Source organism: Ammospiza caudacuta, chromosome Z (assembly GCF_027887145.1).
Source record: "Ammospiza caudacuta isolate bAmmCau1 chromosome Z, bAmmCau1.pri, whole genome shotgun sequence".
Lineage (NCBI taxonomy): Eukaryota > Metazoa > Chordata > Aves > Passeriformes > Passerellidae > Ammospiza > Ammospiza caudacuta.
The window spans coordinates 16,920,438-17,025,466 of NC_080632.1; the positions used below are offsets into that span (position 1 = coordinate 16,920,438).

Here is a 105,029-nt window from a genome sequence, read left to right on the forward strand (position 1 = left end):
TCTACTTGCTGCATCAATGTTTCTTTTTACCTCTCAGGTGCCTCAGGACAGATGCCTGCCTGCCTTTTCCCCTCTCAGGTCTGCTGGTAGCTCAGATTTCAGTTGGGTTCACAAGCATTTCCTGGTGTTGGGGTTGTGTCAGCATATGAGTTAAAAGCTATTTCCATCTCATAGTAGTTGATGAATGATACTCTAAACAAACAAATAAATTCTTTGTACTGGTTTTTGCTGTTTTCCTCACCTGTAGTGGCATTGTAGCACCAATTTCAGAAACAGAGTAGTGTTAAATCTTATGGAAAAAGACACCTCTGAAATAATGAGGAAGTTGTTTTAAACAACTACATGAAAGAGACATTTTCCTGGGTGAAAACTGTGTGCACTGGATTGGAATATCCAAAGCAGTAGTTCTCAAACTACTTTGTAGTGACACCACTGCCTGGGTTAGAGAGAAAATCCTCCATTTATGAAGGCTGTGCTTTCAGTTTCCATTTCCTCTTTGTGGGTCCCACACTTCCTTTTTCCAAAAATTTCTCCCTTCCTGCTGTTAACACCTCTCCATACTGTGAACGTTGTCGTGACATCCCTTTCCTAGAGTCATCATTCAGCTAAGTTCTCTCCTTACCACAACAACTACAAGTGCTCATTCACAAAATAATAGGAAATGAAGTCAGCAATCCTGACATGTCTGTGCTAATGTATGATGGATCATTTCTGGAAAGACCTCCAGCAGCCTGTCCTCATTCAACTGCATTATTTCTGTTTACTCTGTCAGAGTTTGCTGTCTTGTGCTTCAGAGTTTGCTGAAGGCAAGTCATTACAGAGTAGCTCTGGCCCCTCAGCCCTTCTGCTGCAGCTGGAGATGGGAGAGGCACATTCTGGCATTTGCTAGTGCTGGTGAGGTACTGGAACCAGCCTTCTAACTCCCAAAAATAATTCTTGGAGGCCAGATATTCTAGGTATTTTCTAAAGACGGCCCATCTTTGTGCCTTAAACTGTGAGCATTCTTCAGCTGATTAAGATCATCCCTTTGGCCAATAAAGCATACACCAAAAGTATCCTTCAGCCAGTCTCCTGTACATTCCCTAAGCTTTCCTCTCTCCACACCACCCAATGACCTCTGTTTATAATAAACATCACAACACCATGAGGATTTTCGCACGAGGGAGTGAGTTGCCCCTCAGCAGATGAACAAACTTAGGAAATGCCTTCTGGGAACAGCTCACCACAGGGTCAAACTGAGGTGAAGAAGGAACTTACATGCCAAATACTGCACCTGTATTTCTGGTCATCCTTCTTTTCAGTTTACTTTTGGATGCCAACTTATTTGCTGAAAAATAAGTACCTTACAGAAAATCACTGTATACCAGTGAAAAATTTAGTGTAGGTAGCTATCTAACTATGTAGCAGATAAAAACAGTGAATATCAAACTAAATGGGAAATAGTGTTATTCTCAGCTATTCTTTAGATTTCTAGAAGAACAGTGGGTAGACAAACACTTTTGAAAAATTGAAAAGTAAATACATTTCTGTGGTCAGGTTCTATGAACACAAGGTTTTAAATGCCTACAATATATAAAAACAACTACAGGAAAAGCAGGTTGTTCCACTTACTCTAAAATCTACCTTTGATAATATTGGCAGTGCCTCTGTCTCTTGCCAAGGGTGCTACCGTGTCACTGGGTCTCCAAACACATGCTTGTCTCCCCAAAGAGGATAATATACCAGGGAACAGGCATTATCCCCACTGGATGTTGATCACTACCTGATTTCAGAGCTCCAGTGTTTTGACAACCACTCCTGACTGAAAATTCTCCAAAATACGTCTGCTATGAATGGTCCACAATTGTAGTGGCAGTTTTGTAGGAGATTGTGAGGTAGGGTGGAAATGTTTCTCTGAAACTCATTTGCACTGTTGGTTTAAGATTCTCACTGGTTGGGACAAAGTTAGCACTAATTCCATCTAAAATAATGTGGAAAGGTTTTCTTTGGAAATCTCAGCCATTGCATTGGTATAATTTCAAATTACAAATTTCATATTCACTTTAAAAAAACCCCAAAATATTATGAGGATAATGATTAGGACAGTAAGAAATCCAGGATCCAGGTCAGTACTCACCCAGCTACTACGAGTGACCCACAGCCGTGCTTGTGCCATCCACAGCCTGATCACTTGCTGTCACAGACACACCTCAGAGTCCTAATACCAGTCCTTGGTACAGGGAGACTTTGCTTTTGTCCTGAATATTGTTATGGACTTTGGCCTTTGTTTTTATTTTCATGAGTTTTCAGAGATTATGTCAAAGACAGGTATAACTCCTACTTAAAAAAGTGTAGAACGCAGTGCCCAGGTTTTGATCTTGGTCTTAGGAACACACCTGGATTTGATCTTCTGATTGCAATAGGATCATCTGGCATTTCCAGAGAAATGAGATAAGACCATGATTGTTTGAGAGATAGTAACACCACTTCCTGTATTTCATCCTATGATGTTCTGTAAACAGTTTAAAAGGTCTATTTTGGTAGGAATTTAAACCTGTGACAATTGATTTTTCCAGGGTATGCTATCTGCAAAACTGTGCAAACAAGTTAATGATCTTATTGCAGAAGTAGTTCCCACCTGTGCACTGAACATTGCAGCAAATTTGATGGAGAATTGATAAAAAATGTGATGCTATTTTTCTTCCCAAAAAGGGCCACTGGCTTGCCTGAAGGGCACTTGTTTTACCTAACAGACAAATGTGCTTATAAAGTAGACATGAATGGCTGGTGTTGTGCATTCCAGTTAAATCCTGGTGTGCTACCTTCTTTTCTGCTTCCAGGAGATGTCCAAGGGCTGAGTGGGTACTGACATCCTGAGCGTCCTGAACATCCCATACAGATGCTAGATGCTGGGCAATATGGGAAGCTCTGTGCTAGCTTCAGCCGCTGGAGCCATTGGTGAAACTCCTGCTTCCTTCCATGGTAGGGATATTCCCACCCAAAAGTCCCTGAAATCAGCAAGACTTTCGTTGCATCACCTTTAGTGTCCTGGGAGAAGATAACAGACCTCCGAACTCAGTGATCTTGCAAAACAACTTAAATGAGAAGGCTTTCAAGTGGCATGACACCACTAGAATTTCATACTTTCAGTTATGCTAGAAGGACTCCCTTCCAATAGGACCAACCTTGTCTGTCTTGGATGCCTCATTCACATTCAGTTATGTTTGCACTTGTAGGGGAAAATCCTTTCTGCCTTTTGGTCTGTCTCTACAGAGAGACATAAACACTCTGTCCTAAGGCTTATTTTGAGCAAATGTACTACCTTCCTTCTGAACTTAATTGTTACAACAAAATTCAGCAAGAAACTGTCAGGTTTCAGCAAAACATAGCTTTGGCCATGGCCTTGGCTCTGGTGTGGGAAGCAAGGAATATGTTTCCAGCCATCACAAAGGGGAGGAAAGAAATAAGTCCAACTGAACTAAACACAACAGGAAACTGGGGCTGGCAGCTGGATGGCTTGGCCTCCATCCCGCAAAGAGTGTGTTGGAAATCAGTCCCAGTGAGCTTGCAGCTGGCACACAGAGGGTCAGTTTGACGTCGTCACCAGAGCCCTTTTTACCCCATTTCATCTTAGGATTTGTGAATGAAAATTCTTGGTTGCCCCTGAGGAATCACCAAGCCTGGAAGGACCATAACCCGAGGGGAGAAAACCAGGGAAAATTCAGGTCATGTTTTTTCATAGAGTGTTGTGGATTCATGCTCCCATCCAGCAGCCATCTCAGCTGCTGGTGAGTTTGATGCTGTAGGCTCCAGCCAAGATCCTCCATAATGGATCTCTTGTTAACTACGTCTGCTCTAACAGATGCTGCTCTGTGCTTTAGTCATATTTTGGAGCTGAACGTCTCTGCTCCCTGTTTTTCAGGCAAAGCCCGTTCCTTTATTTCTCTCCTACCAAGCACCACAGGTTCCTCTTCAACACCACTCCACAGGCCTACATGGTCCCATTGATTTTCCATAACCTTCCTCAGCAGCTGTAAGGGGTTTGTTTAAATGATAAACCTGCTGACTAACTCAACCCTTCCAGGTTTTCAGGAAACAGCCATTTCCTGATGGACTCTACTTCAGCATCCTACTTTTCAGCAAGTCCTTTGATGGCTTCCTCATTTCCATGCCTGCAGAAAATCAAGCTTAGCAGCCCATTAGTTTCCGACTGTGGTTCAGCAAAGCTTAATTGCAAGGACTTTTTCACCTTTACATTTAATCCATTAATTTTATTTTTTTTCTACAATTTTTCTTTTAGTTTATAATCCCTGAACATTTATTTTGCTTTCTTCCTTCGTTACTACTTCTTGGTGTCCAACTGCATTCTTATGTAATTCTCTCTCTCTTGTCCAAGCTCTCCTCCAAGAATGAGGTAAAAAGATTACCAACCAGCTCACGCCCGAGTTGACAGTGAGTCAGCGGGGTGACAGAGCTGTTTAACAGAGTGACTCGAGTCCTGATGTAGAAATGGCCTCATCTGCTGTTGGAAATGTTTTCCCATGAACACATTCATTTACTGCTCTGGGTTCTGCAAAAACACATTACAAAGAGGTATTTCCCATACTGTAGAACTCATGGTGGAAAGGGAGCAGAGGGCATAAACCTAATACCCCTTGCTGAAATGGAAAACTTAAATACTGAGGGCTAATTGCCTAGTTGTATATAACATGTGGCAGAGCCAGGCGTAATTTCTGCGTTCGGATTCTTGGCACAATATTTTATTCATCTGGCTGTATTTCCTCTTTCTTTTGATTATTCCTTGCATTTGTTGACTTTGTCCTGGGTCTCTGGACGAGAGGCAGACCAGAAGGGAAGGCACAGGGTGGCACAGTGTCTGGACTGCTAGATCATGTGGCAGCCTTGTGCTTTGGCAATGAGCTCCAGGATAGGGGCAAGCACTGGGACTGGAACCACAGCCCTCCTCAGTGTGGTGCTCCACCACTGGCTGTGGGGGCAAATCCAGCCAGGAATGGGCTGGGCATGATTAGGGAAGAAGGAGGAGGGGGAGGAGGCAGAAGCCCACCCAGACCGGTGGTGGGATTGCAAAGGCTCAGGAGCTTATTGATGGACAATTCTTTGATGAATGACTGGATCTGCTTTGTTTTTCACTGTATGCTTGACTTGCAGACAGTGTTAAATAATGAAATTATGGGGTTTCTTACTAAAATCACATGTATGTCACTGCTAGTTCATAGCAAACAACATGGCTTCATTGTAAATTTATATGCTGTGTAATTTTTTTTTTTCACTCTTAATGGAAAACACACTGTTTTGTTTGGACCATCTCCAGGCGTTTCAGTTATGGAGTTACTCACTGAAGGTGAAGCATGTGGGAGGTTGCTTTAAGCAACATTACTAGTAAAGCCACTTTGAATATTGGCTGCTCTTTTACTTTATTTGGATGAAGAGCAATATTTTCAAAAGTGTCTGAGCTACTTAGGAGTCCATGGCTTACATGAGAAAAATTTCACTGGCACATGTTGGACTGGATGTGATGTTTTTCCTTCAATGCTTATACCTCCAGATAGAAATACAAGACACTGGAACAAAAGTGCCTTTTACTAGTGCAGTTTCTTTTAATTCCTGAACCAGATTAACCTGGACTGGCACAAGCAATAGGAGACTAACACGGATACCTTGACACAAACTGAGTTGTGTCTCTTCTATCAAACTCAGTAAAATGAATGCAGCCACCTTTGCGCACATTTAAGGCAGTTGTGAAGAAAACAGTTTTTGAATTTTTTAAGAGCCAAATTACTCTAATAAAACTTGATGCTTCTTCAGCTATGCAAATGCTTTTTGAAAATGCTAGCCTTGCAAGTAAAAGAACAGAACACAGACATTAAGGGAAAAACAATGCTATAAAGACTTTTATACCACTGTTCATTAGGACATGAGTAGAAAAAGCAAGAACTTGATTTTTGCAGAGATGACTTAGATGTTTTTTCTTTCACCACTGTCTGGTGCTCACTAATTATTAAACAATAATAATTAAATAATAATTAATTAATAAAATGTCTACCTTGGCTGTTACTGGGCTGCAAGAAATTTTAAAATGTTACTCAAATGCTAGACAGAAAAAAACCTCCCACACTGTGCTTCTATGTGCAGGATACATTCATCCTTCTGGCAGTACCTGGGAAGGATTCTGCTGCTGCAGCGCAGCCTTTGGGCCAGGCAGTGCAAGCCAGAACTGTTCCTCTGTGCAGTACACACTGCAGAGGCAGAGGGGCCAGCAGGCTGTCATTTTTAACACACTCCTGGAAGAAGCCTCTTAAAGCCTTATTTTAAAAGCCATATATGTTATTTTCTTGGAGCTTGCGCAGGAGGGGACAGGCCAGATATTGGCCACACAGCCACATCACAGACAAGCAACAGTGAGCCTCAAGAAATTAGAAGCCACAACTGATGACATCCAGACGGCTCATGATGAGGAGCAAAGTACTCAGCAAGGACTCTGGGACCAGTTGGGGGTGGCCATGCAAATCAACAGCCCATGACTGTTGGCCAGAAGGCTCCTAGAAGATTCTATGAGAGACTATATATATATATATATATATATATATATATATATGTGTATGTGTGTGTGTGTGTTTGTGTATGTATGTGTCAACCTCACATTGGGATCTTCTGAAGCAGCCTTTTTATGCCCTTTTTATGTTTTGTTTTTCACCCTCATTTGTCTCCTTTTATTTCTTTAATAAATATCTTCAGTTTTGGCACTTCAGTTGTCCCTTTCTCGTTGCTTGCCACCACACCACTGTCGAGCTCCCAGAACCAGCGAGTTTTCCTGTACACTCTGAAGATCCCTCAGGGTGTTGGTGCCAGCCCATCTCCAGCTGGGTCAGAGATCACTGGTGGTTGGATGCGTGCTGCAACATGACCTGTCCTTTTTGGCTTTTAAAGCAAATTTAGGGACAGTGCAGAGGATCCCATCCTGAGTTCATTGTGGAGCACTCTGATACCTCCTCCTTCCCAAGCCTCATCCCAGACAAAATTTATATCCTTGCTCTCTGGGCCAGGTCTTGAATCCTTACAATCCATTTTATGGGTTCATTATAACCATATAGTCCTTCAGTCCCAATTTAGTGGTGTTCTGCTGTATCTCCACAAAGATGCCACCTCTTTTTAAAGCGCTAGAGGCAGACAAGAGGGTAGTCCAGCTTGTCTCCATTTCACATAACTCCTTCCAAACATTTTTTGCTGTGTTCCTCTTGCAACATGGCCCTGTGGCTCGTTTGTGGCTGCCTCACCTGGCTGGGCTGCTCTGGCACAGCTGCCCACCTGGGCTGATTTCACACCTCAAAGGAACAAGTGACTCCCACCTCCACAGCCCTGCTGCCCTCTACACCATGCAGCCATGGCAGGGGGATGAGCAAAACCTCCCTGACTGCTTCCCTTTCCCTGAGCTCACAGCGGGCAGGTCAGGTTCAGAAGCTGGCAGCAGTTTTCAAGCACAGTAATCTTCCTACAGGAGCTAGGTTGGACATGGTTTGTTTGAAAAAGAAAATTGTCATCCATGGATTGCAATTAAAAAAAAAAAAAGTAGTTTCTCCCTTCAGTCTTGTTGTTTGTGCTTTCCCAGGATTTTGCAACTCTTACTTAGATTCGGGGTATGTTCTTGACTACAAAAAAAAAACCAAAAAAAAAATGTAATGCTGCCCACTGTTATCCAGTTTTCTGAACAGAAGTAAAAAACAGAAATGAAAACATATACCTTTCAAGTTTTTCCTGAAAGTTTTCCAGTCCTGCAAGTTTTCATGGAGTTTGGCTAAACAAAATAATTGCCTGTGTCATGACTGTGTTTTATGTGTGCCCTTAGAATAAGTCATTAAACATGTCTGGTGTTCTCAGACCAAAGGAGACCTCAAAACACAGACTGTGCATGTGACCAGCTGTCAAGTAAAGAGATCTGACAGTCTCACAGTTCCCACTCTCCTGTGCACTCTCTCTCTGGTAGATCAGGTGTGAATGCCTCGTGCTTTTAAGCATGTGGACTGAAAATCAGGTTTTCCACTTCATAGAAAATATGCAGGCTTTTTCAGGAGCACAAATAGGAGTGTGCATATGTCTGAACAGCAGGAAAAAGGACAGATGATCTGGAGACTGAACAACAGCTTACCTCTAAGCATGTTCATGCAAAGATGTAGGAATGATGTTTCAAAAATGAAAGAAAGGTTGGTCACCTTTACCAAATCCTTAACCCCGTCCAGCTCTGGAAAGTCTGTTTTCCTGATGAGTCTCTTTCAGAAACACCACATGGGCAGCCAGCCTGCCCAAAGAACATTGCATTAGCTGTAGAGACATATATATGATACTGACATTTCCCCTGACACAAGAATTTCTAAACAAAATAATTGTCACTTGTTAGCATATATTTGTGGCTCAAAATCAGACCTCACTGTGATCAGACAGGAGAGGGGTCTGGAAGGCAGTAGCAGCTGTACTAGCTCAAATCAGGCACATTTTTGAGTAACTCCCTTGAACTAGGGAGTGTTTACATATTTTGAAAAGCGGGATAGCAAAGAGACACTTGAGGACAAGAAGAATGTACAAACTTAAAAATCTGTGGCAGAATAAGCAACAAAATATCCAGATATCATGAACTCTGGAAAGACAGAGAAATAGAGAAACCCCAACCTATATCAGTGATCCCTGAAGCATCCTTCAATCTTTTGAGTGGTAAACACCCTTTATATAAAACCAGTTTAATTTTGTACTCAGGGTGGGTGGTAAATGGGAAGGCTTCTACTTGTTTCAGTTGGCCTTTTGATCTCTTAATAAATTAGATACACCTAAACCAACAAAGTTTTTCATCAGGAACAAAAAAAGTAATGCTATGGAAGGGGCAATATTCTTTCCTTTTGAACAAAAGCAACATCCAAGAATTCTTTCCTGAACTTGCCAGAAAGCTTTTGAAAGGCTTCTGCACAGAAAGTAGGGAGTATCTTCTGCATTGTCTCTTCCTTCTCACAACTCTTCCCTTCCTTTTTCTCTATATATTGTATTTATTTATTTCCCATTAAACATAGAATGGTTTTGGTTATAAAAGATCTTTAAGACCATTGACTATCACTGTCTGGCCCAGGAGCAATCCATGCTCCTAAGTGTCACATCAACACATCTTTTAAATATCTCCAGGGATAGTGACACCCTTCAGGCATCATAGACAAAGATATTAAACCAAACTGGCTCCGAAACTGGGCCCTGGGGAACACCACTTGTGACAGGCTGCCTACTGACTTTAACTCCATTTCTACCTCGTCCTCCAGGGAATTACAAAGGAACTGCATCTGTGGTGTAAAACACCTGGCTGTCACCTTGAATCTTGCCACAAAGATGGTTTAGGCTTTCTAGAGGAGGCACAGAGAAAGGCAACACAAATGAGGAACTGGTAAGTCTCTGAGGGGTGGACAAAAATGTTCAGCAAGATGTTGGGCATGCAGGGACTGGAGGAGCGAGTAGGAGATCTGTAAACATGTGAAGTCTAAGCAGCTAAGGAGAGAAAGGCTTTGGTTGACATGAGAGACTTTGCATTTGAGAGACATGAGAGACTTGCATTTGCTCCTGCTGGGTCCAGCTGGTGAGAGGCAGGGCTGCCAACCCAGACACACCTATTCTGAGGGGGCACAAAAAGGCACCAAGCAGGAAGGGAGTGCTGGCCCAGGCGATGCAGGGAAGTGCACTGCGGGCTCTGGGCACGGTGATCTCAAATGTGCTGGCTCTCTGCTCTCAGAGCTCCAGCTCTGCGCGTCTCCTACTGTGCGCTGAGGCTGAGAGCTGCAACACTGCGTGTGTTGTGTATTTATTGTTAACAGATAGCCATATAAACAGTCTGGCTTTCCCAGCAAATGGTGATCCAGGGCTCAAGCAGAAAATCTCGGAGGTATTGTAGTGCATTTTCATGAGACATGATTTATTTTGGAATTGTATGTTTTGGCTTTCTGATCATTATGTCCAGTAATCAAGCTCTATGGACTGCTTTACATTACACATGCCATGCCATGGAAAGCCCAGCACCAAGGCATTAGTCATGAATCACCAGGATCTGGGGAGATGAAAAAACCTGAACTCTTCTCATTTTTTATTTTTGTACTTAATAATGCTTAGAGTGATTAGGAACACCAACTTCTTTTTCCGTCATTTTGCTGAAGCAGACACTTGGCTCCCATCAGTGTGTAAGTGATTGGCTTCCTAACAAAAGGCAGGGGGCTAATGAACCCTTTACATAAGTCCTCTTTTCTTCAAAATGTGAAATAGGATTTAGCAGAAAAATAGAGTCATAAAGACCTATACTCAAACAGCCCTGAAAGAACAATTTTATTTCACTTCTGCCCTCTTCCTATTGCTACGCAGATCTATGTGTGCACACATCCATTTCTATACATAAGCCAATCAGATTTGGTTTAGTTAACCTTCTATGGTTAAATGCAAACTGGGGACACATTGTAGGAGAAAAATGTCCATGCACATAAAAAAAAAGGAAAGGAAGGTGAAGAGCAAAAGGAAAAGGAAGAAAGCAGAGGGAGGAAGGAAGGAATAGGAAGAAGGAAAAGAAGCAGTAAGTTTGTTTTCTCTGTGCAGGAAATGTTTTCTCTATAGCAACAAGATGAGATCTGAGGTTAAATGGTGCAAATGTGGACTTCAAAGAAAGGAAGGTGGGCATATAAGAATCACAGAGTGGATTAAGTGATTTACTGGAAATAACCTATCTCTTTGCTGCCCCTGTGTTTTAGCCCTATGCTATCTCCTGGAAGAGACAAGCCTGTGTCTTGATACAGCTTTTGATTAATTCCCATCCATATTCAAAAATACCAGCTGTCCTGAAAAAGGGTATTTCTTTCACGCTCCATATTACACATGCCAAATACTTTATTGTACTAGATACAACCTCTAAACATTTACAGTAAGTGCACTTAGTAACAAAATTGTTTGCCAAAGCTCGTTGGCTCTCTCAATACTTTTGAATTACAAACACGGCTTTATTTAAACAGGAAAAATTAACAAATTCCTGAGTCTCCCACATACACTTCTGGTTATCAGAATTTTATCACCGGCAAAAGGGAACATTTCACGGAGGCTCTTGTTAAAATGCTGGCAGCTATCAGTGTGTTGGATTTCCATGTACCGCAGAAGACAGCAGCATAGTTTAATATCCATGTGCTCTGTGTTTTTCTTGTGGCTTTTTTAGTTTGTTTTGTGAGGTTTTTGTTGTAATTGCTTTGTTTTGGTTTGGCTGTTTTGTTTGTTTTCTTTAAACATAAACCTCTTTTTTGTCTTCTTGATAGATTTAGAAAAGAGAAGCTGGGTCAATAGCTTCTTAGAAAATCCTCTAAGAGAGGAAAATGGAAGGAAAGATAAGGGCACATTTTCTTAAGGAGCTGTGGCTGGACAGGTGTGGATGCCAGTAAAGCTAACTCTCTATTGGAAGTGGCCTTTCCATTAAAATGGAAAAGCCAAGCAATTTGTCTGAACAAATGAGATTGCAGTTGCAAATTCCCTCTTTACAGACATCAGAGTACAGCACAGACTGATGCCTCACAGCAAGAACTGGTTTGAAAGGACATGACAGGTACACTTGCAATAACAGGAAAGCCCTTAACAGGACCAGAAAAAGGAAAAGCCTGTATTTACCTCTGCAGTGAGTGGAACAAATTTGCCAGTTTGCTAAGACTGACCTCTGCCAGCTACATCCAGTCTTGAAGTCAGAAGAAACAATGACAGGGACAGCAGGGACAGGGTCATGCCTCCTGCACAGGGTGGGGACAATGCCCTAGAGAAATGCCTTTGCCCACTCTGCTTTGCATCACCTCCATTCACACAGACTGAAAGACAGACCAGAGGAGTTTGCATCAAAGCCTCTCCATTGGTGGTGTTCTTTCTAATTCCACCTGGTAAGACCAATCTGCATGGTGGACTTTTATTTCTTTCACAGCAAAATCTGCATGTTTTTTGTCCGAGGATACCCACTGCAGAGAGATCTGGCTGCAGGAGTGTCACAGACAGAAACCCTAAATGGCTTTACAGTAAAGTATGGTATCTGGTAGTATGCTACTGGAGCAACACAAAGGTCAGAAAAAGCTACAAAACCTGCTTCAGAAGCACAGCCCACTTCAGTTTCCCCTGACACACTGCTCCTGGGACCCAGGCTGGCCATGGTTAAACCCCTGCCCACCACACCAGTACAGATCAAAAGATGGCCCATGCAGTGACCTGAAAAGTTTAATTTCAGTGCAATCCTATACTGGGACAAATTTATGTTGATATTCAGAAGTTACATAGCAGAGGAAGGAGATATAAAACACTGGACATAAGACATGTCCTTTAGTTTTTGACATCCAAGTTACCCAGGCTTAGTTTGCCCCATGAAGAGAGCAGGCCTGCCCTTTCCTTTTCACCAAGTGGCTTACTCCAAGCCTTTGCGGCCTGATTGTTAAAGTGCTGCTACAGCTGTGACTATTGGCAAAGGCAGAGTTAAAAAAAACAATGTGGCAAGTATTTAAAAAAAACTCTATTACTAGCGCACTATGGACAGATTCCAATTTTAGGAATCAGTGCAAAAGCCCTTTTTCGCTCTGCCCTCTCTTCTATCTGCCCAGCTTTTAGTATCTCAGTCAGAAGCCAGCCTGAAGCTGCCAAGGGATCCCAGAAAACTCAGAACAAAAAAAAAAGGTGCTGACAAGAAAATCAATGTGTCAAACATACACAGAATATATTTTCAATCTTTTATAAAAAAAGTTGTGCTTTTTCTGACCGATGGGTTACCTAGCTTCTGTATATATCACAGCAACAGGGAATTAAAATTCAAAGGCCATCTTTTTAATTAGTTTTCATATTTATTCTGCCACTGAAAATACATGAAGTAGAAAAACACATTTTCCTTGATCTGCATATTCCTTTTAATACACAACTTCCCACACTACAATTGCTGACATGAACACCATTACATTTGAACTTCAAGAGGATTTACTTGGACCAGAAGCAATCAGCAACAAAAGAATTTTAATGACTGTGGGAGGATCGTTGGTATTTTAAGAAGTCTTCTAAAACCTTTTGAAGAATTTGAGATAAGTAAAAATAAGTGGGGCAATCTTTTTCCCTAAGTACTTTGTACCATGTTTTCACATAGCAGAAGTGAGCTCTACAACTGCACAATGTGGCTGGAAAATCTGAATAGAAGACTAAAACTTAAAAAAATTCTGAGATGACAACAAATGGCTGGGAACCATTCTAAGGAACACAGCAAATGGGTCCTTCTATTCCAGGCTCTGGTTTTTATTCTCTTTGCTCACTGGAGCTTTAATTTCATTAGCTTGCAAAGAACTACTCAATTCACAGATCAGATTTCTTAAGGATATAGGAACAACATGTCAACAACACAAAGCACTAATCAAATTGTTATACAGCAGCCGTATGCTCGGTGAGCTCCTCTAGCAGAATGGTACAAGCAATATTCCTCCTGCTGCATTTGATCTGAAATATTGCACTTCACCTTGCAGAAGAAAAGACACCTGCTGTCAGACATGCTCCTGGATTAATATACCTGACAATGGAATTTACCTACTGCTAAGAGTTCAAAAGGTTCACCTTCTGGAATTGTTGAGTGACTCCTTGGGTTGAACTATGTACCTGGACAGCAACTGCCCTCTGTCACAATCACAGCGACGACAGAAATCCTCCCTGGACATCTGTCTTCACAAGAGGCCTTTGGACCCACCCATGTTCAAACAACCACACCACTCCTGTTTTCAAGTTATTCACCCATGGCTTCTCAAAACCACCAGACTTCCAGCAGGTTAAACTAGGGTGAATGATTTGCTGCTATTTTGTAACATCATCCTCCCACCCTATCCAGATGAGATTCAATAAAAGCATGCAAATAGCAGTGAAAAGAACATGGAAAGGACAACTCCCAGCTCAAAAACCCCCAAACCTTAGCCAAGCCAAAAGTGTCTACAATCTTCTGCTTTCGTGGGGATGTTAGGGGCAGGAAAAAGTGCTCTTGCTGAATTCAAGGAAGAAAGGAACTCCAAGCATTCTTGAGAAAAAGAAATTTTTGTTTTACTCAGATATCTGTCTTTGGAGGCAGTCTTACCCTCTCCTTTCTTCTGCTTACCTGCACTAGTTCAAGTATCAAGCAGGCACTAAGGAAAATATATGAGTGGATAAGCAAGCAGATGCTTTTAAATGAAAAAGTTCATGCAGCCTGCTTTTCTGTTTCTCACTACAGTTCTGCAAATAAAAACAAATCCATCTGTACATTCACTTGCTCTCAAATACAGTCAGAAAAAAGACTGGGTTTGTTCAAAGCCAGTGGATATATTCAAAACCTTGGTCAACTGGCAGACAATGTAATGTTTATTCGTTCTGCCTACTCCACTTTCCACAGTGTCCACACAAAACTAGCTTGACTGTTCAGGTGGATTTCAGTTTTACTGAAAGCAGTGTCATAACTCTCACTTCATTCTGTGGAGGCAGGATTTGTTCACTTGTTTCTCTTCCCTCTCTAAGCAAGGAACTGCCTATTCCAAGCAATTTTTTGCTTGGAAGCATAAAATCCAAGCATCTCCTCAAAGCCAGAGATGTTGAAAGTACTGGATTTTGCTGAGCTGACCCTCCACTCTCCATTTTTTCCCTGCCCAAATGGGAGAATAGCATCCCTTAAGTTACATTCCAGTATGGTAAAATGAAGGATATGTATGTCTGGGTTGTTTTGTTTTGCGAGGTTATTTTTTTGTGAGTGAGTCTTTTTTTGTGAGTGAGTCTTTTTCCCTTGTTTTTTTCTTTTGCCTTTTTTTTGTTTTGTTTTGTTTTGTTCCCCCCCCCCCCCCCCCCCTTTTTGTTTTTCCTTTTCGTTGTAGAGGCAATTACAATGACGAAAACAGCGCCAGGAATTTGCTGTTGATATATTTTACATTGTTAGGATAACACAGAGTTTCCTGGAAGGAGGTCCCAAGTTTTTTATCAGCAAGATCCCACCTTTGCTGACATGTACCCTTCTTGATGAGTTTTGTTTACTATCAGTGATTCTTGGTAACTGATATTCACATGAGTGACATTTCTCTTCAAAACAGTCTCATATTGAAAAAACCCACCTGTTAGCTTAGGTACTTATAACAGTGTACATGTGTGGCTATTATCTGTAATATGGTCCAGTCATTTGGATTGGATGACTAGCCTATAAAGTGTTGACTTCACAACACAAAATTGTGCCTTGGTTCTTAGTAGCCCACTGCTTTTGAAATGAAGGAGGCATCATTTGAATGGTACCCTACAAATACTTCTCAGTGCAAAAATGCCGAAGGTGTTTTGTTTTCAGTTATAGGAAAGGTTCCATAAATACATACCTTTTCTTTTTTGCCATTAAAAATTTATATGCTTTTTGCCATGAACAAGAAAAGCATTCCAAGAATATGCCACAAATACAACTTTTGTAATCTACCAACCTGACTGTAGCCCTTTAAGAGCCTTAGGGATGTATCCTACTTTAAGAACTTATCCATAAAAAACTTGGTACCCCTTACATATTACAAATTTCATACTGTACTTCAAAGAAGAACCTTATATACATTGTGACTAAAGTACTGTTTATTTCATAATCTAAACAAACACTGGAATACAGTCTATGTTTTTCTACTTTCCGGCAGACTTTACAAAGAGATTTTTTTTTCATAATTGAAACAATCTGCATACACACAGAACATGCATTCTCTAACACCAATAATGAAGGTAAGAAGAGTCAGTTTCCCTCATCTTCCTGTTGCCTGTGTTAGAAAAAAATACTTTTCTTTTTACTGTAGTTATGACAGTGTGGCTAAGGATACAAAGACAAGAGCATAGTTTTACTCCCTGCACAGAAAATGTTCATCACAAGCATGCTGATGGTGATACATATTACATGTCTATTAAATGATAGGCATATTTTTATCCCCTTTACTCCCTTTTTAAAAATACTAAGTGGCTACATGTAAATGCAGTGAAGCAGGTATAAGCTTAATTAATCAGAGTTGATTCAGACTGGCACCAAGATGCAGCAAAGTCCGACAAAGTCTCAGCAAGGCTTTCTGTGGATCACTGATGGCCTCTTCTGCAAAGCAACCACGTTCTACTTTTTCAAAGCAGAAATCAAAGGCTTTGCAGCACGGCCAATCCTGTGGGCAGGGCAGTCTGCGCCGGTACGCCAGGCACCCTGGAAAAGATGCACTTGTAGTCCATTAGTGTTTGAGAAAACGTGAGTGGGTTACCTTCCCCGGGGCCACGCCTGCTGCTCTGTGTGGGCCAGGGGCTGGCCGTGGTGTCACACCACGGAGTGGTCGTTGCTGTGCACGCCAGCCAGGATGGTGTGGTTCAGGGACGAGGCCGAGCGGTCCGAGCCCTCGGTGGGGCCGTTGGCGCTCTCGCTGCGCTGGCAGCACAGGATCTGCTTGAACGTCGCGCTCATCTCCTTGTCCCGGTAGGAGTAGATGATGGGGTTCATGGCAGAGTTGAACTCTGCCAGGAGCAGGAAGAATTTTTCATAGGCCAGGACATTGCACTGGGGACAGCAAACGTCGAGGAGCAGCAAGACTAATCCTGGGGTCCAGCAGATTATGAAAGCACCTAGAAAGAGAAAGAATGGACAAAACACAAAGTCTACAAATATACTAATATACCATTACTTGTCAAAATTCCACAAGAACCATCCAGACAGAAGCAGCAATGGTTAATTTTCTCTTTCAGGATCACTGTTCCCACACTCTCTTTTCACTGACCCAATGAGAGGGATGCCTTTCAAAGATCTGTAAATGGTTACGGGCAGCACATCAAAAGAGCAAGACACACCCCTAAGCCCCAGTCCCAGACCCCCACCATCTGAAACTCTGCTTGGCAAATACATTTACATTTAAAGTTGATAATGAGGAACATTTTTTCCCTTCAGCTAGAGACCTCTGACTAATCAATCTCTTGATCAGAAGAAACAATACTGCAATTTACTTCTCAAACTAATAACAACAAAGAAAACCTTTCTGTGAGTGCTGAAAAAGAAAAAGAGAAAGAAAAGGAGTGGTGCAGGCAGCAATTCTCAAGAAAAAGAAAGCCTGGTTCTTGTTAACCCATTTCAGCCCCCTTATGTAATGGAAAGTCCTAAACACACATCCTTCTTGCACTGAAATGCCGTCCTTCAACGGATCTACTTCTTTTCTTAGGGGTCTATTCAATCAAAATTCAGAGGCTCATCAGGCTTCAATAGTGTCAAAGCCACAGAGTCTTATACAGATTAAAATGCTTCCCCCCTCCTTTCTCTGTTTTCCAAAGAAAGAACAAAGCCCAGAACAAAATTCAGAGCTCAATGCAGAAATTAAGTCAAATGCTTTGTACTTTATTGGGAGTACTGAATTAAAGGAAGATTGTAACTCCTTGCAGGAGTTACAGGAGGTTAGAGAGGCTTTAAATATAAGCTCTGCTGGGGAAGCCCTTACACACCAGTCATGTCAGAACAAAGACAGGGTTCCTGAGATTTTCCAGGCTGCTTTACTGAGGTGGAAACCAAAATCTTATCAACACTGAGCAGGATTAGCACAGGCAGCAGCAATAAGGACTTCCCAGCACTACGCTGAGAGCGCTGTCTTCAAACTGGTTCTCCCATCACTGTGGTATTTATTTGTTTATATACTGCTCCTGTTTTTATTACAGTGATGGCCTCTTGCAGTACTAGCACCTAAGTCAATTCCCACACCAGGCAGACTTTGCCATGCCTGCCAAGAAGGTGCCAGCCATTTCCAGCTTGGGCAGTGACAACTGTAAATTGTGCAGTTTGGACAGCAAACCCAGGTAGATCAAATAGAAGATTTTCCAAAGGGTCTGCAAGCCTGCAATACACACCAGGGGACAGACACAGGAAATCACACACACAGGCTTTTTACATACCAAAAAGCATCCCTAAACTGAGTTTGCTTGCAACTAATGGTGCCACTCAATGCCTATTGCTTTGCTGACCAACAATGCTCGTCAATGGAAAGAAGCTGGGGGATGAATTGCCAGCTGCCAGGTAAAAGCATTGAGCTCTCTCACCAAATGACTTTGTTAGGGTCCCTGGCAGCAATTTGACAGCATGGGGATGAAACTCTCCCAAGCTGAGGTGGCATCAAACACATGAACCCGCTTCGTAGCTTTTGTCTTTTTGCAGCTCTTTTGGATTCCAGCAGTCCTATAAAAGAGTACTTGAAACCCATGCAAAGGACTAGAGGCTTTTGTCCCTTCCTTTTACCTGTTGCCACAAGAGTAGAAAACTGCATTTCTCTATTTGCAGCATTGTCCATGCTGATAGAATCTGCCCCCTGCACAGAAAAGCTCTGCTGAGCTGCTTTTTGCAGAAACAAAGTCATTAATTCAAATTCAACAACTCACTGTTGAAATTGTGCATGTTGTGTTCAGCCTCCTAGCTAGTAAGGCAGCAGTGCACTTTGTTTTAGCTTAAGCATGTATTTTCTTCTCTATAGGCTGCCTTGGGAGAACAACATCAGAGATGGGAACACTGCGAGTCATGGGATCTACAGTGAAGGACAAAAGACAATGACAGCATCCTCACTAGGCCTGTAGCAGAAAAGTCCAATGTGGAAACAATGGAGCTAGCAGGAAAGCTCTCATAGCATTGTTCAAAGTTGCAATTGAGGGCTTCCAATTTTCCATTTTTTTTTAAATCTGTTGCTAAGGAATAACAGAATGTTCTGTTGGCATAATTTTTGATATGTTAGAAACAGTCGCAAAAAGCTCTACGGGGAGGCAGATAGGAATTTTCTCCTGAGAAAGTCCCAAAGTCATCCAGAAAAATCCACATGCACTGCACTGCACTGAACACTTGTCTCAGATGGAGTTCCTGAGCCTCTCTGGGCTCCTCAGTATCTTAGACAGGTCTGATAACCTATGTGCTGAGGCTTGATTGGCTGCAATCAAGAAAAAGTGGACTGTGGTTGAGCAACCAACTAACTGCTCTGTGCAGCTCAGGCTACACTGAAAAATGATAAAAACAAAAGTTGCCTTCCCATCCAGCTCTGGAAGGAAGTCACCATTGTGCAAGTTGTCACCCTTCTGCTCCTAGCAAAACATCCCCCCCATGCTAATGGCTCTGGCAGCTTATGAAGTGCTTGTAAATGGCTGCACAAAAATGCCTCAGCTTTGCTCATTTTATTTAACTGTTGGTACACTGGAAAATACTGAGAAGCATCACTCAGGTAAGGATATTTTTGAATTAGATACAGAGGAAAACATAAATCTCAGACTCTTAATACTTCAGATTTAGGAAACTTCATCTGGTTAAACATGGGATTCTTTTTCTGCAAGGAAAACAAGGATAGATTTTTTTTCCCCCTCTTAGAATATTTGTTGAAGTAAACTGGAAGTGAAATTAAATTCTTCACCTCCCAGAAATCTGTTGTGAATTGACTTCACCAAGAATGAGGATCTAAAAATACCACATTTAATAAAACAGAGACATCCAAAAGCTTCCTGCTGCCATATACTGGAAAGCCTTAAGCATACACCAAAATACTGATGTTTTTCTGCTCAGAATCAGAACTGAGAGCAGTCTGAAGTACAGTATTAGTAATTTCCAGGAGCATCTTTACATTTTACAAACTTGGTCAAACCTAAATTACAATAACATACAAAGCAGATCTGTTGCATTCAGTTACTTGAACTTTTGTGGATATGCCAGAGTCGTACCAAATTTATGTCTTTGGCACTAGGAGAGCCCAACATACTTGAAAAAAACTGCAGACTTTATGTCTTTGGGTGGCTGAAGAGCACTGTTCCCTGGACAGAGAGCACCTTGCGATATTACCTCCAGCCCTGGCAGTCCTTCAAAGGTGATGGCACTGCAAGAAGCTAAATGAGCTCTTCAGTTGCAGCAGAAGGAACATTCCCATGGAGCACGGCCAAGGTCTGTCCTGTGGGTCAGGCCACTGAGGGCTGGGTGAAGAAGGAATGCCAATCAGGCTGAATGCCCATCAGGGGTCAATGGCTAGCCATTAGACAGGAAAGCTTGAGGAAACCAGAAAAATAGCACATTTTAAAAGATTGAAGGGTCCCTATGGACTGAGAACCATGTTTTACAGCAGGAATGAGTTACAAAAAAGCACTTATCTAATTTTCTGCTGAGGTGTGATACCTCTTGTCACAATAAGAAATGAAAGTCTGACTCTTTGTGCATTGTCTGTCTTGCAGAGCTGTGGTAGAAGTCCACTGGAGGCTTTCCAGTGTCCGTGATATGACTACATCTCATCTGTCTTGAGCCCTTGTCTGGTGCATCAGCACAGATTATGTTTCCATGGTAGCTGGATGTTGGAAACTCTTGGGTAAATGAGACAAGGCCTCACAGCAAGGTTTGATTGCAAGACACTAAAAACTATTGTAGGCATAGGCATATGAAGCCAGCCATGATAAATCACACAAAAATCAGTGAGAGCAAGAACAAAAGAGAAAACAACTCCAAAAACCAGCAGCAGAAAAGAAATAAACTACACAAGAATAAACACTGATGAGCTAGTCACTCATTACTAGGATACCAGACTGGATGGCTACTCATGAAGCTTCTTGTGTTAGCAGGCAAAGTGTTTCCTAAGCAGCACTCTTTTTTCTTTTTTTTTTTTTTTTTTTTTTCTTGTCTTTTGCCTTGGAGAGCCTATGTCTGTGTTTATTCTGTGAACATTTGTTTTCCTCTAACTCAAAAAAGCAAAATAAAAGAAGCACTTCTGCTTCTGCCAAGTCATACACTGCTGTCCTTCAGAGGCTCCAGAGGGATGTAGCTCTTGTCAATGCACACCTATTCTGAAACACCCTTCTTCTCTGCCTTAACCACACTGTGTCCCTTTCATGTGCTCTCTTCCATTCATCTTGTGTGTTAACCCTGATATCTGGCATGGGCTCACACTCACCCTGCAAATTCCTCAGTCTGTGTGGAGAGGAAAAATGTGGAAAGGGCCTCTTTTACGGAGTGAGAGAAGAAAAAAAAAAAATCTCTCCTGTATTTGCAGTTTTTTAAGGATTACAGGAATAGGATACGGAACTAGCATATCAAAGACAGAAAAGCAGAAAAGATGCATTCCATCTGAACTGCAGGAATGTTTATAATCTGCTGCTGTTGCCCGTCTACTCTTGTCCATCTGCTGTCTGTCCTCTCCAAATCCCCTCCTGCCCTCAGAGTGGTACTGGTGGCAGGCAGCTGCACCCCCTCTTCCTCTGGGACTACAGTGACTGAGAGAGGAAAGGGCATTGAACGTCACTGTTATCACTGTTACCACAGCTACCAGCAGGGAGAAGAGTCCTTCTGCACTTGGTGCAGGCTAAATGCAATGCTCTCAGAAAATGATTTGTTTTAATTAACAAAACCATAGCCAAAAAGGGCTGCAGAAGTGCCTGGCATTTTCGACATTCTGATTTAATCCCACCCTCATCAGGGAAAGCCACTTGCCATGCTAGCTGAGGTGAAAGCTCATCAGCTGCAACACAACTGCACTTCTTCATGTCCTAGCCATCTGTAAACTGTATTAATAGTCCTTCTTATCACACTGAGCATTGTTTTGTGCATGGCTTGAACAGAGATGAGTACTGCAAGTATGCAATAGTGCCTATTTACAGCTGTGTACTGTTTTCCCCTGACACAAACATGACAGCATAAAATCTAAAATGAATGAATGACCATAGATGCCAAAGATCACAAAGAGCATTTATCATGCTCTAAACATACAGAGTGTAGATGCGATTCTTCTAATTCTAGTCTGACTTAATTTTTCCCACTTTTGACACAACACTATTACAATATATGCTAATAGTTCTTGGTAGATGAAAACACTGTTGTTGATTTTTGTATTTTTTGCTGGAAATATTAACATAGAGGTAATGTTTGCTTTGACCCTGGAATTTTCATGTGAAGAGATAAAATGTGACTACCACATTTTGATCAGATTACTAGATTTAATTGTTTGCTAAACTTGAAAAATTCTGAAGAACTTGATATATGAAAGGCTTGCCTCTCGATCCACAGACTCCAAAAGACTTGAGAAGGATGACAGTGAAGGAAAGTCCTTGAAAAATACCCCTGGTGGGGGAGAGCTGCCTACCGGGTAGAGGTAAGGATGGCCATGCTCAAAAAGGTGCTATCAGAACAGCTTCATTTATTGAAGGTGTCTTTATTTAAGAAAGCTGTATGAATTATGAAAGAGTGAGAGATTCATAGCACACTCCTGCAGTTTTTGACTGATTGTAAAATGCTGCCTTCTCTGACGTGCCTCTGGGAGACTTTAACACTATGGGTGCCTTTGCGTTTCAAGCCAAACCTTCATCTTGTGAGGCTGTGTGTGAAAGAAAGAGGAAATATCTCCAGAAAGAAAGATGTAAAACAGTGTAAAACAGGAAATGAGAAACAATGCAAACTTTAAAAAAATCTACATTAATATTCATGCAACGCTATCTTTATCATATACTTTCCTAAGATGATTTGAAGCAAAAGGATGTGAGCACATAAGAGAAAATACACAACTAGAGACCATATGAAAGAGGCTGTGTGATACAAGTTACTATCTTGTCTTTCATGACAGTATATATGCCCCATCCCTAGGGATCTGTGTTCTAGTCTCCTGGGAGCTGAGCTGCTCTAAATGTGCAAGTTATAGATAAAACCCTATCCTCAGCCATATCAAATATCTTAACTTTGCATGAATTCTGTAACTGTCAGGTTTGGGAGATTTTTCCGTCTACTGTACCCATGCTTTGTAAAGAGATTTTAGAATAAACTGGTTAAGCTAGTATTGCATCAGATCCCTGATTCCCTACTTTTCCACAGCTACATGTACATGCACAGTCCAACCCCTTACTGAATCTTGTTTTGGGAATTTCAGCTAGCAAGTTTGGCCAGACTTTGTACAAAATAATGGCAGGATTGTGTAGGAATAGAGAAATCATGTCTTGCTCAAAAATGTGTTTCCTCTTCTCAGCAGGAATTCAGAATGTGTCTGCTTCAAACATTTGTTCTCACCTTTGAAGGTGAACAGAATTTTTGGTGTTTAAGGCATGGCTATCTTTGTCAACAAACCATCCCTTCTCTGAAGAACCCATCTGCTTCCACCTTCACACATTTGTCTGGTTTAAAACATGTTAATGACTTAACATGAAAGCAGCCTTGGGGCTCTGCCTGTGCTCTGGCTGAGCTGGGAGGACCAGCAAGCCTCGAACCCAAGGAGTTAAATCCTGTGTATATTACCATAACCTCTTTCTGGGCCTCAATATGTAGTATTTCACGTGTGTCTTTTCATCTATCCAGTCCTCATCACCTTATTTCATTTCAGAAAAAATAAAGTAAAAAACTCTTTCTAGGGGGACACACCATCTTGACTACCAATGATATTTCTGCTGGCACCTAGACTCCTTTGCTACAGGCTGGCCTCTGCTCTACCTGCTCTCTTCCAGCACTCACATCATCACATTGCCCCTGTTGAAAAACACATAAATACCTTGGTGAAATCTTTACGTCAAAGTCTTTCTTTTAAACCAGACACACTTTGGCACTTATACCTGCTACACAAAGGGTTAACTGAAGAAACATCTGACCTAATATGGTGCTACAGCATTAGCCAATAATCCCTCTGGCATCACTGGCTGCATGGCCACCATCTCTGAGCAGCATGGAGATACACAGACACAAAATGCCTGTGGTCAGTAGGGCTGTATCTACAGTGATCATACCTTCCCTTACTCAGAGTGAGCCAACATCTTTCATCTTCTCTCCCTGCTTCACTTTGCAAATCCAGACCAGAGGTGATGAAGAGCAGCTTTCCCCTCAGCCAGACTCCCAAGTGGCAGCTGTGGGGATGTTTGTGACCTTGCTCTCTGCAGCACCTTGTGCTTACTGCCCCGAGTGCTCACTGGCACGTGCTGGAGGCAGGGTATGCTGACATTCAGAGTCCTGGCTTTCCTTCTGGAGATCCTATCTGCTGCATGGCTTCCCACCTGGACACCACCTGGTGGTCCTTCCACAGAGCCTGGCCCCAGATGTGGATGTTTCCCATCCCGCACGGTCCCCAAGCACTGTGGTATCCCTGTAGCATCTGCAGGTTTGACAGAGTCAAACAGCAAAAAGACAGAAAAGACTGGGGAGGACCAATAACTAAAATAAAACTAACTGAAGAGAAAATGAAACTTAGCAGTAGCAACCCACCAGAAGTGATCTGCTTATTTCATGGGTACTTGCCAAGCTCTAGCCCAGGTTAACACCTGATGTAATTCGCCACCAGATGCTTGCAGTCTTACAAGTGGGTGTACTGGTTTGTGGCCAGCTGATCCAGCTGCCCTCAAGTATTCCACAGCTGACATCTCTGAAGGAGAACTCCAGTGCTAAAGCAAATGGAGGAGACCAGGAGGGTTTCTCAATTGACATCTGCAAACCAAAGGTGTTTGAATAGCCCTCTTTTAGAACGCACTTGTAATGGTTTTAAAGAACAAATTGCACAGAGGAATGTGCAAAACGTATTCTAAAAATAAAAGCTTAATCCTGCTGTGATTTATCTGTAACCATTTGAATCCCTCAACACAAGAAAAATGGAATTTGCTCCTGACCTAGTAACTGCAGGAGAGAGATGGTGCACTGCCCCTCTTAAAAGGGAGAAACTAAGGCTTTTATCTATAGAAAGCATTTTAGACAAAAACAGGAAGTCATTAAATGCCAGTGGTCAGCATTTCAACTGATTTCTAAATCCATAAAGATATGTGAAGCTCATGTCTGAATAAAAGCTTGGCTGTTGCCAAAGCAATCTGATTATTTATCTTTGTGTAAAGAGAAACAGTAGTCCTCATGGAGTTTCTCTGTTGCCAAAAAACCTGACACACAGAGGAAATTTTGGTGTCTCTTTCAGTTTTCTGGTGTTCTAGACAAGTCTTTACGCTCTAACTTGAAAACAAATACTCCTACAGTCCCAAATCAATGCTGGTAGCTTGGCTGGAAAATGAACACGTAAGCGCAGCTGATAACAGGCTCCTGGTACTGGTCTCCCTAGATTGCAGGAAAAAGAAAAGCAGGCAAGAGATATCTGGGGAAAACTAGAAGCAAGAACCATAGAAAACCAGAAAGACCTGGGTTGGAAAGGCCCTTGAACATCCAATTCTAACCTCCCACCATGAGAAGGGATGCCACACATTTCATCAAGTTGCTCAGAGCCCTGTCCACAAACCCTTCCAGTGATGGGACAGTCACAATTTCTCTGGGCAAACTTTCCAGTGCCTCATCACCCTTATAGTAAAGAATTTAGTCCTAATTTCTAATCTTAATCTACTTTTCCATTTAAAGCCATTTCCGCTTGTTCTATCACTCCATGCTCTTGTAAAAAGTCCCTTTTCAGTGTTCTTGAAGGCCCCTTTCTGGTACTGAGAGCTGCTATAGGCTCTTCCCAGAGTCTTTTCTTCTTCAGGCTGAACAAACCCAATGCTCTCAGCCTGCTCCAGCCCTCTGATCACCTTGGCTCTTCTCTGAATTTGCTCTAATGGGTCCAATAAACAACCTTTAGCTCATACCTGGCGACCTGTTTCCACCCCCTAGTCCAAACTCGGTTAGGATTCTGTTTAGGGGCCCTGATTGCTCATAGGAATGACTTGGGACTTCAGGTGGGGGTCACCAGGTCTCCTGAAAGATGAAGATGCTTCTGCAGAAGTGAAGGCTCACTGCAAGAGGTGGTGCGAGGCCAGGGCAGGACAGTTGGCACATGCAAGCAGGGCTCGCAGACTGGACTCTCCTCTGCCTGCTTCTGCAGGGTACATTTAGTATGCTTGGGACTTACTTGGGTGTTTCACTGCTGTTTTAGCAGCTGCAGTTTCCAATCACAGAAAAATAATTCACAGCCATGTTGAAAAAGCCCTGTTCTGCCCACTTTTCCTACAGAAATCCATATAACTTCTGTGGTACTCTGCTACATAGTCAGAATGCTATGCTCAAACAATACAGCATATTTAGCAGATACCAAACAACTTTGCTATGTGAGATTGTTTAATTGTATTTTCCTTTGTTGTTAAGGACATTAAGTGTTACTGGTATTATGTTTGGATAAGCTCCAGTTGCAACACAAGATTCCAAATGAAGCCTGGGTGGATGCAATTTAATATGTAAAGGACTGCCTTGATTCTTACATAAGATTAAACTAATAATATTAGAAAAAAAATATTAGCCTCTGTTGGTTCCCTTAATAGGAATAAAACTATTTTATTTAACATGCTAATACTGGACTCTGAGTAGGAGAAAGTGTTACCAAGTGTTACCAGCTCTACCTCAACTGCAAGAAAACTGTGTGTGCTTTAATTTATATAGCCATACTAACACTTATCTGATTATAGCTATCTGGTTAAGCTGTGGTAGACATCCTTTGAGGGAACTGCATTAAGATCAGTCACAGAAAGTGATTTTAAGAAGCAGAATCCATGCTGACAGCTGTGCTTTTCAGAAAACGAAGAGCACAAGCTCCAAATTGAAATGGGCAACAGGGTAAGCCCCTAAGGATAAGGGAATGCCACTCTCGGATAAACCTGCTTGGGAAAATCTGCCTGCCTTTGGACAAGTTAGAAAAGCCTTTCTAGTCCTCACCTGAATATAACAAATCAAGCTACTGCCTTAAAGCAAAAGCAGCCTTGGACAGACTGCACATGAATGGCACTATCACCTGAGTTGTCTGCACACCTCACCATCCAAGCTGTGTTAAGGTAATGCAGACATTAGTCAGGCTATCAGGCCATCAAGGAGGCACCTACAAATGGCACTGCTAAAACAGAGGGGAGCAGACAGATGTGGCATTGCATATCACAGGAGAAGCACTGAGTAGAGAACAACCTGTGTTTTGATTGTGGGAAGTATATACTTACAGATTGTCAAAAGGGCAAATTCTAGGTTTTGGCACTTAATTCTACATGTACCTGTTAAAAATTATGTAGATGAGGCTGGTATCTAGGGCAGAAAATATAGGTTTTGTTCTGCATTTCCACACTGTGAAGATGAGACATTGTTTAAAGGGATGCAGCTACCTTTTGGCTCTCACAGATTTCTCTGGATTCCTCATTAGGATGCTTGCTGTCTTGCTGCATAATTTCAGTGTGGTAACAACAGTATTTTCCATACTTCAAATGAGAAATTCAGTGAATAGGACTGGAAATGTTTAATTGCTGCTGATGGATTCCAGGGGCAGCTTCTCTGATGCTTCTCTAATAATTTACCATATCAGAATCTAGATTGATTTAAGATTTTCAGACAAATATAGAAGAGAGCTCTAATAAAACCTAGTCTCTCTTTCATGTCATATCATCAAGAATCACACACCCATGCATTATCTGGGGGGAAAAAGGTTTATCTTCAGCTAGCTCCTTCTCTCAGCAGTACACACTGGTGTAAAACCCTGAGTATGTGGCTACACCCTCATGACTACAAATGAGGGCATCCCAGTCTCATCCACTTAGAGGATTAGTCACTAAAACTGCTCCTGGGTTAGACAAGGGATGTGTCTTCTCCCTACTCCTTCTCCCTTCCCCCTACAACTAAGCTTCCCCAAAATCACTGCATTTGTTGGAGACGTGAGCTTGATTTGGCTTACAGAACAGATCCTTTTGTTTCCATTGGATTATAGGAACAGTCTTCTACCTTTGGCAGTCTGCTCTCCTGTACTAAATTTAATCTCTGCTAAGAAAAGTATGGCACCTAAAAGTACCCAAGAGTAGTGCTTGGACTGTGCTAGCACCACATCCTTGGTTGCTTGGCTTAAAGATTGCCATATAAATAGCCTCTGAAACCACAAAAAAGCACACTATCATGCTTTTTTGAAGGTTACTCAGTCTGCGTATTTCTGAGGATGTGACTCCTTTGACCTCTGGCAGACAGTTTGCTCCAGTGTCCCTATAAAAGACTGTAGGTTTTGGCTATATATAACAGGGGACAACAATGATGAAGTTTAAAAAAAAAGGTGCTAAGTCTCTTAACTTTCAGTTCCCTTACTCCCACCCTCTTATGAAAGAGCAATTGAATAGCAACAGAAAAGTGAAATAACTGTCTGTGCCAAAAGTGGGCTGACTCCCAGCCACCTTCATCTCTTTCAGGGGTGTTCATGAGAAGTGCCAGACAAAGGTCATTCAGATCCAGCCCCTCTCCACCATGCAAGGAAAGCAGAGGTGTTAACACTGGTGCTTCCTCTGCATGCCTTCCTTGCTGCTTGGCTTTGTCCTGGGTTTTCTGCTGCTGGGCACGAGCAGGAGCTCCCACTGAACTCTTGGCCTCTCTAATGAGGCTGTCAAAGACAACAGTAATCATTCTCTTCTGTCACCTGCCTTCAGCCCAAGGGCAATGCAAACTTGTTTCTCACAGTGACACAGAGAAGAGATGCTGCTGCCAGGGCAGAGCTCATGGCTGTGGTCACACAGGGGCTGCTCCCCATGGATCTGCCAGTGAATGGGCTGCTTCTGCAGGGCAAGAACTTGAAGTCTCTTCCCTTTTAGCACTCTGTTTGCCATGGACTTCAGTCCTCAAGCGATGAGGGATTTATACGCCATCCAAAGTAAAATCTTTGCCAGCTGAAAATTAAACAATCCAGAATTTTTCAAAACAGAAAAGACAGTTTAAACAACTCTTTAAGATGCAGACCAAGCTGATCTGGTAAAAAAGCAGATCACCGTTATGTACAGCAGGGGTAGAACTCTACTTTTAAAAATAACCGCTAATAACAGTTCCATCAGATGTGGCAGATAATGACATACAATGCAGATCACACCATGGCTGCTAGAGACAGAAAATACTTGTGAAAGCATTTGCTTCACACTTGGAATGCCTGAGACTTCGTGCAGACAGTGATGAAGCATCCAGAAAGCAAGCCTAATGTGTTCTATCTCATCTGATGGCCCTTATAGCTGTCTAATCCCCTCCGGTTGATCCTGTGCCATCCCCAGGCACGTCTGTGGAGCATTCTGCCCTGACCCTCCGTGTGAACAGGCTCTAGGTGCAGGGCTGGGATGTTGGCTCCCAGGGAGGGGACAGCATACAAGCAGGGAGTCAGCCATCAAAGATACTGCAACCCCACTAACTCCCACAAGCAATTGTAAAAACAAACAATTGCAATCACCACAGCTGCACTGAAAGCTAGCCTCTGAAAGGAAAACAAAAGGCTCCTCCACACTCTGTGGAAACCCACAAGAAGTTTTGGCATAGTTATCAGTCTTCAAAAGAAGGTCTTAGTATGCAAAGGCTATCTACTGTATTGTGACCTGCTTTAAACAACACAGTGGATGCAGGATTGTGAAATAGAAAACTGAACTAGCACACGTCAGTTGTTGTTGCCTGATGGAAGAAGTAGTAAAGGACCAAGACTGCTACCAAACCACAAAGACCATTTCCACTTGCATTACATTCAGCAGCTGCACATTCAGCTGCAGCCCACCTAAGGGGCTGAGGAGGCAGTAAACTGACAGAGCAGCAGAAGGGGTGAAACAGGATCTAAAAGCATTTTGAGAGGATCAAAAAAAAGACACCTCCTCAAATCCCTGCTCCCAGCTTTTGTATTGCTCCATGTTAAAAAAAAGCACCACACCAAGCAGAAAGGCTGTGCCCACCAGCACTGCTCAATATTACCAGCACATGTCAGATTATTTTGGGACAGACATGCTGATATATGAATCTGAAAGACTTCTCCAGGAGTGTGGTTTTTTATTTTGTTTCAGCAGATACTTGTAGGCTTGTGCCTAAAGTAAACAGGAAACTGCATGAGATAAAATGAGACCTTACAGGCAAAAAGGCCCTCCACTGAGGAATTTTTGGGTTTAAAATAAAAAAGATAAACAAGCAATTAGTACATTGAAAGAAAATCGCTTGCAAAATCCTTTTATTCAGCAAATTAATTGCTTCTAAGAAGTACCTCTGCTGTTCTAAATGAAATACAAAGCTTTTTTCCTTTTTCAGAAAAGATTAAAACTCTCCTTACTACTCAGCAATGCACTGAAGGGCACCACTCAGGGATGACTTTATTTTCTTTTAAAATGTTTTAACAATGGAATATTCAAGCAACACTGAGGTAAACTCCCACAAAGCAGCAGTGTGTATGGAAGATGCATAAAGAAAAAGCCCTGAGGCAAACTCAGATCAGCTTTTGCTGGACTTCATTTGTAGTTCCTGGTGATACTTGCTGGCTTCTCCTCATTTTTCTACAGAGTTCAGAGCAGCGGCCACACCAAAGTCAGGCTAGCTAAATGAGAGACAAATGCAAGGCAGAGGGGCCATTTCAGTGCTGTAGGAAAAGCCCATGCTTCCAGCTCCTTCTTATAAACTTTATAGCCTGGAGATTGATCACAGCTGTGCCTTAAATAATGAGCTAAACCAAACACCACTGCAAGCTTTTAATCTGCTGGGCTCTAACTGTTCTGCAAGCTACAAGGGGAGAAAAGGAGCAGGGATTTCTTTGTCCCTGGTGTTTTCTAGGAGAGAAAAGCAACAAGGAATGAGCCCACTTATTTGCCCTTCAAAAGAATAAGCACTCAGTTTCCTTAGGCATCCTGTGACATCACAAGCATTTTACTGTCATTGGTGTTCTTGCTGTTATATGCTATCCAAACCCTGATATTGTAATCCTGCTCATTAATTATCTACGAGCATGAGAATACATAGCCATGAACAGTCTGACCTACTGCAAATTTGTTGATTTCACAGTACTTCCGGTACATATTTTTCTGAAAACAAGCACTCACTAATTATATTTTTCTTTGTGTGTTCTCTTGTCTTTAATTGCATTTATTAGAGAAAGCTCATTCAAGTTTCACCACCTTGAAGTCCCTTAAGAATGCAGCATCAGTGGCTAAGTTACAGGTACGGGGCAAGTAACATGGTCTGTGCAGGACAGTTTTCACTCCCTGACACTTTAATCCACTTTTTGTGGGGCTCATGTGCGAAGCTGGCTGAGCACTCTGCAAAGCCTGCAGTGTTGGGATGCCACAGGAGTCTCTTGGGTTGGTGAGTTCCATGCCCCATTGCCCAAGAAATCATCCTGGTTACAGTCCAGCCACCCTTCCTCCTTACTGACATGGCTTTTAGGTGAACTTTCCTCTCGTCCCACCTGACCCATGGCTGGAGAAGCTTGCATCAGTCCCTGAACTATGGGGTTTTGTAAAACCCGAGGCGTGTGTGCTTGGGGAAGGGAATGAATGAGAATGGAGAGAAGCAGTACCCAGAAGAGAGACCCCTCTTACCCTCCCCAAACACGAGAGTTTTGTTCCAGTAAGTTATAAACACTGTTACTGTCTCAAATGGTACTGGATCTCATCTTTTCTCCGTGGGCCAGGGTAGGTCCCTACAGATTAAAACCGCAACTGTTGAAATCCACCTTTTGGATGTTCACTGGCTGTGATGTGTTCCATATTTATGCAATTATGGCAGCATGTTTCTGCAGATATGGCTGTATGTTTCATTCATAAAAGAAACAAACAAAAAACCAACAAAAAAGGCACCTGTAACTGACCCACAGCCTCCATCTCTTCCTTATTCTGCATGACAGACTAATTCCCATATCCATAAGGGTTACTTTGTGCAGGAGTTCAGGGCTGATGGGAAACGGCTGAACGCAGAGATCTCGCAAGGCTCAGTTGTGGCTGTAAAACACTGCTGCTAGCTGTGAAGTCTGAGCTTGAATGTTGCTGCAATGCAAGCTTTTTTCAGTAGAAAATTCACATGTTCAGAGTAGACGCAGTGCACAGGCAAGAGCAAAATCATCAATAAGTAAAGAAATGAGTTGGTTAGCTGATTGCATTGTCAGGAGGCTTTGAGATAAGCAGTGAGATGATCATATCACAGGGGTCACCATCTGAGCACTGTCCATGAGCACAGAGAAAGGGAGAGGCAGAGGTAGCAATGCCAGCAAGAACAATGCATATCACTGCAACAGACACATGTAAAAGTTTATGGACACAACAAAAACTCAGTCTTTTCCAGAGAAATGTTGTGTTGAGATGTGTCAGCCAGATGGAAAGAGACACACCCAAGAGTTATTTTATGGCAGAAGAGAGCCACCTCTCCATCTTTATTTCTAGCCGTCCTTTCTCATTGTATCCAGGCATGGTCAATGGGCTGTACACATCTCCTCACCCACAGAAGCACCTATTGGGTCAGACTCAGCTGTACTAAGTGTTATACTAAGGGGAATTTCAGAAATCTAGCTTACGTTGTCATCACATTTCTAGCACACGTACTCATCTCACAACTAAATGCATTTTTTGTCACCTGCATTATTTGTATGATAAGTATTCAAGCATGCTTTCACAGAGAGTGTATTGATTATGAGCAATCCAAGAAGAACTCGCATCTCTGTTGCTCATGAAATGACACTGTTTTGTACCTGGTGGTGAGTGCTATTGAATGCCACCAGACCTTTTTGTTCTGGCTGTGAGGGCTCACTGGGCATGACTAGGCTTACAGTGTATTGCATGGTATTGTTCTACCTGTGAGTCTGTAATAGGAGTAGTGCTTATAGGACATTGCTGGATTTAGAGTGCTGCGTTGCCTCTGCATTTCTGTTACTTAGTATGGACTTGTCTATGACCCAGAATCCAGGCCCAGCCACCACCAGCCCCTTTGACATCTGAGGACCAGCTGGAACACAAGGGCATTTATTTCCCTGTTAAATTTCTTTACTCTTCATGTGTCAGAAAGGTTTGCCTTACTCATAATGTGACAGCACCATAGAGGTGTCTCTATCAGCTCTTGAGTGCTTTGAACTCCAAGCAAGTCCTGGAGCCAGAAGACACTGCCATGAAGAGGGCAGCTGTGGTCACAGCAATAAGGGGTCTCCTGGAAAACCCTCGTACCAAGGGCACAAACTGCAATGTGCCTACACACCCTTTAATCAAAAAGGGTGAAAATATTCTAACACAAGTCCTCTATCTAAATTAAAGAACAGTTCATACATGAACTGAGCTACTGAATCATTGAATATTTCCAGATATTTCTCTTACTGATACCTCTCATGTTGGTTCATCAAATTTCCAAACAGTTATTACTGCTAGCCTAATAACTGTTTTCACAGGTCTTAAAAAAGCTGGTAACGTGCCTGGTGTTTCCAATAACTCTGTGTTTCATTTTTCTGAGGCGTGAGAAATAGAGGTGTTTAAACAACAACAAAAAATACACTACTCATCTTCTAAGTATGTGGACTTCTCTCGTTTTTTTGAAAGCGGTCAGTCTGTGTCACAGAAGTGGAGGATATTGTTTCAAGATGTGGCAACAAACATCTCTTACTATCACAGATGTCAGCACACACAGAAGCCCTACCATAACACGCTGCTGCAAAATGCTGCCTTCAAAATTGCCTACATGCAGATATTTAGTCAATTCTATCAGGGTACTAGAGGCTGTACACTGTACTAACAGTACTTCCTGTTAAAAAAAATCCAACTTAACTCTTTACAACAGAAGCCTTCTGCTTGGGCTGGCATTTTTACTTGTTGTGCTTTCTGCTTTCTTACACACATCTGAGGAAACGCTCAGTGAAACTGCTGCATCTGTTAGACATTTATCTCTTCTGTTTGAAAGCAACTGCAGCAAAAAAGAGGCAGTGAACTTAAATTTCAAATGTAAAGCATGTCAAGCTTCTCTAATAAGGGCAAATATAACATTTTCTTTGTTATTTTGGGGAAAATCTGCACTCAACAGTGCAATATGCAATGATGACATCCCGTAAGAGACACGGGGCAAGATTCCCTCTACTGTAGGAGTCAAGGGTAATTCTTGGTAGTCTCTGGATGCAGGAGACACTCTGCAAACTTTGGGGAGAAAGGTGAATTGCTTTAAAGTGAAGTGCATAAAGTACAAAGCTTATGAACACTTTGTGGTCAAGGTTTTAATGTGTTTCATCACTGGTTTCAAGGTAAGGTTTGAAATCTGGTTCGTGTCCCTGCTAAGATTTCAACAGTACACGTGGAGAAATCCATGTGTTTATACAGACAAATGCAGAACTTGCGCTTCAGCCATCTCTCTCAGCTCATTTTAAATGCAGGAGATTTTGGAATTTGAGGCACTGTTGTAGGCACTGCATGCTAGAAAATTGCTGCGTCTCTGGGTGTACGTGCCTCCCAGGTGCAATTTCCTTATGAATCAAACCTTAACTGGCCATTATTTCTGGGCAATCTACTTTTTGAATTACTGATGATCAGTGAAGCCCTGGACTTAGGAACTGAAAGTACAAGGCAACTACAAAAATGAAATGAAATGAAATAAACTGAAAAAATAAAACAAAAATAAATAATAAAGAATAATAATAAAGAATAATAAAACAAAACAAAACAAAACAAAACAAAACAAAATAAAATAAAATAAAATAAAATAAAATAAAATAAAATAAAATAAAATAAAATAAAATAAAATAAAATAAAATAAAATAAAATAAAATAGTATCTTTTTGATGTTGAGTTTCCCAGGGCACTGAGGAGAAGTTATAGCCCTGGAATGTCATGTGTCCTCTACACCTTTAACCAGAGGAGGTGTCTCAGCCCCAGCTGGTTTCTCCAAACTCCTGTGGGATGCAGAGGGAGCTAACTAAGGAAAAAACCCAACCCTTATACCCCCAAAATCTCAGCAGCAGTAGTAAATTGACTTGTGCCTGGCCAGTGGCCAAAGACAGCAGGCTCTTTTGCATCCTGGTGCCCCCCTTTCTTGGATCAGCACAGTCAGGGAAGCTGGGAAGCAAATGGCGGCCTACCCAGCAGACAAAGCGCTCAGGACTCCTCCCACTGAGGCACTTCTCTCCTACAGTCAGAGACATAAATCAGTCAGAGGCCTAAATGGTGAACTGCCCGGGTAAAAATGGAACAGATGGGCCTGCCGTTTCACAACCTGGTTCCAATAATTCAGGAAAGAAACACATTTGTTCTTTCTTCTAAGGGTAAATCTCTATATATGGGATATTTATGCCTATGATAGTGGTTTGCAGGAAGGTGGCTATAATTTGTTTTCTGGAAATAGGTCTGGAATTGCTTTTCTATGCCATGCCACAAGCCAGGACAGTCTGGCAGCCCAGTCCAGCTCAGAGGCATGAGATATGGGGCACCAGTGCTCCAGGACAGGGTGGTCTCTACTGTGAAGGCCCCAGAACATCCTTTGACAGCTCCGGCTCCCACAAACTACCCTGGCAGTTATGCTGGCTGTCAGAGGTGCTGCTCCTGCCTGCCAGCCAAACAGGGGCAAGGTCACTCTGAGAAATAAAGAGAGCAGAAGAGATGGGATCAGAGGGAAAGGTGAGGCAGGAGGGTGAAGAATAATAAAAAAATAAATAAAAGGAAAATCTCTTGGGAAACCACATCAATCAGTACTGTGTTCACTGGAATGTGCTTAAAAGCTAGTATTTCTGGAGTGCATATGGCTTTATGCACACCTCTCACTTTCCTTGCTGGGGCCAGGCCAGCGTAGCTGAACACTTTCTGCTTTATCACAGGACTACACATGGTGAGTGCAGCACTCAGGTATTTGATGGCTGAATTGGCTGAAAGTTCTTCTAAAGAATGCTACATTACTTATTTCAAGCTAAGTACTTTGCTTACTTAAATTGATCCCTCCTCCCCATAGAGTGAACCAAGCCAAGCTTTTCTGCTGGAAAGACAGAAACCCACACAACTCATCTTGTGCAGAACTCTGGCTAAATAGGCAAGGATCAGATGCAGATCACGCTCAGTGAAGGACCATTTTCAGCCCCCATGGTTTACAGGGGCATTACAGTCTATTAACCAATATGCATTCACTTCACCTTTTCTTTCTGTGTGTGTGGGTAACAATAATAGGAAAGAAGTTAAGCTACAACATACTCAGATATAACACTCCTTGCTGAAGGAGGGTAAATACAAAATGCAACTGGAAGGCCAGATGTGTTCACAAGGCTGAGTATCAGACAGCAAGCAGGCTGCTAGCTCCCTGGGCACCCTGCACCTTTAGAGCTATGTCCCCCAACATGGTATCTCTCCATTTTCAATTTTAGTCTACAGAAAAAGTAGCAATCATTTTACAAAACCACAACAGATTTACACAGTATTTTTTTACTCTCTATATACTGAACTTTTGCTTAGAAAATTCATCTATAAATTACTCCTTGTACTTTTCCAGAAAACTAAAAAATGAGCACCTTAAAGCAACATAAAACAAGGGAAGATGAGAATTATCAATGCCATATGTTAGAGCAAGTTCTTTCTAAGGTTATATCAATACCAGAAGATGTGAAACAGTTCCCTTAAAACTGCTTTTAGAAGAACAAGAAAGGTACTGAATCCAGGAGAGCTTGGCAGCTTTTCCTCCTTTTAACAGCTAAATCCCCTCCCTTTTCTTCAAGAGATGACTTCTTTAATGAAGGAAGGTATTTCAAAAATCTTAACTGTTCTCGCATATTTATGGTTATATTAACAAACTTGTAATCAGATACCAAGGACTTTATTAAAACAGAAAGACCCAGGCAGATAGCTCTTACTCAAACACAAAAAAATGCAACAGAATTACTCTCTCACTTCTTCACTTCTCTCAAACTTGTCTCAACCTTTTTTCTTTATAGTAACCTCACAGTCTTTTAATGCCAACATCAAGGAATTAATTACTTCAACCTCTGCAGCACACAAGAGGCTACTCTCCCACCAGCAGCAGATGGCCACCCCCATGGCAGATAAGTCTGGGGCAGTTTTACAGACCAAGTTCTCACTTTCCCAGTGGCAAAACTCTACATCACCCTATCCACAAACTTCAAAGCACTCATCCCTGTTCAAATTCCTCCTGTTTGCTAGTGGGTTTGCTAGTGCAGACTGATGGACAACACCAGAGCATGCAAATTAAATACCTCAGATTTACAAATGATGTCATAGCTTCCACAGTCTCATCACCTTCCATACAAACTCTGAGCCCTTGCTGTCCTCTAGGCATTGATGGGAGAGGATATGTGTCCAGCAGTGGACTTGTCACGCTACACAAGCAGCACACTTGGACATAATATCAGCATTTGTCCACATGGATAGAGGAAAATGAACTTCAGAGACATTATCTTATGCTGAGGAAAGTAGAAGTGTGACACAAAGTTTTCCCAAACAAGAACTACAGAAAGGATGGGGATCTTCTGCTGTGATTGTTGCTTCCAGCTTTAAAGAAGGGTACCAAATGTGTAAGTGTTTGAGAGAAACTTATGGTGGACCAGCTGGGGAAAAAAAAAAGGAAAAAACCCTAAAAATATCTTTGAAAGAAAAAAAAGAAAGTAAAAGTAGTCCATCAATGAGCTCAGTGACAGCATCCCCATGAGTAAGAAACTTGCAAAGAGGAAGATGTTCTGCTGCCACCAGAAGAACTCAGAATCATATCTTCCTTCCATATTCAGATTCTAAATATCTTTATTTAAAAAAATGCAGAAACTGAGCCTTTTTGATAAACATTTTTTTATGCTGAGGCTAGAAGGATAGAACCATGGCTGCTGTCTGAAAGCTATCAATCACTGCAGACCATTTCCCACTGCACTGACTGGCTGCTGTACCTCAAATGTCTCAGCAAGTTTTGTCAGCAGCAGTAACTCTGTGATTTGATGTTAAGAGCCATAGTTTCACTGAAACTATAAAAGAAAAAGTAATATTGAAAATTGAAATTGAAATTTGATATTGAAAATTGTTTTTCTTCTGTTTTCACAGATAATCCCAGAAAAAAACAAGCCTAGAATACTTAATCATACTGTGAAGCAATGCAGAAGGAGGACCACTGCTTCTCTTGCACAAAACAGTCTGTTGTTGTCAGTGCTTTCTTTCCACTGGTGGAAACAAACAAGAGTTCAGTGCCTCATTGAATCCAGTTTTACAATGAGACTAGTTAACGGCTGGCATTTTTGTTCACAACATTTCTGAGCCTGAGGTCTAGCTGTAAATTTGACTTAGCACTTGGGTGGTGTGCTGAAACACGGGAAAGACAAATGGTATCACAAAGGTGAAAACAGAAGCCAGTGGGTGGACAAGGACCTTACCCCATACCTTCAGACTGCAAATGCTTTCCTTTAGGAGCTGCAAAAGATGTACCAGTTTTAGCTGAGGGGGCAAAAGGTCCATGAACAAAATAAGCAAAACATTTAGAAGCAATTTTTCCACGTAACCATGTGCTTTCTAGAGGACAAAAATGTTACTTTGTGAGCAGCCATTTTTTAAAAGCACTATTGTTGCCTCTTCTAAAGAAAGGACGGGTTGCCATCTTCTCTTCCAAAAAATTAAAAATTCTCAAATTTTGAGAGATCAGCAGGACTTGGCCATGTGCTGGCATTTCACTGTAAGCCTTCTTGTACATGCTGATTTTCAAAATTTCTTCTTGGTAACAATTTCTGACCTGGGCATTCAGCGAAGTTTACCAAGGCCTCTGTTTTAGGGCAAATGTCCCACAAAACATGCCCATCTGCATTGTTTTGCAGAAGCTCTGGTTGATGATTGCTTACTCATGGATGGAGCACTGCTAAGTGGAGTCTGATATCAGAGCAAGATAAGTTACCAATTAATTTTTGATTTTGGTGTGGATTTTCAGTAAGTGAATATCACTCCTTAGTCAGCATTTTGTTATTTTACCTGGATCCAAGTGAAAATCTTGGATTCTACTTTTCAAGGTCAAGGTGTGATTTCCAAATCCTATTATCAAATTAAAGGAAAATACAAATAAATTCTCAGGGCCTGTTGAGAAATATACCTACTTTTGCCATTGCAATTAATTTTTAGAAGCTTCTTACAAAAGGTCAAAACCTATGCAAGCAAGAAGAATCAGTTTCTCATTTATAATTGTTTTAAAATCAAAATGTGAAGTGTAAGAACTACTTAAGGCTTACTCCTTTCTTCTGGCGATCCCTGGAAAAATGAAGAGATCTTTCATCTGCCCTTTAAATTTATTTTTCATCTGAAAAAGTAATAAATTATATTGAAGTCAGGGGAAGGAGTTTTGTTAAACAAGGCCTCATTTTCATCATACTTAAAGGAATGTATTTACTAGAGACATTTTTCCCTCTGAAGAATAAAATAAAATAAAATAAAACCACATTCCTGTCTTGGGAAATGATGGAAGGTCCTCAAAGTGCATTTTCAAAGGGTTTTGAATGAAAATAAATAATTCGGATTCTTAGCTGAAGGGGGAAAAAAGGAGAAAACTTCTAAATGGATTCTCCAGGGTGAAACATTGAATGCTGTAGGGATACCTGGAATACTTTAGAGAAAAGACATTTTCCAGGGATGTATCAGTTTTAACTGTGAGAGGCAGTGAAGAAATTGAACAAAACATTTACAGTGAGACTTCCTACACATCCAGCCATACTCTGGGTCCAGTGAAAGTTGCCTGGATAGAAGGCATCAGTAACTTCTGCTTCATCAAATGGAGCTTGCATGGGCTTATTTTGGAAAAGAAAGCTACTTATGAAGTTTATCACACAAACAAACTGACCTCACTCTAATTTCCAGATCCTGTGCTTCCTTATTACTTTTGCTTTCAGCATTCTCACCAGCCAACCAGTAACTGGTGAAGGAAGAGTTTGGATTGGGACTACTAGAAAAAATTCAAGAAGATCCACCAGAATTCATTTGCTGGACTATAAAAGACAATAAAAATGATTAGTGACTGAGATTTTGAGACAGAGCACACATAGTACTGCTTCTACCAGCAGCATGAAATATATCAAACAATCAAGAAAAATCCTACAAAGGGTGTTAAATTTAAAACACACTACAATCACTGTGTAATCACATCCATATTGTACATAGATCCTTGGCAAGTTTTCATGCCTTCACTATTTTAACTGGAAAAAGAAAACCTAACGGATTTTTAACAATTCTTTGTGAAAATTTGTCTTCCTGTTAGAAAAGAGTGCTACACCTGTCTAATATAGTGATCAAGATGTATTTATCAAGAAAATAGAAAACAGATATTTACATTTACAAACATAAAAATATTAGTACACTTGTTATGAATCACCGACTAGAAGTTAAAGTTCTTATCAAATCACAATGATTTCACAATTAAACCTTCTAACAAATATGAACGAATACATTTTATTCCCCTTCATCTACTGGCAAATTGTAAGTACACTGTTACTTAAGTCAATACCAAAATGTCATTAAGATGCACGGGGAAATAAAAAAAATACAACAACAAAACCAAAAAGATTCACAGTAAGTGGAAATGGCAAGGCCTGGAAACCACAGATTCTCTAAACTGCATGTTTTTTCCCTCAAGGAGGTTTTGAGCAACAATCAGAACTACTCCTAAGGCCAGAGGGAGAAGAGGGAGAAGACAGAGAGGAGGGAAAAATCCAAGTAATCCAAAATCCAGTAGTATAGGTAAGGTGTGCTAAAATAATAATTTTAATAAAGATTTCACTTTTTCATGCAAATATTTGATGATACAGCTTGAAAGTACTGCTGTCACACTGCATCTCTGAAAGCATGTTACAAACCTTTGCTCTCCATACTATGAAACAAGATTTTATCCTGTAAACTTATGAGCTCTCCATTTAGGCTACAGTCATCGGCAACAATTTCCCAGATTACTTGACTGTAGCGTTAAATTCACAGTATATGCACATTTAAAATATACTGATCTAAAAACACTGGGAATGCACATAACTGCAACCTCTATGCTAGAACAGAAAGTCATTGATGGTCAGACTTGTACTGCCTGCACCAACTACAGAGTTTATTGCCCTGTTTTTCTGTCAGGATTAAATCAATACACAAGTGACATTTCTGTGGCGCGGGGGTCAGGGAGGGTTGGTGACTCTGAACTGGCCCCCTGTGCAGACCACAGGGTAACACAGTATTTATGGCTTCACATTGCACCACTTCCACACAAGAAGCTGTGAAAAATGCTGCTCTCATCTGAACTTCAGCATGATGTTACGGCCCAGCCCAACTCTCTATAAAAAATGTACTAATTACAAGGAAAAACATTTGACTGGATGCTGCTCTTCTCCCCACGAGGCCACTGCTACCTTGTGGAAGGACATCTCCCAGCTGAGACAGCATCCTCAGTTTCAGTCATCTCAGGAAAAATGCTGCTGCAAAGCTCATCTCTCCCAACAGCAGCAGGACTCCTCAAGGAGGAGGTAAATAGGTGAAGTTGTCTTCTTACAGTCTCTGGGCTCAGAGTTAAACCCTGGCTTCTCCAAAAGATCATCTTATAAGCTGCACTGTGTAAGAGGGGTGATGCTTCCTGCGGCGCACAGGAATAGTGTTCCACAGGCAGGAAGGTCTGTCAAAGCTTGAGAGATGCCATAGCCAAGCTCTGCCTAGACATGATCATCTTCATCTCAGTCCAGGACCACAGCCTTGGTAACTGATGAAATGTATTTCATATTGTTCAAGCCTTAAGGCCAACAAAGATAAACCATTCCAGTTAATTACTTGACTGAGGCTGCATGAGGGGTATGGAAATAAAGACATGCCTCTGTCAAGACACCATGTGCTGTCAGTCAGGTTGTAGCATTATTTAATAGTCTTTTTATATTTTACTGATAATCAAGTGCTTTTAGTGCATGAGAAGGAAAAGGAAGTGAAGATGCAGACTGAATGTCAAAACAACCATTCAGAAAAGTTAAAGTTATCAATAATGTACTTTATTTTCTTCAATGGTGTAGCTACAGCATATGTGAACGCTCATGTGCATTATCAGTTTTTTTTTTTTTTGCTGTTTTCCACTCCCATTTGGCACCTAGATGTGAAAAAAAAGCTAGAAAAGTTAAAAAATAAGTCTCATGCAATTCATAACTGCTGTAGAGAGGGCAGGAAAAAAGCTGTTGCTGAGCAGTTCTACCCTTCCAGATGTTTATACTGAACTTCTAGATGTTTTTCTTACATTTAGTTCTTCATTATAGTAAGTAAAAGACTGTCTTCAAACACTGCGAGACTCCTTTAAATCAAAATTTATACAAACTCAGAGTTTATACAAAAAAAAAACTTCAGCTTTTTTATCTGTGCCCACATTAATGTCCCAATTACAGAGTAAACCACATTTCTGCAAACAAAGGAGATGATTCTACAGACAGGAAAGTCTTAAGTGTCTTTTACTTCCCAGGAACATAAAGGGTAAACAATTCTGATTTCATTGTTTGGTCTCCCTACATCCTGGGGGCTAGCTGTGGTTCTTGGCTCAACAGGCATGCCCAATTTTGGCCAAACAACATTGAGAGCTCACCCAACACAGAAAGTTAATCCTCAGGATTAGTAAAATACAAATAAGGATTGTTGGTATCATGCTTATTTGAAATTCAGTTATAAACCCTCAGTATCACAATCTCACAGTCTAAATTCTAAATAGAAATGAATGCCCAAAGATGCATGTGGAGGTATATGGCAGAGTTATCCACACTGTAAAAATGAGAGGTGACAAATTAGGATGGATATTTAATCAGCATTTAGGCAGGAGAAATAAAGACTAACTTTTCAACAGCAACATTCTAAGCCAGTACTTCTCTAGAAATGCAGGTATGCACCTGAAAATTTCTGAAAGACCCTAGCCTTTCATGAGTGATTCCAAGCCAGGGAAATCCAGACCAGAGCTAGTTTATCTAGGCCTGGGCTCTGAAATCCTTAATTTGGTGCTTTCACTATTTCTTAAAACAATAGTTAGATATTGTCATCCATTTGGGGCCAAACTGGCCCAGACAAATGCTTTCAGAGTCTAACTATGATCCCCAGCAGAAAAACAGCTTAGCTTTGTCTTTAAATGTAACATGAGAAAAAGTGGAGAACAGAAGAGAGGATGCCAAGTTTCAGCTGATGTATCTGCTCAGTTTCTGCCTGTTCCCTGATTGCTCATTTAAAGGGAACACATGGTGGTGGTGAAAGGCAAAGTGTCACTGAGCTGCAAGCCAAACCAGACATGATTTTATGGCTGTGTGCAGTACACAGATCAGTTCTTCCTTAGTTCCAATGCAAAGAAAAGGCATGGTTTAGAGAAAGAGCTTTATGTTACTTGTTACTTTTGAAAGATTTCAAAAGCAGCCTTGTTAAAAGAAAAAAGGGCTCAGCTATGAAATCACTTCCTTCTGTTTAAACTATTTCACTCAAGGAAAAAAACAAGAGGGCATGAAAAAAAAAAAAAAACAACAAATCTGTTCTCTGCTTTTGACTTGTTCCTAGGACTCAGCATCCTACCCGCTCTGTGGGATGACGCAGTGTGCCAGATCCCGACCGCTCCAGTCGGTGCGTCAGGCGGCCATAGCCCTCCCCACACAATCACCCTCTTGTCAGAGGCAGCTGGCACCCTCCCTGCACATGCTGACAGCATCGCTGCCTGGAGGACTGCACCCCTTTGGGGCAGCTCTTCTCCTCTTGGAGCAAGGCAGCAAGGCATGAGGAGGCCAGGCCGTGTTAGGCAGCTAACAAACAAGAAGCTCTTGTGTTATTCCCTCCCCCTCCTGCCTCCAAACACAGTGAGAATGCAGACAGGGGAAAAGATGCTCTTCTGCTTGCAGCAGCAGCAGCATGGCTGTGCCTGGGAGTACAGCCAGCAGGACAACTCCAGGACACCCGTTTATGGAAGTTTAAAAGTCAAATGAACAGTTCACTGCTGCCCATTTCACAATGGGGTTACTTACAGCCGAGCAGCTGTAATTTTAACAAAGATTCTAAAATGAGGAATGGTTTGCCTCCCTCTGCCAATGCTCACAGGTTTACCCAGAGCCGCAGTTCTGTTTTCCTTTCAATCCCAGGGCACCCTCCCTCTCCTCCAAAATTAATTGTCTTCTCCTGTGTAAAGCAGGCTGACACAAACCAGCTCCCTTCCCCACTCAGCTGTGGGGAAGGAGAGGAGGGAGAAGCATCTTCAGAATAAACTACTCTCCTTCTCAGCTTCACTTCCTGCAAAAGGTTAGTTTCTGCCTCAAACCTCATTGCTCAATGTATTGTTGAGCAATGTATTATTACTCTGATCTGCACCATTAAAAAAGGCAGGGATTCTTTTCCTGCATGTTTTTGAGGTTCACCGATGTAGAAAAAGCCAGATAACATGAGATAAATGTTCAGCAAATTGCTCCATGCAGACTAGCACACTCACCTTTTCTGTCCTTCCTAAAGCTCCAGTAGATAAACGTGAAGCACTACCTTTTCAAGAAGGCACTCAGAAAGTATGACCCTTGAAATTAAATCTGCTGCCTAAGAAAACTTTAAGCCAGACTTACAAGTAGACTGCAAACAGTGATAGAGCATCACCACACCTGCCTGATCAACATGTTGACCACACTGTTTGCTCAAGAGATACCTGCTGATATCTGCGATATCTGTTGCCCAGAAGTCCTTTGAAGTGATGCTTAGCTTTTCTTCTTTAGAACCACAAAACAATCCTCCCCTGAAGTGCAAATTCAGCAATATGGGATGATACTCCCAGCTGATGGCAACTAATGAAAATTTCTCATGGTGTACATAGCAGTCTGGTAACATCCTGATGCACAAATATTTAACTCCCTCAAAGTCCCTGTGGTTACCCCAAAGCCTAACTCTTGACTTCAGTCTATTCTTTATTTATTTACTTCTTAAATTAAAAGAATTTACACAGCAAACCCACAGCTGTTTCCCACCCATCCTTATCTTGCAACTGTGTCTCCCAGGTGGTAAGGAGGTGAAAGCACTGCTGCTTCTTTACACTACAGGACTATGACTGACCTCCTCTAGCTTTCCTCTAGAAACCACATTGCTTAGGGAAAAAACCAAACCCCAAACCCTTTGCAAAAGATACCAAGGTGGGAGCTGCAAAAATGATAGTCTACGAGCACTTTTGTTTCCTTTGAACAGATTTAATAAAATAGTAAGTTATTTAATAAAACAATAAGTCTAGTACCATACATGCTTGGGATTAGCTGATATTTGCTATTTATTCAGTGAATATTTATTGCTACAACTCCACATTGCATTGATAGAAGTGCCTACTATTTTCCATCCACTGTTTTTAGTAGGTGTTTTTGGGGTCTTTTGCATTATTTTATTTTTTAGGCCGGGCCATTCTTTCACCTCATAGGAAATACTGTATGAACAATAATGTCTTTAGGAAGGAAAACAAAGAGCTGTTCCCTAAAAGAGGACTGCAAAACCCAAATTTTCTTGGTATTCTTAACCTCATCTTTTATTCTGCCAGGAGAATCGTGGAGATGGGAAAGGACAGATTTTTGAACCACCATGAAGTCAGGAGAGGTTTCACCAACCACTACAGTCTCCCTTGGAAAACTCATATATAAGTTCCTTCCTTGAAGAGAAGAGCAGGACATGACGGAATACATCTTATCAATGGTTTAGCAGGTTAGTTAACTGCACAATTCATGTTCTGGTTGGAAAGCAAATTACTAGGTCAAAGTACAACATGTAAATTCTTAACCTAAAAAGTGAGTTGACACAGTGACTCACACCCAATCTCTGCCACCATTCTGCTACTTGTGATAGAAAGACCAATTCACAGCATAGACCTACGGGAACCATAATGTCAAGGAGAGAAATGAGGCTAAGTTTTGGGCTTTGTAGACTGCATAACAATTGCATTTATGAACTGTTAGGGCAACCATCTGATGCAACAGGCTACTGGGATTCCGGGAGACACATGTACTGTACTGGGAGACCTAATAGGTGAGAAGACATATTGGGACAAGGAGACAACTGCACCATCACTATCATCTGCAGAAACAAAGAAGAGAACAAACAGCAAAGAAGATCAGCAGGAAATGGTACTCAGCCTTTAGGTTGTGCTTCTGCATAAGGAAACTGGGAGCCCCAGACAAAACCCTAGTAAAACTATACGCAAAATTACAATAACCTCCTGAATCCAAAATGTGTTATGTTATTTCCCTCATGCCGAACACTGAAGCCTACGCACCTCCTGAGCAGTGTGCTGAACACCAGTATCTCACATGCTACCTTCCTGTATTACCAAATGCACCAAACACTATAGGACTGGGTACATGCAGTCCTGCTTAACACACAATCTTTTTGTGAATAGCCTGAGGCTTCTGAGGTGTTCTCCATATACTGGAATTTCACATGAATGCACACAACACCTTTTTTGGTGGCAAAAAGGAGACGACAGATACTTCAGTGGAATACCAAGCCTTCCCTGTACTATTTTAAGTTGGAAGCCATTTGGCATCTTCAAAGGCAAAAGGACAAACATTATGTAATAGGTTGCTACAAAAGATTGTAAACACGTGTTGCTGCAAAAAACCACCACATTACATTTTCATTGGTTTCATGTTACAGGGCTGAGTGACCACGTCACATCAACTTCCATAAATAAGCTTGATAGTCCCAGTGGTCACAGTAGTGAACTCTGGGTGCTCTTATTGTCTGCACCTCTTCCAGTGTCTTCCAAATTCTGCTGACCCCCAGGAGCTAGGCATGGATTACTGAAATCACCTGATAAGAAAGAGAGCAGGGACAACAGGGTGGGCAAAGTAGGCACTTACCAAGCACAATGACCACAGTCTTCAGGAGGCTCATCATGGTGTCCCGATTCCTGCGGGGGCCAGAACTGTGCCTGGACATTCTCATAGTCCTTTGGCGAACGTACCCAAAGATGTGAGCATATAGGACCACCATGACCACAAAAGTGACCAGGTTGAAAATAGCCCAGAAGACCAGGTAGGAGTCACTATAGAGCGGTGCCATGTTGGAGCAGTGGGTGATATCACAAATGCAGTTCCATCCGACACTCGGGATGGCCCCCATGACGATGGCCATAGTCCAGATAACAACAATGACAACGACCACCCGGCGGTTGCTCATCCGAGTGTGCAGCTGCATTCGGAAAACCGTAATGTGCCGCTCAATGGCAATGGCCAACAAGTTGGCCACAGAGGCTGTCAGACTGGTATCAATGAGACCCTGACGGAGAAGCCAGGTGCTTACAGTCAGTCTTCTAGTGTTGGGTCCTGTGTTGAACATTAAGTAAAAGTAGGCCAGCCCTGCAAAAAAGTCCGCAGCAGCTAAGTTGGCCATTAAGTAATAAATAGGAAAGTGGAATCGGCGATTGACATAAATAGCCACCATAACCAAGAGGTTGGCCAGCATTATGAAGATGCAGACGGTAATCCCCAGTCCCATTACAAGCTTGCTGACAGTGTTCCATTCAGTGGCTAGATATTTTCCACTTCGGTTATAAAAGAAGGCAATGGTTTCATTGTAGTAGCACTGTGGTTCACTCATGGCTGTGGACTGAAAAAAGAGAGAAAAAAAAGAGAGAGAAAAAAAATCCAGAATGACATCAGAACTGAAAACATATGATTGCCTTCATGGCTAAGACGTACACAAAGAGAGGGGAGGGGGACAGGAAAGGAACATGCTTCAGAACAAATTAATTGTTTCAGACCAAATGGTATTCCACAACTCACAAACAATTGCTCTGAGGAATCTAGTAACAGCAACCAGATTAGAAACAACCAGAAATGGTTCCATCTGCTCTGGGAGCCAGCATGATTTCTGATGTAGTTATAAACTGCTTAGAAAAAGAGCTTCTGGCCAAGCAGTTCTGCTGAGAGATTCAGTTAAAGGCATGAAATTCATAATTAAGAAAAATTAACTCTGCTAGACACCTGATTTATGTTATCAGTGTACAGAACTGTTGTTTGATTGTAGTGGAAGACTACTTCTTCAAAGAGGAGGAAATGTGCATTACGTTCCCAAGCAGGTTTTAACTCATTCCATTTTCCATCATGGGTATTCCTTCTTGTCCCATCTTAAAATGTGGGAAGAACACCCTAGATAATGATTGTCAGTATGTTCTGAGACCGTGAATTACAAGGGATAATGTATGTCCGTAAAAAGTGCTTTTTATCAACAATAAAGGAAGCATGACATAGCATTTCTATAAGCATCAGCCACGTTTCTAGAAATGGTTTGAAATACACAATGCTTTTAAATATAACTCACCAGAAGTGACTTATTCCAATTTGAAATAGGAGTAAGCCAAGAAATAAGAAAAGAAATATTTGGCTTAACTAGTGTTAAAAGCATCCACCTTTATTTCCTGCAATAACTATTGTCATGGCTATGTCAGAGAACACATGATTAATTTTTTTTTGCAGAGTACTCTGCTGAGAACAGCTAGGGGGGCAACAAACCAGCCCATATTCCACTAGAATGTGGAAGTTTTGGGTAAAACTGTTGGCTTATAAGAAAATGTCTAAGGAGTTTCCTTTTTCAGTTCCGTTTAATTACTCAAGGTGCAATTCCCAAAAGGCAAACCTTAGGAAAAGAAACCCCTCTGAATAAAATCTGATTTCTTGTTTAGCATGGGTAAACAACAAATATGTAAAAATAATAATTTAAAAAAAATCAAACCAAGAAACACATGTCATAAAAGTCTTTTTCTAGATAAGATCTGCCTTTGCCTCTCTGCTTTTATTGCTCTGGAACTCTATCGACTAAACTTGAATTTTTACAAAAATAGAACCAGTTTTAATAATGCAGGTAAGAAGCCAAATCAAGGAACAGATCAACAACACTAAAAGATGGCAATTTCTTCCCATTAAAACATACAAAGTGAACCATAGGTTTTGGACAGCTCCAGTTACTCTGCAGGAAGTCCTAGAGCCAGCCTAACCTTCTTGTTGAAAACAAAAACATACAGAATTGGGAAACAGAATTCATAGCTTGACTCAAGTGAAAATAGTATCTGATAAAGATCTCCTTAGAATTACCCAAAACTGTTTCTGTTTCTTTTCATTTCTACATTTGTCAATGCAATTAAGCCAATTCCAAAAAAGCAATATACAAAACTTTCCATCTATATCCCAAATGGACTACATGACATTTAAATTTATGTTAAAGAAAAAGGTCTTTTAAGAAAGATTTTACCTCCAGCCTAAACATTGACCAGAAACATTTGCAGTCCCAGGATAATAAAAAGTTAGAGTAAATAGTATTTCTCAGCACAGTGAGTATAATGCTTTTATTGCTCCTCTAGGATATATCAACCCTTGGGTTTGAAGCCTTTTAGCCTTAATTACTTTAGAAATTTTGAAAGTTCTCATGTAGGATCTGTTGCATATAAAAAAAAAATTATTATAAGGGACATTTAACAAAAGGAGACCTAGGTACAAGACATCTGGCTTTAATTCTTTGGTTAAAGACCTTGTAGTAATAACAGGTCAAGTATAAGAACCCTTGAGGGAGAGAGGAAGTCATATGAATGAATTAGTGGCCCATATAAAAGCTTGCCAACATCTGCATTAATTATGTAATGCACAGGATTTTTAGTCTCTGTAGGAATATCTGGATGCAGGATCTAGTAGATACTTGTGATCTTGAATAAATTCTCTTTGCCTGTGTATTTGTCACTCTGTTTTTTTCTTTCAGATGTCTGCTGCCCACATGTAATGATTCCTGCTTCACTGTTGCTCCTATGGAAAGAGGCGTGCTACACCTGGAAAAACATGAATTTTTAATTCAGAAATTTAAAATGTGGCCAGTATTATGCTTTTTATTTTCTTTTTCCTTCTTTTTTTCCTTGTAGTTTTGTTTGCACATGGGCTTAAAATGTGAATTATTCCCTGATTGTGCAATGTTCTCCCCTACCTTTTAGTTTGAAATCTGAAACAAAGTATGACAAAAAATATGACTTAATCATGAAATGCCAAGCCAAGGTGGAATGAACATACACACATAAGGGTATGTAAAATGCTACAGAGCCAGACTTGTTCAATTTAAAACTATGACAGCACTTGAGCAATCTCAGAGAAGTTAGCATGAGGCTCACTTGCTGCTTCTCTCATTTGGAAGACAGAAAAACAAAATGCTGTGTTCATGTAAGGGATTTTGGAGAAGCTTTGTTTTTAAGGCATTCTAATCTAAAACCTAGGATCTCCTGTAAAAGTAATCTTTTTGTGCCCTCCACGCCCCCCATCCCCCCAAGGGGAAGAAGAGAAGAAGATGAGACAGTTTGCTGGCAAAAATTCCAGCAGAGGACTTCCAGATTATCAGCTTTCTTGGATGCCACTGTATATCTTAAAGGAAGGTTTTGACCTCTCAGGTCACAAACATAAAAATCCCAAGGCATCACATTTAACTGGGATACTGACTGGAAAGGCTCAAGCAGGAGAGAAATGCACTGTATCCCTCAGTACTCAAAGTGTTAACATACCACAAAGGCATATCCAAGCAGGCAGACCCCATCCCCTCTCCTGCCCCTGCAGGAAAAGGGGCAGGGAAGTTTATATTTTAATTTCCTGAAGTTTCACTCAGTGTGTTTCACTGCCTGTGTAAGCCAGATGTGTGGTGCCCGGAGATTTACCTCATCCATTCAGTATATCTCAACAGAAGTTTAAAACAAACGGAGCTGCAAATTGCCCATGTTAACTAAACCTCTAGGATGAATCTGTGTGGAAGAAGTAAACATTGAGTTATAAACAAACAAGACAGATAAAGAAAAATAGAGTAAAAGCAGGCTAAAAGCAAAGTCTCCTCTCGCTGTATGAAGATGACCCAAGACACATTTGTCCCAAATCAAAGAAGAAGAAAATCACAAGTACATGGAATTCAATTTTTTAATATCATGAGACATAGTTATAATCACAGCACAGTGCTCACAAACCAGGAAATTTGGCACCAGGAATTAATAAATAAAAGTCACTCTTCTTCAGCAATGAGTCATTCAATTCACCTTGGCACTGGCCTTTTCAGGCACTATTTGCCTGGTTGTCTCCTCTCCTCTGGTTATTTGGGATCACACCATAGGGGTGCCAGTGGCAACACTGGGAAGAAGAGCCCATGTAAGCTTTCCCATGTGTTGTGCCTGATTCATCTTGCTGCTGTGCCACCTCTGCATCACACCCTGAATAACAGGATGAGGATTCGGATCCACAATATCCACAGTCCTGACCACTGGATGTCCCTGGGAGAGCAGCCCATTACTACCTGCCCCTCCTGGGGCAGAGACAGCAGTGGAGAGCACACAGCCTGCCTGGAGCAGAAGGGGAGAGGGGATCTCTGCATCCTGCCAGCTCACCCAGTGAGGGCTGCTCACCTGGTAAGGAGTGTGTATGGAGACATGCTTGGGGTGGAAAACAAACATCAAAAAGTTTTCAAATACCATTGACTGATCCTGCCTAAACAAAGCATTAATTAGCATGGGGTGCCTGAGGGGAAGATGATCAGTTTACAAACCCCTCTGCAATCTCAGAGTTTGAGAGTTCCTTGATCCACAAAACAAAAAAAGGCAGGTTACTCTCTCCCCACCCCCAGTACCCATGGGTGCACCTATTTCTTGTCGAGAGAAGCAGAGTGGAACATTCTTAGAATACTAACGTCTGACTTTTACAGCACTTTTCAAACTTGTAAGCCACAAATAAAGAATCCATATCCAGGAAATCTCTTTAAAATATCTTAACCCTAGACTCTCCAAACACACTCTGCTCCTCTCCTTATTGTTGTTTGCTGAATTCTGAACCCAGAACACAGAGGAGATGAAAAACAAATTTTCTAATATTTTGTGGTAAACTAAGATTAAAAAAACCATAATAACTCTCTTATATCTTTGCTTTTTGAGCAGCAGTGAATGGAAATCAGTACCCCTGCTTTCAGCTTATGTAAATATCTTAAGGTTACCAACATACTGAAAGGGGTCAAGCTGAAAAACTTCAGCAAACTACCAACTTCAAAATCCCCAAAGAAGGGTATAAATTAGGAATATCTTTAAAATAAGGATAAGCAAGTAAGTATAGGCATAACTGAATCAATATGTAAATACTTCATCAACCCACAACTGCTAAACATGGGGTTTATGAAAGTAAAGTTGCAACAGATGAGGAAAAAAATCCAATTTGCAGAAACAGTTGTCCATTACCTAATGAAAAACATAGACTACTTTTCAAACTGCAGAACATGAAAGAAAAGCTTTAAAATAAGGCAGAAAAGATGTGTTTCCTTCAAAGATAAAAGTAGAAGTAAAAAAAAAAAACAACATAAAGTCACAAGACAAGGGTCCTGATTCATTATAGCCTTATGCACAGACATATTTTTCATCTGCACAATGGAAGTAGGAAACCCTATCACCAACACAGAATGGCTCCTCCTCTTCAGAACTACATTTTCCAAAGTAACCATACAACAGACTTAAAGATAAATCTGTATAATAAGATGGGGTGGGTCTGTCACAGCAGGTTACTTCATTTCACTAGATTCATTTTGGCATTCACAAAGGTGACAAGACAGGAGCAAATTAACCTCTCTCTTAATCTCTAAAGGGGATCCCTTTGATGCTATAAAAACATCCTAAAGCATAAAGTTACTTAAGGATTGTGTGGCAACAGCTAGTGCATTCAGTAATTTTTAGGATGCTTTCGTAGCAGACTCTCAGAGCTGACAAACTGTCAAGCTGACAACTACTCGAAACTGAACTGAGAATTTTTCTGTATCCTACAGTTTATACCTCAAAATGCAGCTTAACATTCTAGGCACTCAGTGTATTAAAGAGACCCAGCCCTCAGCAACAGTGAGAAAACAGGCAGTTTTACTCTTGGAAGGTATAATTCACAAGTGACAGAGATCCCATTGATGAACTATGATTATACAGATTGGCTAAAAAACCAGTGAGGTTGTTGACCTTCCAAAATTCTGCAAGTAAAAGGAGATTTAAGAAATTAAAAGCTAGAATTAATTAACAAGAAGAATTGAAAAAGAAAAGATAGAGTGGCCTCATCCATCCACAACTTAGCCAGCAATTCACACACTGTTGTATTACTGCTCCTTTTCCGCAGAACCAGAATTTTCATTTCAATGAGCTGTGTTCCTCCCAAGTACTACATAAATGTTCATAGAGAGTTTTTCAGTAGAGGAGAAAATGAAGACTGTTTGAATCAGGGCATAGTTCTACATCATCACACCCTCACTTACATTCCTAGAATGGCTTATATATGTTGATTACTAAGGATTTATTTTTTCTCTGCCAGCCCTTATCTGTCTTCCCAGCTCAAAGGGAGATCCTCACTGTAATGTGGAGATACTTGCAAAAAAAAAAAAAAAAGTTGGCTGAAGGTAGAGCATAAAAAAATAATTGGGTGCACGTAGGGCATATTGAGCCCAAATTGGGCACTTAAGTCCAAATGCTCCAAAGTACAGAAAGGGCTTCTGCAAAGCTCTTAAAACTTCTTTTCCTTTGGGGTAACTTTCATGACAAGCTGAGCGTCACAAAAACGAGCCAAACATGGGCACAGGCTCAACACTTTGTGGCTTTGTGGGAGACACAGGAAGACAATTATATTCTATCATCTCATTTAGTGACTGAAATATTCCACCTCTTATGCCTTCACAAAATGTCTTTGCCATGGTGCTGATTGGGCTGCTCCATTTTTGCCCAGCTCACCCCCTGCTGCCCTGTTGCAAACAGCTGTGTGTCCCTGAATGCTGCTGTGAGGATGAGTGCAGTGCAGGACAGACCTTTATCAGAGACCCCCACCTTGGGACGGATTTTCTGGAGAGAGGTGCAGCACAGAGTCCTATCTGAGCACTGCGAAAGCCACAGTGAAAGCAGCTGGAGGGGAAAAATGTCTGCACCTACAACATCCCAAATGAGTTTTCATGCATAAATCATTTCATTATTTACAATGTGCATCCTTTAAACCCAGTTAGTAAACCAAGCTGGGAGTTAATTATTGGCTACAGCAGCTCAAAGATAGCAATTTTATGCTGAAAAAATACTGTGGGCTACACTGGGGCTGCTTCTACCTCCAGGGCACACCTTCCATCATGCCTCAGCGAGCAAACCAGCAAAGTGAACACTTGGGAGAGTTTAACCTACAAGCAAAATGCTAGCAAATTTCATTTTGGGACTGGAAATAGAGATTTACAGATGGAAATAAGAAGACTGTTCTGTGTTTACAATACAGTAAAGTAAAACAATTACATTTATTTAATGAAATATATGTTAGACAATATGAGTTTCTTTTGCTTTGATATATTGAGATATTTGTGAAATATATAAACAGAATATAGAAAAATCTTTGTCTCAAAACTTTAGAAACAATGGGGTCTCTATAACTAACTTGTACACACTTTACTGAGCAGTTGCCTTTAAGGCAGTACTGGTCTACTTTAAACAAAATGGAGATGCATTTTGAACCTCCAGTAATCTCATCTAGTAGAATAATTTTTGAAAAAGGTGTACTGGTATTTTAGTTTTTCTTATGATGTCTGTAACTGGATGGATATACAGCTAATCACAAATTGTTTCTTCCAGCCCCACCATTTCCTTTTGTTCTGCTGTCTGCTGTATTTACCACCACAAGAGGTCTGTTTTGGTAACAAGGCTAATTTGTTTATTCAGCTCAAGGGGGACAAAAAATCCACACACTTGCTGACTGCAGAAACTTGGGCACCAAATCCAAAATGCAAATTTTGTTGCACTTCGTTGGGGAAAGCTGTGCCAGCTCACGGCAGACAGTTCTCAAGCACATTATGAGAAGGATAACCATTCTGTGGCAATGATAGCTTAAATCCCTTTCACCCCAGTTCAAACAAAATGAGGAGAAAATAGAGATGTTGTGTTCAATGGCACAGAGTGGGAGAAGTGGTTTTGGGCTCTGGCCATGAAAGGCCATTCTAATGGAAACTGCTCTGGATTTCTCTTTGGAACAGCTGCAAGGCAGTTATTTAAGGCAGTACTCATTGGCTTCTAGTATTTGGCTGGTAGGATCCACTGCTGGCAAAAGCAAAGAGAGAATGATGAATTTTTGTTGTTTTCTTGTTTTAAGCATTTCTGAGGCACTGTCGGAAGTCCTTAGTTCATTAAGTAACTGGAGCTCAAATCATTACTTCTTCAAAGCTTTTACTGCAGAATTCATCTCATGCCATTCACAAAGAGAGAAAATACTAATTACTTCAGAGAATACTTTAATCAGTATGGGTCACCACTTGTGATGTTTCCTTTTTTTGCAAACAGCAAAGCCCTCTGGGATGCTAAATAATTCTTACAGAATTATTTAACTTTGTTTAAAGCATTATCAGACTAGTCAGGTTTCTATGAGATCATTTTACTTATCCATATTTGAGGTATGAAGTCATAACACGTATAAAAATATCTCCAAATTAAAAATCATAAATTTCTGTTACATTTTATTTCTCTTTAAGAACAGAACAGCTTATCTAATCAGAAGTCACTAGACTGTGATTTATTGTGATTAATTTGAGATCATTTTGCCTTACAATGACATCCTGGGGCAAAAATCTCAAAGCATATATGGGAAATTTTTTGTTTCATTGACTTCTTTGACACTTTGTGAATGCTGTCCCCTAACTATTTTCTGTTTCAGATCACAGCTATGGACAAGTAAACTACCTTGAAACTTTACTTATCCTTCACCTTTACACATGACCAGGATGCCTCTGCTCTTACCATTTCTTGTGTCTGGTAAGAAGATTCTGGGGGTGGAAAAGAAGAGGGGGGATTTGAATAAATTAGTGTGGTGAGAGGGTATGAAGAAACATGACTGTGGCAAATACATTGCTTCAATAAAGGGTTGTAGAGCAGCACCAGAAGCAGGCCCTATGTTGACACACTAGCTGTAAGAATATTTAAGACAATATTAGCAATTTCACATCTGGTACCCAGGAGTGACTTTCAAAAACTTTTATAAAATGTGAGCCTTTTGTTACCTGACTCAGAGGACACAAATCTTGGGAAAATGCCATTTGCCACTAAATTAACAGGAACTTCTCTTACTGTGGTGCCACAATGAGTAGCTCTAAGACTGAAGTCTGAGCAAAAATCTATCGGAAGGAGCTCTGGCTTAAAAAAAAGGTCTTGCTGAGGTCTCTGAGATTCTCTCCCAGGGGAAACAAACTTGTTTGCCTGGTGGAGTTAAAGGACTGATCATAAGTAGTGGAGTATTTTTTACTGCAATGTGTAAGCATGTATGCCTATACATATATAGGTATGAAAAATAGGTAGTATTTACTTCTGAGTCTAAATTGACCAAATGTGAAGGAAGCCAACTATGCTGGCAAAGTCAAAGGAAAGTTTAAAGACAAGGATTAAAAAAAAAAAAAGAAAATAAAATTAAAAGTAAAGTCACAAAACTCTTCTTTTGCAACTAAGATGCTGTCTAGCTCATGCAAAAGGCATGCGAGGTTATTTCCAAGTTTAAAAAAATCCTTCCTTAAAACACTAGTCTCTAAATTACTTCTGCAGCACACCATGGCACCTCCTCAATTTCAAAACACAAAATAATGTCCTCTGGGGGGGAAAAAAAATTAGTCAATGTTGTTTTCTAAACTGTATCCAAAAATTCATTCCAAACACGAAAGGCAAAAGCTGCCCAGGCAGCAAGTATAAAAAGTGCTTTACTTCAATATTTGATCTAGTAATTGTCTCTTTACATATGTATCTCACTATGTCCTTGTGTGTTAAAAAGGTCTTCCTTACTCTCAGAAACATATAGATGGCTCCCAGCAGACTGTCTGGAGATGCTTGAAGATGTTTATATATGATTGAAGACTTTTATATACTGTCATATCCACAATGATTTACTGAAATCTTTGGGAATTCATGTAAACATTATCTTCTTGTACAGACACCAATTTTGAGCCTACTTTTGCAACATAAGGATGAGGGAATGGTACATCTTCTACCATAATCTCCTACACTGAGATACCAGTCTTTCCTCTCCTTCTTGTTGTCATTTATTTTTGGCTCCCAAGTCAAACGTCATTGAAGCAGAGTTCCTAAACCTTGAGTGTGGAGAGAGTCCTCTCTATTACTAATCAATGAACCAATTTGTTTCTAGTCTTTGGCCTAGTGATCTAAGTCCAGGCAGATTTATTCAGTGAAAACTCTCCGAAGACCCAGGATATGTGCATTTATACAACACAACAGAAAGGTGACCATGCTGATCATCGAGTCCCTTACAAGTGATAGCTTTCCTTCTGCTCATTCTTACACTACAGCTGCTCTTATTCTCCTTTTGAGAAGGCATTTGTCTTGAACAACAATCCTTAGATACACACAAATATGAAACATGCTGCAATCGAGCAAACTACATGAGTGAAATCTCCTTGGAATAGAGGGTGGTGGCTGGGTTCCCAAAATGGTGAGGGCTGGCAAAATGAATACATTGTGCCACTGCCATAAACGCACCAAAGCAAGAGCTGCATATTCACCATGGTAGAGGCAACAACTGCCTGGCTGTAAGCATGCCCTGTAAACCATTGCCACTCCTTGGAATGCCATCTCAGGCCTTGAGGGACAGATTTTATAGTGACATGGTACACCAGAGGGAATCGAATCAGACAACGGGACTCATTTCCAAAACAACCTCAGAAAGTCTTGGGCAAAGAAACACAGCATTGAATGGATTTATCACATTCCTTATAGCCCAGGAGCCTCTGGGAAAGTTCAGAGGTATAATGAAGACCACATTAAGAACATTAGGGAATTGGGCATGGAAGCACTGGGATGCAAATTTAGCAGAAGCCATTTGGCTGGTAAACACTAGGGGATCTGCTAGAAAATCCCTTCACGCTGTGGGAGGAGATACAGTCCCTGCAATACACAGGGAAGTGGCTGGGGAACTCAGTGTGGGTTTCTCCTCCCACTAAAGCAAACACATTTGTGGGATTGTCTTTGCCCAAGGACCTCGGTGTATCTGGTGGGTAATGTCTTGGTGGGTAGCGTGGATGGACAGGGTGTGTGCTTCAAGGAGATTTAATCCTGGTGGAGAAAACATTCTGTGGTGTAAGTTGTATGTTGCAGGAACTAAAGTAGCAGGAGTGATATGAACTGATGAAGAATTAATTTTGTGAGGAGCAAGGAGAATGCAATGACAACCCAGGCCAGGATGGTGTTGGTGTTCAATGATCAAGTATACCATTGGGTCCTGTCCTGACCACTCATCCCGATGCACTGGAGATCTGGAGGGATGCATCAGTGCTGCACTTTGCACTGATAACTGGAAAGGTGCTGATAACACACCGCTGTTTTGGCTATTGCTGAGCAGCACTGGCACAGCACCAGCGCTGTCTCTCCAACATTCCTCCCTCCATCAAGGGGGCTGGGAGTGGGCAAGATCCTGGGAGGGGACACAACCAGGCCAGCTGACCCAAACTGACCAAAGCCATATCCCATGGCACATGATATCAGATCAGATATAAAAGCTACAAACAGCACTATAACACAGCAATGTCATGTCTCAAAGTATAACAACAGTCTTAATAAGTGATGAGTGTCTTTAATATAGTATTTCCAGAAAAGTCCCCTGAATACTCAAGAGAGGAGAAAAAGATAGGATTCAATGAGGAAATAAAAAAAGAGTTAAATAAAAAATAAAAAATCAGTTCACCTCCTAGTTTCATCTTGGTGTACTCACCTCAATCACCTCAGGTTGGGACATCATGGACGATGGCACTAAATCGGTGGGGACATCCATGGTAGCTCAAAATGCCCCTGCTGCTCTCCTTGTCTGTTCCTCTGCACCAGCAAGCTTTTGGTAGGAACACAGAAGCCCTTCCTCAGACTCTAGTCATACTGATATTTACTCCTAAAAGTAAAGAAAAAAACCCTGTTGAGAATAACAAGAGAACTGGGTAGGCAGTCAACACCTAAGATCTTGGGCTGCTGCAAAACCAGTCCCAGTTTGTACAGCCCCACTTGCTGACATGACCACTCACAATAGATTTTCAGGGGTCTCAATAGGTATACTGGAATTTGATCCAGAACAGGAAAAAAATTCACTTCACAACACAAATTAGACTCACACATACTGAAATCAGCAAGAAGGCTGACGCACAGACTGCTTTTCTTTTGCAAGGAAATATGGTTACTACAGAACATTGTAACTGTGTTGACTTTTTTCCCCCACAACAAAAGGAAAAAAGAAATCCCCACAAAAGAGTACTCACAGAATTGCTCACTGGAATTCAGGAGATGTTTATTCCCTCAGTTAAGTGATCATATGAACTTTTCTTCTTTGTTAAGGAAAACAGCTTACATATTATGACTTAAAAATGTGACAGCCTTTTTTCCCAGGTAGTCGCAGATTTGCAGTACATGAATATACCAAACTGTAAAATCTGCTCAGCTGATTTAAAAGAATGAAGTTATGTCCACAGCTATCATGTTTGTCAAGGTCAGTCTAGCTTCCATATATATGTTCTTTTCTTTTTCTACTCTTGTGTGCACAGAAAACAAACTAACAAAGAGGTGGAGGGGGAAAGCCCTGTAAATGTCAAAGATAATTCCATAAAAAATTAATAAAGTAAAAAATTAAAGTAGACTAGGACAACTGCTGGCTTTTTCACTTAGTGAGACCAGACATATACAACGCAAGCCACAAATTAGTCACCACAGAAAGGATTTTGGAGAGACACATATTCCTGTCTTCATCTGTCACTTCCTATTCTGCAAGCCATGGCAGAAATCTACTCATGCAAAGTGTAATCAGCATCCAATAAACATACCAAAAATTACTCCAAACTTTTGTGGTATTTTTCAAACTGAAGACATGCTACAGTTACACAGACAATGCCAGTAACTTTCCTGGCCATAAGCTCATTTTTTCAAAGGCAACACTTACCAAGCCAAGAAAGAACAGATAAGTGCTGTAGGAAAGTTATGCTCCACATGCTTTTCTGATTCAGTTATGTCTTTGTTTTTGGTCTTGTTAATTTAAAGTCAGCCTTTGCACGCCACTGTGGAAATTATTCCTCCTTCTTAAAAAGCATCATCCTGAAATGCCTGCTTCACATTTCAACACATCCCCACATGCCTTACGTCACATGTAGCTGTCTCATCTTCCAAGCTCTAGGATCACTTTTTCCATCTTTATATAGCTTTCCAGTGACCCCTATTCTTTCCTACTCAGTTCTGGCTAGTAACCTTTCATTCTTTCCACTCCCTGCTCCAAATTTCTTCTCCTATACTCATGGGGAGGGCAGAAAATGGAGCTGCAGCATCTCTCCAAGATAGTCTCCACAAAGTAAAAGAACAAACACAACCGTCAGGCTTCCTGTTTTATTTAAAAAATGAGAAGTGAACTAATTTTATGAAATTCACTAAGTTTTCTATGGACAGATGAGGGAAACAGCATCAGCTTCTTAGGGAAGCTTCTGCAACTTAACAGGAAAGTTCTATCAACAGGCTGAAATCCTCAACCAACATATCTCATCAATGTGAACTGTTACAACTGTAACTTAAATATGGTCTCAGAAGAAATTTTTTCCGTTCTTCTCATGGCATGCTTAAAAGCAGCAGTTTCAGTGCACCTACTTTACAACAATCATTGTTAGTTTCTTTTAAAATTTTTCTCTTAATTCTGAAATGCTGCCACTTTTGGATAATGAAGCAGGGGAAATAATTACAGTTAAAGCTGACTTTAGAGAAAAATGTCAGAACCAAAACCAAAGGTATGCTTAGAATACTGTCTGTCAAACAAAAAGGAGAGAAAACAAACATTTTTACTATGGAGCACCATAAAGAAAAAGAAGTGAAAAACTAAGAAAAGAAATTTCTGAAGTCTGTTCAGCTCATAGTGTAAAGCACTAATTGATCCCAGATGGTTAGGTTCTGTAAACTCATCAAAGAAAATAAAACATTTGAACACCATGTAAAAAAGGTGAGAAAGTAAGAAAAAGATCTCACACAAGTGTCACACTTCCAGATGTCCCATCTGAATTTTTGCCATCTGAAAGTATTCATTTGGCATCACTTGCCTCTGGCAGCCTTCACTAAACAATCCTGCTTGCAATTAATTCATTCAGCTCACAAATAAATACATCACCCCACCATGGCAGCCTTACCAGTCACAAGGACAAGTGAATGCCATCCAGGGAAGGGCAACAGCAATGACTTGTCCTGCCTATCATTTCATTTTACTACTTGTTGAAGTGATAGGTAGGACAACGGGTGTTTTTCTGCTGTCTCAAGTTGAGATAAGATCAATTTACTGGAAACAGCAGTGAGATAAGAATACAAACAGTAACAGCAACACTGTTAATAACATAAGTATACATAGAGAAGGTGATATACATGCAGACGTGCTGAAAAACCAACCTGGTGCCATGCTGCCCCTAAGATGATGAGCCATGCACAGACTGTCTGTTTTTCCTCCTGACGGCAAGCCTCTCCTTTTTCTTGGAAGCAAGATTCCTTTACTTCCAGCCCCCTTTGGGCCATAGAACAACCACCTGGGCATGCCCACAGGGCTCCAGGCTCTGACACCTCCCGGCAACTGTGAGAAAATTAACTCTGTCCTGGCCAAAAATCAAGCACTACCCACTCCTTATTCTATGCCATCTGCATCACGCCCCAGTGTTACACCTTCCAACCTTACACACGTTCATATACAGATACACACAAACACAGGTATCAATTCCATAGTCAGGGGCCGTCCCTCCAAGATGTTTGTTGTGTTCATTTAGTCCCTGACTGTGGCCTCTGTGAGGAGCTGACAGCTGCTGTATCTGGAGCATCCATACCCATTGTCCTTGGTAGTTATGGCATGTAGAGGCAGTGTCATTCTGCAACCAACATTACAGACTCTTCTCACCCAAAAAGCAAATACTTTTGAGGTACACACCATGTTTCCCCATCCCTCTGCATTATCTGCCAAGTGCACTCAGTTCTTGAACAAAAACAATCCATGGATGGGTTTGCCTTTTCTTGAGGCAGCATTAATCCAAATTGTCTTCCCTTACACATTTCTCATATGCACCACAGCAACTTTATCCCCTTCCACAGTATGTGGAGGTTTGGATTGGGCAGGGCCAACTCAAACAGTAGAGCCTCCAATATAAGAGCCTCTAGTGTCAACAAACCAGGTGGCCTTCTCTAAATGTAGATGCCAATGTTTGAAGGTCCCACTCACTACCCATTGCTTTCAATGTGTTTTTTGGCAGTCCATTGCACTGCTCAAATTTCACAGAGACTGGTGCATGATAGGGAGGGACTATGATAAACCCACTCAATCCTTTGCTCTCTGGGCCAGCTGTCTGTTTTTGAAATGGCTCCTGTTGTCGCAATCCGTTCTCTGGGGGGGTTACCATGCCTCCAGAGCACCTGCTTTTCCAGGCCCAGAATGGTGTTCAAGGCGTGGCATGAGGCACAGGGTAGGTTTCCAACCATCCAGTGGTGGCTTCTACCATGGTCAGCACGTAGCGCTTGCCCTGGCGTGTCTGGGGCAGTGTGATGTAGTCAATCTGCCAGGCCTCCCCATACCTGTACTTGGACCACCACCCACCGTACCACAGGGGCTTCACTCGCTTGGCCTGCTTGATGGCAGCACACGTCTCACAGTCATGGATAACTTGGGAGGTACTGCCATGGTTAGATCCACCCCTAGATCACAAGCCCAACTGTGTGTTGCATCTCTTCTCTGATGATCTGAAGCATTATGGGCCCACTGAGCCAGAAGCAATTCTTGTTGCCAGTCCAGATCCACCTGAGACACTTCAGGCTTAGCAGTTCATCCACCTGTCTGCTGTTTCAATGCTCTTCACAAGCCTGACTCTTGGGTGCATGTGCATCTACAGCACACACTTTTACAGCAACTCCTCTACCCAGGCAGAGGTGTCTTGCTAAAATTCAGAAGCCCAGATGTGTTTCCCTCTGTGATGCCAACTGTCTTTTTTCCATTGCTCCAGCCGTTCCCACAGAGCATTTGCCACCATCCATGAGTCAGTGCAGAGATAAAGCGCTGGCCACTTCTCTCTTTCAGTGATATCCAAAGCCAGCTGGACGGCTTTAAGCCCTGCAACCTGACTTGATCCAACTTTTCCATCAACAGCTTCGCAGCTTGCCATACAGGAATCCATAGAGCAGCTTTTCATTTTTGACATACCCGTAAGATATGGCACAAACTGTCAGTAAAGAAAGAGTAATAGTTTCCCATTTTCAGGTAGCGGACAATATGGTAAGGTCTCCTCAGTACATCACCACAACCTCCTCCTCCACTTCTGATGATAATCTGAAATTTTTGCTTTTGTACCAGTCCATGATTACTTCCAGTGATTTGGATTACCTATTTGATCTTGCTGTGTGATCAAGTGCACCCCACTTACTCCACATGGCATCAGTGGCATGAAGTGTGGAAGGGACTTTCCTTTTGAATATCCAGCCCAGCACTGGGCAGCCAGCGTGCCAGGAGGAGCTTTACTTTGGTGCCAATCACTTCTGAAGCATATTGATCCCTTCCATAAACTGCCAGATATGCTTTTTCAGCCAGGTTGTAGGATGCCTCGGATCCTTTGTATTGCTGACTTCAGAATCCCACAGGTTCTGAGTCCTTGAGTCTCTCCAGGTACTTGCAAGAGATTCCAGGATGGTCCATTCTCCCTGGCTGCAGTGTAGAGCACACTTTTTACATCCTGTCTCATCCTGTCTGGCCCAAGGGCTACTGCATGAACGATCTGTTGTTTAATTTGACAACGTCCATCTTGTCATTTTACTTCTAAAAACTGAATTTCCTGGGCAGATCCCTTGAGCTTACTTCACCAAAAACCATGATACCACCAAAGCATAAGGACAAGCCAAACTAATTTGTTTTGAATATATTTAATGAAGGTAGCTCAGTGTGTGCAGATTGCAAGCCAAGCTACCTGCATTTAGTGTATTCTTCAGTGGAAGTGGTTATGATCTGTACAATTTCCTCCTAATTCTGCCTTCTCTCTCTTCCATGGGATATTGTATATGCAGCTGAGGAAAACCCCCAGCACTCTGTTCAGTACTTAAAAGAGCTGCAAAAAGGTAATAGCCGTGATTCAGTATTGGGCAAAAGAAGCAGAAAAGAAATAAAAGAGATTTCCAGACAGATGGTGAAGCCCATTGTTGTACACCTGCCCTAAAGTTCTTTTGAACAACAGTGAGCAACTTTTTTCCATTTAATGAGACTCCCTACCATCTCCCCATCACTTTCTGATGTCTGAGCAAAGAGACTGTGGTTTCTCTTGCCTCAGCAGATGCACTAACAGTTTGGAAGCTAGCACAAAATTAACGGTCCCCGCCAAATTTTGCTGATAGGGTGTGCTTGAATACACACATTTTACAGAGCAAATTCTGCATAGTGGTTGGTATTAGCCTGGCTCTATTACCTGACACCCCTCTCCAGAGGGCAGGATAAAGAGTGTCATCACATCCAGTATCTATTACCATGGCAATAAGTACTGAAATAGATCTAGTATATGGCATTGATTAAGCATGTTCAATAGTGGTGACTGCAACAATCAGCACAGCTTCAGACCAATTACTGTCTTAGGTTACACTGCAAAATGTAACCCAAAGTATGTATTCTATCACCATTTTCATAAGCTGTTAAAACCAGCTGGGGGAGTGCTCTTTATCTCTTCCATGACTCATCCCTGATCACTCTCTCTGTGGGATATCTTCTGCTAATGGAACATCAAGGTCTCACTGCATGACTCATACATTACATCATCCCTTTGTGAGACGCTCCGCCCAGAGGGAGGAACCAAGCATTCCTACCTGGATATAATCTGAGGATTGGAACACCAGAGCATCTACCACTGGATTCCCAGAGTTCAAGAGCTCCACAGCCACCACTGGAGCAGGAGCAGACTTTACTACAGGACCACCACTTCAACAGAACCACATCCACCATTTAACTGGACAGCTATTACCACCCTGACCAACAGGGTGTCAGGTTGTATTCTGACTCTGTCAGTTTAAACCAGTGTTTTCTGTCTTTATTTCAATTTTCCTATTAAACTTGGAATCTCTCAGTGGTTCACTATCAAACTGGTACAACTACCAACAAAATGCACAAGTTACACCTGTTCTTACAGCACATTCAATGCCTCCATCATCCCAGTGAAGTTCTACAAATATGTCCACCCCCAAGCCTTCCTGTCTGCTGCTTCTAATCACTGGCCAGACTGCTTGAAAAAACTACAGAGCTATAGCTTCTCACCCAGTCGGAAGCTCTTCATAAGAATGAATAAATTCACTGTGAAAATGGATTTGTGAAGTATTGCAGAGGGGTTGTGGAAGTCTGGAAGGGGAGTTCCAAAAGCAAGGGACAAGCTTACCACATTTCCTGCGCTGGGCTGCACCACAGACCTCCCTGGAAACAGTCCCTGCCAGTAAAGCCAGACATTTCTTGAGTCTAACTTCACTCTCTAGAAAAACAGAATGGAATTTTCTAACATATGCAAAAGTTCAGACATAACAATAGGAAATCTCTACCTTGTAAACACTGAAATAAAAACCAAACCAAACCAAAACTGAGAGTAAAACATACCTGACTCTGCCATTTTCCAGCATCAAAAGTGGGATACTTTTAGTATTAATTACAAAAAGTTACAAAATTAACAAAAATTACAATAAACCCAAAGAAATTTGCCAGATTTTTAAGTTTAAGACTAAAGATCAGACTGAAGTTACAACAAAATTGAGCTTATTTGTTCACTTTTGCAGAAGAAACTGAGATACTCACAGGAAACAAGGTGAATTTTTCATGCTGCTGTTGGAGTAGCATGCTATATAGGGGCAAAAGCTCTTACATGTGCACCAAAGACAGGCATTAACTACACAGAATAAAAGATGCTTATATAAATAATACCTCATCCCCAAAACACAGTGCATATATTTACCAAAACCACAACTAGACATAAATTTATATCTAGAAATATTTTTCCATCAAATCCCTGTCTCTGTGGAGGAATCCCCTAGGGACCCAGTAATTTCTTTGCAGTTGTCAATAGTTCATTCACTTTGACATTAAATCTAAATTCCTTGCAGATATTGTTTAAGAGATCAGAATTTTCTCTCGCAATCTGAGAATGTGAATCCAACAGCATCAATGTCTATCCAGGCCACTTCTGCTCACAGAATTCCTGCTGTTGATGAAGCATTGTACTTTTTGAGCACAAACATACCCAGAGCAATTATTAAAAATTGCCATTTTCCAACTGACACAATACTCAACACAGAAACTGCCTAAACAAAATATCATTGAGGCTTAAAAGGGAGGGAAGGAGAAGGAAGAAGACTTGCAACAAGAATAATATGGTGTTTTGAATGTTTCACTGTCATAAAAAGAAAAATTGTGGTGTGTGGGACTTTTTTTGTTTGGTTTGGTTTTTTCTTGTTTTTCTGTTCTTTGGTTTTTTTTTGTGTATGAGTGTGTGGTTTTGTAGGATTCTTTTTCTTTGTTTTCAGCACTCTGAGCACTCAGGACTTTGACAATCAGAAAAACAGGACAAAAATCTCTCCCAATTACAGATCAAACCTAATCACTGAACATGTCAAAACAGGTAATGCTGACACCATTGCTGCCCCTTCAGAATGACAGTGTCCTAAACAATTGTCTTGGAAGTAATTCTGTGATACAACAAAGAATCAAGGATTTTATTACTGCTATGTTTCCATATAAATAATGCATCTACTTTTGTGTGGCATGATGCCTGCTTTGATTGCAATTTGTCACCCAAAAGTATACATTAATCTTAACATTAAGTGCAACCACCTCTTTAGCCATGAACACCATAAAAAGCAGACCAGCAGCATGTTTAGCTGTCTATCAGCTTGCAGATTGCTTCACTGAAACAGCATCAGCTGGCTAGAGCACTCAGCTTTTATTTAAGCAAACCAAGACAACACCTTGGAAAATTTAACTTCAAGATGCCCAGGTACCTGAAAAGCACCTGACAAAAAAACCCCAAACTGAAACGTATATGAGAGCTCACTTAAAGATCAAACTAAAGTGCATAAGTCCCAAAGTGCATTACTAACCAGAAAAAAAGAAAACAAGAAACTCATGTTTCCTATCTTCTCTTCTGTCTTCCACCAAATCACACCTGTACACCTCAAAGACTTTTAGAGTTTTTAAAAGCTGCTGCAGGGATGCTTGCAACTTCTTGGGGCTAAAAGAGATTTCCAGTTTCCATTACCTCAGTTTTACTTCCAAAATACAGCTGTTAGCCTTTCTTAGGTAAGGAAAAAAAGATGAAGAGTTCAGTAGTGATTAGAGGCTATAAATTTATTTCTATACAAATTTTAAAAACTGCCCTTAGATTCAGTGCACTCTTCCACAACACAAGATTACACACAGGCTCTCAAATTGAATCCATTTGCATTCACAGTGCAGGCTGTGCTTCAAACAAGAAAAAAATAATTACGTCATTCAAACCTTTTTGAATAGAAGCTCTGTGGCTAATCTGGGGAAGATCATTGTTCTGGCTTCAATAATACAAGCACTACAAGATTGCTCCTAAGGCTTCCCATGACAGAATAGAGCCTGCAAGTTCAGCATACTTGTCCCAGGTGGAGCCTCCTTAACCAAGCTAGTTTCATGAACTCTGTAGAGGGAATGTGGTCTGAAACCGTCCTCTTTCTCCACACTAAGATTAGGGAGATGATCTATCACCTTAACAATTTATCATGCACTGAATTAATTTACAACAATAAAATAGTATCATCATGCAGTTGCACTCCCTCAGAGAGATCATCTGCTGTCACAAAGAAGGTGGTTCAGCAAAGGAACCTTCACAGTGACCCCACCAGGGCAAGGTTAGAGAGCCTGCCCACATCCCCAAATTAAAGCAGAAGAGCAATCTGAATATACAGAAGGACAGAAACCCCTCTCCCCAGATTTGCAATGAAAATAACCAAACAAACCAGTAGATGGAACAATATCCTCAAGCCTTTACCTTGCAGGGTAATCTTTTCCATATGCCACTCTAATTTGCCTGATACCCCTTCTGAGGATGACAAAAGCAGACTGACCACAGTCACGACAGGGGTTCTACCAAAGGGCAGACAGCTCAAGAGTCTGTAATTAAACTACACATGCCTACCCTTCTCCTCTATGTGCTCTGAAGTCCCGCCCCAGAAAGGACCTCCAGATGATCTTAAGTGAGTAGATTATTCCCAAAATTACAAGATGTTAATTCTTTCAGGAATTGTTTTTGTCTTAGTATTGTGTATTTTGTTATTTTGGGGTTTTTGGAGGGAAAAGAAAATGTCACATTTTATTAAGTGACAGAAAGAATCCTTTGAAAGGACAAACCCATAGGATATGACATTGTAACATGTGAAGTCATGAACACATTCACCCTAAGTCATGGCAGTTATGATACAAACTGGATTCACATCAGCAGCAGGCTAATCCACCAAGTTTTTCTGCATACTGATGAAGAGAAATTAACCAAAATAACGGAAAAGAGACAATAGAAAATTAGGAGTGTAATATCTCAAGTTTTTTTTTTGCTAGAACTGTCATGACTATGCTCTCAAAAACTGACTCATACTCCTTTTCGTTGCTGAACACAGCAGGGACTCCTTTTTCTCTGCTGCAGATTGAGGCACTTATTCTCATCTGCAGTCAGACCAAACTTTCACTTATTTTATGAAGTTGTCCTTTTCCAGAATCCTTTCCGTACTTCCCTGACCTAGGTCAGTTTGCACCATTCTGTGCAATTCTCTCACTTGCTAAACCTCCTTTCCTGATTATTTCCATATTGTATCTATTCCACACCCATCTCTTGGGGAGCATTTTGTTGCTGTTTTTTCAACCCAGAATGATATCTCATCTTCTACTGAAGCCTTGTACTTCTCTGAAAAGCAGAACTTTGTGAGAACTCAAAAATAGTTCTGCATGGCTTCCTCAGTTTTCTCATTTTCCTGCAGTTTGCCCTTTAAAGCCAACACATCAGTCTGCCTTCCCATTACTGTCCAGCACCCCTAGAACTACTTCAGTCATTATCTAGCTTCTACTAATGACTAATGACTTCCATAAGTGTTTGCTCGTTAGGAATTGCTTAGAGATGATTGTTCCTTTGCCACTCATTAAGGCTGGAGAACTGCTTCCCACTCTCTGGGGGAAAAGTAAGCATCTGCCTTAATGCAAGGGATGCTGGCTGGTAGATGCACATCTCTTGGGAATTATTAGGAGCTTCTTCAACACAATGAACAGGTCAGTGTAAAAATAATCACACCGAACACACAGACATACAAAAACTGCTTTAAAACATCTCTGCTAGCCACAGCACCATCTTCAAGAAATGAAGAAGCAGCTCCACAGTGTTTTTGTAATTGGTAAATACCAGAACAGGAAGATATTCCTGAAAGGTAATTTTTAATTTTTGCATTTCAAGTAAAAGAGACTTAAAGAACTAGGAAGATTCCAGAGTAATAATTCATGCAATCATCTGATTTCAATATTATCTCACTACTTTAAACTTCCAGAATCAAAGAAAATAAAGAGGAAAAATACAGCTAGACACAAACTCAAGGAGAATAATGCCAGCCTGCTTAGGCTTATGAAAACAAGCCACTACAATATGGATGGTCTCTCACAGCACAACCACAATGAAGTTGCTGTCATGTGACTGTATTTTCAAAACATACACTTTCATCATACTGACATATATAGTATCAAGTACTCCTAAAAGAAGTAATTTCAAAACAGTTTCTGAAACTCTTTTGAAATTGTTTATTTCTACTGACAGACATGAAATTTGAACTAGTTAACAAAGAGGCAGAAAAGTTCAAAGTAACCATAGATAGCTCATAATTTAAGATACATTATTAACTGTTGCCAGCACTGTGTGCACATGTGTGTATAAAAGAAAGTATGGTGCATGCTTTTGTCCTCTTCTGTCTCTTCTGTTATTAGAAAGAAAAAAAAAATAAAAAGAGAGAGAGAAAAAGAGTGACAGAGCAAGGAGATGCTCATTAAAATTATTCAGAGCACTGGATTTGCAAGGGTAGTGGACAGAATTTATCTCCAAATACATTCTCATTATTATTTTGCTTATTAATTAATATAATTAAAGAAGATAACAGTGGACAAAGGCTTTTGTATCAGCTTTATTAATGACATAGCCACAGGGATAGAGTACACCCTCAGCAAATTTGCAGATAGATACCATCCAGAGGGATCCGGAAAAGTTTGAGAAGTGGAGTCATGGGAATCTCATGAGGTTTAACAAGACCAAGAACAGGTGCTGCACCGGGGTCAGGACACTCCCAGTATCAGCACAGGCTGGGGGATGAATGGATGGAGAGCAGCCCTGTGAGCAGGACTGGGTGTGCTGTGGGTGAGAGGCTGGGCATGAGCCAGCCATGGGCACTCCCAGCCCAGAGAGCCAAACGTGCCCTGGGCCGCATCCAGAGCAGCGTGGGCAGCAGGGCAGGGAGGGGATTCTGCTCCACCTGGAACCCTGCATCCAGCTCGGGGGTCCCAGCACATGGACCTGATAGACTGTCCAGAGGACATGTTGCAAGGTATGGAGCACCTCTTCTACAGGAAAAGACTGAGGGAATTGGGATTGTTCAGCTGGGAAAACAGAAGGCTGCAGGGTGACCTGTTTGCAGCCTACAAGGACCTGAAGAGAGTCTTCAAGAAAGACAGAGGGACTTTTTACAAGAGCATGTAGAGACAAGAGGAGAGGGAATGGATTCCAACTGAAAGAGAGTAGTCAAATATTTAGGTCACATATTAGGAAGAAATCCTCTACTGTGAGGGTAGTGAGACACTGGTGCAGGTTGCACATAGAAACTGTGGATTCCCCATCCCTGGAAGTGTTTAAGGTCAGGATGGATGGGGCTTTGAGCAACTTGGTCTAGGGAAAGTGCCCCTGTCCATAGCAAGGGGCATGGAACTAGATGATCTATAAGGTCCCTTCCAAGCCATTGTATGATTATGATTCTAGCTATACCAGAAATCAGGATACTTTTCACCAAACTATCACTTCTCAGCAGAAAAAGCACAAGAACTTAATCTCCTAAAAAACTTACAAAAAGAATTTTAATATTTGTTTCCAAGAAGAAATAACAAATTCAACACTTCCATGGACCAGCAACAGAGACTCCATTTGTAAACTCCGCCTTTTGTTTTAAACTCAGAAAAGTAGCAGAAGGCTGGCACTCTTCTGAAACAAGTCTGTATTTAAACATTCAGGCAATATCCTTTTGCTAGGTAAAAAAAAACATCTGGATGATAACAAAGTGTCACAATTCTCTAAGCAGCTTTGGGGGGGGCCAGCCTTAAAACAAATACTTCCTTTTTACCCCACATCCACAAAACAGATGTTCAATCTTCAGGCAGAATAAACCACCACAAAATACAATAATCTGGAAATGCTGAAGCGAACGAAGTTCACAATTAAGCATGCCAAACTTCAAATCCCAAATTACAAAGGCACCACCTCAGTATAGATCTACATGTGCCATGACCAATGATACACAAACAGGAGTTTAATTTAGTTTATCTGAAATAGAAATCTGCCAACTATTCCCCTCACTCACAACAATACATTAGAGACTCAAAGGCAATAGCTTAACATGGTTCAGGCCACCACCAGTGCAGACACAGGAACTATTTATCAACCCCTCAAACCAGAAATAACAGTCATGCTCCTTCAGAAATATTTATGCAACATCTGCATTGGTTCAACTGACTCTTCTCCAGATACTTTCCACAGTGCTGTATTTTGCAAAGTTAACCTGAAAGAAATTTGAAAGAGCTTAGATTTAACAATAAGAAAGAATTATCTTAACGGCAGGATTTAAATTCCCTATTCTCATGTCACTGCTCTTTCCCAAGGCCACAAACAAACTTATCTGATGGACAGCAATGACCCAGAAATAAGATCTTACCTTTGATCTTGTCAAAATGGAGGGGGAGCAAACCCAGTAGCTCAAGACAACAAAAATCCTGCTGTTGACAAATGAAAGGGAATTACTTCTTGTCCATTATGCAAATATCTGGTGTGCTCAGAACAATACACCCAGGATTTGTGAATCCCTGCTGTAAAATTGGGACTGGTTACTAATTTCTTGGCAGAGGTCGACAGGGATTCCTAGTCCTCACAGTCTGCATCATGGTCCCTGCTGCTTACAGTACACCAACTCAACTGGTTGGACTTTTTGTGGAATAGTTTTTATGGATGATCAAGAAGTAACAGACTTCACAAAATACCCTGGGAGCAGCAGCAGGCTCTGTCAGGGATGCTTAGTAGAGAACAGCAGCAGAGTACTGGGTTTTGGCCTTGGATAGCTTACGCTGATGATTCCATGAATACAAGATTTATAAATGTAAAGCACAACTGAAATACGCCCTGAAGGGAGAGATATGAAGAAAACACCAAGACTTCATCACCTTTCCTCTGACCCTTCCCCTTTCAATTATCAAGTGAAGTTTAAAGCAACTTAGGCTTCTGGCTATCTGAACAAGCAGGTAAATACAGAGGATTAGCTCACAGCTTGACTAATTCACTTTAAGAATTGACTTGGATTAGCTCTGAGTTTTGTTTAGCAGACAGGCTCTTAGTGCTTGCAAGAGGTCACATGAATTAAGTAGGCTGTTGTAAATTCACACCATACTTCAGTGATTATTCTGCTTCTCTAAGTCCTCAGTATATACAATGCCCAACACAAACAACAAATATTCAATCAGAATATTTGGGAGATGCTATGAATTCAAGTGAAAACAGAAAGCCAGGAGGCAGAATGGAGTTGATGTAGAAACAGAACAAAACCAAAAAATCCTATCTTCTGACACATGTGATGACTGAAAGGTTAGTGTCCGAGCACTACCTAGTCCGTCTCACCACTTTTTAGATAAACTCATTTTGCAGCTCTGTTAAAGAGTAAGAAAGGCAAAAAACCCAGTCCTATTGGACAAAAGCACAACTGAATATCAATGGATTATTCTTAAAGAAAAAAGAAACTAAGAACTAACTAGTAGTTTGCCTCCAGCTCTTCCCTTGGATCTTGGTGCACATTAGCATGGGTACAAACTTTTAACACATACACACTTCAAAGCCTCCTTCAGACAGTTTTGTAACAAAAGCCTAAGCCATAAAGCATTACTTGGGAACCACTAAGACTTTTTTTGTGACCACACAAATAAACTAAGAAGTTCAAGGGATCCAGGCCACAAAAGGAGAACGTACTGAAATCCACCCACAAACCAGACTTTTTAGGCATGCCGCAATTGCACACACCAGCTGTGTCCATGACACCAAAGCCTGAGGCCCATGCACAGCTACTCTCATCCCTGACACACTTAGTCATGCTGGCTCTGATTTTCAGCCTCCCACTACTGAGTGGCCTCTCTTTGGTCAGCCAACCTCATACTCCCCTCTCAGGAGATCCCGCCTGGAGTGCTGCATACAGCTCTGGATCTCTGGGCAGAAGAAAGAGCAAGTTCAGAGAGGGCCATAGAAATGACAAGAAGGCTGAAGCACCTCTCTTATGAAGACATGCTGAGAGAGTGGGGTTGTTCAGCCTGGAGAAGTCAAGGTTCTTATAGCACCTTCCAGTACCTAAAGAGGGCTCATAAAAAAAAGCTGGAAAGAGACAAGGGTATGTAGTGATAGGACAGGGGGTAATTGTCCAAGAAAAAGGATATGTAAAAATTAATATTAGGAATAAATTATTTCGTTTGAGAGTAATGAGACACGGGAACAGGTTGCCCAGAGAAGCTGTGGATACCTCAATCCCTGGAACTGTTCAAGGTTATGCTGCACAGCTCTTTGAGCAACCTGGTCTCGTGGCAGGGGCCTGGGACCTACCTGACCCTTAAGGTCCCTTCCAACCCAAATCCTTCTATAATTCTGTACCAAAAAGCACTATGACATGCTGGCAGTACAGTGTTTTGGAGCAACCCAACACTACTACTTGGTCAGCTGCTGCCTTCAGTCTTGCAGCAGCCTTCTTCCAAGAATACTCCACTTAACCCAACGGGCAACACTGCCAGGTGAGAAGGAAAAATAGAGCACCCTAACTTACCAAATCCTCAAGATTTCCCACTGCAGCAATACTGGCACTCCCCTCTAGTGGAGACACAGCTTATCCAAGCAGGAGATGGCACTTGCAGAGTCTTGGGAAGAAAGCTAATCAAACCACAGGAGGAACAGTCAGAGGAGTACACAGAGCACAGAACGACTACTGGTGCAATCGCAAGAGGCAGATGCACGGCGAGCGCACGTTCGGGTTTCCTACCAAGAAATGTTAACTCATCTTAGGAGCTCCAAGAAAACTCAGTATTTCCCCCCCATCCCCTTTCTCACGTGGAGCACAAAGGAGCACAGTGTGGCTTCTTTGCCAAAGCTCTTCCTGCACTTTTGTGCCACTCTTCTGAGGGAAAAAGTAACTGTTTTCACACAAAAATTACACCAAAGATCCCCACAGAGATCCCCTCCTAATATTCATAGCATATTAGGAACAATTTAGAATGAAGAACTGAAAAAGCTGTAAACAAGTCTCTCAAACAGAACTTGGTCATAAAAATCTGTGCAACTGATGGCAAGAAACTTTGTGGAAGAGATGTTGGGGATGGAAATATGCAAGACCGTGGCATAAACCTTTGCTCAGGCATATTATTTTTAAGGCATTTACGTTTTCTAAAATCTTATAATTCCCTCCTGTCATCAGATTGTCATCAGCTCGCACATCTCCCACTGATTTTTTTTTCCTCTAGGCTGAACCTCCTAGGATGCTTTTGCATGTGAAACTTAAGCAATCCAAGGCAGGAAACAGAAACACACTGTACTTCTTGGAGAAGCAGGCATTAACCTATGCTATTCCTATCAACTGTTTGCAAAATTGAATAATTCTAAAGACCCATTTTTAGTCCATTCATTAATACCAGGATTGTTCTGATTATAGTAATACCCTGAAGTCTCAGTCAGTTTCCAGTCCCACTAGCATGGACTTATGAAATAGGACACTGTAACTACTGTAAACATGCAGCTAAAATACTAGGGGCGGAAACACTAATTCAGAAAAGACTTCTTTTGTTTGCAAGGCTTCTGTACAGGGAAATACACTGCTCTGAGGTAAAGTTTTCAGCAGTTCCACCAAAATATTTAGGAGAAGCAAAACAATTCTGAAATGTTGCTAGCTCTCAAAGCCCTATGCAAAAACCATGCCCAGGGCAGCCCAAAGATACCTGGCTCAGTTCCACAGAATTGGCCTCCACATATGACACATCTTTGGGTGGGACAGAAGGGAAAAGGAAAGACAGAAAGACCAACAAACTCAATAGACATTTATAATATAGACATTTCAAGTACAAGTCACATTCAAGATGATACTCCTTGAATGCTGGGTACCTATCCACACATCCATTTCCCTGAAGTTGTTTGTCCTGCTGCAGTATCTCAGGAAAACAATTAGGGAATTACATTTCCTTGGCAAGAAGAATGAAGGGGCAATGACCTATTGGTGCATTGGACTTGTGTCTACAGGAATATAACAACAATCAGGGAGACAAAAGTGGATAGAAACAGCTGAAAATCCCAATGAATTCTTCACTGAAAGCCCAGGCTTTGCTCCTCTACCAAATCTAATGCTTATGTGGATGGTTAACGTATGCTCAAACACCACTCCTAGTATATCCCAGTGGCACTGAGGCACACAGGACATCATGCTCTTACTAGTCGGCTGGTTCATCCTGACAAGACAGAAATTCCTGTAGACATTCTCAGATGGATGCAGGAAATGTTCAGGTTATTCTCTTGTACTAATAATTTGCCAGTACAACTGCAACACTTTAGCAGGGCTGTGTACACATTTGCAAAGACATCTTCCAAGTGCAATAGTGACTGACATGCAACAGAGTAGTAATACAGACCTTGCTGCACTTTACCCTCCTTTGGGATTGACAAACTGATCATTATCAGTCTGAATTTATGCTTCTGTATCTAACATTCCCCTCCCAATTTCCCAAGTGCTTTTTACTTCAATAATTAGTTTTATATATTCAAAGTTAGCATGCAAGTACAGAAACATCCTATGAAGTTTACTCCTATAAGCACAACCTTAGGCAAGGTAGCCAACTTCCCCTTTACATCCTACATTACAGCATCACAACCACATGAAACCCCTTCCACTGCAACTCACAAGAGGACTGTACATATCTTGTAAAATATGATCCAGCCCCTACAATCACTGTAATACTGATCCAGTCCCTACAGACAATCACTGAAAACACAACAATCACAACAGACATTGAAACAACAACTTAATTATGCACAAAAGCACACAATTGACTCACATTAGCTGGAGTATCAATGAAAGAGATCGGAAGTGTCCAGAGTCAGGCACACATACACACTGCCACCCTTTGCAACTTCATATTTGGTTACAAGTAACTGTGAAAATGGTAACACAACCACGAAACCTTGAAAGCTCCACGCTCCAGAAGTGACACCACTGTTGCAGTAAGAGATTGTTAAAAAATACACAGTAGCCACAAGAAAACAGATCCCACCGAGAGAGTCAGTGAACACCTAACATAGACACACAAACAAAAAAAAACCTGACCACAATAACGACCACCACAATCCCTCCCAGTGCAAGGCAACATCTAGGGGCAAGGTGACCTTTTCCTGCCACTGCCATTGGCTTCAGGTACTGACCTGCACTCCTCCCCGAGGCCTCCTGCCACCAGCCATCCCTCTGGCAGCAGCTGATGCCACTGACAATTTGCTTGTCCTTGATCCAAAGCAGCAGGAGGGCAGGGGTGCTCAGCACCCCCTGGGCTTCTGTGCTGTGAGCTGAAGGGACAGTGAATGCTGCACTGGTGGCACACCCAGAGCCTTGCACCCCTCCTTCAGCCCTTCCACCTCACCTGACACCAGCAACGCTGATTCAGGATTGAGCAGCAAACAAACTTGAGTTTTCTTCTGCACAAGCACCCTGGCTGTGCGCGGCATGACACCCACCCTGACACCCACATCCTGGCTGGGCAAGGCACGCTGTCCTTCTCACACTGCAGCCCTGCAATGCCATCCCAGCTCCCTTGCTCTGTCACCAGCAGCAGCTGAAGGCTTCAGGGCATTGTTTGGCAGATCCGACAACCACAACAGGTCAGAAACAGACTGCACTATCAAAGACTAAACACTTAATGAAATCCAGGAGCTACAGTCTCTTTATCAAAACCCCTTCACAGTAGACAAAACAACACTTGGCACACTCAAAAGCTGTGTAGCTATGAAAGCTTGATAGTTTATCAGCCTTTCTCTTTTCCTACAAACACCAACCTGAGGTATAACCACCTTAAAAACAGGTGTGACCTGTACAGCATCTCTCTTCTCTGCTTGGATTCCGGCAAGTCTTTGCTAGAGCTCACGTTCAGCTCGCTGCTATTAAAAAACCACCCACTTAATCAAAGAAGATACAAATTTCTCTATGCTGTAAACATTCAATACTCATCCAACATTCATCGCTGTAGTTAACTTCTTCTTAATAAAACACGGATGCTACTTTAGCTATATTTTGGGTGAGGAGGGTGAAAACAATCCTCCTCAAATGGCAAAAATATTTCTAAGGAAAACTTCTGCTCCCATAAATAATGTACCAGCACCATTTCATATCTGCCATACACACCCTAAAAAGATGGGGAGGAGGGAGGGAAAGGGGCTTGCAATGAAAAACAGTATGCATTTCCTTTGCCAGATTTTTACCCCTCTCACAATCTCCAGCATTCTGTACAGAAAGATCTTGCCTTTGATGTCAATCCAGTGCTTTCAGGCTTGCTCCTGCAAGCACTGCAATATGCAATACATTTTCTAGCTGGCAAAGAAATGGATGTATTGCATTTAGTGCCTGTTAAATCCATCCTACTCCAAAGGTCACTGTGGCATGTAAATTCCTACAGAAAAGCCAGAATGATCTGTAATATGGCAACATGAGGCTCACACTGAACTGAGCATTATCATACATGACTATCAAACTCACAGACATTTTTTTCAGCAGTTTCAAAAACCCACTTCAGGAGGTGTTTTCCTCTTAGTCACACTAAGAAGCAAAACCACAGAGATACTACTGGGCTCTCATATTTATCACCTTTGTATTTTTAAAAAGAAAATAAAAGGACCTCTGAATTTTATCTAGAGTATATCACATGGAAGCCAAAAAAAAAAAAAAAAAGGCAGTTCCAATTCCTCTCAAGTTAAGTAAGTCTAAAATAAAGGTAATTCAGTTGGCACAAAAACCTACATATAGTAATGTGCATTACAGTATCTGCACTCCTAAAATACTTTTCCTTCTAAAAGAGATCCAGCCTCCCCACTTCTGCAACTTCTTGTGCCACTGATCCACACTGCCTGCCATCATTTCAGCAGCAGACCACATTGCAGTGCATGAGTGGGAGACAGTAAGGCACACCCCTTTGCTCCTGTTTCCCCAGCAGCCAGGCCATTATCCATCAAAGAGCACAAATCTTCAAGGCACTTGGAAAGCAAAACACTCTGCACACACCCCAGGCCAGAAACCTGTCCAGGCTATTTATCCTGGGAGTGGCCTGAGGAGGAGGGATGTGGTTCTCCCTCTCTGGCTGTGCTGCTGGCAGGGGCAGGCATGCCTTACCCAGACTCCTTGAACCACAGCAGCCCTGCAAGTCTGTGGCTGCTTTGGCCTGCCACAAGCAAAGGGAGAAGGTTCACTTTCTTTTTAAGAAGAAATATATCTTTACTTCTGGGGAAAAGGCACCAGTGCTCTCCTCTTTAAGTGCACTAACCTAACTGCCTACAGTATCTGGGTCAAGAAGGACCCAGATCCAGTAGGAAATCAGGACAGGACTGAAAAAAGCATGATCCACACACCATTCCAGGCTGTGCCTATCCAGAAATTCTGGACACTTTGCACTAATTCAAGCTAGGCTATTGTTCCTCTGAGGAGAAATACAATGCCTTAACCGCCTCAAAGCTGTTTGTCAAGAGCTTATAAGAGAAATGCCATGGTCACAGAGTTGCCATGTGAGATGGGGACACACATATACTACCCAAACCAGCACCAGCACATAGGGTCTTTTCTTTTCTGGTTGCTCAATGTTGCACAAATAGAAACAGTATTTCAACAATTAGAGACACCAGCCATTTAAAAATGCATTTAAAAAAGCAATTACCAAGATTTTGCAAGCCAGGTGTGCTGTTAATCAGCTTGGGAGTACAGAAAGCCTGTCAGGCAGTCAAGAAACACCAATGGAGGTAAGAAGGAGAGGTCTGGGTACACAAAGACAGGCCCTTCTCAGAATTCTCCCCTACTTTCGACAAAAATCAAACCGAGGTACCAGACATTCAGATGTTCACCATCACATATATTAATACATCCATGAAAGTGCAAGAATGCCCAGGCAATGCTTCTACATGTTAAAAAAACTAAGCTTGAAATATAAATGGAGAAAACCAAAATTCAAGTACCCTGACATGTAAGTAGAACAGCAGCTCTCACTTCCTTGACAGAACCTTCTTCTGCCCTGGGAATACTTTTGTATTTCTGTCAAAGCAACCCATCAGCCTTGCACCAGATCCAAAGTAATTCAGCGCCAATACAGATTTTGCCATTGACATTTATGGGCCATGGATGAAACCTTAAGCTTCTGCTTTAGCTATGAAGAAAAACACACGGGAGAAAACATGAAGTGTGTAAGTTTAGCCCTCATGTGGCACTCCTCAGCAGTGCCAAATCTCTACGGTACCACCTTGTGACATCTGGAAAAGTCAAAAACACATCAGATGCTACATAACCCCTGCCAGCTGAAGCCACTACTGCCTCAAGTCCCTCATGATCAAACATTTCTGGAGGGCAGTGTTCTCCCTTCAAATTATCAAAACTCATAAGGCAACAAATGAGGACCATACCTAAACTGAAAGTAATCTTAAAGAAAAGGACATGAGAAGACGGAAAAAGAAAAGACATACTTTATCTTCTCAAAAGTTGGTTTTCTTTTCACCCTACTAAACAGATAGAAAAAATAATACAGCCCATTGTGAAAGATGAAGTAGTGAAATGCACAACATATAAAGAACTAATCCAGTAACTAAAGATGCTGGAAGGATCAAATATTGATTGCTCTATTCCTCTTTCAGTAAAACAGTTGTATGCATCTTTCCCTTGGCATTATGTGTAGCAGGAGCTCTTCAAATATCCCATTTAGATGGATTTAAGCTGTATTTAAGCGTCCCTTAAATTGCATGCACTTTTCTTTCTGAAAGGGAGGAAATTGCACTTGTGTAGCAAATTCTAATTTTGTGAGGGAAATAGCAATGAAAAGGACAACGGCCACACAGTACTGGTTACCACTCTCAAATTCTTCCACATATCCTTGAGCATTACCAAGACCGTAAGTCATGGCCTGTGAAGGGTTCCCCACTCACCTGATGGCAAAAGAGCTGCATTCTATTTTCTCTGCATCCAAATGATACAAAAAGCCAGATACACAGCAACAGTGCTCAGTAAGTGCTGGCAGGTCACCACCTAGAGGTGCTCAAAGCCAGCTCTTCTGACATCTGGAGAAGGCAGCTCACCTCTGAGAGTGCTCAAAGTGCTGGGTATTCAAAGGGAATATTCCTTTGGTGGTCTCCCAAAGGGATAAAGTGCTCAGAAGAATTACTTGCCTTTTAATTTAAACCTCTGAATATGAGACAGAGCAAGCTCAATATAGACAAGCCACTGAGAAACAGCAAACCATTCATTAATGTGTTATAAAGAGCTCATCACAGTGATATCAAAGTGAATCCCATGCAAGTACAAAGCAGAGCAAAACACTTTCTTCATCAGCCTCTCCTGGATTCCCCAAATAGTTTAACTGTGTAACACTATAAGACCAAGTTAAAGTCAGATTTTTATTCTTCCCATTTTTAAGCAGAGAAGGAATTATATTTTAGCTACAATCTTCCAGAGCTACTGATGAAAACCACATGACCATAAAGTATTTTTGCTCACAGTGATAAGACTGTCTGTTACTCACACGTGGAGTTCACATATTAAAGCTGGGTACGCAGTGTAGCATTACTTTAATTTTGCATTTTCCATGTGGTTCGTCTCAAAAGCTGTTTAACCTTTTGACCCTCAATATTTGTTTTGAAGAGCAAAGGAAGAGAAAGCAGACACCAGCCAATGTTTTCCTCTCTTCAACCAGCACCGCTACTGCTAAGTTCTCAGAACAAGGTTTATAGCAGCCAAGGGTCTAACTACTGCAATCTGTAATAAGGAGAGATAGAGACAGCACCACACTGATCATGCAGCAGCGCTTCCCAGTATTCCTAAGTAACATTTCCCTAGTTATTTGCCATAGAAAAAGGAAAACAATCACCTTTCATGAACAACTGCACAGGATGAGACAGCGTCAAGCTACTCTGGAGCAGAACAGCATTTAATTTTGTGTGGTTAATATTTAATAAAAACAACAGTAAAACACAGGCCTATCAAGTTGCTTTGTAAGTCCGAGCCCATATCAGTTAAGGAAAAACACGCGGCACGCCTACAGCCAGTAATAGCAAGCTGCAGGGCAGAGCTTCACTTACGCCTGTGCACACACATTATTGCTTCAGTCCACTGCTGAAATTGCCAGAAATATTATTTTAGTGCTGCCGTATAGCCCATCCTCACACAGGAGTAACAGGCTGCACGGCACTCAGCCCCGGCCGCCAAATTGAAACATGACTCCCAGACCTGAAAGTGATTCATTTTAGACCAAATGGTACAACGCTGCAAACCTGAACTAGCATGCAAAAACTTTCTTTGAAAAGATAAGAGTTGCAGCAGTTCTTAGCAGCGAAAATGTTGCTGCTAAAACAATTTTGCTAAATATTGCTAAAACAATTCCCCCACACTTCGAGAAAACTAGTTGCCTACAGGGTCTCCCCAAGTTATTTTGCCTTGAAACTTCAAAAAAACCCCAACCAAACAAAAAAACAAACTAAACAGCAAACAACAACAATTAAGAAAAAGACGCACAGAAAACCAACACAAACCTGGAGCAAATAAGGATGGGAAAAAAAAAAAAGAAGAAAGGGGGGCTTTAGGCAGCTTCTAACATTCACAGACAACTGAATCTGTGAAGGTGTGAGTTTGTTTCACAGAGATATCCCCGAGAAAATGAAATTTAGACATTCCAACGTTTCTGTGATAATGAAAACTTTGCACATATTTCCATAGGAAGTAGTTTTTTGGTATCGTTCCCACTGTGGAGCTATTTTAAAAGAACATAGGAAAAGAAGTGAGAAGAAAAAACTTGGTCCCTCTGGTTCCACCTCTGTCTTCTCACTTCAGTTTGCTAACGGCTTTTGTCCTCCAGCTTCCCTCCTGCTCCCCCCCGCTCCCTGTCTTTCTCTAATAAATCACACCCTTGTGCTTGTCATTCATCTTCTCCCGTCCTTTACCTTTGTAAACATCATGGATACACCGACACTGCTCCCATCGGACTTGAGCAGGCTCTTCGTCCGAAGGACTGAAGTCAGGAGAGAGAGGTGGCAACCATTTTTTATCTAGGACTTTTTCCACTGCCTTAGTTTGGTACAAATAAATCCAAAGAGATTTCGGGGTGGAAGGGGTGACGAGAGGAAAAAAAAAAAAGGAAAAAAGAAAAATATGAGGGCAGCCCCTAAGTGAGTCCTGTTAGTACTCCTTAATCAAACAAGTGCCCATCACTTATTCCACGCCAGCCCCGGAGACGTCAGCCCAGCAGGAACAGCAGCCTGACCCGACGCCTCGAACTCATTGGAGCCCATCCCGGAGGAGCCCTTCGCCGCAGAGCACCGCGACAGCCGCGCCGCGGGACGGGAGCGGGTTCGGAAACACGAGCGAAACAGCCAAAGGGAGCAGGCGAAGAGCGCCGTGGGCACGGAGCGCTGGGGGAATGGGAAGGGGCACCTTTCCGCGGGCGAGAATGGCGGGACCCCTGCCCCGCTCCGCCCCGGGCCCGCCGCGCTGCGCTGGCTGCGCTTACCTGCGGGGGCTGCGCGGGCGCGGCTGGAGGGAGCGCGGCGCCGCCGCCGCCGGCGCGCACAGAGGGAGGCAGGCAGGCAGGGAGGCAGGGAGGAGGGGAGAGAAGGAGGGAGGAATGAGGGGTGGGACGGGGAGGGACGGGACAGAGCAGAGGAGAGCGGAGCGGAGAAGGACGGGACAGAGCAGAGCGGAGAGGGACGGGACGGGACGGGACGGGGAGGGGAGAGGACGGGGAGGAGAGGGGAGGGGAGGGGAGGGGACGGGACGGGACGAGCTGGGCTCCCTCCGCCCCCGCTCCGCCTGCGCGCCTCCGCGGGCGGGGCCCAGGTGTGCCCGCCCCGCCCCGCTCGGCCCGGCCCGGCCCGGCCCGGCCCGGCCCGCCGACCCCACGCGTGCCCGGCCCGCGCACTCGCTCCGTGCCAGAGCCCGGCCGGCCGCGGACGCTGCCTCGGGCACGGGCGGTGGAATGCAGGTGTTTCTGGAACAGCCACAGTTCTCGTCCTGTGAAACTTTCGCGTCTCCTGCCGATGTGGGCAAGAGGCGTTTGGGAGCCCCAGTCACAGGAACAGTCAATTTACAGGTTCACCGAGCACTCGTCCTTGGAAAGGGACAGGGTTGCACAACAGATACTTTTCCAGATTAGAACTATTTTATTATACAAAACCAGGTTCAAATTGCTTCTTCTTCCTCACCTCCTGCCCTCCTTAAGTTTTTAGTGTGCAATAGCCAGATTTCATTGGATTTATTCATTCTAGAGGCCACTTTTGCATGTACTTGCATCAAGTGAAAAGGCATATGTTGCACAACACTTGGAGTTCAGTAGCTGAAATGGCTGAGCATTTCTAACCCCTGTAGTGAGATTTCTAGGTTACCTACAGCTATGCAAGCAGTCAGTGCCTCCAGCAGCACAAAACCCTATCATGAAGCACCAAGACCACTAAAAGCACTCGTATTTCTTAAGGAACCAGAAAGCAGCAGAGACAATTCTTTGATGTTTGCTTGTGTGGCATCCACAAAGTGATGACACTATCTGCTATAGCTACTGGCAATATCTGCTGCACCACAGGTATGGTTATTAACAAAGGTTTTGGCACCAGTGAGACCAGGTCTCTTGCTGTCATGGCTGGTGAGATGCTTTCTCTTTAGGAAGTTGTCACCACACAGAGCTTGTTTTTGTACTCAGCATTGTAATTTTGCTCTGAAACTAGACTTGAACATGCTGAAAAGTTTTGTTAAGTACTCTGCAGGCTTTGGAAAATGCTAGATTTCCTCTTCCACCTGTTCAAAGCAAGCTACCAAGTGTTTGCAAGAGGTGACAAAAAAGCATGTTCTATTACAAGCTCTAATAGATGGCTTAGCCTCTATACACCAATTATGGTGACAGGTCTCAGTAGTTTTCTCACCTATGCACAGGCCACATCCAGGCTAGACAACTCCATTCATGAAACAACGTGCTTAAACTGCATGTGTCGTCTCCTGATGGCAGAAAAGGGATGACATACATGAGTCACTGATTAGAAAGCAGGTCTTCAGAATGCAGAATTGATCATTCCAGTCTTGTGGCAGTGTATCTGCTGTAGCTTCATTATAAACCAGATTTACTCGTCTTTTTGGGACACAAACTGGTTGTACATGTCTACAGAATCTGTCCTGTCCTCAGCCAGTTGCCCAGATACCACTATAAGAGCCAAGATTAACTTGAAAGCAATCAAAGCTTCAAGCAAAGGGTGATCTGACAAGATTTACATCTCTGTGGGTGGGACTTACAACCTCAGGCATGCAGGAGTCTTCTTCAATAGGACAGTACTTGCTGCTAAGAGCTAAAGAGCTACTACATCTGCACATTGGAAATCACCACTGCCTAGGATCCCTATGGTTACTCAAAAAGTGCTGGTTAGGATGTCCTCTGCAGCAACTCTAGCTACTGACCCCTGAAAGAAAATAGCAGAGAATAGCATCCTCAGCTCATGGGAAAATGAGCATGAGATGGAATTTCATGAAGGTAAAATGATTGCAAACATTTTATAGAAAACTATTTTTGAGTCCAGTTCCAGTGAACTGATGTAGTTAAAGGAGCAATATTTTTTCAGTTAGTTTGTTTTCTGTTAGTGACTTCAGGCATGCTCGCTCAGCCCTGAAACATTGACTTGTCGTTTATTCAAGGATAATACCATTAATTCTCAGTCAGCCACTCTTGTTCTGAATAGAAGATATAGGGAATATTCAGTAAATCTTACAAACAGGCAAATATTGAAGGTCCAGGGAAGATCACGTGGTCTGACGTTTAATGAATGTAACTGCTATGAGACTTGGCTGTGTTGCTCTGTGGTCTGAGACGTGTTTATGTAATCACACACAGATGTACTGAATTGCATTACAGAGGGAAGTAGTTTTCACATCCTTCAGTCTGGAAAAACTTCTGTTTCCAGAACAAACCATGTAAGTTCCATGTGCTCAATTTAGTGAATTGATTCAAATCATAACTATGCTTAACATGTGCAGATATTGATATACTTATATTTCATTCTCAGCATTCATAAAGTTTCAATTGAGTGGCTGCAAGATTAGTCATACAAACCCAGAAAAGTTAAACATCTAATTCCTCTTCGGTCTGGGCTTGGAAAGTACCTCTGGTGGTTTTAATTTTAAAAAAATTCTAGGAATTTACACTTGAGATGTCTCTTCACTCTGTCACTTCTCTATGCAGCATACTCTGGTGTGGGTAGCAGTGGATAATTTCATTTTGGATTGGAAATGTGCTGAAATTTTCAGTGCAATTTTCAGTGCTTTGAACGAAATATTTGATGAGATCACTACTAATTCCTGTGGAAAAAAATGGCATGCTTCAGCTCTATCTGAGATAGGAATAACTAGAGAACTGAACAGTATAGTCACTTTTTATTGATCAGCTTTTGTTTCTTAGAGTCCCACCATTTGTGGGAGTCCCAGATTGCTAAAGCATGTGTACAGTACAAAGAACAGTTCCAACAATTCACAAAGAATAAAGCACTCTCTAGAGTTTGACTTTTTGCTCATTTGTTATGTACATACTCTCTGAAGCCCAATGCTCACATGCTGGGGATCTCTGTTCAGAACAGGATGCAGAGGAAATAACATTACCTACAGCTAGAAAACTGAGCAAATGACATTACCTACAGTTAGAAAACATGCTGTTTTCCAGAGAAACTTCAGACACATCAGAAATCTCGCAGAAAGAAAGCATTCCTACCCATAAAGCTATGTCATCTTTGTTCTGTGGCAGTGCTTCTGCCTTGGTTCAGTCTCCTCGGAGCTCCTGCTATGATGCAACAGCAGTGCATGACATTGTGTGAGCCACAAACTCCTCTAAAACCTCAGTCTCAAGGCAAAAGAGCAGCTTTTTCCATGGAAACTCTGTCTCTCCCCAGTTCAGCCTCCTGTTGTCTGGACCTGAGGATATCCTAATCCTTCTGAAGAGTAGCAGATTGCTGAAAAGTGAATGTGACCATAGTGCTCCTGGAAGCCAAGCTTTGGCTCTTCATGGCTTTCTGCTCATGCCCAGCCCCTAACAGCAGGATTGCAAGGGTGGGATTGATGGAAAAATGGATGCCCATAGGTGCCTGAGCATGTTGAGGATTAGGAATATAGCCACAAAAGCAGAGGAGGTGGTTGCCTTGAGATGACTGGACTAGGGTTTGCAAGATGCTTCGGGTAGTTATGGCCAGAGATGCAAAGGAGTTCAGTGCATTAGTGACTGATCCAGTAACGACTCATAGAGAACCATAAACCTCTGTGTTACTGTCAGGAGTCTTACGGATCACGTGCCATGAGATGCATCAAGGAGAGCTGATGGCTGTGTGAAGCACATGGGGTTTGTCTGGGGCGTGCACAGGGGTGCCAGGAGGCTCCTGGAGGGGAGGCCAGGAAGCTGTTGGTTGTGGCTCCACTGTGGTGAGGGAGGCGAGACACTGAGGAAGAGCTCTGGCTTTGTGGTGAGCACAGGCTGAGGGATGGCTGCAGGCTCCAGGGAGGGAAGCTGGGGGCAGGCTGGGCAGGCATCTCCCATGGGATGGCTGTAGCACTGAACACTTCCACGTGTCCTCCAGCCTCTATGGAGCACCTGTGTTGGAGCCTGGGGCTGGGTCACCACTGCTGTTTCAGAGGAGCTCGGCATTTATGCTGCCCGAACACTGCTACTCATTCAGCCTTCTGTTTCCAGGCTGTTGAAAAACCTTTGTTTGTAGGGTGTTAAGGGATGACCAGATAATGAATGTTCTGATTTGTCTTTTCATCAAGCACAAGGCTCTGGCCTGCCACAAAATGGCTGAAATCCCTCTTCTAATAAGGGGGAAATGAGATATGGCGAAAACAAGGAAAGCTTTACCTTCAGCAAGTGCAGCAGCAGTTGTTGGGTCCATTGCTCCAGCGCCTGTCCTTTTGGCTATAACTGCAAGGTCCAATGAATATAAAATCCTGCTCCAACAGTGATCCTTAGTCAATAGACAGCATCTAAAATCCATAATTTATTCTGTCTGTGCCCTTTCATTTTGAACTGGATGATATTTTTACACCAATAAATTGAGTGCCATGCCTCTGTACAAAGTACTATATAACTTTGCACACCGGTTTGGTCTGGTTAAATGCCAGGTCTTACATGGAGCTCCTGGAATGAGTCCAGCAGAGGACAGCAAAGGGGCTGGAACATCTCTTGTACATGGAAATGATGAGGGAGCTGGGCCTGTTCAGCCTCAAGGACTGACAACTGAGAGGGGACCTCTTCAACATCTATAAATATCTGAAGCGACAGTGCCAAGAGGAGGGAGGCAGGCTCTTCTTGGTGGTGCCAGTAGTACCAAGGACAAGAGGCAATGTACAGTAACTGTTGCTCAGGAATTTCCACCTGAATATGAAGAATAATTTCTTTACTCTGTAGGAGACTGAGAACTGAAACAAGCTGCTCAGAGAGGTTGTGGACTCTCCCTCACTGGAGATACTCAAGAAGTGTCTGGACACAATCCCATGCTATGTGCTCTGGGATGACCCTCCTTGAGCAGAGAGGTTGCACCACATGACCTGCTGTGGTTCTTTCCAATCTTACCCATTCTGGGATTCTGTGGGCTTTGAAAAGCTGCTGGAGCTATCATTTGAAAAAGTAAATAATGCCAAGTGAAAAACTCAGTGCTACATTAGATTTTTTCCTTCAAAAGACAGTATTTCTTACTAGTGTCTTAATGTTTTTATTTTTACTGAAATAATAATTGACCCCTTCTGTCTTTTCTAGAGCTTCAGCAGCAGAAGTCACTAAAAGTTTTCCAAGAGCTGCCATGTCCACAATGACATTGGTAACACACACACAAACTCAAAGGGGAAATAGTGTGGGACTGAAGATTTAACTGACCAAAACTGAACAAAATCCTCCAAAACCCAGCCTTTCCAAAACACAGGATAGGACCTGTAATACTAGCAGAACAATAAAGAATTTGGGTATATTTAGTTAATGAAAGCTCTTGCTGGAAGGTAAGATTGGGTCATTTATGTCTGCACAATAGCAGCCCCAGTGTAGAACATATGAATACCAGATGGCTGGAACTGTTCCATTAATGAACTGATGCATTCATTGTTCTGAATTTGATTTTGTAGCTTTTTGCTTATAATGATTTGATTGCACCACCATTAAAAACCTTCAATAACCTCAGAATTCCTCAGAATGCAAAAGAGGAGATGCCTCTGTCCCCACTTTCCACTGACCTGCAGGTGTGCAACACCTCTGTCAGTCAAGCTGATGAATACATTTCATGCTGTTTTTCTTAGTTCTTCAATTTAAATAATGTATGCAGGATCCATGCACAATATATTCTTTCTTCCAAGGCACAGGAAAATGCATTCCAGGTGACACTCCATTATAGTCAACAAAGTTATCCTGTGATGGTTATGTAGGATAAAAGAAAATCATAGCTGTAGGTATGTAAGGAGAAATTCCTTCCAGATATGTGCAAATACAGGAACAATGTCAGGCACTATGAGATACACTTTTCCTCCTGAGCAGATGCCTCCTTATTAAACATAATTCCTATTGCAATAATCTTTCCGGTCTCCAAGCTTAATTAATGAACAGTCTAGGAGCCCACTTGATGTGTATGTTACCACGGGAAGTTTAATTTTTCTGGCTTACACAACTCCTCTGTAAGCTTTCCCTCTGCTTCAATACTCTACTCCAACACTGGCTCTATCTTCACTGTGGCTCCGCCAACACTTTTTTGTCACAAAAAGGCCTGGTGTAGTTAGGTGACGAACATATTTCTATCCTTTGTGGCTCATCACTGATCCTCATGTCTGAAGAGACCAAAAGGGATAAAGAAAAAAAAAATCGAGAATATTAGACTTTAGCAGTGACTAAAGGATTTCTGTCAGAGCAGGGCTTTTGCTATACACCTGTCTTTGAGAGGCTGGAAAGACTCCAATCCCTAGTATCAGAAGTGACCCCAGGTCTCTCATTTTACTTCCATTTCAATTAATTTGTGGTTGCACTTATTAAGAAAGCTAAAATTAGAGTAAAATGAATAAAATCCCAAAAAATAATGAAGAACTAACAGGAGGGAAAAAATGCAAGTAGACAAGTGGGGATGCAGACTGGTCACAAGACCCTTGGAGGCAAGTTCTTCTCTTCCCTGGGGCTCCTCTGCTTCCCTAGCTCCTCCAAACCCCTGATGGTGTTGGTAGAGATTAGTTATCTCTGATACTGCTTTTTGGGGCAGGGCCACAGCAAGAAAGAAGCAGAGGTCAGGTGGCAGGGGGAAATTCTCATGTCAACCCTCCCTAGCATGAAGACAGGAGACAGGGATACCAGATAATAGAGCCAGAAGCCTATTTTTGAGGGCACTCCATTTCTCTAAGAAGAACATCCCAGGTTTTTCCTGAGATGCTCTGTGAGGTTTGCTTCTCCTGAACTTCAACATCATGTCTCAGGGACACTAAAGGACAGGAAATTATCTCCAGCTATAAGAATGGTAGTCACACCATCTTATTACTTGTTCCACAGACACTGTTAGGATTATCTAACACCCATCCTGTAGGTGTTGGCATGCAAGGAAGCTGCAGGACACCCTTCTGTGTCTTTCTGGAATAGGGGGGGAAGACGCTCTGGGGCACCGCAGATGGAAAGACATATGTAGGCTTGGATTCTGTTCCCCACCTAGAGAGATCAAGCCAGGATGATCAAGATATCTGAAGGCTTTTCTCAGCTCCCCAGGAGCAAAGCCCATGTAATCCAGCTGCTGCAGCCTTAGGGGTGCTCTGGTGGCTGGCTGCCACCGCACTGCTTTCCCAATCACGCTGGTGCTGTGCACTCGGTGAAATGCCCCTGCTCTGCCTCACCAGCACAGAGGAAAACCTGGGGTCAGTCCAGCCTTGTTAGTTAATAATTGAAGGCCTGGTTGCCTGTGCCTCTTTCCCTTTGCCATTTAGGGCTGAATCACTGCTTGTGTTTACAATCCCACGTGTAGTATTTGCAGCATTTGTTTGCAATTGTTCTTGTAGTTCTTTTGTGTTTCTTTCACCAGGCAGGCAGAGTAAGGGCTTCAATGGAAAACAAGTAGAAAGCCATTTGTTTAATGCCAGCGAAGTAGGGGGACAGAGTCCCTGACCTCATCAACTAAAGCCACTTTAAACCTGATGGAAGCCTAACCCCATATTTTCAAAAGATGAGTGCACCTTTCTTGGTGGCACATCTATTTTTTGACCAGCTAACAGATTTTGTCTGGCTTGGGCTGTGATTTCCCAAGATTTCTAGATGCACAGCTCTCCTTTCTTTCAGTAGGAAAAAGGTGTTCAAAGTGCATGGTAATTTCTATAGTAACTCTTCAGAGACACTTGCCCTGATGGTGACCTCCTCAGCACTGGGAGAAACAAAAAATAGCTCCAGCTCTGTGCCATAAAACAAACCTGGGGCCTCATCAGATTTTGGTTTTTAATTTTTCCCTTCAAGAGCCTCTCAAGCAGCACAGAACAAAGAGCCACCCAGGAGGGGCAGGGAGGAGGCTCAGGAGGGCATACAGCCTGTGAGGACCCTCTACTGATGCAGTGAAGTCAGGAACGAGAGAAGCAAAAGTAAAGGAACAAAAACCAATTGCCCTGAGTCACCACCCACATGTCAGAAGGGGCTGAGTGTAACAAAGGGAGTGAAAAGGGAGGAGGAGAGATGTCAGGCACAGAGCTATGTTCCTCTATGTGTTCGTTTATTTATTTCTCAGCGCACAGCTGGTAACTAACAGTTTGTTACTTGGCAATAGAGTATATTGGTTCAAATTTCCTGTCACAGAACTGGGGTTTTTAGACCATGACAGAAATAAGCTGTTTGGTAGGCAGAAGAATATGGGTTGCTGATACCTATAGTTTTGTTCATGGTAGTAATGGCTATCAGGTTGTTCAGGATTAGCAATATTTGATTTCAAGTCCTTGCTCTAACATGGCTTAAGATCTTCAAGCCAAGAGCATGTATATATTTTTATAGAAAACATGTTTTATCAGTCATCAGTTTTGCACACAAAGGATGAGTAGCCAAGGCAACCTCTGTGGCAGCTATTGCACTTGTGGTCGGACTTAATTACTTTTCCCTGAGCCTTCGAGTACACAAGTACGTAATATATTGAGTGAAAAGGGCCAGCTTGATTGTGCATCAGTCTGAGCAAGAAACATCCTGCCTTCCAGAAAGTAATAACTGTGTCAAAATGGAAGGGAAAAAAAGTGTGCTGCATTACAGGAACGAGGCACTGACCTCTGCAGAGGTTAACAGGCAACGTACCAAATGGAGATTTTTTTGTTCATTAGGAGGAAACATGAGAGGATAATTAGAAACAGGCCATGCTGTATGGTTTTACCCACTGCTACTATTCAACAGAATAGAATAGACGAAGGTATCACTAGTTTTGGGATTGAATTAACAACCAGAAAGTTAACAGTGAGTGATTAAAATGGACATTAATTTTTTTCCTCATAGGAGTGAGGAGACAAACTTATAATTGAATATTTGAGCTTAACATCAGCAGAATAATGGTAATTTTTATGAAGATGTTAAAAAAATTATTTTATAATTATTTTATAATTAATGAAGAACATGCATCACTTGAATAATTGTTCTGTGCATGCAACAACCAATTGCAATAGGAAATCTTCAATATACCACCTGAGACTGATCTCTTCAAATTGTTCTGGAACCTGTCCACAGAAGATTCTGGGCCAAAATTCAGTCTCCAAATCATAAGCTGTGCAGGAAGTCTGAAAACAAAGACATTTTCTTTCTTTGAGGTAGGTGCTTGTGCCCTGTGAAGGTTAATGGGTACTGCATTTGCCCTACAGGGAAGTGGATTAAAACCCCACATTATTAAATTGCTCAACCAGAAATTTGGTCTTTAGTGGTTACACAGATATATTGAAATTTGGAGTTTTTCCTTCTCAGCAAAACCTCTCAAAAAAAAAGTTGCAAAATGTTGAGGGTGAGCAGGAAGAAATGGGTCAGGGTGCAAGCTTGTTTGTCTCTATATTCTGGGAGCCTTACTGCTGAACTCCACACACTTGTGGCCACTTTCTTGAGCTGTGTAACATCGAGGCTTCACAAATCTGCCCTGTTCACACTGCTGTCTGTTGCACTTGTTCTAATTGGGAAGAACTGATTAAGCCATGGATTCGACCCAATCTCTTGGTCAAAGAAATTATTCCTGACTCAGGTGGAGTAAGGCTTGAATCCCTGGAAACAGCAATATCACTGTGCCTCTTTCCATTTGGCTGGCATCTATTGGACAAGATTCATAGCCTGAAAAAATAAGCACAAAAAAAGCAGAAATAATCCTTCTTTTCAGAAAAAATCCCCCAGGTACCATTTTGAGTCACTGATCCATCATGCCAGAAATGCATCTTACTTTCTGACACATTGTAAAAAATGCTTGTCTTTGAAAATTTCAATGACAAAAAAGAAGATTTCCCTGTATTTGACTGCAAAGAATCTATCTTTTTTTTCTTTAAGGAGTGTTTGAGGACTAGGAGCAGCTGGATGAGTCAAGTGAAATCCACTTCTCTGGGCTCTTCCTAGACAAGGGTGAACACTCTTGCATGGTAGTGAATCTTCTTGTGACTCTGATAAAGTGAGCTTATATGATTCTGTAAGCACTGAATAAGAGAAGTTACCTATTGTGTGAGAGATTGGAAAAATCTGGATGCAAAATGATTTAAAAAAATATTTTTGAGAGGACTAGCATTGTGTACATTCTCTAAATTTTGAATAACAATCTGTACAATTTGCTAAGTAAGCCTTTTGAGTACCGTGGCTTATTATGCCTTCCTGAACTTTGGGAGAATAGCTTTTAAATTTGTCACATTAAAGAATATATTCTCAGACAAACTGTTCTGGACCCTATTATTGTCTTTTTCCTTTTTGAATTGTTACCCATTCTTTGTGCCTAGTATGATTCAGCCAAGCTTTTACCTACTGCAGTAAGTGAAAGTTTACGTTTTTTGGAGAGGTAGTACCTAACAAGAAGAAGACCATGAAGTCCTTCACACAGCCGCATGCATAACTTGTATGAACTCCAGAAATCAGTAACTACCACAAAGTACAGAGGTCATGTAGGCAATGATGAGTTAATGTTTGGGGTCAAAATCAAGGTCTTAGTGTCAGTAATGGGCCAATGTAATTTAAGGGGCTTTTATATGAAAGTGTCCACACCACTGTCTGTATGCCTAGGTAGCTTGGCCCGTGACTCCCCTTAGTACCTGAAAGGAGTGTGACAGGAAAATATCCCTCATATTCAAAATAGGAATATGGCCTTGTATTTTAGCACATTCACAGGAAGCCTGAAGCTGTGTGCTCCTTGTGACTCAGGACTGGTGGTTACCAGATGCTCTTTTGGTCAGTCATTCAAGCGAGGACTGCACACAGTGCTGCTCCTCAAATTGCAAACCTCCTCACACTGCCCATTCAGCAGAAGAAATACTCGTGCTCCCTGGGATGAAGCCTGAGAATAAAAAGCAGCAGGACTTCCCTGTTCTGCTCCCTACTGAGTCAGGAGCTTGGGCTTTGTTATGCCAAAAATTTATTGGCTTTACATTGCTGGACATACAAAATACTCTCTGAGTACAAGAAATAGGTTATCTCTCATTGTAAATATGCTGCCTGTGCAGAGCAGGAAAAGCTCCTTTCAGCATCCTTGGCATGATGAGAACACACCTCTCTGTCTGTATCATCCCATTCTAGTTTCTACTCTGCCTCCAAGAGTCTACCAACAACAGTGAATCTGCTTCTCTTCTACCCACATATGGATTTTATCCGGAGGAGGATTATCTTCAGGTGGATAGTGAATGGCTGCCTGTAAAAAAAAATCTGTTCCCTAAAAAGTCACCATCCTTAGAAACTCTCATCCACATGGAGTAGTGGAGGTTAGGTTGGAGGGATGAGAAGGCTGGCATGTGCAGCTCTGGGACCCATCTGTAAGCTGGGCACCTGCTGCAGTCCTGAACAGCTCCCAGGATTTTTGGAGCATGTCAGGGTCAGAGCTTTCAAGAAGGCAGTCCCTCAGAATATGGAATAAAGAGGGGGGCTTTGAAAACTCTGAAATTAGTAACTCCAGTCAAAAAACACATATTCTCATTTCAAATGTTCCATTTAAATGCATCAATGCAAAACTTGGTCAAAGTAACTCTAGGGATTTGTAAACTCCTTAAGGCAGAAACCAGGCTTCGATAGTCTCCAGAAGAGTGAAACATCAGTTTAAGTGGAACCCACAAGTACTATAGTTTAAAGCAAACAACAAAAATGCAGTTGGTACATGGCCACTCCATACATATTTAGCTGTTGGAAGCATGTGACTCCTGGCTTGGAGTTTTAAATAACATAAAAAGTACATTGGCATAGAGTGTCTTACTACTTACCACCTCTTCTACGCACTCTTACTGACACAGACATTGTCCTGGTCTCAGTCTGTGCTGCCCACTTCCAGCTCTGTGCAAACTGCCATAATGACAAAAGGGACATGAACTGGAGCTCCTCGATGACACCACAGCCACCAGACTGCCCTGCTCTGCCAGCTGGCAGTGGAAATGCCAGGCCTGACTCTCAGTGATGCAGAACACAGGACGTGTGGTGCAGGGACACAGAACATGGGGGAAAAACAGGGGCCTCCATGACAAAGGGCAGCCAATCTCCAAGAGCAAAACAATTCCTGTGCTGCGATTTTAAAATGATCATGTCACAGCTTGGAGCCACTCTGTAGAAGCTCCACCCACCACTGTGCAATGGCAGACTTAGTGGCTCACAGGTGGCAGAACTATAAAAAGCCAGGAAACCATCAAATAAGCACAGCTGTGACCCATAAAGCTCCCCTTCCACCGTGCAGCAAATCTGAAACCAGGCTAACTCTGAACATTCCTTCTCCTCTGGTCCATGAAGCACTTGACATATGGATAGCTTGGTGCTGGGGACAACACCAAAGATGCAAAGCTGGCTATCAAACCCTCTTCTAACTCCACCACTGCCAGTGTGCTGCTGCCATTAAGGAAAACTGTGTTAAAGAGATGCCTTTTGTTGAATCACATGGAGTAAAAAGACTGGGTATAGAGCAGAAATGTTGGAAGGCTGTGTAATGTTCTGAGACTCTAGAGCTAAAATTTATTAAAAAGCAAGAAAACTGAAGTTGGCAAAACCAAATGTATGGCATAACAATAATAATAAATAGTAAAATGCCTTATGTCTTCAATATTATCCTATATGTTTTATTGTTTCGTTTTGCAAACAACATTATCAGTCAAAATTTCCATTTAGTCCAAGAACTGTGGTGCTCTCCAGTCATCGATATGCTACAGCAATGTGGGGGCAAAACAGATAACTTGTGCTTTTTTAAAAAAAAAAGTTTAGACCATACCTGAAGACCTCACCTAAGATGAATGTTTTAAAAGCAAGCATATTTCTCTTTCATTTTTTTTTAAGTTAGTCATTGGTAATGCCATAAATCTCTCCTGCCAGCAGTAAAAGACTTGTTTTGCCCTATAGGCATGACTGATTTTAGATTTCATGTTAAGATTTGATCAATACATGGTTTGTGTATCTGAACATTTCAGTGAGAAGAGGTACGCTGCCTTTCAAGGTCTGAGGTAACTGCTGGAAGCAGAAATGTACCTGCCAAAGGACACACTTTCCTCCTTCTCATTTGGGTCTTTTCCTTTCAAACCGCACTGACCTCCTTTATCTGCATCTACTTCAAACTGCCAGTCAGTTTACTAAGAAAGAGACTTCTAAGCTAGGTCTAATAAACACCTCTGTCATACTGAATATCTCTTGTAATAAAAGTCCTCCAGTGCTGTTTACAGACAATACCACCTTCTTGTGTCTTTGAGAGGTGTGCTCTGACAAAAGCCACTAGTACTGACCTTGGGAGAAGGGATCATTTATCAGTAGGAGTGGGGGAGCCATAGCTATAAACATGTAAACAAGACCAAACCATAGCAGTGTTAAAAGGCTTGTGTCTATGTTGAAAAAAACAAAAACCCAAACCCAAACCTAACAAGAATTACACATCTCTGTTCTTTTGTTTAATCTTAGACTGAGTAGCTCTTGCCTTGTGCTGTTAGTGAGCAAGAGTGAGCATGAAAGCTCCTGTGAGTCACGGCTGCTAAAGTGCTTGTGTTTCTTGCTCACCTGCTTGATTACCCTTCACTGCATCTTAGTCCTATGCTGGTGCATCTGGAAACTCTTCCTACTGCAGCAGCATCTCTCCTGCCTCTGAGGCTCCATCCGAGGGGATCAGGACTGTATTGTGCCAGATATGAACAGATATTCACACTTTCTAAAGCTTTCACTCTAAATAAACAGCGAGTGGGAGACAGGGAAGAGGTGCATTGTCCATTAAGGAATGAGGGATATAGTGATTTGCCCAAATCTGTCCATGTAATTGCTGTCAGAGCTAGCAATTGAAAACTTGGGGAGCTCCCAAGTGCCAGAAAGAAGAAACTAGACTTGTCCAAAATTTGCCCAGCTCTGATTACAGAAAATAAAAATTGCTTTAAAAATAAATGCAAAGATTTTTATGATTTATATGTATCAAAACATGCACCAGTAAAACCCCTCCTTTCTCAAATGCAAATTCTGTGTACAGACACACACAAAGAAGAAGTCAGAGTTTAAGTGCGTGAAGTTTGGTTTACTCATCTGAAACTGTGCCTGTTTACATATGGCTGCATTAGAGGTATTATGTCTTTGACAACGTACTTCATTAATATTTTTGTACAAATGCATCTACACCGTAATCTCCAATGGCTGTCTATTACCCTGTTTTTCACTTGTTTAAACTTTTCACCTTCCTGCTGACTTCCTAATGGAACTGTTCCCTAATGCTCTTGTTCTGGGATAGTGTTTTTGGTATTTTTTTTTTTAAGTTTGTGAAGATTGTCCAGCACTTCGAGCAAAATCTTTAGTAATAAATATATAACACTAGGACCGATCCCTTTGCTCTTCCTCATTCTGAGGTTCCTATTTTGATTTCAAGAAAGGAATCAGCTGAGCAAGACACTACTCAGCACAAAAAACACTGGCAGGAAGACCCACAAAGCAGAAACAGAACTCCTTTCCTTCAGCCAGAAATCATCATAATTTCTGTGACGAAGAAGAAGATCATGTTGCACTTTTGTTCCTACAGTCACAGTAAGAGGAACAGTCCGTTCTCAGAAATACATTATTTTATTTTAAGGAGTGTTGCATGGTAGAGAGAGCTGAGCTAACACTGCAGCTAGGCTCCTGCAAAGAAAAATCACATCATGGAAAATGCAGAGTAGATGCAGTAATATAAGGCAGAACATGTACTGGAAAAGAAAGACAGTGCTGCAAGAAGCTCCTTCTTTACTGAGGAATGGATTGAGAGAAAGGAGAAAAGGCACACTGGAAGAATAATTGACATTATCCAGATACAGCAGACATCAAGCTGTATGTGGAACAACTGGATATCGATCTAGTGAGCAAGAACTGGAGAAACAGAGAGATGTGGAGAACTTCTCAGGAAAGAAAAAAACCACAAGGAAAACTCTTGCAAAGCTCACTGGAAAACTCCAGGTGGGGGAGCGAGGTGCCTGAGGAAGCAGACAGAGCAGGCAAATGCAAAGCAAAAGAAGTAAGTGAAGAAGTAATGATTGAAGCAGAAACTACAGTGAAGTGGGTAAATGCAGAGCCTTCTCCCAAGTGACGATCTGCAAGAGAAGAAATGGGTGAACTGAAAGCAGAGGTGCAAAACATCCTCAGATTTGGGTAGAACAACACATAAAAAAAAATAAAAGACATGGGACTTCCAAACAGAGTCAGTTCCACCTTAATACAATTTCCAGTGAAATGTGGGAACTTAGCCAAGACATCATTAATATCACTCTAATAGAAGTGTCAGCAATACAAGCTGCATTGAGAAGATGAAAAACAACAGAGCAGCAGTCAAAAAAGTTGTAGCACTAATGCTAAGGATATGTGACATCCACAACTTAAAAGAAACTGTGCCAGAGCTCAGCAATAACGCCTGAGGGAAAAAAAGAGATCCCTCCAACATACTGAAAACACAAAATTATTGTCAAAATGCTCCAAACTGGGATTGCAAGAACCATGATGTCTGGAAACAAGTCGTGAACTGTATCTAATCTGAAAAGTTTTCTGCAAATGGTGCACTCCATGAAGTAAAAGGAGCAATGGATGGAAAGTTTTGTGAATAGTTTGGATATAGGCTTAGCCCTGTACAGACCAGATACATCCACTTAGCCCAATTTAGATATACGAAACAAATCACTGGCTTTCAAAGCTTCCAAAATAGCTTGAAGAAATCTTTGCTATTGGCTCTTTTGGTCCTAGAGAAGCTTTCCTGCTGTCATGGATGGACAGTGTCAGTGTGCACTGACAATACTAATCCTGTGTAAATATAGAAACTGCCTCTACACTTTTGACAGCACAAATGTCCCAGGTACAGCTCATTGCCACGTTGTGTCACAGTCCCAACTTCTCAGGGGTGGTCATAAAAGAAGGGCAAGGTCATAGAATCATTAAGGTGAGAAAAGATCTCTAAAATCATCCCGCTGTAAAGATAGAACCACCATCACGTTCACCACTCAACCATGTCCTCAAGCACCATTACCACACATTTTTTAAACATTTCCAGGGATGATGACTTCACCATTTTCCTGGGCAACCTGATGCCTTGCAACTCTTTCAGTGAAGAAATTTTTCCCAACACCCATTCTAAATGTGGTGCAACTTGAAGCCATTTCCTCTTGCACTGTCACCTGTTACCTGGGAGAAGAGACCAACCCTCACCTGGTGATGTGGTCCATTCAGGTGGATGTAGAGGGTGATAAGGTCTCCTTCAAGCATCTTTTTCTCCAAGTCAAACAGCCCCAGCTCCCCCAGCTGCTTCTCATCAGACCTGTGCTCCAGACCCTTTCCCATCTCCATTGCTCTTCTCTGGACACACTCCAGCACCTCAGTGTCTTTCCAGTAGTGAGGGGCCCAAAACTGGTGACAAGACTTAAGGTGTGATCTCACTAGTGTCAATTACACAGGGACAGTCACTGCCCTGTTCCTGCTGGCCACACTGTTCCTGGTACAGGCCAGGATGCCCTTGTCCTTCTTGGCCTCCTGGGCACACTGCTGGCTCACGTTCAGCTGGATGCCAACCAGGAGCCCCTGGTCATTCTCTGCGGAGCCACTTTCCAGCCACTCTGTCCCCAGCCTGTAGCACTGTAGGGGGTTGTTGTGACCCAAGACCAGGACTTGGCACTCGGCCTTGTTGAACTCATTCATGCAGCTGGTCTCAGCAGCCCGTGCTTGCATGGCTGCCTGTGTGCATGCATTCCACATAGATGTTTCTTTGGTAGGATATATGCAAAACTAACCACCCTAAAATTGCCAGTGTTTCTGGCCAAGTGATGGAAGGCAGATGTTATGCCATGGCTGTGACCTGTGATCATACCTTTTTCATGTGGTCAGCATCTAGTAGTTTCTTGAAGGGGTCCTCATGCATCCTCAAGTTGCCTGAGCTATACATGTGCAGAGCTAAGATCCTGAATGCTTTCAAGGGCCTCTGGGAGAAGCTAAAGGGCAGACAACCATCAGAGTAACACATGCAAGCTACTTCTTCAGGTCCTCTTCTTATCTATGCACCTGACAGTAGCCTGAATATATTTATCTTGTGGCAGCAGCACACATCAATTTACTGTCACTGTGGGGAGTCCTGTCACTCCTCCTCATTCACACGACAGACTCATTTTCTGGTTATGAAATAGTATCAGATCCAAGTAAGACTAAAATTGCAGCTATAGTTAGTTGACTATGTTGCCTGCATTCGTCTGCCAGAATCAATGGAAGAGTGCTTATTGTCCTGGAGGACACTGTCAGAAATGCACTTCCTGATTTCTTTGCCACAACTCATTGACAGGTGAACTGCTATAACTTCATGATGGCTCCTAAGGCTCTCCTCCACTGACTTTCAGCCAGCGAGGCTATAGAGCACTCTTGTCATGGATGCAGCTCTTTTGTATCCATCCCACTCCTTTTCCTATCCATTTTGCAATGTGGCATTTCTGAGCCGTTTTTTTTGTAAATTCACAGAACAGGTGAACATGTGTAGGATGTGATGGTCAGTTTCTCATATTCATTTTGTGATCACTTCAGTGCACCACGTCAGCTAACTCGTTACTAACACACTAGTATTTCTAACAAGGTCCATAGTTTTGGAGAAAGATTATCACAGCCCTTCCACTGGTGCTGCTTGACACTGGAGGTCTAAGTCAGTAGCAGGTTGAAATTCTTGCAGAGTTTGCAGGGTTTGACTCAAGGAAGTGAGAATTCACTGCCTCCTCTGATATGGACAGGAAACATTTACAGATGATCCCAGCAGAGTCTTCAAAGGGTGAGGCAGGAAAACATGTGGTGAACATGTGGACTTCTGTGGGAGGTGGTTCTGCTTGATGGATATTTTTCCTCTGTCAGCTTGTAATACAGACAGCAGACCCTGAGGGAAAAATGGGGTCGCACCTAGGACTGAAAGCTCTGCTTGTGCTGAAGCAACAGGCAGAGCTGCCATTGCAAGCATTTGTATTTCCAACACTTAAACACTGCCAAACCACCAACTGGCTTTAGTGGGACAAACACAGTATTGCAAGGAAAGGTGAGCACATTCTGTAATGGACATTTCCTCAGCCTTGAATCTTTTCATTTTGTGGAAGATTATCAGCAGAGAGAGGAAGAAAGGCAACTCCTCCTGCTTTGCTTCACTGCTTCACCAACTAATTATCACTTATACGTTGCACTTGTATAACTGACTATCCCAAAATTAATTAAATCCTTCCAATCCTTACAAACAGCTGGGTTGCTGTATTTTGCCATTGTATTTAATCAGTCAGTAGCGGAAGGAAACTCTTGTTTAGAACAGAAAATAGTCTGAATTTTTCAGCCTCTGCTTGTATCTCCCAGAGCCCAGATTCTTAAAGGAAAATCTCCTTATGGTTTGAAAACAGAATGCATATAAAGAAGCCTTCTGCTTATTCTTCATTCAAATAACACCACAAGAGCCCCCTCTTTGTCACTCATGGCCCTGCACTGAATATAATGTGTACACAGGGTAATTTTATGTCCCTGGCTCATCCCATGAAGAAACAAGCCATTCCTTCCTTTCTGCCTCAATCTTCAGCCCAAAGAACCAAGCTCTGCCTATTGCATGCCTGCAGAACTGTTTCTGATGTACTGGCATGACCTCAGCAGCTTCTCCACAACAGATTTCCAAGGAAACTTTGTGCCACCAATGAATTAAAAGAGGATTCCAAGACACTAGGAAAATATGAAAACTGCTCATGTGCCTTAGCAATACTTTCTTTAGTTGATCAAAGACTGGGAAGGTTAGGAAGAGGCTGTCAGTTGTTAGCACAAAGAAGTTTTCCACTCAGTGGAATGCTGTATGTCCTTTATGACATAAGTAATTTTCCTCCAGCAAAGAAGTAATCTTTTTTTTCCTTTCATCAGCTAAGATGGTTAGTATCTTAAGAGCATGTGCATCAGCCAAAGTTTTCTCAGTCTTCTCAGAACCAATAAGATGAAAACAAGCCCAAACTCTTTCATGCACAAAGAACTTAGAAGTCTGTTGCTCTGGATATTGTTTGTCTCAATGATACAGCCACTTTGGTATTAATTTGATTGATTTAATGAACAAAGCAACAAGATCACAACATCACAAAATATGTTGGAATATATTCCAGTATGAGTTGGAAGGGACCCACAGGGATCATCAGGCCCAGCTCTTAGTCCTGCACAGCATCATCTCTAAGAATAACGCATGTTCCTCAGAGCACCTATTGGGCAGCAAAATAGAAAAAAATAATTTAAGGTAGCTCCCTCTCAGTTACCCTGGGTGGCTTGTGAGTGCTGGATAGAATAAAAGCCAATGAAAAATAATAATTTTAACACTAAAGCATCCTGACATGAGCCTAAGTTCAGACCAGGAATACAGCAGGGAGGAATGGAGATGACATTATTTCATGTTCCAGAGCAAAGACACATTCCAAGCAAGGAAAGGATGGGATAATCTCTGGATTAGAGATTCCTCAGTAAAGGATGTGATGCTGTTCAGGAACACATTTTGATATTCCAACATTTTGCATCTGGTCAACAATATTTTTGATGTACTGGGAAAATAAGTCATGCATCCAAGTGCAACACAGGTCAAAGACTCTTACCACAGGAAAGGGTCATGGGTAAGAGTGAGCTCTGTGCCTTCAGCATGAATTATGAGCAGGTCAGAGGTAACAAGTGTAACAAATCACAGTTCCACAAATACTTTTCATGCCATTTAATGTCCTGCTGCTGCATCATTCCATGAGGAACATGGAGCAGTTGCAAAGATATGAATGTAGCAGGTTTCCATCTGACTTCAGCAGCGATTTGTATATGGTCTGGAGTAATCTGCAGCCTTAATACATTTGAGTTGTGTTTGGAAAAGCAGTTAAATATCCAGATGCCTAATAGAATCTCTTAGTCTGTGCAACTGGGCTAGGACAAAACAAATCCTTCCTTATTGGGCTTTTCTATAAGACTAATTTGTCTGGAAGCACAAATTGTTCCTGTCTAAAGGAAACAATTCCCTTCTCTATCTTCCTATCCCCATCTTGAAATCACTCAAAAAATAAAGAAAACTGTAGGAGAATTCCAGAATTTCAACATGGGAAGTTTCTGAGTAAATTTAGTTTCTTCTTCCCGTTAGAAGTCCACATCCCCTTAGCTCCCTGTGTCCTCTTCATTCAATATTAACTTAAAGTCTTGCCCAGTCTGAGGTACCTTAGAACTGCAGTCTATATCAAAGAAATGCTTTAGAAAAAGAGTGCTGAGAAAACTTTTAGTATGGAAATAACAGCTTCAGCAATACTCACAATCCACAACTGAGCAGCTTCATGACTAATATATTCTAGACTATATCTCTGCTTCCCATTTAGTCCTAAAAGCTCATAGCCAGAGTTCCAGTCACATGGGATGCTTTTGTGAAAGAAAAAAGAAAAAAAAAAAGGGTGGTAGTTTTTAGAAAATAAAAACATGTTCCATCCAAATTCTCTTCCCTGTGTGTATGGCACAAACCTTTTCAACAGAAATAGCTTCTACAGCAAAAACCCCCTTTTGTTGTCGTCTGGACTCAAGCGGATACTAAATGCAAACTGTAATGGTGGCTCTGCATAAAATTGGATATACAACCCTTCCATTCTAATCCCTAGGTGGAAGTTTTCCCTCAGTATCAGAAAAAATTTACTCTGAAGATCCAATCCACATTTCCCATGTTAAAAGGGGAATAAACAACATTAACAAAAAAAAAAAAAAAAATTTCCTTAATAAAGACATTAGTTATATAATAAGGATCAGCTTCAGTTGATAAAGAGTTAAAATTTTTCCTTTTGCTATGACAGAAAAAAATGGGCTTCAGGAATAAGAAAAACCTGTGCTTTTAACCTACTGTGTCACATGGCAAAGAACATAATTGCTTGCAGAGTTATTGAGAGTATGTAAATCCTGTTGCAACAGAGCTTCGATGTCTTAGCTCAATATAAATGTAAGGTCACCTTTTGAAGTCACAGATTGGCAGAGAACAAACTAAGAGCGGTTTGCTCTGCAATTGCATGCAAACACATCATAGCCATCTTAATCATGTTTGCTTTGGAGTCGGAAGACAGCTTCAGGAAACATGAAGCAAACACTAGATCCAGCCCTTTGGGGAATTTTGCCCTTTTTTTTTAATTATTAAGCTGCGTAGCTTTTTCTGCTACTGCGGATATACTTCACCAAGAGCAAGTTTTGTCTCCTTACTGAAGCAGACATTGCCATCCATCTGACTGCAGCACTGCTTTAAGAACTAGAGAGGTGGTGTAGGGAGTTCTTCATGGGGAGCACATAGCGTTCCCATTTGGTGCTCCACAGTACTCCATGGGAGTAATCCACGTGTCCCAGATATGTTTTAAAAAGAGAGTTTTGTCACTTTGTGAAGTTTTACTTTCCTGGATTTCACATGGTGCGCAAGGGCGCACGAGGCCCTAGATCTGGCTAGCTGTGAAGGTGAGAGATGGCCGACACCCTCCACGCATAAGAGTGCCAGCCCCCCTTGGCGTCCTGGCCTCGGGCTGGGCTGGATGGCGGAGCTGGATATCGCGCAGGAGAGACGAGAACAAGAGGCGACCACTTGCTGGGGTTAACAGTCAGTTTATTGATGGTCCACGGGAACCAACAGAGGGAAGAAAAACCAGCAGCAAACGGCAAAGAATAAAAGGAGACACAGTGTTTTAAAGCAGAGGGGTGGAGAAGGGAGGGAAACCCAGCTATCCAATAAGAACATATCAGGGGAGGTACTAAACATAACTGACATGTGGTAACAACCAATGAATACGAACCAAAGGAGGGGCCCCAGGACCACAGCCAACCATAACCTCCAGCTAAAAGAAGGTACTAGAAGGTTGGGAGGAGTGGGGGGGTGATTGACTGGGCCCAGGGAGGAGAAACACTTTACTTATATGGAAGGGCATGGGAGGGGAAATTATATAACTTAGTAGACTGACAACAGAAGAGGGCAGGGGTAACCATAGTAACAGAACTGTGGCAAGGGGAACTGGGCAGGAGGGAACCATTTACATTGAACAAAATGGGGAGCATACATAAAATGGGGGAGCAAACTGAAAAACTTAAAAACACACTACAACAACATGGCAAACAGCTCATTCTCAGACATAAATTCACTGTCTTGGAAACTGCCACACCTTAACTTTTGTAGCTTTCTGAGAACTTCTTTGTTTTCTATAACTCAAATGGAAATGAAAATTTAAACATATGATACTAAAAAACAAT

At 41.8% G+C, this 105,029-nt stretch overlaps 1 protein-coding gene across 3 annotated transcripts; it reads right to left on the bottom strand.

Moving 5' to 3' along the window:
- Positions 1-14,925: 14,925 nt before the first annotated feature.
- On the bottom strand, positions 14,926-82,808 carry LPAR1 (lysophosphatidic acid receptor 1). Of its 3 annotated transcripts, none has more exons than XM_058823833.1 (4): positions 82,674-82,808; positions 58,347-58,517; positions 46,458-47,205; positions 14,926-16,620 (listed from the first exon to the last, which is right to left on the bottom strand). In XM_058823833.1, exons 2-4 carry the CDS (start codon positions 58,404-58,406, stop codon positions 16,319-16,321), a joined length of 1,110 nt encoding a protein of 369 aa, XP_058679816.1. In that variant the 5' UTR covers positions 58,407-58,517; positions 82,674-82,808; the 3' UTR covers positions 14,926-16,318. The 3 variants fall into 3 exon arrangements, with proteins under 3 accessions (XP_058679816.1, XP_058679817.1, XP_058679818.1); XM_058823834.1 differs by lacking the exon at positions 82,674-82,808 and adding an exon at positions 82,108-82,144; XM_058823835.1 differs by lacking the exon at positions 82,674-82,808 and adding an exon at positions 76,360-76,579.
- Between the last annotated feature and the right edge of the window lie 22,221 nt (positions 82,809-105,029).

Bases quoted from the DNA above. Each gene is read 5' to 3' on its own strand.
- LPAR1 (XM_058823833.1), bottom strand. From the start codon at position 58,406: ATGGATGTCCCCACCGATTTAGTGCCATCGTCCATGATGTCCCAACCT. The intron at 47,206-58,346 runs GTGAGTACACCA...CTCTTTTTTCAG, and splicing joins CCCAACCTGAGGTGATTGAG to TCCACAGCCATGAGTGAACC. The intron at 16,621-46,457 runs GTAAGTGCCTAC...TTCTCTTTCTAG, and splicing joins GACTGTGGTCATTGTGCTTG to GTGCTTTCATAATCTGCTGG.